A 144,179-nucleotide genomic window follows, 5' to 3' on the forward strand; every position below is an offset into this window, starting at 1 on the left:
AAGTTGGTTTACTTGGTGGAAGATCATATGTTCAAATCCATTATGCATATTAATACCCCTCTGATTATGAACATTAATATGCTTTGTGAGTAGTTACGTTTGTTCCTGAGGACATGGGAGAAGTCTTGCTATAAGTAGTCATATGAATTTGGTATTCGTTCGATATTTCGATGAGATGTATGTTGTCATCCCTCTACTGGTGTCATGTGAACATCGACTACATGACACTTCACCATTGTTTGGGCCTATAGGGAGGCATTGGGGGGTAATAAGTAGATGATGGGTTGCTAGAGTGACAGAAGCTTAAACCCTAGTTTATGAGTTGCTTCATAAGGGGCTCATTTGGATCCATATATTTCATGCTATGGTTAGGTTTACCTTAATACTTTTTTTGTAGTTGTGGATGCTTGCAATAGGGGTTAATCATAAGTGGGATGGTTGTCTAAGTAAGGGAAGTACTGTAACACCCCGGATGTAACTTTCCCAATTTGTACTCCAACTCTTGCCGTTTCCGGCGTTAATTTATAATTATTTCCTCGGGTTCGGGTTTTTGCCTCCGTGTGTTGTTGTAGTAGTCATGCATCTCATATCATGTCATCATGTGCATTGCATTTGCATACGTGTTCATCTCATGCATTCGAGCATTTTCCCCGTTGTCCGTTTTGCATTCCGGCGCTTCGTTCTCCTCCGGTGGCCATTTCTAGCTTTCTTTCATGTGTGGGGATTAAAAATTTCCGGATTGGACCGAGACTTGCCAAGCGGCCTTGGTTTACTACCGGTAGACCGCCTGTCAAGTTTTGTACCATTTGGACTTCGTTTGATACTCCAACGGTTAACCGAGGGACCGAAAAGGCCTCGTGTGTGTTGCAGCCCAACACCCCTCCAATTTGGCCCAAAACCCACCAAACTCTGCTCCATGTCCTAGAGCGTTCGATCACGATCGCGTGGCCGAAAACCGCACCTCATTTGGACTCTCCTAGCTCCTCCTATGCCTATATGTACACCCCCCATTCCAATTCGCGGATCCTCTCCCCCCTAACCCTAAAATTTTCCACCTCGCGTGGCCGGACATTGTCCGCCCCGCGCCGGACGTCACCGCCGCCCCAACCGGGAGCCGCCACGTGGCGCTCCACCGCCAGCCGCCGCCGCGGCCCGGGAGCCCAGGTCCGGCCCCCGCGGCCCGCTCCCGCTCCCCGCCGCCTCGCGCCGTCCCCGCCGCCTCGCGCCGCCGCCGCCTCGCCGCCTGCCTCCTCCACCGGCCGCCGCCTCCCGCCGCTTGCCGCACTCCGCCGCCTCGCCGAGCCTGCCGGCCGCCGCCGCCCGCTCCGCCGTGGCCGGGACGCCGCGCCGCGCCGCCCCTCGCCCCGGCCGGCCCCAGCTCCGGCCCGGCCACCGGCGACCTTCCCCACGCCGGATCCGGCGCCTCCAACCCCGGCCGCCGCCGTCCTCTACTTCTCCGGCGAGCCGCGCCGCCGTCCTCGGATTCCGTGCCGTGAACAGTAAACCCTAGATCCAGATCTGAGGGTTGTTTTTTTCTCTAAGTCCCAGATATTTTAGCTCATATGCCCATGTTCACGGCTCCGTAACTTTGCATCCGTAGCTCCGTCATGCATATAGCATATCAAAATGTTCATCTCAGAGAGTACATCATTTCATTCCATTGCATCATTTTCATTTGAGCTCATCTTGATGCCCGAAATGCTGTTAGAAGAGGGCTACTTGAGTTAATTGTCAGATCTGCTACTTCATCTTAGACTTTTGTCATTTTTGCCATGATTAATGTGTGCATGATATGGCCGTGAGTTCTTCATATGTTTTGTTAAGGATTTTGTCATCTATCCATAGGTACAACCCATGTATTTTTAGGATGTGTGTGGTGACTTGTGCAAGCTTGCAAAGTGGTGCACTTGCTAATTCTGTTTTCAGGGACTTAGTAATTTCACTAAGTCCTGGGATTGTTTAGTTCATGATGCCATATGTTCTTGTTGTTTCCTAGTGATCCGTGCCTCTTTTGAGGATGATCAGTAAGGGAGTTTTGTTAATATTGTAGTGCTCTATCCATCCATGTCTTTGTTTGCAATTATGGAGCACCCTAGCTTGAGTCAATCGAGCTCTACTTTTGCTTCGTTGCGAATCTGGGCAGATCGTCAACTTGTTTGCGATTTTGCCGATGCTATTGTAGTTGATCCGTGCATGCTATGCCATTGTTTTTGCCATGTATAGCTTGTATTTTGTGCCTTCTTAAGGGTTGTATGCTTTTCTTGCCATGACTTGCACCGTGGTGAGTGCATCGAGCTCGTAAACATGCCTTCGTGAGTTATGTTTCAGCAAGTCCCAGTTTTCACTAAGTCTGAAAACTGATTATGTTTTTGCTATGTTCGTGTGCTTGTTAGTATATTTTGTGATCCCTTTTGGCTCAAGGTCACTAAGTGACTTTTGTTAAGCTTGTTGAGTAGCTCCATGCCATGTCTTTATTTGTCATGTTCATGTCCTGTAGCATGTTGTTTTGTTGCTCCGAAGAGGGCTATATGATCTGAAATTCCAGACAAGTGTTAATTTCACCAAGTCTGAGATCTGTTTTACCATTTGCGTTTTTGCCATGCTTGTTTGAACCTGTTAATGGATGATTTGGCCATAGCTCAGTGCTAGACTTTTGTTAAGCATCTTGTGTGCATCCCTGACATGTATTTTGTTGTCATGTTTGGGTGCTGTAGCATGTACATTTCATTGCATTTAGATGCCTACTTGCTGTAAATCGCAGACCGGTGTCATTTTTGAATCGCTTGCCATTTCCAAACCGTAACTCCGATTCCGGCGTTCTTTATATCATTTTCAAGAGATTTCATCTCATCTTTCCAGTGGCACACTTGGAATTCCAAGTTGAGGCCAGGTTCATGCATTTCCTGTCATATCTTGCATTTTGCATCCCGCATCGCATCCCGCATAGCATATCATCATCTCATCATATTGCTTGGTCTTGCACGTGGTTGATTGTATCCTTGTTGCTTGTTTGTCTTGTTTGGGTAGAGCCGGGAGACGAGTTCGCTAACGAGGAGCCCGTTGAGTTTGCTCTTGAGGATCCAGTCAACTCTGACAACTGTGCAGGCAAGATGATCATACCCTCGAAATCACTACTATCTTTCCTATGCTAGTTTGCTCGCTCTTTTGCTATGCCATTGCTACGATGCCTACCACTTGCTTGAAAACCTCCTAAATTTCCATGTCAAACCTCTAACCCACCATTGTCCTAGCAAACCGTCGATTGGCTATGTTACCGCTTTGCTCAGCCCCTCTTATAGCGTTGCTAGTTGCAGGTGAAGATTGGAGGTCGTTCCTTGTTGGAACATCTTTTATTTACTTGTTGGGATATCATTATATAGCCATGTTATCTTAATGCATCTATATACTTGGTAAAGGGTGGAAGGCTCGGCCTCTCGCCTAGTGTTTTGTTCCACTCTTGCCGCCCTAGTTTCCGTCATATCGATGTTATGTTCCCAGATTTTGCGTTCCTTACGCGGTTGGGTTATAATGGGAACCCCTTGATATTTCGCCTTGATTAAAGCTTTTCCAGCAATGCCCAACCTTGGTTTTACCATTTGCCACCTAGCCTTTTCTTTCCCTTGGGTTCTGCAGACTCAAGGGTCATCTTATTTTAACCCCCCCCCCCCCGAGCCAGTGCTCCTCTGAGTGTTGGTCCACCTGTCAGCTACCGGTGGCCACCAGGGGCAACTCTGGGCTGGCCTACCTGTACCTAGGACAATCTGAGTGTGCCCTAAGAAAGAGATATGTGCAGCTCCTATCGGGATTTGTCGGCACATTCGGGCGGTGTTGCTGGTCTTGTTTTAACCTGTCGAAGTGTCTTGAGTTACCGAGATACCAAGTCTGATCGGAACGTCTTGGGAGGAGGTCTATTCCTTCGTTGACCGTGAGAGCTTGTCATGGGCTAAGTTGGGACTCCCCTGCAGGGATTGAACTTTCGAAAGCCGTGCCCGCGGTTATGGGCAGATGGGAATTTGTTAATGTCCGGTTGTAGATAACTTGAACCTTAATTAATTAAAATGAATCAACTGAGTGTGTTACCGTGATGGCCTCTTCTCGGTGGAGTCCGGGAAGTGGACACGGTGTTGGAATAATGTTTGCGCAGGTTGCTCTCTAGTTTCTCGCTCGCGCTTTGCCTCCTCTTCTCGCTCTCCTTTGCGAATAAGTTGGCCACCATATTTGCTAGTCGCTTGCTACAGCTCCACTCATATTTCACCTTGCCATTCCTATAAGCTCAAATAGTCTTGATCGCGAGGGTGCGAGATTGCTGAGTCCCTGTGACTCACAGATTACTATTACACCAGATGCAGGGCCTGATGATTCCGCTCCAGGAGACGCGTACGAGCTCAAGTGGGAGTTCGATGAAGACTCTCAACGATACTATGTTTCCTTTCCCGACGATCAGTAGTGGTGCCCAGTTGGGGGTGAACGGGACCGTTGTCGCATGTTGGGTTCTCTTTTATTTTGGCGCCATAGTCGGGCCATGAGTGTTTGGATGATGTAATGTTATTTATGTACTTGATTGACGTGGCGAGTGTAAGCCAACTATGTTATCTCCACTTTTATTATATTACATGGGATGTTGTGAAGATTGCCTAACTTGCGACATATGCCTTCAATGCGATTATGTCTCTAAGTCGTGCCTCGACACGTGGGAGCTATAGTCGCATCGAGGGTGTTACAAGTACCCAAGCACCGGTCCACCCACATATCAAATTATCAAAGTACCGAACGCGAATCATATGAGCGTGATGAAAACTAGCTTGATGATAATTCCCATGTGTCCTCGGGAGAGCTTTACTTTATATAAGAGTTTGTCCAGGCTTGTCCTTTGCTACAAAAAGGATTGGGCCATATTGCTGCACCTTATTTACTTTTACTATTTGTTACCCATTACCAATTACCTTATCACAAAACTATATGTTACCGATAATTTTAGTGCTTGCAGAAAATACCTTGCTGAAAACCGCTTATCATTTCCTTCTGCTCCTTGTTGGGTTCGACACTCTTACTTATCGAAAAGGCTACGATAGATCCCCTACACTTGTGGGTCATCACAATGGAGGGCATACAGTTCATTTCGATAAATTGTTTGTGTTGAGCCAAGAGAACAGAAACGTTTCACATAAACAAGATGTGTGTAATACGCGGTAAACATCCAATTACATAGGTGGCTAGTACACACATGACATTTACACACACCAAAGTAAACTATTACATGGATAATTAACTAGGATAAACAATCATCTGATCATCATCTACTTCTTGTATTGGCTCGATGTTCCTTCTATGCTAAGTTTCCATTAATTGATGGCGTCACTACAAAAAAAGACACATCCGTGACATTTTGGGCCGAACAAAAAAAATTCTGTCATACATATGACACTTCTATGACGATAATTGTGAGAAAACCCGGTATCATCATAGATGTGGTGGGCTCCTACTTCTATGACAGAAAATGGGCTTTTCGTCCTGGGCGGGCCGGAGACGCATCTGCATGACATTCTTTGGGCCGTCCATGACGGAAAAAACCGTGGTAGAAGCAAGGATAAGGAAAATTTCGGGGAGTTCCCGGTTACGGTTGTAGGTCGGGGGCCGAGCGATGCGCGTTTCTCTCATACACGTACGCGCATGTGTGCGAGGCGTTGGCTCTAACTGAACCCGAGCGAGGCGTTGGGCTCTAACTGAACCCGAGCAATTGCACTGCAGGCTACGCGTTACTGAACCCGAGCGATCGATCGATGGCTATTAACTGAACCCGATCGAGCGATTCCTTCGCTACTGCTGCTAACTGAAGCCGATCGATGCTGCCTCTGGATGAACAGTGAGCATTGCGGGGGGTTTGGATGAACAGTTCCTGGTGGGGGTGGATGAACAGGACCCCGTGGTGTTGCCTCTGGATGAACAGGACCCCGATCGATCGAGCCGGTTGGGGCTGGATGAACATGACCCCGTGGAGGGCTGGATGAACAGGACCACCCCATGGAGGGCTGGATGAACAGTAGACGGTGGAGGGCAGGATGAACAGTAGCCCGTGGAGGGGTGGTTGAACAGGAGCCCGTGGAGAGGGCTGGTTGAACATTAGCCGGCGGAGTAGCGCGCGGTGGAGGCTGGATGAACAGGAACCCGTGGATGAACAGTCGCAGGTGGAGGCTGGAGGAGGTCTACGGTGGATGAACAGTAGCTCGTGGAGGCTGGAGCGGGTCCACGGTGGAGATGAATAGTATCCCGTGGAGTCCCGTTTTGCGGTACGCCACACCCCTCCGGATGAACAGGACCCCCGTTTCGACCGTAGCGCTCCAACACAAGTCCATTTCCTCCGTTTTGCGATACGCCACACCCCTCCCGATGAACGGGACCCCCGTTTCGACCGTAGGAGGTCCGTTTCGTCCGTTTTGTGGTACGCCACCCCCCTCCCGATGAACAGGACCCCCGTTTCGACCGTAGGAGGTCCGTTTCCTCCGTTTTGCGGTACGCTAGACCCCTCCTGATCAACAGGACCCCATTCCGAACGTAGGAGGTCCGTTTCCTCCGTTGTGCGGTACGCCAGGCCTCGTTTCCATCGCCTGTTCCGTGCAAGCCCTCCCGATGAACACGACCACGCATTCTGTTCCAACCCAGCCGGTTGGCTCCCACGCATTCCGTTGCCTCCCCATGAAAATGACGCATTCCGTTGCCTCCCCATGAACACGACACATTCTGTTGCCTCCCCATGAACATGACGACGATGCTGTTTCTCCGTTCCGACCCAGCCATGTACACGAGCCCTGACCGTACGTATGCGCAAGTAGGCGTTCGAGACACCGCTCGTATGTACACATACGTGGCCGTATTTTCTTTCTTGCACCCTGGCCGATGTACGTACGTGTACATGCTACGTGCGCGCCTCTACTACGACACATGCGCGCCTCTACTACGACACGTGCGTGCCTCTACATCGACCAGTATGTACGTACACGTTCGCGACCAGAATGACAACGCTATGTATGCTTCGACCAGGTGGGTCCCGACTGTCAGGCACTTCCTTGCCTGCGAAGATGTAGCTGGTGGGTCCCAGCAGTCAGGGGGAAACGTTTTTTTCGCGAAATACAGTGGCCCGTCCGGTGGGTCCCAGCTATCAGGTGGAGGAATCATTATTTTCCGCGTAATAAGGAGGCACTTCCTTGCTGCGGCCGTGGACCCAGCTGTCAGCCTCTCCACGTACAGTCCATGTCTGATGGCAGTCGTTCCTTGACCACGTTGACCACGCCACGCTGAGAGCACCAGGGCGGTGGACGACGACGAGGCCTAGGAAGGGCACGACACGGAGGCAGGGAAGACTCGGCAGTTGTTTCCCACACGGAGGGGAGTACGACTGTACGAGGGTTTCCTGGTTCGTCTGCCGTCGCCGGAGAATAACAACAGGTGTGGGTGAGTAGAGGGATGGCTAGGCCAGCGATGGGAGTACGGTCGGGCGGTGAGGCCTGCGCGGCAGCACAGCCGGCCGTGAGGAGGAGGGAGCAGGCAGTCCCGCCAGCGCTTGTTTGAGCGGCTAGAGCAGGAAGAGTAGAGATTGAAGAAGCACGACGGCCATTGGATGGACATCCAAGAGTTAGTGCTTGTGCGTCAACCTTTTTTCTAGGAAAGCCTCAAATCTGTGGAAAATAGCATACAGCCCATCTGCCATTATTTCTAATAATTTACAGCCCATTTGCTAATTCTTAAGGTTTTTTTGGAGCCCATATTCTTTTTGTTAGCATTACAGCCCATATTGTGGCAACGGTTAAAAAATTATACGAAATTTTGCATATTTCGGTGCGGTCCGAACTGTTTTTAATCCCGAAATTTCGACTCACATTCAAACTGATTTTAAAAATAAATGTATATAATATAAAATCCAACAAATTCTCCACGCATAAAAATTAATGTAATTTAAAATCTTGAAATGAAAAAAAAGATATTTGAAACTAATTGCCGGTTTGATGTGTTTTAAAAATGTACATCCCATTTCTCATTACTAATGGGCCATTTTCTCGGCCAGCCGAATGAAAGCTCTCCTCGTCTTGAAAGATTTGCAGCCCAACAGGCCTGACAAAGCGACTTACTTGGCAAATCACAAAAAAACTGGGTTGTGGCCGTGGACCCAGCTGTCAGCCTCTCCACGTACAGTACTCTTCCGATGGAAGTCGTTCATTGACAACGTTGACCACGCCGCGCGGAGAGCACCACGGCGGTGGACGACGGCGAGGCCTAGGAAGGGGATGACGCGGCAGTGGAAGCCCGTGCGGAGAGGACTGCGAGGGTTCATTGGTTCGGCTGCAGTGTGAGGCTGCCGTCGCCGCAGGGCCTTGCCAGCGGTGGGAATAGTAGGGGGCGGTGAGGCCTCTGCGGCAGCACAGCCGGCCACGAGAGGCGGGAGCATGCGGCATGACCGGCGCTGCTTTGGGCGGATGGAGCAAGAAGACCAGAGGTTGAAGAAGCACTACAGCCGTTGGATGGACATCGTACCGTCACTGGAGCTAGAATCGTTCATATTGACTAAGTTGACAAAGCCCTTCGTCCCCGTCAACTTAGTAGGCCCACAAGTCAGCCTCCCAGCAAGGTGGGTCCCAGCTAGCTGGGGGAGTATTCATTTTTTATGCGTAATAAGGAGGCACTTCCGGTGGGTCCGAGCTGACAGCGGGGGGGGGACGTTTTTTTCACGAAATATGGTGGCCCGTCCGGTGGGTCCCAGCAGTCAGGGGGAAACGATTTTTTTCGCAAAATACTGGTGACCCGTCCGGTGGGTCCCCGCTATCAAGTGGAGGAATAATTATTTTCTGCATAATAAGGAGGCACTTCCTTGCGGCTGCCGTGGACCCAGCTGTCAGCCTCTCCACGTATAGTACTCTTCCGATGGAAGTCGGTCATTGACCACATTGACCACGCCGCGCCGAGAGCACCATGGCAGTGGACGACAGCGAGGCCTAGGAAGGGGACGACGCGGAGCCGTGCAAGACGTGGCAGTGGATGCCCACGCGGAGAGGAGTACGAGCGTTCACTGGTTTGGCTGCGGTGTGAGGCTGCCGTCGCCGCAGAATAACAGGGGGTGTGGGTGAGTGGAGGGATGGCCTGGCTAGTGGTGGGAGTAGTATGGGGGCGGTGAGGCCTTCGCGGTAGCACAGCCGGCCACGGGAGGCAGGAGCACGCGGCACGATCGGCGCTGCTTTGGGCGGCTGGAGCAAGAAGACCAGAGGTTGAAGAAGCACTATGGCCATTGGATGGACATCATACGGTCACTGGAGTATTGACTAAGTTGACAAAGCTCTCCGTCCCTATCAACTTAGTAGACCCACAAGTCATCCCAACAATATGGTGGGTCCCAGCTAGCAGGGGGTATTCATTTTTTTGGGCGTAATAAGGAGGCACTTCCTTGCGTGCGAAGATATAGCTGGTGGATCGACCTGTCAGCGGGGGGGGACGTTTTTTTCGCGAAATACAGAGGCCCTTCCTATGGGTCCTAGCTGTCAGGTGGAGGAATCATTATTTTGCGCGTAATAAGGAGGCATTTCCTTGGGTGCAGCCGTGGACCCAGCTGTCAGCCTCTCCATGTACAGTCCACTTCCGAAGGATGTCGTTCATTGACCACGTTAACCAGGCCGCGCCGAGAGCACCAGGGCGGTGGACGACGGCAAGGCCTAGGAAGGGAACGACACAGAGCCAGGGAATACTCAGCAGTTGTTTCCCACGTGGAGGAGTACGAGGGTTTACTGGTTCGTCTGCCGTCGCCGGAGAATAACAGCATGTGTGGGTGAGTAGAGGGATGGCTAGGCTAGCGATGGGAGTACAGTGGGGCCGTGAGGCCTGCGCGGCAGCATAGCCGGCCGCAGGAGGAGGGAGCAGGCAGTCCCGCCGGCGCTTATTTGAGCGGCTTGAGCATGAAGAGCAGAGATTGAAGAAGCACGACAGCCGTTGGATGGACATCCAACAGTCACTTCTCTCATGTGTTGACTAAGTTGACAAGGCGTTGCATGTGCGTCAACCTTTTTTATGAAAGCATACGCGTCAACCTGTAGTAGGCGCACAAGTCAGCCTCAAATATGTGGAAAACAGCATACGGCCCATCTGCCATTATTTCTAATAATGTACAGCCCATTTGCTAATTCTTAAGAATTTTTTTGGAGCCCATCTTCTTTTTGTTAGCATCACACCCCATATTGTGGCCACAGTTAAAAAGTATACGAAATTTTGCATATTTCGGTGCGGTCAACTGTTTTTAATCCAGAAATATTGATTCACATTCAAACTATTTTGAAAAATAATTTATATAAATATAAAATCCAAATAATTGTCCACGCATAAAAATCAATGGAATTTAAGATCTTGTAATGAAAAAAAATTGAAACTAATTCCCGGTTTGATGTGTTTTAAAAATGTACAGCCCATTTCTGGGCAAACCGAATGAAACTCTCCTCGTCTTGAAAGATTTGCAGCCCAGCAGGGCCGATAAAGCAAGTAGGCCTTGTTTGGGTATTTCTTTAAAAACTAGAACTGGGCTAGCCATTTTCAACAAGAAAAAAACACAAATGGGCTCATGATGTGGTAAACATAAATAAAACCCTGGCTAGACGGGCCACAGCCCCCGCACAGCCCCGTTGTTACCCTGATCCGTTGCTAAAACTAGTATAAATAACAACTGCTTGTTCCTCAAAAAAACTGTGCGACTTGCTGGGTCCCTGGTGTCAGCCGCTCGTAGTGTAATTCTCTCGTTTATTGACTACGCTGACAATGGTGTGAGCCCCAGATGTCCAACCATTAGGAGGAACCATATTTTTGGGCTTGTACTATAGAGGCACTTGCTTGCGTACTGCCATGACGTTGGTGGGTCCCTACTGTCATCTTCTCCACGTACAGTCATCTCCTTGTTCCTCTCAGTTGTTGACGACGTTGACAACGCAAGAGGGAGGCGCACCGCGCACGGCAAGCGAACCAAGGCCGCAAGGCGGAGGATGATGGCGAGGCCTCGGACGGAACGAACAGGAGCCATTGAAGATGCGACGGTCCAGTCGTAGGCGGAGGGGAGTACAAGGGTTGACTGGTTTGGGCACGGGTGCGTGTTGGGGCTGACGTCGCCGGAGAATAACAGGACGTGTGGGGGAATAGAGGGAGGGACTGGCCAACGTTGGAGGGTACGTACGGTAGGGCGGCGGAGGCATAGCCAGCCATGGGAGGCGGGAGCAGGCGGAGCCGATGGGGTGGTTTGGTTTGGGCGATTGGAGGAAGAAGACAAGAGATAGAAGATACACGACAGATGTTGGATGTCAATCCAATGGCTGGTAGGCAGAATCGTTTGTTGACTGGCTAGTAAGTCGACACCACCTTGGATAGGCTATTTCCTCGCGGGTCCCAAATGTCAGAATCCAAATCTATCACGGTCATGCAGCCTTTCCTATGAAAATTTATAGCCCATTTGATGTGCTAGTTCGAAATAAGTTTGTGGGTGCTGGTCGGGGCTAATCACTTGGCTTCTGTAATGCACAGTGAGCTCAAGAAGCCGGCGAGAGTGATTTTATTTCCCTTGGTTTGGATTTGTTACAATATTTCACTCTAAATTAAACGAATGGCAAGCCATTTGCCTTGTTTTAAAGAAAATATGACAGTCACAGCCGAGTTGAAAAGGGCAGGAACATCTAACTCCAGCTTACAAACTATACAAAAGCACGACGGTTAATTGTTCATCAGGTTTACAAAAAAAACCAGATTGAAAAGGGCAACAACATCTAACTCCAGCACTGTTTTCGGCAGTCACAGTCAAATGGAATGAACATCCTGGGTCGTAAAATTTACTGGATTATGACCACAATATGTTGTAAATAGAAGCCCGGCACGTTCAGAAGCTCTTTTGCCCACCTGAAACTCCTTTTTTTGCTCTTTGACATACCCATCCGTCAAAACCATGCTGCTGATAAACTTAAGCCTGATGGACAATAGTAACCTCGCATTCAGCAGGAAGAATGTGACAAATCTTGTGTTTGCACGGTTGGCTACATATCGTTCTAGCGTTACTGTCTTCAATCGAATCTCATAAGAAGTGAGAAAATCCCGATGCTTACGAATCCACCGATTGGTTATAACTTTCTTACCCCGTCCTGTTGCCTAAATAGACATGAAGATTGAAAACAGTTAAGGTCTAAAAGAATAGTGTCGAAAGAGCAACAGTTGAATGGTTAATTCTAGTACACTATATGCGGGCTTCCAATGTGCGTGAAATTATCACCTTTATATACAACTTCTCCAGACATGGAAAGCATTGCAGCAAGCCAATAATCTTGGTCAGATCAAAACTATTCATTTGGATATATAAGATCTTGACAGAATCCAGCACCATTGATAGGCCATCCATGGAGAAACTCTTCATTGAGCATAGAACATAATATTAGTACAAAATGTGTACTCCAAGATGATATATAAATTATGCACAGAAATTTACAGCTTATGGTTATAAGTGTAGATGATAATATAAAGTACCTGAAGAACTGTGGAGCCAAACACCATATTGAAATGAGCACAGAGATCATGTATTACACCCAAGGTCTCCAGTTTAGGCGCAGAGAGGACGGTTATTTGCAACGGTGAATAACTAGAATCAAGGATCAACCTTTGAAGTGAAGGGGCATCTTGGATGATGAGCTGCCTTCCATCAAAAGAAATTCCAATTCTTACAAGGTTAGGCGACTTTATTTGGAGACAACCGATTCTAACTGTGAAAACAAGTACCAAGCACTCCAGCGCAGGGCAACTAGAGTGGATGATGTTGTGCAATGAGGCCTCCGATATACAAACCCACACAAGTGAAAGTTTCTTGAGAAATGGGAGTCGAAGGTTTAGTACCAGATTGTCTGGTAGGTAGCACTGCGCAAAGGTGGCGGTGTGGAGAGAGGACGAAAACCCCGAGATGGACATTGGTGCTGAGGGCACAAGTTCATGGCGTTCGGTATGTGGTATGTGATTTCTAGGGGAATAGTAGAACTCAAGCAATTGTAGTTCTGTGAATTCAGGGGATTCCAGCCAGGCGTCCACCGTGCAGGGCATGGTATGCTTGCTCAGGTAGCATGACGGGATGCAGAGGCTTTGAACGGAGCCCTGGTGGGAGGAGATGATGGCTCTGGGGATTTCAAAATCATTGAAGAGAGATAGATGACGACGGTCGAGATTAAGGGGAACGGCGCGCCATAGAGGGCGCCACCAAATTGAGAGGACTTGGGTGTGGCAGCAATCCTTGGTGGGGAGAAGCGAGATGATCTCCCCAAGGATGGCGTCCGGGAGATCGCTGATGCGGTCCACCCGAGATTCTACGGGTTCCTGGGATCCGGTGGGGGCGGGGTCGCCGCTTCTCCCCGCGTTGCCGGGTGCGGTATCTACAACAGGCATCGCCGCTGGCGGGAGCCTCATCTTCTTGGCGTTGGGGTCAGCCGACTCCATTTTCCTCGAGGGCGTCGCGTCGCGCTCACGGATTTGAGCAGAGTAACGAATGACGAGCCTAGTTGTAGTGCGAGCGAAGAAGAAGGGGAGCTGGGGTTTTCTGTAGGAGTGAGGAAGAAGGGGAGCTGGGGTTTTCTATAGGAGTGAGGTGAGGAATTTGGGGGTACGAGTGGAGCGAGCTAACATGAGGTGGGTGGGAGCGAGGAGGAAGAAGAGCACCCAGGTTTTGGGGGGGTGCTGGGTGTGGGTAGCGCCTCTCATTCAGTAAATATATGGGCTTTTGAATTGATTTTACTATTTACTAGTGTGGATGGGCTGTTTTGTCTTGGGACCCGAGAAACAATTACTACTAGTACAGTGGAGACACTCTACAGCTACCCAGAAAAACAATTACTACTAGTACAGTGGAGACACTCTACCGCTTCTGGCTCCTCCTAGGTCATTGAAACGTCTCCCTCTACTGAATGCTGTTATACTTTTGTTCACCGACATGCGGGCCATGCAGTGCGTGGGCCCAAATGCCATCCACCAAATTAGAAGGCAGTATGCAGGCAGAGAGTCACCCCGGTCGTAGCACGGCAGTAACGAGCCGTCGTATCACAAAACCCCACCTCCCCGCAGTCTAAGTTTGACGGACGAAGCAACCATCATTTCACTCTTCGCTGAATCCCCTTCTCCCTCACCATCTTCAAGAAAGGAAACACTTGCATCTACCACTGTTCTTCTCTCCGAACGAAGGGAAGGTAAGAGGATCCGTGATGTTGGTATATTTTCGTTCAGAGGAAAAAAAGAACTTTTGCAAAGCAGTAACCGACCCTCACTCTCTTTTTTGTTTCATTGCGATTGTGTTTTCCTTTTAGTGGTATCCTAGTATTCATCAGTTTCATGATGGACCAAGGAGAACCAGGCAAAGATCTGCCGATATTGGAGCAGACGCGGGAGGCTGATCCCCACGAGACAGAGAGCTCCAAGAAGATGGAGGCAACCACCGAGGCGACCCCAGATACTGAGATGGTCAACGCCCCGTTTGAGGTTACAGCCCCCGTGGCACTGCAGGAGCAGTTTTCCCCTTCGAGGATGTGTCCCCCCCCTGCTGAGCTGCCCAAGGTGATTTCCTTCTTTGCCGATCTCGATTGTGGTTTTTCATCTAAGTATGTGGTGATTTTTTTTAGATGCCATGGTATACGTAGTGGTTTAAATAACTTGTGTTTCTTATACTGAAAAGTAATTCAGAATTTGTTTCTGTTTCAATTAGAGCCCTCATGCAGACAAGGATTGTGTGGTTGTACATGTCACTCGCTATGAGGCGGACGACCTGAATATACGCACAGGGAAAACAGAGTTCTTAGGCTGTTGGATCCTGGAAGCCATTTGCGGTTATACCAATGAAGAGTTGTATTCCAGCCTCACTGTTGTCAGGCGTGTTGTCTAGGGTGCACTAAAGCACAAGAAGTTCAAAGCTACTCCTTCGTTTGTGAGGAATATTGTTCTTGTCAAGCTTACGTGGGAAGATGACGTGGCATGCCTCCACAAACAAGTTTATCAGTGGCAAGGCCACAAGGTTGTCTTCATGAAGGTTCACAGGATTGAGCTGTTGCGGGATGTCCTCGATGATGTTCACGGCAAGGTCCGTCTTGTGTCCATCCCAAATTAGATCGAGGCATGAAATAGTTGCCCCAGCTAGTGTTTAATAGTAGTTTGGATTATGTCTAATTATCCGAACCTTGCCTGTTATCGACCCCTCTGGGGCTAGTACTCTGTTTGAATCCGTCTATGGGAACTGCTGCTACTTTTGTGTGCCCGTGAATCATGTGAGAACCATCGTAATTGTTGCCGAAACAGATGCGTCCTCACTAGTTTTTTCATGAATATGGCATGGTAAGACATAAGTTGTCACGGTTTATCATACGAGCAGGGTGTGTTTTGATGAAATAGAGCACTCGTTCTAGAACTGTGCGCCGACGTATACATAAGTACTTGTAAACACTGTTGGTGCTACCCCACTTGTAAGCAGTTGTGCAAAACATGACACATTGGCTCAGCTCGCTTCAACACTGGACTATCGACCAGCTAACAATCAACAATCCGCTGTCTGACATATAAGCAACTATGTATCTTGTTACAATGGTTCACGCAGTTAATTGAGGCCACAATGTAATAAATTCCAAACATTCACACGCTAGTCCAGCGCTCATGTGGAACACTCACATTAAACTCGTCTTCATAAAAAACTTGAAAAGCATAAGTTAAGCAATTTTATACATCTCAATGATTCATAGAACATAACAAACATATACTAGTTCACAGCAAAAGACAAAGTTGTGAGAAGGTTTACAAATCAGGAAAAAACAAGCAAGGCTTCTCTCTGAGCAAAGGGCCTCCCGGCAGGCTTAAATTTCCTAGAGTTCACTCTGGTTTTTTCTTGTTACCACCATTCAGGGTTAGGTTCTCCCATTCCAGAATAACCAATTATAATTGTGGTCTCAGCTAGAATGCTGAACTGAACCATGCAGTGTACTGACCAGCTAAAATGCGTGTGCATTCCACTAAATTTAAGCACCGCTATTTGCAGAAATAAGCAGACCACAATGCCTCTTGTCCGCGCACCTGCCCAAAAAACCGCCGTGCAGCCGTGCCAGCTAGTCCTTGGTCCATGGATGAACTGGTAGAAAGTGCATTCCGGACTAGGATGCAGTTGTTTTCGCTCGTCCCTACACTGTAATCAGGAAGTAAAACGTACGAATCAGCTTCTTTTAGATTGTGTTGGTCATTCTACCTTAGTTACTACCAATGTAGGGATACCTTGAAGACGGGAGGTTAGACAACGGCAGCGAGGGATAGCCATCTCATTTTGCGTAGTTGTACTAAAACTGAGGTGTGTGCTTTTGATTGCACGGATAGAAACGATACGGAGATAGACATCCCGAAACGATATGGAGACAGACATCCCTATTTGTGCAAATAAGAAATACAGTTATTTAAACAGTGACAGATATTACTACTTTCCCCCGTTTCCTCTTAGAACCAAGTCCTAGATTCATGCTACAGCTTTCCCACTTTCTTCCCTGTTTGAACCAACGCTTTGAGTCGACTGTATGAAATAGCTTTACTTCTAATAATAGTAGAAGTCTAGGTGGCTTTGGAACAGCAGACAGAAGTAGAAAAGGATCCACACGAAGGGAGCTGGGGCAGTAGAGCAAGGCAGGTTTTGAAGGAATATATACCCAAGGGTCATTGGCATGTCGCAAAGACGGCGTCGGGAGGCTGCATCTTGGCCACAATACCGCAGGGAGGAAGAAGGGGTCGGAGGCCCTCCCGAGCCGGCGCTCTCTCGAAGAGAACGGCACGGCCGCCGATCGGGACACGCGGATAGTCGTTGGTCTCCTCCCTCGCCGCCGACAACAGCATGAACGATGCACCTACACCCCTGCCCCGGTCGAGGTTGTCCGGCCGGATTTGTGACCAGCCGTGAGCTAAGAGAGAGTGTGGCCACCTATGTGTTGCTTAGATCTGGAGAGCATGAGAGAGTGAACGAGATGAACCCTAGTAAAGCAAGCGCTAAGGCTCCTTCTTTTATATATAGTGGAGTGATTTTGTTGTACCAACTTCAAAAAAATGCGCTCCTACATGTACCCGCGAGTGGGTGTGAGAGAACTAGTGCGTGCATGCACCGCTTCTCTTCGTGAGAGTACAATATACTATGCCCAAAGAACGTTCGCCGCAAGAGTAATAGTACAAGTGTGTGACGTGTGAGCTAAAATAAAATGTGCGCACCGTCTTTTGTTTTTTAGAAGTTCTGAGGGTAGGGTGTGAAGAGCACATATGTGCATGACATCTACCTGCAGATAGACGGTGGGTGCGATGTGCGAGTCTGCGAGAGGACTCGGGAGAGTCGTGACTCGTGAGGGTGCATGTGCGTGAGAGAGAGGGCGGGCACGTATCAATGCAATGCATGTGTCCGTAAATCATTATCCGACAAACGTTCGCCATAAGCCTTTTTCCTGACGAACGCCGTAAGGACCGTTAGATCGGCATCAGACAGTGTTAGTTTTGCCATGTCATTTAACAGAACAGCCACTCCTCCTACACACAAATCTTCCACGTGAGTGTTAGCAACTGCCGTATGCTCCCTCCGTTCCGAAATGCAGTGCATATAGCTTTATTGAAAATTCAAACCTCGCAAACTTTTACCGAGTTTTCGTGTACCAAATTGCACATGTAGAATACCATGTATATATATATATCATTTCATTCATCTTCGAGAGGTAACTATAAAGTTGGGTGAGGAGTCTACAAAGAAAGACCATCGTATCACCCGCAGCAATTTCAAGCATCCTTTAGTGTCGAGGAATATCATAGGAACTCTATATGATATGATTTTTATAGGATTTTTTCCTTTAGAGCCAATTGGTTCATAGGAATAGATTCATATACTCCACATTTCAAAGGAAATAAACATGATATCATTTCTATAGCTTTAGAGCCACTTGGTTCATATGAATGGATTCCGATACTCCCTTAATTTCAAATGAAAATAAACATTAGCATATATTCAATAGAAAAGTTCCTATGATATGAACCAAATTACATCTCTTTTCTAATCCCTCCTCATAGGAATTGAGAAACATGTCATCTCTAGATTCAATAGAAAAGTTCCTATGATGTGAACCAAATGACATCTCTTTTCCAATCCCTACTCATAGGAATTGAGATGCTCCATGTCATCTCTTTCCCTACAACTTTCATGTATACATCTTCTATTCCTAAATAGATAGTACAACCCACTAGTAGCTTTTTTCCAAAACATGCAACTATGGAACAAGAACTATATAGTGCGCCAATAACTTTGAAAGATGGTCGCTGGATGAAGCTAACCCGATAGTGCAGAGATATGCAAATCCGAGCACTACTGGCTGTTGGATATCATCAACATTCCACCAGATCTACCACATGTTCAATTTAGAAGACTCCATGGTTGAACTTAAGCATAATGCACAAACCTCAAAACACAAGCACTTCTCCTTTGTTCTAGAATCTTCTGTATCATAATTGATTATTATTTTCTAAATGAATTGTCATTATTTGTGTTTTACTTTATGATTTACTCCCTCCGTTCCAAAATAGATGACCCAACTTTGCACTAACTTTGTTAGTGCAAAGTTGGGTCATCTATTTTGGAACGGAGGGAGTACAATGCACAACCCCATGAATCTTAACATTTTTATAAAAATTATTGATTTTGAATGAGATGAACTATAAGAACTAAACGAACATCTACATCATGCATATATGACTCAAAGCTTTACATGCTATAGTGTGTATTTATTCATAATTTGGTTTCGAAATCTCATGCGTTCAATACATGTGTACCTTACTAGTTTTGAGTAGAGTAGCAAATTTCACGTGGCCCCGGGTATATCAAAATGTAGGGCCCATGCATCATTGCCTTTCGGTCGAACCTACGTCCACAATTTTTTGTACGTACTATACCTCCACTGGTCCCTGAACCTAAAATGCTGCCTCGTTCCTGTAAAACCAAGCGGCCCACACATATTTAAGGTGTCGGCTCGAACCCGTTTACTACGACGTGGCCCCGCACGCCGTAGTACTCCTACAAACCCTACTGTCGCACTCATCATCGGTTTTCTTCAAGAGGACGAGGGAGAAGCCGATTTGTAGTGGAGGCAGTTTCAAAAAAAGGATCTGTAGTGGAGACCCCTACCCTAGGGTGCCCTAGGTAGCTGCCGCACGCATCATTGTTTTCTTTTTTCTTTATGCTCTTGCGCCCTAGAGTGAAATGATGGTTGCTTCGTCCGTCCAGCTTAATGCAGGAAAGGTGGGGCTTTGTGATTTGACTCCTTGTCGCTCATTTTCTACTACTGCGGCGCTACGACCGGGGTGCCTCCAATTCCAACCGCTGCTCCGAACTGTAATCTGGTGCATCGCACGTGGAACAAGATGGTGGATGATCGACATGTCGGCCAAAGGGGTCCTGTTAAGTGTGTCGCCATTTCGTGTGCGGACTGACCCTGCTTGAGTTGCTACGCCAACACAACAGGAGTAGCCTACCACTTGGTTTTGCTCCTTGGTGAATCCCGACTATATTTCTAAAAAGATATGTGTTGAACTACCCTCTCCGTCTCGGTTTTTTTAGTTTTAGGCGTCTCGGTTTATAGGGCTTGCACGTAGTTCTAGGTCATCCATTTGACTAACTAAATATGAGTTACTATGTCACAAAAAGTATATCATTGGATTCTTAAGCGGATGTAGTTGTATTTAAAAGTCGAGGGCGGGGCTTTTCCTGCGCGGTAGGCGGCGGGGCAGTTTCGCCTAGTCGGTTCGACAGAGACGCGAGAAGACAAGGGAGTAGGCTACTGCAAACGTAGGGTTGTGTGATTTAACAGTGAGTTACTGCTGGATAGGTGGGGCCCCGTGATTTGACTTGCCATTATCATTTTAACTGCGGCGCTACGACCGGCGTGAGTCTCCCAGATTCCTGACCACCTCCATACAGGTGCCTCTCCCAATGCTCCACCATGTAGTGGAGGCTGGCTCTTGCATGAGAGCCCACTTCTCCACTTTTTCCTTGCCTCTCTTTCCTCCACATATGCAAAAATGTCATGTAAAGCGCACTATTGTACTTACTTTTACTTGCTCCTACAGGTGCTTAAGCTTGCCACATAGGCATAAAGTCTGATGTGGCAAGTTAATCAAGAAGAGAGAGACTAGTTTGGTGACCCAAGGAAGAAACGGTGCTAAGCGCGTGTACCTAGGTGAAAAGACAATTTTGAGTCTATAGCTAATTAAATGAAGCAAACTTAGCAACACCATTTCATTGGAAGAGGTCACTCCTTGGCAAATGCAATAAATACACACGCTTAGCACCGTTTCTTCCTTGAGTACGAAGAAAGAGATAGAGAGGAGTAAAAATAGACTTATAGCCAACCTTGTTGTAGTATGAGTGGCTAAGTGATGACTATCTATGACATGCCAACATCAGATAGCCTAACGCACCGTGTTAAATCTCCAAGGGCGCGACCGCGCGAGCGACGCGACGGTCGTGGTAGGCATGACCATGATACGGGCTGCTGGAGCCCTTGGATCTGAGATCAAACGGTCGCATGCTAAGTTGCAGAAAATTTGCAGAATAACCCTCCAGGATAGGATATTCACCCATAGGTCTAGAATCACGCCATGCAACCGTTCAATCTCAGATCCAAGGGCTCTCGGAAGCCCGTATCATGGGAGAATGGAAAGCCACTACCCTGCCGTTCACACGCTGGCAGTTCGCTCCTACTCGTCCCCGCATGTCCTTCAATACTACGGCGGTTCGCTCCTAGTCGTCCCGTCCATTCACATTACGGCAGTTCCACTAATCCTAACCCTCCTCCCAAATCCATGGCGTACCAAATCTCCACGATCGGCGGTGAGTACAAGGTTAGAACCATCACCGGTGATGAGTTCGATGTCATCTACACCCGTTCTTCTGCGACGGTGAAAGGATGCCTTTCTCGCTTCAGACGCATGTTCGAAAACTCATATGATGAGTGGGTCGCTGGGCTAGATGTTGAGTACACCAGTCCTGGGACGAGAGAAGGATCTAAAGGACGAAGAGAGGAAGAAGCCTGCCGTGATCCAGGTTTGCGTACATAACGTTTGCTTGGTCTACCACACATGCCATGCCAACGTTGAGTGCCAGGATTTTAAGAACTTCCTCAAGGAAAAAACAGTGAAATTTGTTAGTGTAGACTTTACGAACGACGAAGAAGTCCTGGGTCGGATAGGCCTCATTGTAGGCAACCCCTTCGACCTCCAGAAGAATCGGCTGGTGCCCTCTCGTTAGCCTTCAATGCTGACCCTGGCAGGAGCCATGGTTCATCCTTCGTACGGTAAACTGGAGAAACCTCCATACACGTTTCATCGTCATGCATGGCAGCGGAATGTACTAGATATAGACCACATCCACTACGCTGCAATGGATGGCTACCTTTGTTTCAATATCTACAAGGGTTGGATGAAGAGCAACAACCAAGTGTGCGGTTCAAGCAAAGAAGTATCGGCCAAGAGGAATAGGGACAAGGACGAAGTCGAGGACGTGGACGAGGACTCCGAGTAAGGTGGCAGTGTCGTTGATCATGGTGATTCTAAACTTCTAATGCAGTGTCTACTAGATTAGTTGCATAGTTTAATTTTAGGTGTGCTTAGTTTAATTTGAGGGGTGTGTTGTGCTGAGCCCCCAGCAGAACTATGTTATGTTTCTTCTTGTTACTTTAACTCTTCAGTATGTACATACTACTGGTATTACTTTAATAGAATTTAGCACCCCAATTAAGCACGTACTAGCTTTTTTAATAGTACTATATGCATAATTTGGCGACGAGCGCTCTCTATATGTACCACCTTTTTTTAATTTCAATTTTTGCTCCATGGCGCAATCCATCGATAGTACTATTGTACAAAAGTATACATTTTTTAAAAGGCTAGAGTACTGTTCATCACATATATAGCCAGTTAAATTCTCAACCTAGAACGACGTCCATGCCATGTAGTGAACCGATACGGAGGAACTATAGTAAAAATGAGGTGATTTTACCGAGCGATCGGCGGGGGAGCATGGCATGTCATGCGGTCCCACGTGTCATGATGTACCAAGGCAATGAGCGTGTCCCTCTTGAGGCAGAAGCAATACTAGTACATGGTTTGAGATGATGGGGAACCGAAGTGTGAAATAATGGTTGCTTCGTCCGTCTAGGAAAGTGCGGCATTGTGATTTGACGTCTCATTGCTCATTACTACTACTGGGCCGGTACAAGTGGGGTGCGTCCCCCTTGCTATTCTGCACTGTTATTTGGTGCTTGACACGTTGACCCGGTTGCTATATGTCCCACATGTCGGCGACAGGAAGTACAGAATTCATCAAAGGGAGCGTCGACGGAGGAGTATACTACAGAATTCATGAAAGGGAGCGACTTAGTTTTGGAAAAATCTGTTTTTACGGAGTACGTACCCACTAGGGTTTATAGGGCTCATCTAAAAAACATTCGTTTCTCCGTTTGATAAGTCTCAATTCTACTATACTAGTAGTAGTACCATTACATGTTGGATTTTGAGGTGCGTTAGATCACCCGACGCAAGCAGTGTCAAGAGGAAACTAACCAATGCATGTACAAGTTCATGGAAATTTAGTGGTCATTCATGCATTCGTTCTAATTAATGCCTCGGTAAACATAACTTCTTGAGAAAAACGAGCGTACTAATTTTACTTGTGCAAACTACGAAATTAATTCAACCACTCACCGTCTACCTTGGTTGGAGAGATTTTGAAATTGAGCCATAAACTAGAAAGGAAGGAGTAGTAACTTTTGTCTCGATTACTATTTGTGGCCTTGTATAGATTCAAAATGTATTTTTTTATAGTGGCCTTGTATAAGTAAATGGAGGGAGTACTAACCAAAGTACGTAGTAGGGACGAGGAGTAAACGGAGGGAGTAGTAAAATTTTCTCCTCGTGCTGCGAGCCACCACGCGCGTGGGCGAGGGAGCGGGCGTAAGGCGTAGTAAGAAAGCTTCACCTCATCCTGCGAGCCACCGCGCCCGTGGGGAGGGGAGACGGCGTACTAAGCAAGCTTCTCCTCGTTTTGCGAGTTGACGGGACACATCAAAAGTACTCCAGTGTATAGAGCCTTGCCTCTAAGGTAGGCCCCACATGGTTTGCCTCTTTTCTTAATTTAACATAACGCGTCAAGTCGCAATTTGTTTGTTCACCCGTGGTAGACGATCCTCCCTCCACCAAGTGGACAACCAGTACACGTGCCAAATTACCACGTGGGATGCCTTTTTCGTACAGAAATGAGCTCCACCGTCTACCCGCGCGGGTGTGGTTGGGAAAGAGACGGGAGTACGTGCGCCGTGCGTGCACCTCTTCTCTTCGTGCACGTCCCCCACCTACGTGGGTGTGTGTGAGAGAGATACAAACCTAGACATAATTCGCCGTCCATCCCCATGCCTCCGCCCTGTCCAACCACCAGTCACCACCACGCCCCACTCCTCCTCACCTTATCTCTCATCTTTCTCCCTCCATTTTTATATACAAGGGGCCACTATCAAAATTATAATTTGCAGATATACAAGGCCACTAACACTAATCGATGCAATATTAATGGTGTTTGCCTCGTGGTACTAGCAAAGGAGGACATTAATTATCCCTTGCATGCATGCGGGAGTTTGTAAAAAAAATGCATCTTGATGTTCCGTGCAATGCACGGGCATCTTGCTAGTCCATGAAAACAACACATGGCAAAATTCCACGGTGAACGAGGGATTTGAATCTATTGGGAGGGGCTGTTTGGATCTTGCCCGGGGTAGCCAAAATATTGGCGACCCTTTTGTCCACCGGTGCCTTTGCCACCGATGAACGAGGAATGGCTCGGGTGCTCATGCTGTCATGCATCCTCCAACGCGCACGTTGGAGACGAGCTCGCACGAGCTGTGGTTTTTATCCCACAACGCCGCCCGAGCCGCCCGCATACCGACCGGCGACCCGCAAATTACGCCGTCCAACCGTAGCCGCACACATTATGACAGCAACTCAACCAACCGGACGAAATTCACGCAAACACGTAGACAAACTGATATTTCATATAAACAATGACGGAAATCATATAAAATACCGGATTTTCATACAAACATGACAGATTTCATTACATTCAAATGAACTACGTGGTGCTAGTTCTGGACAACACAGGTATATAATACCTGGCCTAAATGGTCGCCCGCCGATCAATTTGTGCTCCTCATGTCCGGCAGCACGATCACCGTACTGTCGGGAGCCCTGGAGGTATATGCTTCAGCGCAAAGGACGGCTCGCTTCCCCACTGCCCAACTAATATCATTGGCTGGTGCCTAAGATGATGGTGGTCGGCACCGGTTCGAGTTCAACACCGGCCACTACTTCGCCATGGCCGGCACCGGCTCGAGTTCATCCTAACATTCCCCTCTTCCGTGGAGCCCATGCAGGGTCGACGAAGGTCCTCGCAAAAAAAGGATCCGGCAAGACACCTGCTATGTACGCCGGCGTCGCCTCGGCGGTGGCCTTCATGGGACCCAAGCGGCGGCAGCCTCCCGTGTTCTACTTCTCCTCGATGATGGCGGCGGACGCGGAGGCGCTGGCCACCGACTCGTCGCTCTCCGCGCACACGGCTTCTGTCGCTGCTTGCATGGTGTGGCCGCCGGCATGGGAGTCTCGGCCACAGAAACGGGAGACGCGGTACGAGACGGCGGCGTGGACTGCAGCAACGACGCCCGTGAGTCACTCCTCGTCGAGCTGGCCTGGAGCGGTGAGTTGCTGAACCGTGCACCGGCTTGGGGCGGCAACTGGCTCTGTCGGGCAAGGGGAGGGAGGTGGATCAGTGAGCTGCATAGCTCGTATCCGGCGGGCTACCCAGCCGGCTTGGATGCGGAATAACTACTCTTCGTAAGCCATTGTAAGAGTGGACAAAATGGTGGAGGAGATAGGGGAGCGGCGGAGGTGTGCGATTCTTGGCCAACGTTTGGCCTAATTTAAATAGGAGAGTAAATAGATGGCGGACGGGAGGAGCTCGGCCGGCGTTGCGTTTAACGCCGGCCCAGTCATGAACGGACGTGTGTCCAGAGTGGGTTTCTCGGCTTCCACACGGGCGGGTTTCATGGAGGCGTTTGAATGCGGCACGGAGGCGTGTTCAGCCGGGCGTGCCGTGAGTGGCGCCCTCGACTCTGACCTAGGACACCGCGCCGTTCTTCCTCTGACATGTGGGCTCTTTGGGTGCATGGCATGCATGTCAGTGACCCAACGCAGGCAGCGCACGGCAGAGGAACCTTTGGTGGGCCAGGGCGATCAGAAGCGGGCATTTCATAAACCGATGATTGTTCATTGAGTGTGACGTCATCTTTTTCATTTAGATAAGCCTACTATGTTGATAGCCCGTTCGATACGTTGTGATTCATAAAGACCGCTGCAAACATCAATGTTCTGCTTATCACAAATAAGATTGATTAATACCCGTAACAACCCATGTCCTTAACAAAGGGTGCATGCACGTATAGGTTGAACGTGTGTCTTGCGTCGTGTGATGTGTGCATGCAGGCGTGCGAGAGTTGCGTGCGTGCAAGGGTACGTTTCAGTGTTTCATGCATGGGTGCATACATGCATGTGTTCGTGAGTGCATGTGTACGTGTCAGTGTTGCACGCCAGCATGTGTGCGTGTGTACGTGTCAGTGGTGCACGCCTACATGCGTGCGTGTCTTGCGTGCGTGTCTTGCGTGCGTGCATGTGTACGTGCGGGGTGAGGCTACACGTCAGTCGACTGACTTTTTCATCTCTGGTCCTTAGATTTTCCAGCCGTTGGATACGAAATCAAGGGCCTCAAGTTTATCATCAAACTCCACCCCCCCTGAGCCGCCAGCCACCACCAGCCGAACCGCCAGCCCCCACCGCCCGCGGCCGGCCCACCCTCCCCGAAACCACTCCCCACGCCGGTCCGCTGCCGCATCGGCCATCCCTCTAGCCCCCCCCCCCCCCCCCCCCCCCCCCCCCCTCCCCCCCCCCCCCCCCCCCCCCCCGCCGAGCTTTTTCTCCGGGGATCCCCACCCCACCGCCCAATGAACGCCCCCAACCGCCGGTGACTGCCAACCAGAGGTCTCACGACTTTGAATACCCACCAGCCACTAATTTATTACCATTTCTGTGCTTCATATACGCGTGGACGGGTGGGCCCTATGGTAATGTGCGCTGCTGCCCTATGGTAATGTGCGCTGCTGAATGTGGACCGTTTGGACTGGTCAATTGATCGTGTTATCAACAAATTACGGAGCTGTATGGTGAGCCAGTGACTGTATGATCACCCTAAAATGTACTCCTATGGTAATGTGCGCTTGCTGAATGTACCGTTTGGCTGGTCAATTGATCGTGCTATCAACAAATTAGAGTTGTATGGTGAGTGTACAAGATCCTATTTTATTAACACAGTACAGACTCAAACTACCATTTCTTTCTTTCATATACAGGCTGACAGGTGGACCCCACCGGTTACGCCGCCCCGATGGTGCAACACTAGTTGCGCCACGTGGAACATTTGACTGGTCAATTTATTGTGTCATCAACAAAATACGGAGGTGTACGGGTGAGCCGTGACCGTATAATCATGATATGTATTTGTTTAACACGGTACAGACTATTTGTTTAACACGGTACAGACGCAAGGGCTCATATATACGCGCAAGCACTCACCGCTATAAGTGCACACACGCGAACCCTACCCCTATGAGCACCTTCGAGAGAGTGGGCCAGCATATATGATCTTGAGATTTTACGAAGTCACCATAGGTGCCTCATAGTCGAGTGGAACGTCTCCTCCCACTGAACGTACGTCGCCGGAAAATATTGAAATTAACACAAGATAAATGCGAGCACCGAGACTTTAACCTTGGTGGGCTCGAGAAACCACTATCCTCTAACCATCCAACCACATGTTGGTTAGCACGACAAAATGTATGTGGTGACCGTGATGAGCTTATTCTGAAGTCCAGTGAGCATATCATGCTTTCGCTTCAAATACAATGACCGTAAGTGTTGGGGATATTACTACTGGGCGTAAACCGGCCAGGACAAGCCGGGTTAACTTCATCAGTAGTTGAGTGTGATAAAAGCCCATGAGGGCAGATGAGGGCTAAAGGCCCATAATCGGTTTAAGGCCTATAGCTATAAACCGGCGTCGGTATGTAACTTGTGTTATAGGTTAGGAATAGTGGAGACCGAACCGGACGCATCTATGAGCCGGTATTGGGACTTTGTGAACCGACGGGCGTCCCCATGTATATAAGGGGACAACCCAGCGGCGGTTGAAGGAGAGACAACAACTCGAGACATAGGCGAAGCTTATTTGCTCCCTAGTCATCGAAACACCCATCAATTCCATCACAACTAGACGTAGGCTTTTACCTTCATGGAAGGGGCCGAACTAGTATAAACTCTCTTGCGCCCTTGTGTCCGCTTTAACCCCTTCAAGCTAACCCGTAGTGATGGCTCCACCACTAAGTCCTTTCTCTAGGACAACTGCCATGACAAAACCACGACAGTTGGCGCCCACCGTGGGGCTATCGCACGATGGTTTTCGGTTCTTGGAGGGCCGCTTTGAAGGACTCGAGGGCTACGTTGTAGGCCGGATGACTAAGAGTCGTCGCGGCAAACTCTACATCGACGACGCACGCTGGGGCCCCGAGGCCGGCTCAATTGAGTACGGGTACCGGGTCCCCTTTGGTAGCATTCACGTTTTCATTGGCAGGATCGGTGAACCGGGCCCTGAGCCGAACATCTGCACCGACCTCGTCGAGACGGCTCAGCGTACGCGATCCGCCCGGATTAAACTGGCCATGAAGCGTGCCTTCGTGGGAATGATCCATGGAGGGAGTTATGAGGATGGATCGGAGCTTTGCGGGGCGACTGCCGTTCGTTCCGGTGACGAATCTTCGACCGGAGAAACCGAATCTCTTTATCAGCTACAAGATGGCCGGATTGAGAGTTGTTCCGATGGCGACAGTATTCCGGACCCCTCTGATCTGCCTAACCAGGTTGGAATATTCATGACCGGAACACAAGCAACGCTTCACTCTTTGACAGCCGCGGCAACGATCTCCGGTTCAGCAGCGGCAACGGTTGCCGGGGCGGGAGGCCCTGTGCGCCCACTGGCTCAGGTTCTATCAGAACTATTTGATGCGTTGGCTGTGCTTATGGCAGAAGTTAATCCACCAGATCAGGACGCTCACAACACGGAGATTGCAAAGGTAAAGGAACAAATCACCCAGACCAAAACGGATCTGGCGGCTGAGGACACCAGGATGGCCGCAGAGCGGGCCGCTTTAGACGCACAGGCCTACAGGCTTATGTTGGATCAGAGCGCATCGCATGAAGTCATGAGGAGGAAGCACCAGTCCTGCTTACCTTCGGTTTTCGAGGCCAGAGACCTTTTCAACACTCCAGGACCAAGAGCCAGTAATCCGCTGGAGGGGAACCGGGCAGAAGCCCCTGGGACCGGTGCACCGGTTCAGCCCCGTCAGATGGACCCGCCTCGTCAAAACACCGTTATACCTCGGGATGCTTTAACACCTCCGGGTCACTACTCCAACCCAATGGACAATCTTGTTGCCGCTGCTGCACGACTAGAGGCCATTCCAATTGAAGGTGACTCGCCGCAAGTAGTAGAGACGTGACGGGTCAAGGAACTTCTGAGGACAGCTTTGGCCCAACAGGAGGCGTACTCGTACAGCCGCGACCGAATCCACTTGACCCCCCGTCCAAGCCGGAGCTATAGCAGACATATGGATGAACTAGCAGTGTCGAGTAATGAACAACGTGGAGCACCCCATAGTAACAACCCGACGGGTGGTGCTGATGACGCTCAGGAAGTGGTGAACCGGGGCCGAGCACGTAGGGAGGCTGAGTTAGCCGCACAGCATCAGGCTCGGCAGCTCACGCCGGTTCGTCCAACCATTTCGATCGAACCTGGTGTTACTTCTAGTTCTTTGGGGGTGCCTTGCCTCGTCCCCGCTTTATGCAACGTGCGTTTGCCCAAGGATTTCAAAGGCCCACGCAAGGTACCAAATTATACGGCGGATCAACCACCAGAGACATGGGTAGAGAGCTATGAGATGGCCATGGAGATGCTTGATGTGGATGACACGGCGTGTGCGAAATACTTCACCATGATGCTTGAAGGAACGGCCCATACTTGGTTAAAAAGCTTGCCCGCTAATTCTATCAGTTCATGGGCCCAATTACGAGCACGGTTTATCAACAATTTCAAGGATACCTGTAAACAGCCTATATCGATAGTGGACTTAGCTGCATGCGTTCAGGAGGAAGGAGAGTCAACGACTCATTGGGTACACCGGGTTTCACAAGTGTTGCACTCCTCAGACCGCATCAACGCTGACACCGCAGTATTAACCCTAGAAGGCAACTACCGGTTTGGGCCCCTGAAGTTGAAATTGGGACGGATGAAGCATCATTGCACTGACATGGGGACCCTCATGGCCGCTTTGGTAAAATATGTTGATTCTGATAGTACCAAGGATCCCGAATCTGATGATGACAAGACAGGGAAGGGGAAGAAGAACAGCAGCTCCAAAGGTCAGCAGCATCACTGGATAGGCAATGGCGGAGGAGGCAAGCGTAAAGCGGATGGCAACATGGATTTTGTGGCTAATACCAACATACAGGACAATGGCCAACGGCGCAAGGGTAGGCCGAAAAATCATAGTGGAGCACCCAGCCCCAACCCAAACCGCCTGAACTATCTGCTAAGCCAGCCCTGTCCAAGACATGGGACGAAGGAGGAGCCAGCAAACCACCTTTGGAAGGATTGCTTTATTATGCAGGAGTTCAAGAATTCTAATAATTTCCGGTATGATCATGGATCTGGCGGTGGCTCAGGGTCCGGGCCGGGTTACGATGGAGGAAGTTCCGGTTCAGGATTTAATGGTAATTCGGGCGAACATAATGGTCAAAATAGTCAGAACAACCAGGGTGGTTACAACCAACAGCAGCAACAGTCAGGTTACGAAAGCAACCCAAAGCAGTTGAGTAATGGGCAGTACCATGTCTTTACCACTAGCTTGGACAAGCGAGACCGGAAGGTTCAGAGGCGGGCAGTCAACTCTGTTGAACCGGCCACACCCCGTTATCTACGTTGGTCTGAACAGCCAATCATATGGAGCAGAGAGGATCACCCACTCCAGGTCGATAATCCGGGTCAGTTGGCTCTGGTGGTGGCGCCTCAGGTGGGAGGTTATAAGTTCACCAAGGTGCTCATGGATGGAGGGAGCAGCATTAACATCCTATACTATGAGACCTTCCGTCGTATGGGACTTACAGATAAGAATCTCAAACCGTCCAATACAGTATTCCACGGTGTAGTGCCTGGCAGATCAGCATATCCCGTTGGTAAGATAGCTCTTGAAGTGGCCTTTGGGGATGATCATGATTCCAGATCGGAGACATTAACGTTTGAAGTGGTGAAAATCCAAAGTCCATATCATGCCCTGTTTGGGCGTCCGGCATACACCAAGTTTATGGCTCGGCCCTGTTATGTGTATTTGCAGCTCAAGATGCCGGGTCACAAGGGGACAATAACGGTTCACGGAAGCCGCAAAATCGCTTTGGAATGCGAGGAAGGAGATGCGGCTTATGCAGAGTCGGTTTGTGCCACCGAGGAGTTGCAGTACTATAAAGACAATGTTGATCCGGCGGACATGACTCCGTTGAAGAAGCCAACTACGGAGCATGATCCGGCCCTGAAGTTCAAATCGGTAGCAGAAACTAAGCTTGTTGACTTCGTGCCTGGCGATTCGTCCAAGCAGTTCAGCATTAGTGCCAACTTGGATCCGAAATAGGAAAGCGCGCTCATCGAGTTCATCCGTGAGAATCGGGACATTTTTGCATGGAAGCCCTCTGACATGCCAGGTGTACCGAGGCAACTCGCTGAGGACACACTTAATGTGGATCCTAAATACAAACCGGTGAAACAGTTCCTCCGCCGGTTTAACGAAGAAAGACGCAAGGCGATTGGGGAAGAGGTAGCCAGGCTCTTAGCAGCTGGTTTTATTGTTGAAGTTTTTCACCCTGAGTGGCTTGCCAATCCGGTGCTAGTCCTTAATAAAAACGGCACCTGGCGTATGTGTGTGGATTACACAGATCTTAATAAACCTTGTCCAGCAGATCCTTTTGCCCTCCCCCATATTGATCAAATCATTGATGCTATGGCGGGTTGTGAGCATTTAAGTTTTTTGGATGCATATTCTGGCTATCATCAGATCAAAATGGCAGTTAAGGACCAGGAGAAGACGACATTCATAACTCCCTTTGGAGCCTTCTGCTATGTGTCTATGCCCTTTGGGCTCAAAAGTGCCCAGGCAACTTATCAACGGTGTGTACAAAATTGTCTTCACAAGCAGATTGGCCGTAATGTACATGCTTACGTGGATGATATCGTGGTTAAATCCAGGGAGAAGGAGACTCTGGTTGATGATTTGAAGGAAACCTTTGATAACCTAAGGACGTACAAGATGATGCTTAATCCGGACAAGTGTGTCTTTGGTGTACCGGCGGGCAAGTTATTGGGTTTTCTGGTGTCCAACAGGGGAATTGAGGCTAATCCGGAGAAGATCACAGCCATCACCTCCCTGGCTAAACCAAAGTGTATCAATGATGTTCAACGCCAGGCAGGCCAGATTGCCGCGTTAAGCCGGTTTATCAGCCGCCTGGGTGAGAAGGCGATCCCTTTGTATCAGATGTTGAAGAAGACGGATCAGTTCGTCTGGAGTTCTGCTGCTGATGAAGCATTTGAGGACTTAAAGCGGCAATTGGCCAATCCGCCTGTGCTCGCCGCTCCCATTGACAAGGAGCCATTACTGCTATATGTTGCTGCTAATGCTCGTGCGGTCAGCGTGGCTATTGTGGTGGAACGAAAGGAGGCAGGTAAGGAGCATCCGGTTCAACGTCCGGTCTATTATATCAGCAAGGTACTCATTGAGTCCAAGAAAAGGTATCCGCATTGGCAGAAGCTGGTGTACGGAGTTTTTACGGCAAGCCGGAAGCTTAAGCAATACTTCCAAGGGCACCCAATTACGGTGGTCAGTTCTGCTCCTTTGGGAGATATCATCCAGAATCGCGAAGCAACTGGCCGGATTGCAAAGTGGGCTATAGAGCTGGGGCCGTACGGTTTGAAATATGTGCCTCGGACAGCGATTAAGTCTCAAGCACTTGTTGATTTCATCAATGATTGGACGGAAATGCAAGCACCTGAAGAAAAGCCGGATCATACGTATTGGACCATCCATTTTGACAGATCCAGGCAGTTGGAAGGCTCGAGGGCTGGAGTCGTATTAACTTCCCCACGAGGTGATAAGTTTTGTTATGTTCTCCGTTTAATGTTCCCTTGTACTAACAATGCAGCTGAGTATGAAGCCTTGCTCCATGGTCTTCGGATGGCTAAGGAGATGAATCTAAGTCGAGTTAAGTGCTTCGGTGATTCGGACCTTGTGGCTCAGCACGTGTCTGGCACTTGGGACTCCAAGGACCCACTCATGGCAGCATATCGTCGTGAGGTGGATATTGTTGCAGGTTATTTCAGAGGCTATCAGGTGGACCACGTGGACCGGCGGAAAAATGAAGCGGCAGACGCTTTAAGCCGGCTGGGCTCTCAGCGCAAACCGGTCCCACCCAATGTTTTTCTGGATGTGCTGCACAACCCGTCGGTGAAGATCCCTGGTGAAGAGGATTTGGCCATTCCTGATCTGGAGGCTCAATTGGTGGCAGTTCTTCATGTTATTCCGGATTGGACGCTTCCTTATCTGGCGTACAAGAACTGGGGCGAGTTGCCAGAAGATGAGATTCTGGCCCGACAGATAATCCGGCGATCCAAGTCCATGGCTGTCATCAACGGTGAGTTACATCATTGTAGTGTATCAGGAGCTTTTCAATGTTGCGTGTCTCCTGAAGAAGGCCGTGAAATTTTGCGGGAGATCCACGAAGGAGATTGTGGTCACCATGCCGGTTCAAAGTCTCTGGTGGCTAAAGCGTTTTGCCATGGTTTCTATTGGTTAACTACTCATGCTGATGCGAAGGATCTGGTCAGATGATGTGATGGTTGCCAAAGGTTTTCAAGACGTGCTCATGTACCGGCTCAAGAATTGAGGATGATTCCAATTACTTGGACGTTTGCGACTTGGGGGCTGGATATGGTTGGGCCTTTCAAAAGGTCCAAAGATAAGAAGACCCACCTCCTGGTGGCGGTGGACAAGTTTACAAAGTGGGTGGAGGCAGAACCTGTTACCAAGTGTGATGCGGCCATGGCGGTTCAGTTCATCAAAAAGGTGATTTTCCGGTTTGGATTTCCGCACAGTATTATCACAGATAATGGTACCAATTTATCCAAAGGTGCTATGAAGGAGTTCTGCGAACGGGAGCACATCCGGCTCGACGTTTCATCAGTGGCACATCCATAGTCCAATGGTCAAGCAGAAAGAGCTAATCGAGAGATCTTGAGAGGCATCAAGCCCCGGCTCATGGTTCCTTTGTAGAGAACGCCGGGTTGTTGGGTAGAAGAATTACCATCTGTGTTATGGAGCATCAATACAACACCCAACAGATCAACAGGATACACACCATTCTTCATGGTTTATGGAGCGGAGGCGGTTCTCCCCAGCGATATCCGTCATGACTCACCTCGTGTCACGGCTTATGTTGAAGCGGACAACGAGACAGCACGGCAAGATGCTTTGGACCGGTTGGATGAAGAGCGTGACATCGCAGCCGCCCGGTCGGCGATTTACCAGCAGGATCTTCGTCGTTATCATAGTCGCCGAGTCAGAACCAGAGCCTTCCAGGAAGGAGATTTGGTGCTTCGGCTCATCCAAGATCAGACTGATATGCATAAGCTATCCCCACCTTGGGAGGGGCCTTTCGTGGTCAGCAAGAATCTACACAATGGGTCGTACTATCTGACCGATATTCGAGAGCATAAGGACTCACGTACATCAGAGGAAGAGACTAACAGGCCGTGGAATATAGCTCATCTTGGGCCTTACTATACCTGAGCCATTGGCTATACTTATGTACATACAATGTATATATTATGATTAAGTATAATAAACCGGAACCTCAGCTAAAGCGGGGTATCTGTTCTTTTACATCATGTGAGGTTACACGGAGTTGCTCTAAAACGGCCTCCGGTTTACCCCTTGAGTTCGCTTTGCTAAAAGCATCGTGTTATATCACTTGGAGGATTGGTCGTGTCCGAACCAATACCATGCCTCTTGATAGGCGAAAGCCACCAGATCACTTGGGGACTTGGTCATGTCTGAACCAGTCATGCCTCTTGATCGGCCTAAGGCCACAGAATCACTTGGGGGCTTGGTCGAACCCGAACCATGACCATGCCATTTGGTCGGCATAAATTCCACAAGAATCACTTGGGGACCTAGCTAACTAGAACCATAGTTACACCTAACGGGAGCTTGGTCGTGTTTGGCCATGGTTACGCCATTTGATCAGCTTAAATAAATCTTTTTTGGCAAATGTTTTTGTCGTTGCTTTTGCTTCATACTTTTCTTTGAAGGGGGTTTTTTGCTTTTTATTGTGTTCTTTAAACCGACAAAGTTTTTTAACCAATCAATTGACGGAACATAGTTCACGTCAATCCGGAGACTATTTGTCCAGTTTGATCCTTGTTGTTAACATCCTCTTATGGAGTAACACGGTGTTCATTACAACCCGACACGGTTTACATGGTAACCAGTGTCATATACATATACATGAGTTGTTATTTCCTCCAACAGTGTGGGTTTGCAAAAGCTACACTTCAAGGTTGGCCAAGCCAACTTCACACTCAATGGTGGCAGAAAGCATTTTGGAAAGTTCATTACCACAGGAAGAACAAGTTATGCGCGAAGGCATATCAACATCAAAGGTATCAGCTAGCCTATTACAAGGCAGCATGGTGCCCATAATAACATAATTGTTTTTCACAAAGGAGAGACAGTTTTAAAACCGGCTTCCGGTTTAAGCTTGGCCACCAGCCTGGCCTGATGGTTGTGGGTCATCCTGCGCCGCTTCAGCTTCCGTTTCTCTACCCAGTGGCTGGAAATCCACAATTGTCCAGTCAATTCCCATCAATGCTTGAAAAATAGCTTCGTCATGCATTAGCGAAGACGGGTCAATATCGGGAGCGTAAGTATGCTTATGGATTGGAGGGATCAGGTTTTCCGATTCATGGATTGGTGCAGCTATTCGCTTGTTCTGGCTGTCATATTGGGCTTGATAATGAGACAAATCTGCTTCCTCAGCCAGTTGACAAGCTAGCGGACCTACCTCCCGGTTTATGGCTCGCAGATCCGCTTCACCAAATTTTGACCCATCTTCCTTCAAACTGGGATAACCCTGAGCCGCTTCAATAGGATCAAAATCCGGCACCCAGGCTTTTGCCCAGATTAAAGCATTGATTGCACCGGTTCGAGCAGCAGATTTCTTCAGCTCTTCAACCCGGGCAGGAAGCACTGACAGTTTCATCAAAGTATCTTGAATCAAAGTAGGCGCCGGTTTGTTATGAGACGCGGTACAAATGATCCGCTGGGCACCAGTATACAATTGTTCAACCAAGGTATAGGCGGCTTTCAATTTCTTCCGCACATCTGACCCCAAGTGACCAATGCGTGTCCCTGAAATACCATAAAAGGTTAATAAACCGGCGACTCTGTAAGAAGGCAGAACTAATTCAGAAGGCAAGCTGGCTTACCAAAGATAGCAGTGGTCATGGCATGAACGTGCCGCTTTATGCTGGTCAGTTCATCCATCACTGGTTTCAGTGCAGCCTCGGCATCCTTTGCTCATTTGATCAAAGCGGACTTTTCAGTGGCCCAATCCGCCCGTTTCTTCTTGAAGTTCTCCTTAAGTTGTTCCATGGCGCTTAAGGCACTGGCCAATTCCTCTTTTGCCTTGGAGGTTTCAGCCTATTGGGTTTTCAGGTTTTCTCGCAGATCGATGACTTGGCTTTCTTTTGCCTTTAGCTCCGCCTGCAGGCATACAGATATATGTTTCAACAAATCGGTAGAAGGATTCAAGTACCAACCACATAACAAGTTATGCGCTTAGCACTTGGGGGCTAATGCATATTCGATCTTCATCTTTCAATTGTTTACAAAGTCCCAAGCTCAATACAAGTATTCAACTTGGCACTTGGGGGCTAATGCATATTCGATCTTCATCTTTTAATTGTTTACAAAGTCCCAAGCTCAATACAAGTATTCAACTTGGCACTTGGGGGCTAATGGCTATTTGATCATATGTATTCTGATGCAGCAGTTTCAATTATTTAAAGTACCGGTTTAACTACGCTAAGTTGAACCGGCCCTTGGGGACTACATCAGCAAATTTCAAAGCATCAAGATTCATATTATTAAGTCCCGGTTTGAAAGAATATTTCAAATCGGCCCTTAGGGGCTAGGAGAGTCAGCAAGAATGAAAGCATGCAAGCAAGAAGGAGCATATGGAAGTTACCTCATATTTATCCTTCATCATGTTAACCAGACCGGCTTCATAGTCACGGCTGGTATACAGCCGGTTCAGATAGCCGGAATGGATATCTTGGGCGTTCAGAGCAGCCTAAGCCGTCAGATCAGCATTCCACTTGCCTTTGCCAAAAGCAGCTAATTCTTCCTTGGCAGAATGTTTGGATAAAGCGACAGGATTTCTTGGCTCAATATGGCCAGTGCCAGTAATGACAATTTCATCATCATCGGTACTGCCAGTATGCACTGGAGCTGTGGGCTTGTCAGTAGGTTTTGCGGGACCGGTGGAGCTTTCAACCCGGAGGGAACCTGTGGGCTGATGGATAGGACCTGAGGTATCAGTAGGTATTTCCTCAGCAGTAAGATCATCATCTGGCTGCGGTGGATCATTGGGAATATCCTCAGGAATAGCCGCTTCAAGATTGGGTGTGGTGCCTGGTTCAAGAATGACATCTTCTTCGGTCGCTTTATCCAGGCGGGCCTTCTTGCTCGGCCTGGGTTTGGCCCTGAGAAGAATAACAAAATTAAATACAGCATATGTTCTAAGGCAATATACTACAAACGTCACAATAAATATAGCTTACCCAACCACCGTTTTGAGCGGTGGGAGCTGAGTAGCCGACGACTCGCCAGAAGATGAGTGGGAAATAACCTGATAATCGGAGTCAGACGGATTAAGAGGTTGACGAAAGCAGCCCGCTTTAGGACAAGCACTGACAAGAGAATTAGAGACCTCGGAATGACGTTTCCGAACCGGACTGTTCGGTAAACCGGCGGAGGTAACTACCTGGCCGCTGTGCCGGGTGGTGCGGTGAGCTTCGTGTTGTTGATTCTTCATAAGAAGTTTAGGATCCAAATAAGCAAGAGGATGAGAAAATTTAACTTTCCAGTTTGCCTGACGGATTTTTTGTGAAGGCAAAGTTTCTGAATCGGAAGAGAGAATAATTACCTCTGCAACATCTGCATGGCAGGCTTCGGCATCATCCTGACAAATATCATCATCAATAAGATGCATGAAAAATAAACCAAGTGAGTCAAGCTCTACCTCAAAGTCCGGATTATCCACCTCGTCATCAAGGGCCGGATTAGAAGATGCAGTGGTTCTTTTCCAGTGGGCAGTCTTCTTCACAGCTTTAGTTTTTTGCCGGGTTGCTCTTTCTGGTTTATCTGTTTTCTCTGGTTTCTCCTGCGGCAGCTTTTTGCTCCAAAACGGGTCATCGCCCTGGTTATGCAGACACTGATATTAAAAACAATGACCAGACATATCAATAACAGATTCAGCAAAGAGAAAAATCAAAGTCTTACAGCTGGCGGTTTGTTGGTGGCACAGAAGGGAAGCAGGCCGGTTCTAGCGCAGATGTGCTCCGGTTCATTCAGTATCTTACGCACAGCCTCTATGATTTCTTCACCGGAAAGCTGGAGTCTTGAATGTCGTAGTGGGTCATCCACACTATCAGTATATTCGCACATCAAACCGGAGCGCTGACTAAGGGGCAGTATGCTCCATGATATCCAACAGCGAGCAAGGTCAACCCCTGTTAAACCGTTGGCCATAAAGGCCCTGAGCTTTGACAGCTGAGGAGCATATTTGCTTCTCTCCTGGGAAGTCAATCATTGAGGAAAAGGATGGGTATTGCTGAGCCGCTCCGGACGAAAGCCAGGCAAGGGATTCTCACCAGCAGGGGAGGTGTCTTTGCAGTAGAACCATGTCTGATTCCACTCCTTGGGGTGACTGTGCAGCTTGGTGTGAGGGTAGGTGACCTCTTTCCTTTTTTGAATAGCCATGCCACCCAACTCCGTATTAGAGCCATCAGTAAACTCAGTACGGCGGTTTAGATGGAAAAGATCTCTGAATAATTCCACTGTGGGCTCCTCTTGAAAGAACCCCTCACAGAGCACTTGGAAGTGGCACATATTTGTAACAGAGTTGGGGCCAGTGTCTTGCGGATGGAGTTGGAAATCAGCTAGAACATCCCGGTAGAATTTAGAACCGGGCGGTTTAAAACCCCGGGCTAAGTGGTCTACGAAAACAACAACCTCTCCTTCTCGAGGTGTGGGGGGGCATTCTTTGCCAGGAGCCCTCCAATGGACGGTGTCTTTGCTGCCTAAGGCGCCAATCAGGACTAAATCGTCCAGTTGATCCTCTGTGACGCGAGAAGGGACCCAATTGCACTCATACACTTGCTTGGCCATGATGAAATCTACAAAGTACATTGATATGTGCAATGTTAAACCGGAAGCAGATCTATCTAAACCAGAGTTTATGAAGCAACAGCATCCCGGCGGTTCAACAAGGGGACTAATGATATATGATAGATTGCCTTTTCAAAGGTGAACCACCTATGTGGTAAAGAGGATACAGATCTAAGGCAAGAATGACTAAGGAAGGTAAAAACAGATTTCATAAGGTCGCAGTGAAATTTTGGATCTACCGTAAGACAGGAAAATAAAAGGATTTAGACCTAAAAGGTTGATCTCAAAGCAATTCACAAGGGACCAGATCAGTGTTTTATGCGCATAAAGGTTTGCTTTGGTAACAGAAGATAAGCCATTACGGAGAATACATCAGGTTTGAAGTTTTATTCATGGGCTAAAGAAGAAACAAAGGAAGAACAGCGCCAGAGTCTCGATGAACTTCGACGAACGAGGAAACCCTAGAACAGATCTGCGGGGGAAAGGAAAGAAGATTTACCGGAGCTGGGGAAGAAGCGGAAGGTCGCCGTGATGCTCTGGTGTGCTCAGGTTGATGCAGCGGCCAAGGTTGATGCAGAGGTCGACGGTGGCGGCGGAGCTCCGAAGCTGGGCGACACGAGGAAGATGGAGCAGAAGGGGTCGGAGGGAAAGAGAAAGGAAATGACCCTTCGGTCCTATTTATAAAGAAAGGGATATGTCAGGCGCGAGAATCAAGGAGCCGCGAGGTTGGAAACAAAGCTGCGGCCTTAATTGTCACAGGCTTGTTAACAGGATAAGGTTCTTTATAACCAGTGACGTCACACTGGTCTATCGCGAGCAGAGAAGATGACATCACGGCGGTTCAACAAAATACAAGAAGATGTTGAAGATGAAGATTTTTGCTAAGGATTGACATGAACCTGTTCAAATCAATTTGGGGCCTAATGTTGGGGATATTACTACTGGGCGTAAACTGGCCAGGACAAGCCGGGTTAACTTCATCAGTAGTTGAGTGTGATAAAAGCCCATGAGGGCAGATGAGGGCTAAAGGCCCATAATCGGTTTAAGGCCTATAGCTATAAACCGGCGTCGGTATGTAACTTGTGTTATAGGTTAGGAATAGTGGAGACCGAACCGGACACATCTATGAGCCGGTATCGGGACTCTGTGAACCGACGGGCGTCCCCATGTATATAAGGGGACAACCCGGCGGCGGTTGAAGGAGAGACAACAACTTGAGACATAGGAGAAGCTTATTTGCTCCCTAGTCATCGAAACACCCATCAATTCCATCACAACTAGACGTAGGCTTTTACCTTCATGGAAGGGGCCGAACTAGTATAAACTCTCTTGCGTCCTTGTGTCCGCTTTAACCCCTTCAAGCTAACCCGTAGCGATGGCTCCACGACTAAGTCCTTTCTCTAGGACAACTGCCGTGACAAAACCACGACAGTAAGTGTCGTCAACAAAATACGGAGCACGCATCAAATGCAAAGTCCGTTAGTGTCATCAACAAAATATGGAGACGTATCGTGAGCTAGATACCGTACTATTGTATATTCTTATTTTCTTAGTGGCCGATTGCGTGTGTGGTGTGGTGGGTCAACATGAAGACTCATGGGTCGGTTCCATCCTGCGCCACATATAGGTTGGACCGAGACGTGTTATACGAAGACCCATGTGGAGGACCCGGCGTACAACACGAAGCTACCAGAGTCGCGGAGGACTCTATCCCCACTGGTGATATGCCGACTATATATGATTTGTAGCCCTAGGCCCTTAGTATGTTATACAAGCTTGGGGGCTAGTTCGTCGATAGTATACACACACGCACAATGCCTGGTATTCACGTGTACTTTGTACACACCCCTATCACTAATATACAGTACCAGGAGTAGGCTCTTTCTTCAACTGCAATTGAATTCTAGCATGTGCATGTGTTTATTTCATATTATCGATCCATAGAATGAGAGCGGTTTGAAATACAGGCAATGGGTGCTTTTGCAATTCATATATAAACCTTATTTAGTGCACTCCATGTTGTTAGTGTGAAGCACTTTCTACATTTGTCACTCGTATGGATACATTCCAAATTGCTAGCTATGAAATAGAATACATGTCGAATTCAACATAAAGGGGGTTTCGAAGATTCGAATTCATAGGAAGTGCATTCATCTATTTGAACCTGAGATAATGGCATTTGTAAATCAGATGTAAAAGGGGGCATCAATCTTTGTTGTGAGTTTGAACATGCTATATATATTCATACGCATATCTAACTTTTTTTGCAACCAAGGAGATTATATCTGGAACCATGCATGAACTGAGGTAAGTTGCATATTTTTTTAATATATACTCGTGTACAATGTATATTCAAATGTACTCCCTCCATTCCAAAATAATTGTAGGTTTAGGATTTTCAAGAGTAAAGATTTGTGAAGTTTGACAAATCCTGAAAGTTCAATTCAAGAGAACCGAAAACGTTAATGCTTCTGCTACCAAATATTGAACGAAGCGCCAAATAGGCCTCTGGTCACCCGAAACCGTGCGAGACTAATGTTTTGGTGGTAGGAAATTACTGTCCTGACTCTGGCCCGTGTAGCCTATCGGCCCGATGTCCAAAGGTCTAAACCAGGGTAGGTTTGTAACTTCACCAAGACGCCAGAGAAGCATTCATACGTCGTGGGCACCTACCCATGCGCTCGGCCGAAATCTATCCCACCCACATTTGGGACACCTGACATGACTGTCCTACCCCCAACCCGCAATATGTCCGAAATTTTAGATGGGGGGAAAGTTTGTAACTTCCCCCAAATTTCAAACTAGTGCGTCTGAAACCGAAACATTGTTCCCCCTTAGTTCCCCGCCTCCCTCCGTTTCCCCATTCATACTCCGTGGGCGTGAAAACGCCCTCTCCACCAGCCGCGAAACCCCAGCCTCCTCTGTCCTCCACCCCATAGCGGCCAATCCACCGCCGCCCTCCTCCATCACGCCGGTGCCGGTACCCCAACGTCGTCGTCCAACGCAACTGCAACCGCAACGCCCTCAAGGACTTAGCAGCTGAAGCCGAGGCAGAGCTGCCTCCACGACGCCGACGCTGACGTGCGCCGTACCAGAACCACTCCGACCACGCCGTCCTGCGCCTCACTGCTGTGGCTCCACTGTCGCAACCGTCCACCGCACTGGAGCTGTTCCCGCTACGCCGTCGTTCGTCGCCTCGGATCTACTTCCCCGCTGCCGATAGACAGCCACCGCACCACACTCAACAACTTGTCCATGGGTTCGTCCAAGGCTGCACTGTCCTCCACAACTTCTGGTTTCCGGCGAACAACAAGAAGATCGTCGGAAAAACAGAAGGAGGACACAGCGCTGCCAGCAGAAAGAGGTACTCCTCTTCCCTTATTCGTGCAAATATTACGTCTCCGCTCACACCGTATTCATCCCACGAAAGAAACTAGTTGAGCGCTTCTTACTGCATCTTCTTCGTGATACTAAATGCACAAGGTTTCCTCCCTTTTACTATTTCACCATTGCTAGAGGTCAATAGCCCGCCTAGATTTCAATTCAGGGTTAGTCGAACGGCAATTAAAAGAAGCAGCACCCACTTAGGCGCGCGGAGCACCTAGTCCGCCTGTTCCCCTGGGAAGCGGCGCATCAGTCTCTATCATAGGGGTGTGGGGTGCAGGAGCTGCTTGCGCCCGATCTAGAGGTCAGCGGGGCTTGAATGGATGGTCGGGGGGCGGTGCCAAGCACGGCGGTGCGGGGAGGTTGAGGGGAGGGCGCAGGCAGGGGAGGAATACTGGGCTGGTGGTCGCTGGCGTTTCGAGGAAGATCGTCAACACTGACTCGCTGGAGGTAGATGGAGGCGATCTGCCTATTCTTTGTACATCGGACGGTGCAGAAAAAATGGGCTGACCTATTTGCTTTCAGTCGACTGTTATTTTCATAGAATCCTATAGTAATTTAGTGTGCCATGCATGTTGTAGAGCTATCATATGTCTCCCATCATTTATTTCTCACCGACCTGCTATCTGCTACCTTTACACTGTACTAATTGTGCACACACTTCACCCATACTCACATTATTGTTTTTTATGCATGGGTATTTCAGACTCTGACGCAGTGTTGATGAATGCAGAAAAGAAAAGACAGAAGTCGCTCCAGTGTAATTCGAAGATAAGCACTAAGCGTTCCAGCGCTCTAACGGGTGCAGTGTCAGTAGTTGGAGACAGTAAATGTAGCTCTGCAGTTGATGATCTCAATTTCCACACACAACCATCCCAGGTGCTTGCTTTAACTTCGCGCTGTCAAATGTGGTTGCATGTTGCATGTGGTGTCTAGCTTGTATTGCTTCCAATTTGGTTAAATTGCATCTGCTTACTTTACACATTATACCTTTGATAATGACATGCCTTCCTGTTTTTGATACATACTACATATGTCTATTAACCATGTTCGTACATCAAACTAATGCTCTTTTGTATCCCTCGTCAATCACTTATGATGAGACAGTCACCCGGGTGGGTTTCTGTGAGACGCCATACTCGTTTAAAGAGTGCAGTGTCATCCCCCCCCCCCCACATGATTCTCAAGAAACAGCAAGGCTAAATGAAGATAGTCAACGTAGCTCTCTAGTTGATCACCGCAATTCCCCCACACCACCATCGCAGGTGCTTGCTCTTACTTGGCAGTGTGATATGTAGTGTTCGTCTTACATGAAAGTAGTGTTCGTCGGTATCATGCATCAATGAGTTCTGAAGAGCAAATTTTATTCTTTTTCTTGTGGGTTTGACTTGACAAGGCAAAATCAAGAAAGAGGAAGGAAAAGAGTAAGGAAGGCGATGATGGTGGTCCTTTGCAGGAACGTAAACGGAGCATCTGTACTGATTCTCCTTGTACTGATAATGCATTACAAGGTCCAAGTCTCCGCTCCCCTACTCCACCATCCAAGGTGCTTGCTCTAACTTGGCAGTGTGATATCTGGTTGCATGTTGCATATGGTGTCTAGCTCGTATTGCTCCTAATTAGTGTAAAATGCATCTGCTTAGCTTACACATGATACATGTGAATATGACACGCTTTCCTATTTTTGGTACATACTATATCTTATGATAAGGCACCTTTAAGTCGCCACTGCGACATTGGTTGTCTTGCATATGATTTCTAGCATGTACTGCTTCTAATTTGTTGAAACGCCATACAGTTTGAACTTGGGAGAGTGATATTGGTTGCATCTTTCATATGGTGTCTAGCTTGCAGTGCTTCTAATTTGTTGAAATGCCTTCTTCTTAGTTACCACATCATAGGTGTGAATATGTCACACCATCCTGTTTTTCATACATATTCCATCCTCGCATCATGTGTTTGCCTTTCATCCGAGTAGTGTTCATCAGTATCATGCATGAATGAGTTCTGGAGAGCGAATTTTATTCGTTTTTCTTATCGGTTTGACTTCACAATGAAAAATCATTACAGCTGAAGCAAATTAGTCCGGTAGTGGATGATGGTGGTCCTTCGGAGCAACTCAAACAGGGGGTCTCTACAGATTCTACTCCACCATCCTCCCAACAAGATTCGCAAGACAACACAAGGCTGGACAGTCAACATAGCTGTGTAGATGATGAGCACATCTCCCCTACTCCACCATCATAGGTGCTTGCTCTAACTTGACGCTATTATATGTGGTTGCATGTTGCATATGATGTCTAGCTTGTATTGCTTCTAACTTGAATTGCATCTGCTTACTTTACACATAATGCCTGTGAATATGACATGTGTTCCTATTTCTAGAACATACGTGTACATGATGAGCACATCTCCCCTACTCCACCATCACAGGTGCTTGCTCTTACTTGGAACTGTTATACGTGGTTGCATTTTTCGTATGACGTCTAGTTTGTATTGCTTCTGATTATGTTGAATTGCATCTGTGTAGCTTACAACTTATACCTTCAACGATCACTTACCCATAAGACACATTTAACTTGGGATTGATGTAGGTTGCATCTTGCATTGTCTTCTAGCTTGTACTGCTCCTAATTTCTTGAAATGGCACTTACGACGAGACACTTTTTACCTGATAGAGTGATATTGGTTGCATGTTCATATGGTGCCTAGCTTTCATTTCTTCTAATTTTGTTGAAATGCCTTCCGCTTACTGTTTTTTCATACATATTACATCCTCCTATCGTACGTGTGAATATGAAACGCTGTCTTTTTTTGTATATATTCCATCCTCCTATCCTGCGCTTGCCTTACATCAAAGTAGTGTTCGTCTGTATCATGCATCAACTAGTTATGCAGAGCTAATTTTATTCATCTTCTTGTGGTTTTGACTTCATAAGGCAATATCAGAAAATAGGAAGGAAAAGAGTAAGTTAGGGGATGTTGGTGGTCCTCCGCACCGACGCAAACAGAGACTCTCTAGATTTGCCACTGCTACTGCTAATGAAGTTGAAGTCCCAAGTCTACATGATGAGTTCATCTCCCGTACTCCACCATCGCAGGTGCTTGCTCTAAGTTGACAGTGTGATAATTGGTTTCATGTTGCATATGTTGTCTAGCCTGTATTTCTTCAATTTTGATTAAATTGCACCTGCTGAGTTTATACGTTATACATGTGCATATGACATGGCTTTCTGTGTCTAGAATACATTGCATCTATCTATCATACCATGTTCTTACATCAAAGTACTGCTGTTGTGTATCCCGCATCAGTCACTCATGATTAGACGCTTTTAATATGGCAGTTTGATAATGGTTGCATCTTGCATTGATTTCTACATTGTACTGCTTCTAATTTTTCGAATTGCCACTTATGACAAGACACTTTTAACTTGGCAGAGTAATATTGGTTGCATCTTTCATATGGTGTCTAGCTTGCATTACTTCTATTTTCTTGAAAATCCTTCTGCTTAGTTTGCACATCGTAGCTATGAATATGGCATGCCATCCTATTTTTCTTACATATTCCATCCTCATACAGTTGTCTTACATCAAAATATTGCTTGTCTGTATCATGCATCAATGAGTTCTAAAGAGTGATCTTATTCTTTTGTGTTGTGGGTACAGCTTGACATGGCAAAGTCAAAAAAGAGCAAGGAAAATAATATAGTAGGGAGTGTTGTTCCTCGTCGGGTGAAACGGAAAAGGTTCTGCCGTTGAGATTCTGCTGGTACTTATAGTGCAGTAGAAGGTCCAAGTCCACCGGCTAAATCTACAAACACAGTATCACCTGCTCCACCAGCTGCAGCATCCGCTTCAACTGTACCAGCATCTCAACCAGTTACTCGTTCATTTGCTCCGGAACTGGCCAGCTCCCAAGCTGCCTTCACACCTAACACTACTTCTGAAGCACTGCTGACACAACATGACTTGGCAAGATCAGATGAACCTCATGAGCATCAACACCAAGACGGTACCTAACCGAGTCAAGTTGCAGTTGCATGCTCCTTTATATGTACTCTCACAGTTTGATGTACACTAACACTTTCCATATTCGTTGTTGAACTAGCACCACGGCGCAAGCGAAAACAGACATCAGGGATAATGCTTGACAGATTAAAAAAATCTAAAGGAGGAAGAATGGAGATCCATTTTGAGGCAGGTTTAAAAAGGCCACGTGATGCTACAGAGTCAGCCAAGTTAGTATCAGAGGCAGCCATTACCGTTAGGTGTCATGCACGTATCCTCCCAACGTGGATCCAGTACAGGAATGAGAAAGACAATACCCAGTTTAACACCTTCCTTGACCATTTATCTGTAAGTAATGTCATTCATCGCAATTAGTAATATTTTCTTGCTCTGTCCCATACTTTCTAGCTTCCTCCTAATAATACTCACATTCTTTTTTCAACAGATGTGGTTCAAGTTGGATCCGAAAGATGATGCAACTAGACAAGCATGCACTCGTGTTTTTCAGTCTGCTCTGCGACAGTATCGGTACCACCTTACAAAATCTCACTTTGAAGGCAAGGCTAACAATGAAATCGCCCAAACATCTCCAGTGGAATATATTACAGATGAACACTGGATAGCCCTCATTAAACACTGGTCTGATCCAAAGTATCAGGTAGGCTATATGTATTTGATCAGACCACATATTGAACTTGTATTTACGTATGTGCCTTACAAGTGTATCTTCTTCTAGGCTAACTGTTTGAAGAACAAAACCAACCATTCTAAAGTGAAATTCCAACAGACCACAGGATCTCGTAGCTATATTGCACACTGTGAGGCTCTTGTAAATAGCTGCTACTTCCTTCTTTTTTTGTGCCATATTATCGTATCTATATTGACTTGTTCCAAATACAGAGGAAATCTCGTGCGGACCAAAAAGAACCTGAACCGATTGTAGTGCAAATCTTCAAGGATTGCCACACCAGCAAGATGAAGGGCATGAGCACACCAGTTCAAGCCGCTGTTGTAAGTCCTTACTCCTCCTGCCTTGAACTGATTGGTATTGTGATGTGTTCATTTAACTACTTGGTTTACAGCCAATGTCAGTTACTCTGTTCACTTTTATTCACAGTTGTCTTAACGTATCATTTCACCTTACATGGTTTAAAAGAGATGAAGGATATTCTTTTGGTCTTGATCTGTAATCTAGTTGTTATGTTCACATGCGCACACAATGATAAAATAGCTTTTTTGTTTTATATCTGTTTGCCCATGATATGAATGATGTCATACTATGTTCATCCTACTTTAAACCATGTCTCTTTATCCTTAGATGTCAACGAATGTGAGGAAATAGACAATACAGTAGGCATGCTACATGGACATATGTTCCAAAAGTGATTTTATTATGTAGTTGGCACTACAATACATGCTAATGTATTACAGTAGTTCACCAAAATAAGTTATGTATAAACGTTTAACCTACTTTGTTTGTTTTTGTCTCATTAGTAACTTATCTGGTACACTAATCTACAAGTTCAAACTTTCAGGAAGCTATGGAACAAATGATTGAACAGCCACAACCACCTGAAGGTGACGAGGCTACTATAGGCACAATGTCACCTCTTGCTGCATTGCGTCAGTATCTCTCCACTAACAGTGCAAAAAGCACCTTCCTGCGTAATTCTGGGTTGGTTGTAAAGGTAACCTCGTCCAAATCGCCTACTGAACAAAATCTTCCTGCTAGACAGAGTGATATATCTGTGCTCCAGACACAAGTCCAATCCCTAATGGATGTTGTTTCGGAAACAAGAATAGTGGTTGAGAAATGTCGTCAAGATATGAATGGTTTTGAAACTAGACTATCAGACATTCACTTCGTTGTTCAAGAGAAATGGCGGAAAAAAGGTGGAGATCGTGCTGCTCCATCAGATTCTATAGCCTGAAACATTAGCACTCAGGTCAAATGATATGTGCTTCTATACATCTGATGGTGATTTTATCTGGACGGACTGTAAACTTTATGCCAATAGGCCTTTTGGTGTATGGTTGGAATTTATTTTGTTGTGATACAACATTTATGATGCTGCCTCAGGCTGCAGTAATTACGATGCTATTTTTGTATAGTGTAGGTTTATCTTAGTAATGTATTCGACCGAAAGCTTCGTAGGAGCCCAACATGCCAACATTCGTCGGGCCCATTCCAATTGGGCTAAAAACGATTACGGGCCGAAATTGGCATGTAGCCCACTAAAAATATCTGGGCCTAAATCAGCATAAGCTTTCATATTTTTCTGGTAGGCTTGTGCCCATAGTGGGCCTTTAACAGGCCTAAACATAATTTGGGCCCTCAGTAAACAAAGGCCGTTTACAGGTGTAAATATCTCGAGCCCATAAAATACATGGGCCTTTAATAGACCGAAAATGAGATTGGGCCCTGATTGTGCCAAATAACCCACTGGACTTTAACAGGCCGAAATTCGGATGGGCCGTAAATGCGTCGACCTAATACACGGGCCTTTAACAGGCCGGAACTTCGGTCGGGCTAGATTATCGTCATTTTTATATGGGCCGTTAATGGGCCCGATATGACGTTGGGCCACATATGGCCCATGGTTTATGTCCGATGTTAACAGGCCGAAAATGACAACAGGCCAAAAGTGGCCGAAAGCTATAGTGGGCCTCTAACATGCCAAATGTCAAACATGGCCGAATATGACCCAAATCCTTCACGGTCGTTTATGGGTCGAAAGTTTTGATGGCCTGTAAATGGGCCCAAATGAAGCCGGACCTTTAACAGGCCGGAAATACACCGGGCCGTAATTCGGCCCAATTACTTAGCAGACTATTAACGGGCCAGAAGTGACCATGGGCCGCGTTGGTGACAAGTTTAGGACAGGTCGTTGACGGGCCGATTCGACAGAGAATGTTGGGCCTTTAGCTGGGCCGGCCCATTATGGTCGGCAGAATCTTGTGGGCCTTTAGCTGGGCCGGCCCATTGTGGTCCGCAAAATCTTGTGGGCCTTTAGCTGGGCCGGCCCATTATGGTCTGCAAAATCGTGTGGGCCTTTAGCTGGGCCGGCCCATTTTGGTCCGCTAAGTTTTGTGGGCCTTTAGCTGGGCCGGCCAATTATGGTCCGCTAAATCTTATGGGCCTTCGGTTGGGCCGGCCCATTTAATCTTTGTGGGCCACTTTTGGGCCGGTCCACGTGTCAACATATCATAGGCCCATCTCGATCGTTGGATGAGTGACACCTATGCCAACGCGGAGCTGACACGTGGATCCGTCAGCCAATGAGAATTTTACACGTGGACAATCGGCATTGGTCATGGCTGTTAATGGGTTATCGGATCCAAAATCCAACCCGATAGCTTAACGGTGTTCCGTTACGGTGGATGCCATGTGTCGGTCACCCTTGACGAAAGCACTTCTGTGATGCGCGATTTATCGTCATGGAAGTGGACACTTCCGTGATGACAATTTTGGCAATGTCATGGAACACTTCTACGACAGCAGAGGTATGACTATCTTGATTCTGTCATAAATTTGTCATGGATGTACATGCATGACAGAAAATGCGACCTACTGTGACAAACACGTATCATCACGGAAGTGTATTTTTTGTAGTGCATTTTATGAACATGCCACCGTTTCCTGCCATTTCCTCACCAGTTTCCTTCCACCCAGCGATATTGCGCATAAACCTAGGCGGCACGTTATGGCCCGCAAGAATAGGGTATATATTGTAGTCCTTTTGATAAGTAAGAGTGTTGAACCCAACGAGGAGCAGAAGGAAATGACAAGCGGTTTTCAGCAAGGTATTCTCTGCAAGCACTGAAATTATCGATAACAGATAGTTGTGTGATAAGATAATTCGTAACGGGTAACAAGTAACAAAAGTAAATAAGGTGTAGCGAGGTGGCCCAATCCTTTTTGTAGCAAAGGACAAGCCTGGACAAACTCTTATATAAAGCAAAGCGCTCCCGAGGACACATGGGAATTACTGTCAAGCTAGTTTTCATCATGCTCATATGATTCGCGTTCGTTACTTTGATAATTTGATATGTGGGTGGGCCGGTGCTTGGGTGCTTCCCTTCCTAGTACAAGCCTCCCACTTATGATTAACCCCTCTTGCAAGCATCCGCAACTACGAAAGAAGAATTGAGATAAATCTAACCATAGCATGAAACATATGGATCCATATCAGTCCCTTACGAAGCAAAGCATAAACTAGGGTTTAAGCTTTTGTCACTCTAGCAACCCATCATCTACTTATTACTTCCCAATGCCTTCCCCTAGGCCCAAATCATTGTGAAGTATCATGTAGTCGACGTTCACATAACACCACTAGAGTGAAGACAACATACATCTCATCAAAATATCGAACGAATACCAAATTCACATGATTACTTATAACAAGACTTCTCCCATGTCCTTGCAAACAAACGTAACTACTCACAAAGCATATTCATGTTCATAATCAAAGGGGTATTGATTACCATTAAGGATCTGAACATATGATATTCCACCAAATAAAGCAACTAGCATCAACTACAAGGAATAATCAACACTACTAGCAACCCACAAATACCAATCTAAGGTTTTGAGACGAAGATCGGATACAAGGGATGAAGTAGGGTTTGAGAGGAGATGGTGTTGGTGAAGATGTTGATGGAGATTGATCCCCTCTTGATGAGAGGATCATTAGTGATGGCGATGGCTTCGATCTCCCCCTCTCGGAGGAAATTTTCCCCGGTAGAACAGCTCCGACGGAGCCCTAGATTGGTTCTGCCCAAGTTCTGCCTCGAGATAGCGATGCTTCGTCCTGAAAGCTTCTTTCTGATTTTTCAGGTCAAAACACACTATATAGCAGAAGATGGGCATGGGGGGCCTGCTAGGTGGCCCACGAGGCAGAGGCGCTCCTAGGGGGGTAGGGCGCGGCCCCACCCTTGTGGATGGCTAGTGCCCCCCCTATGGTGCTTTCTTCGCCCAATATTTTTATATATTCCACAACAATTCTCTGTGAAGTTTTAGGACTTTTGGAGTTGTGCAGAATAGGTCTCTAATATTAGCTCCTTTTCCAGTCCAGAATTCCAACTACCGGCATTCTCCCTCTTCATGCAAACCTCATAAAATAAGAGAGAAAGGGCGTAAGTATTGTGATATAATGTGTAATAACATCCCATAATGCAATAAATACCAATATAAAAGCATGATGCAAAATGGATGTATCAACTTCCCCAAGCTTAGACCTCACTTGTCCTCAAGAGAAAGCTGAAATCGAAAAATATGTCCACATGTTTGGAGATTGAGGTGTCGATAAATAGAATACGGACATGAGGGCATCATGATTATCTTTAGAACAACAACATATAATGTCATATAATTTCTTATGCTAAAGTAACAATTCATTCACAAGGTGTAGACTAAGGCATAGCCTAGTGGTGGGAAGGGGTTGATGCCTTCCCACTGTGACACCCTCGATTCAATCGTACACTAATCATACATGCAAATGTGTACGATCAAGATCAAGTACTCACAGGAAGATATCACAACACAACTCTAGACACAAATTAAAATAATACAAGCTTTATATTACAAGCCAGGGGCCTCGAGGGCTCAAATACATAAGCTCGAAAACACAAGAGTCAGCGGAAGCAACAATATCTGAGTACAGACATAGGTTAGACAAGTTTGCCTTAAGAAGGCTAGCACAAAAGCAACAATGACAGAAAAGGCAAGGCCTCCTGCCTGGGAGCCTCCTAACTACTCCTAGTCATCAGCGGTCTTCACGTAGTAGTAGGCATCCTCTGAGTAGTAGTAGTCATCAGTGGCGTCGTCTGGCTCCTGGGATCCGTCATCTGGTCACAACAATCGGGTATGGGGGAAAAAGAAGTAGCAAAGAAACCGTGAGTACTCATCCAAAGTACTCACAAGACTTACTTCAGATCTAAACTAAGTATGCATCTGTATCAAACGAATGGGTTGTATCTGTGGACTAAACTGCAGAATGCCAGAATAGAGAGAAGGCCTAGTCCTATCGAAGACTAGCATCTTCTGGAAACCACCATCTTGCAGCAACATGAGGGAGTAGAGTAGCATAAGGTAAAGTAGTAGAAGTGTTATCAACCTCGGCCAGAGATCCTTTCTCGACTCCCTGCGAGAAAGCAATCCCAGAGCCATACTATCCAGTTATCATCACAATCCAATTCTCATCACCATCCAGTTCTCATCACAAGTATTCAGTTCTAGTTGTATCGATCGGGTTACAACTCCAAGTGTCCGTTACCGTAGGACAGGCTCTTGATAGATGTTTTCTTCCCTGCAGGGGTGCACCAACTTACCCACCACGCTCGATTAACTCCGGCCGGACACACTTTCCTGGGTCATGCCCGGCCTCGGCCAAACAATACGCCGCAACCCGACCTAGGCTTAATAGAGAGGCCAGCACGCCGGACTAAACCTATGCCCCCAGGGGTCATGGGCCATCTCCCCGGGAACTCCTGCACGTTGCGTACGTGGCCGGTGAGCATACCTAGCTACCTCCTTCAACAAGATAGGTGCTTACTAGTCCAAGCCGGCGTGCGCCGCTCAGTCGCTGACGTCTATTAAGCTTCGGCTGATGTATACGACGCAGAACGCCCATACTATGCCCACGTGATGGTTAGTGCTATCAGGCCAGAGGCCCCTCGGATCAAATATCCAAATTGTAGTGGATTAGGAACGCGCGGTAACGAGCAGAGACTCACGATCGATGTGACCCCGTCGCCCAGTCTCGAGTACTTGAGGGAAGGGCTAAGAATGCTCGTCCACACCTCATAAGCATCTCGCAGGCACCTTCTAGGTCAACCCGACTCCACATCACTCGCTATTAAGCTCGCGCATGTACCCCTCAGGGTCGACCCGTCTTTGGTAACATGGTTCAGTGTAAAGTCATAGTAACCATAGTAACTGTGTGCCTAACACAAAAGGGAAAACCCGAGGAATCACCCCCGGTGAATTCCACTCGATGTTGTCATCAAGGTGAACATAAGAGGATCCACCCTCGAGGTTCACGTTTGAAGGGTTGCATGACAGAGCCGTAACGGAAGTGGTTAAGGAGGAAATCTCCCTCGATGACCTCGACCGTATAACTACACTACAGAGATCTCATCAGGAGTGAGGTAAGAAGTTCCACCCTCAACACTCGATGGTAACTCTGCAGAGTCGTACAACTAGGGGGTGATGTGCGGTGTCGGGGCCTGGACGTCGATCACGTTGATCGAGTCATTGAACATAAAGCGAGGCAACTGGGACAAGGTAGGGTCACTAATGGATCTCTAACCAACTTATACTAAGCAGTTTAGGATAAGCAGGTAAGGTACAAAAGCAGGTAACAACAACAGGCTATGCATCAGAGTAGGATCATACAGAAAGCAGTAGTAGTTCTAATGCAAGCATGAGAGGGAAAGAAATAGGCGATATCAGAATGCTCAAGGGGGGGTTTGCTTGCCTGGTTGCTCTGGCAAGGAGGGGTCGTCGTCGACGTAGTCGATCACAGGGGCAACATCAGTCTCGGGGTCTACCAGAGAGAAGAGGGGGAAGAAACATTAAATACAAAGCAAACAATGCATCACAAGGCATAACATGACGATAGGCAGAGCTAGGGTTGCCCTAACGTAGTACTACACGTTGCAGACGGAGGGGATAAACATCCGAGGATGAATCCCCGGCGTTAGACGAATTACAGGCAGATGAAAGAGAGGGGACGGTTCCATGTTCGGCATGCTAGGGGAATGTGACATGTGAATGGACCGCGCATTCGGATTCGTGGGATTTTTCTGAGCAACTTTCATATAGAAAACATTTTCATCCGAGCTATGGTTTATTTTCTATGAATTTTCAAAGATTAAACAATTTTCTGGAATTACTTAATTTAATAGAAAAGGAAAATGACGTCAGCATGACGTATGAGTGACATCAACAGTCAACAGTCTGGTTGACTGGTCAAACTGACATGGGGGACCCACCTGTCATAGACAGTGGGTTAAACAGAGTTCAAACTAATCTAAATTTAGTTAGTAAAACTACTGGCCCACCTATCAGTGTCTAATTAACTAAACTAATTAGTTTTAATTATTAAAATGTTTTAATTAGATGATTAAGAGGTGGGACCCGCACGTCAGTCTCACTGGGCAGCCCAGTCAGCAGTTGACCCGGTCAACAGGTCAACTGGACCCACTGGTCAGTGGCACGGCGGGCCTAGTAGTCAGTCCAGGTCAGCGGGGGCCGGCGAGCGCGTTCACGGTGGCGCGAGTATGGGCACCGGTTAGAAACCGCGCACAGGCCACCGTTTTGGTCGCGGTTGGGGGTGTTGGAACGGTGAGTCAACGGCGCGTCGACTGACGGTGGTCGGAGTGGCTGAAATGACCGGAAACATTGACGGCGACCACCGCGGGCGGCGCCGGACTTCGGGCGAAGGTGGTTTCGGCGCTACGGGGCACCATTAGGCGTGCGGTTGAGTCCATTCGAACGACCTCTCGATGCCGCGTCGTTCTGTGGTGCTAGTTTGGCCGGAAACGGACGAAGACGATGGTGGCGAGCGGTAGAGCGGACGCAGGAGATCGGCAGGGATGGAAACGGAGCTAGAGGCTCGGGCGGCACCAGGGAGACGCCCTGAGCACGTTCTCGTGCTTGCCCGGCTTGGCAACGACTACAACAACTAGCTGCATGGCAGAGCCGAGCTCGGCCATGGCGGATGCGGTGGCTACGGGAGCGCAAGAGGCCAGGGGAGCGAGAGGAGAGAATGAGGGGCTCACCGCACGGCGCAAGAAAGGCCCTCGACAGGTTAGGAGCGTAGGGGAAGGCCGAATCGACGACGGCGGCGTCCGGTGACCCGGGGAGGAAGAAGACAGGGATCCGGTGTTGCGGGGCTTGCCAGCTCGCGTTCATGGTCGTAGTCGACGTAGAGGAGCGCGGCGCAGCGGCTGGTTACATCGGAGGAGCACGAGGGAGGCGGTCGCCGCGGTGATGCGAGGTGGGACGGCAGCGATGGCACTCGGGTGAGGCGGGCGAGCGAGACAGAGAGGGGAAGGAGCGCGTGGATCTGGGAGGCGAGAGAGGGGAGTGGAGGTAGGTGGGGAGGAGGCCGGGGCGTCGAGGGGGGGGGCGACCTTATCCTCGAGACGGCGCCGGCGAGCTGGTGTGGCGGGGACGGCTCGGGCGGGAGCCCGGCCGGAGGAACGGGATGGAGGGGAAGAAGACAAGGGAGGGGAGTGGGCCGGTTGGCGTGGGCCGACGGCCAACTGGGCCGTTTGGCCCAGTGGGGCCGGGGCTTTCTCTCTCTCCCTCTGACTTTTCCCTTTTCCTTTTCTTTCCTTTTTGTTTTTTATTTGCTCTGTTTTGCATTTCTTTTAGAACCAAATGAGTTTTGTTTTGAACAAAACTTGGCACATAAAACTAACACAATACCTTGAGACGGAACAAAAAGTTTGGGGGCAAAAGGAGTTGCCTAATTAATTTTAGAAATTGAAAAGGCCAATTTAAATGTTGCTGGAGCACTGAATTAATTCCCATGGGCATTTTGGGAATTCAGAAGAGGTTGGTTCCAACATGACAATTACTTAGTGATTATTTGCCACACGTTGAACATTTTAGTTTTCGTGTTTGGCAAATTTGAATTTTTGACTTTGAATTTGAGTTAGAACATGAACAGTGATTTGGATCAAGCGAGTATTAGCAACAGTAGGGTGATGACATGGCACCATCAATAGGGGATTGCTGTAGCATGACACTGGGGGTGTTACAAATCTCCTCCACTACAAGAAATCTCGTCCCGAGATTTAAGTGGGGAATTAAAGAGTAACTTCGGGAGAAATGACTCTTATAGGGTTAATTATCTGATGAACAAATCAGGGAATGGGGCAGAAGTATCTCTCGAGTTGAAACTTAATAAAACATCGAGAGCAAAGTATGAAGGTACAATAGGAAGTTTCAAGCGGATGGACAAACGATTGATACCTGAACCGAGTGTGAGAAAGGGGTTCAGAGCGTCAGGAATAGGTCATATCTCGGAAGGTGGATCGTGACATGATACGAAGCCAAGTGGGAGGAATAACCTTAGAAACAGGGGGTACAGGAGAGTCAGGTTTCGATCCTGTGGAACTGTGGGTTATGGGCCCACCATATGGGTTAAAAGTAGAAAAGGGCGCTAGCATTTTGCACGGTCATGATAGCAAGGCATGTCAGAGGGTAGCCTGTCAGTTATGTCGGCAACAACGTCGATACCAAGGGCGAGGGACGGAGAGAACCATTTTTCTGCTCGTTGAACGAGGCGGGCCGTTAGGAAAAGTTCTCGTCCATCGATGGCTACCGGAATGTCATCAACAATTGTAAAAGGGTCTTACTAACAGAGTGATACAACGAGGTGTTTACATAAGCAGGGAAATATTACTACTTATATAATATAGATCACAATAAGCTTTAAACAAACCAATGGAAAGGAAAATGTAATTGTCAGATTAAACAGAACAATGGAAAGGAAAATGTGTTTAAACACATATTTGAGGGGTATGTCCTTCCCAAGGACAAGAAGAGCATGATATCCATGACAGGATAGAAGTATAAAACCATTTAGGTAAGGGGAAAGAAATTTCATGACATTATCCATACAATGGTGTTTGGATAATTGATAAAGAATAATTAGTATCGTGCTTCGAATGTTCTTATTGAAGATCGGAGTACCACAGACATGCTTCAAGATAGCATTGACATGGTTCCAAGCAAAGGTCAGACTTTGGATACACCAAGGATCCATCGGAAACAACTTAGAAAATAAGGCATACAATTTTAGTAGGGAAAAGATAAGAGTGTGGCAGACGGGCACAACCACAATCCATCGACATGCCAAAAAGGATGTATTTCCAAAATTATATGAACAAGTTGGTGTTGGGGAAGGCAAGAATGTTGTCGATGATAACATAAATCATCGAGGGGGAGAATTGTATTTCTCACCATGAATTCGATTGATATCTTGGAAAAGCTCATAATTTTGATGATGATCACGACACATTTGTCGAGAGGTTTCATGAAGATGTAATCAATCGGCGATGACATCCAGTCAAAGGAAAGATTAAGCGAAAGGTTATTGGAACCATGGATACGACACGAACTCGAAATTAAGCTTGTTGTTCAAGGCGAAATGATAAGATGAGGAATATCGACGTAAGCTTGGCTCATCATCGGAAGTTGCTCCGGGCATAAGGACCAGGTAGCACAGTTAAAAGTTGGCACGATAAAAATATAGTCGATCAGGCTGGGAATGATGTGATGGGGTATAAAGCTTCCCAGTATCAAGTACTAGGTGTAATGCCAGAAGGTAAATCGGAGTAGAGGTTGGACAGGGGAAATGATTTGCAGAGGTTAAGTAATTGTAACTTACCCAGTAAATGGGATCAAGGAGGAAATATGGTCGGGACCATAACTGCAAGGGATCCAATTTACGATATCGAAAGAATATTCAAATGATTAAATATCCTTGCAAGAAACTTTCATGATAAGTTCCACACCATGTCCGTGGGCATGAACACAAGGTTCAGGGTCGACTCCGACTTCTACAATGCATAACCTTTCATTTTACTTCTCGCTCTTGATGAAGTTGTAGTATTGAAATTTTATCTGACGAAAAGCTAGTAGAGTATAACCCGCGTAACTCTTGAGTTCACACAGATTAGGGAAGGTATAGGTTCAACCCATCGGGGCATCTTAGGAACATATATCATAAATTTCGAGAATAATAACACAAGCTCGGTAGTAGAGCACGCTTGAGAAAGCAGAGGATACAATTTACCAAAAGCATCATGTATCTGAGGAAAAGCTCACAAGCTTATTGAATATGAAGGACGTTGTCGGGAAAATCCGAAAAAAAAAGATCTAATGGTCCACAAAGGATCTGATGTGAGCATCAGTACTCAATCAGAGGAAGAAAGAATGCAAGGAGATCAGATTATAGAGACAATTGACAAACTCGGAGCTCAATTGCAAAGGAATTATGAATTCCAAGACAAGGGATCAAAAGCAATGCTCTGATTAGGGATGGATAGGTAGAATAGCCTTAGGGGTACAATCGATGGAGATTAGATTGATCGAGATCCAGCACATGTTAGAATGACGTCTGAGCCGGAAGGATGAATTCTAGGATCTGATTGAGGATTGCGAGCATTCGCAACATATTGTACCAACGGACTCAAAATGATAAAGACAAAGGATGACAATAAGATTATTAGACTTATGGTATTAACCATAATGCAAGCAAGCAAGAAATTCAAGAACAATAGGCTGTTGAGGATTTTCACAAGAACGAATGGTATTACGAAGACTTTTGTGAAGTACATGAGTCAACTGAGGATGAGCGGATACTCGATAGGTGCACAAAGTTATCCGTAGGGGTATTCAGATGACAAGGAACTGCAAGGCAGTAAGCTCAAAGGATTCTCAGGAAAAGGAGAGCAGTTCAGGGCATCTTGTAATAACAAGATCAATGGAATAGAATGCAAGATTGGCAAGTGTGTGTAGTTATCCATAAGGATATTTCGGTGGTAGGGAATTGCAAAGGCAACAAGCAGAAAGTCTCGAGAGAATATCGTAGAGTATCTCCGGAATCTTCTGATGCAGCAAGCGATCATCTGAAATAAGGGGATCTTTGGGAGAAAGTAGTTACGAGATCCTAATTTTAGAGTTAGCAAAATCGTTTAACCCGAATGGAAGAGAGATTAGAATCCCAGGGTATAGACGAGGAATAAAAGATCCTAATACCACCCAAATGGCAATGTGGGCCCGTATGGCACACAACCATGTTAGTAAAAGTTTTTTAGTGACTAGACTCAACTTCGGCCAAGGAGTTTGGAAGGGGGATTCCTATAGGCAGTCGGCTCTGATACCAACTTGTGACACCCTCGATTCAATCGTACACTAATCATACATGCAAATGTGTATGATCAAGATCAAGGACTCACAGGAAGATATCACAACACAACTCTAGACACAAATTAAAATAATACAAGCTTTATATTACAAGCCAGGGGCCACGAGGGCTCGAATACATAAGCTCGAAAACACAAGAGTCAGCGGAAGCAACAATATCTGAGTACAGACATAGGTTAGACAAGTTTGCCTTAAGAAGGCTAGCACAAAAGCAACAATGATCGAAAAGGCAAGGCCTCCTGCCTGGGAGCCTCCTAACTACTCCTAGTCGTCGGCGGTCTTCACATAGTAGTAGGCATCCTCCGGGTAGTAGTAGTCATCAGTGGCGTCGTCTGGCTCCTGGGATCCGTCATCTGGTCGCAACAATCAGGTATGGGGGGAAAAGAAGTAGCAAAGCAACCGTGAGTACTCATCCAAAGTACTCGCAAGACTTACTTCAGATCTAAACTAAGTATGCATCTGTATCAAACGAATGGGTTGTATCTGTGGACTAAACTGCATAATGCTAGAATAGAGAGAAGGCCTAGTCCTATCGAAGACTAGCATCTTCTGGAAACCACCATCTTGCAGCAATAGGAGGGAGTAGAGTAGCATAAGGTAAAGTAGTAGAAGTGTTATCAACCTCGGCCAGAGATCCTTTCTCGACTCCTTGCGAGAAAGCAATCCCAGAGCCATACTATCCAGTTATCATCACAATCCAATTCTCATCACCATCCAGTTCTCATCACAAGTATTCAGTTCTAGTTGTATCGATCGGGATACAACTCCAAGTGTCCATTACCGTAGGACAGGCTCTCGATAGATGTTTTCTTCCCTGCAGGGGTGCACCAACTTACCCACCACGCTCGATTAACTCCGGCCGGACACACTTTCCTGGGTCATGCCCGGCCTCGGCCAAACAATACGCCGCAACCCGACCTAGGCTTAATAGAGAGGCCAGCACGCCGGACTAAACCTATGCCCCCAGGGGTCATGGGCCATCTCCCCGGGAACTCCTGCACATTGCGTACGTGGCCGGTGAGCATACCTAGCTACCTCCTTCAACAAGGTAGGTGCTTACTAGTCCAACCCGGCGCGCGCCGCTCAGTCGCTGACGTCTATTAAGCTTCGGCTGATGTATACGACGCAGAATGCCCATACTATGCCCACGTGATGGTTAGTGCTATCAGGCCAGAGGCCCCTCCGATCAAATATCCAAATTGTAGTGGATTAGGAATGCGTGGTAACGAGCAGAGACTCACGATCGATGTGACCCCGTTGCCCCGTCTCGAGTACTTTCGGCAAGGGCTAAGAATGCCCGGCCACACCTTGTAAGCATCTCACGGGCACCTTCCAGGTCAACCCGACTCCACATCACTCGCTATTAAGCTCGTGCGGGTACCCCTCAGGGTCGACCCATCTTTAGTAACATGGTTCAGTGTAAAGTCATAGTAACCATACTAACTGTGTGTCTAACACCAAAGGGAAAACCCGAGGAATCACCCCCGGTGAATTCCACTCGATGTTGTCATCAAGGTGAACGTAAGAGGATCCACCCTCGAGGTTCACATTTGATGGGTTGCACGACAGAGCCGTAACGGAAGTGGTTAAGGAGGAATTACCCTCGATGACCTCGACCGTATAGCTACACTACGGAGATCTCATCAGGAGTGAGGTAAGAGGTTCCACCCTTGGCACTCGATGGTAACTCTGCAGAGTCGTACAACTAGGGGGGGTGATGTGCGGTGTCGGGGCCTGGACGTCGATCACGTTGATCGAGTCATCGAACATAAAGCGAGGCTACTGGGACAAGGTGGTGTCACTGATGGATGTCTAACCAACTTATACTAAGCAGTTTAGGATAAGCAGGTAAGGTACAAAAGCAGGTAACAACAACAAGCTATGCATCAGAGTAGGATCATATAGAAAGCAGTAGCAGTTCTAATGCAAGCATGAGAGGGAAAGAAATAGGCGATATCAGAATGGTCAAGGGGGGGTTGCTTGCCTGGTTGCTCTGGCAAGGAGGGGTCGTCGTCGACGTAGTTGATCATAGGGGCAACATCGATCTCGGGGTCTACCAGAGAAGTGGGGGAAGAAACAGTAAATACAGAGCAAACAATGCATCACAAGGCATAACATGACGATAGGCAGAGCTAGGTTTGCCCTAACGTAGTACTACACGTTGCAGACGGAGGGGATAAACATCCGAGGATGAATCCCCGGTGTTAGGCGAATTCTGGACAGATGAAAGAGAGGGGACGGTTCCATGTTCAGCATGCAAGGGGCATGTGACAGGTGAATGGACCGCGCACTCGGATTCGTGGGATTTTTCTGAGCAACTTTCATATAGAAAACATTTTCATCCGAGCTACGGTTTATTTTCTATGAATTTTCAAAGATTAAACAATTTTATGGAATTACTTAATTTAATAGAAAAGGAAAATGACGTCAGCATGACGTATGAGTGACGTCAGCAGTCAACAGTCTGGTTGACTGGTCAAACTGACATGGGGGACCCACCTGTCATAGACACTGGGTTAAACAGAGTTCAAACTAATCTAAATTTAGTTAGTAAAACTACTGGCCCACCTGTCAGTGTCTAATTAACTAAAATAATTAGTTTTAATTATTAAAATGTTTTAATTAGAGGATTAAGAGGTGGGACCCGCACGTCAGTCTCACTGGGCAGCCCAGTCAGCAGTTGACTCGGTCAACAGGTCAACTGGACCCACTGGTCAGTGGCACGGCGGGCCCCAGTAGTCAGTCCAGGTCAGCGGGGGGCGGCGACCCGCCGGAATCACGCCGGCGAGCGCGTTCGCGGCGGCGTGAGTACGGGCACTGGTCGGAAACCACGCACAGGCCACCGTTTTGGTCGCGGTTGGGGGCGTTGGAACGGTGAGTCGACGGCGCGTCGACTGGCGGTGGTCAGAGTGGCTGAAACGACCGGAAACGTCGACGGCGACCACCGCGGGCGGCGTCGGACTTCGGGCGAAGGTGGTTTCGGCGCTACGGGGCACCATTAGGCGTGCGGTTGGGTCCATTCGAACGGCCTGTCAAGGCCGCGTCGTTCTGTGGCGATAGTTTGGCCGGAAACGGCCGGAGACGACGTTGGCGAGCAGCGGAGCGGACGCCGGAGATCGGGCAGCGATGGAAACGGAGCTAGAGGGTGCAGGGAGACGAGCTAGAGGCTCGGGCGGCACCAGGGAGACGCCCTGAGCACGTTGTCGTGCTTGCCCGGCCTTGGCAACGACTACAACGACAGCGACTAGCTGCACGGTGGAGCCGAGCTCGGCCATGGCAGACGCGGTGGATACGGGAGCGCAAGAGGCCAGGGGAGCGAGGGGAGAGAATGAGGGGCTCACGGCGTGGCGCAAGAAAGGCCCTCGACAGGTTAGGAGCGTAGGGGAAGGCTGAATCGATGACAGCGGCGTCCGGCGACCCGGGGAGGAAGGAGACGGGGATCCGGTGTTGCGGGGCTTGCCAGCTCGCGTTCGTGGCCGTAGTCGACGTAGAGGAGCGCGGCGCAGCGACTGGTTACGTCGGAGGAGCACGAGGGAGGCGGTCGCCACGGTGATGCGAGGTGGGACGGCGGCGATGGCGCTCGGGTGAGGCGGGCGAGCGAGACAGAGAGGGGAAGGAGCGCGTGGATCTGGGAGGCGAGAGAGGGGAGTGGAGGTAGGTGGGGAGGAGGCCAAGGCGTCGGGCGGGGGGGGGGGGCGACCTTATCCTCGAGACGGCGCCGGCGAGCTGGTGTGGCGGAGACGGCTCAGGCGGGAGCCCGGTCGGAGGAACAGGATGGAGGGGAAGAAGACAGAGGAGGGGGAGTGGGCCGGCTGGCGTGGGCCGACGGCCCAGTGGGGCAGGGGCTTTCTCTCTCTCCCTCTGACTTTTCCCTTTTCCTTTTCTTTTCTTTTTGTTTTTTTATTTACTCTATTTTGCATTTCTTTTAGTACCAAATGAGTTTTGTTTTGAACAAAACTTGGCACATAAAACTAACACAATACCTTGAGATGTAACAAAAAGTTTGGGGGCAAAAGGAGTTGCCTAATTAATTTTAGAAATTGAAAAGGCCAATTTAAATGCTGCTGGAGCACTGAATTTATTCCCATTGGCATTTTGGGAATTCAGAAGAGGTTGGTTCCAACATGACAATTACTCAGTGATTATTTGCCACACTTTGAACATTTTAGTTTTCATGTTTGGCAAATTTGAATTTTTGACTTTAAATTTGAGTTAGAACATGAACAGTGATTTGGATCAAGTGAGTATTAGCAACAGTAGGGTGATGACATGGCACCATCAACAGGGTATTACTGTAGCATGACACTGGGGGTGTTACACCCACCCACCTAGGTTCAAGGCATGGTACTTGAAATTTGGGTTTGTTGCACCAATTGTACTATAGGGGGTTCCCTTACAGTCTTTTTGTCAAAAAAATTCATTCACTAGGTAAATTATGAATCAGATAATTCATTGAAAACTAATAAACTATGATCTCGGTCATTGAAGCAATTGTAATTTATCATAACATCAGAAAGAGTCAATATAAGAGCTTTTCAGCAAGTCCACATACTCAACTACCATTTAGTCTTTCACAATTGCTAACACTCACATGATACTTATGGGTTCAAAGTTTCAATCGGACACAGAGAAAGATAGGGGCTTATAGTTTCGCCTCCCAACCTTTTACCTCAAGGGTAATGTAAACAATAATACTTTATGATAACCTACATTCGAGTGGATATATATATCCGGATCTCTCCAACACATAGTGCTTGCCAAAGGAAAAATGTAAAAAGGAAAGGTGAAGATCACCATGACTCTTGTATAAGGGTAGAAGATAAAAGTAAAAGATAGGCCCTTCGCAGAGGGAAGCAGAGGTTGTCATGTGATTTTATGGTTGGATGCACAAAATCTTAATGCAAAAGAACGTCACTTTATATTGCCGCCTGTGATAAGGAACTTTATTATGCAGTCTGTCGCTTTTATTTCTTCCATATCACAAGTTCGTATAAGGCTTATTTTCTTCACACTAATAGATCATACATATTTAGAGAGCAATTTTTATTGCTTGCACCGATGAAAACTTACTTGAAGGATCCTACTCAATCCATAGGTAGGTATGGTGGACTCTCATGGAAAAACTGGATTAAGGGATGTTGGAGCACAAGTAGTATCTCTAGTTGGTGCAAAGAATTTGGCTAGCATGAGAGGGAAAGACAAGCTCAACATGTTGGAGGATCCATGACAATATAACTTCTATTCGGATATAAGAAAACATAACCCATTATGTTGTCTTCCTTGTCCAACATCAACTTTTTAGCATGTCATATTTTAATGAGTGCTCACAATTACAAAAGATGTCCAAGATAATATATTTATATGTGAAGCCTCTCTTTCTTTATTACTTCCTATCAATTGCAACAATGACTAAAACTATGTTTGTAAACTCTCAACAAATTTTATTCATCATATTATTTATATGTGAACTTATTACTCTCCATAAGATCAATATATGATCTTTTTATTTCTTTCTTTCTTTTATTTTATTCCCTCAAGATCATAGCAAGAAAGTAAAGCCCTCAACATATATAACTCACAGACTCGATTACATAGATAGAGATCAAAACAAAACTCAAAGCTAGATCATACTAAAAACTTTATTCTACTAGATCAAGATATAACCAAAAGGATCAAACTAAGAAAAACGATAAAGATAAAGGTGGGATGGTGATACGATACCGGGGCATCTCCCCCAAGCTTGGCAAATGCCAAGGGGAGTGCCCGTACCCATGTATTTATGTCTCTTTCTTCGGAGGTGGTCATGATGGAGTTGTTGATGTAGTAGGTTTGTCATCCATCTTCCAAGGCATAGGCTCACCATCATAGAAACATGAACGAGTCTCCGGGATTCTCAAATCTGCAGCCAAACTCATCCTCTTAAATCTGTATTCATACTCACAGTTTTAGTTTTGCAGGTCATATATCTGGGCTTGGAGATACTCAATTTTCTCATGAAGCTTGAAGATGGCCTCCCCGATGTTCTTGGCATCCAGCTTGTCATTGTTGGTGAACTCTGCGATCATCATGTGATTGGCGTTGAGTCCACGTTCCACCATCCCTTGGCACTTGAAAACATGCTTCTCCATTTCTTCAAGTCTTGTCTCCACGCTTCCGGTCTTCTTCGACCCCTCAACATCGCAGATGTGCAGCAACCCCTCATGCATATCAATGGCTTGAGGGTGTCGCAGCACCTCCTCGATTCTTCTGAACTGTTCTTCATCTTCGGTCGTCGGTCTTGAAAACTGGTTCAACAAATCTTCTTTGATCTTGAGGATCACCAACATGCATCCGAAGAGTTTATACGTCGGGTATCCAAGGAGCCCCTTTATGTTTTCGGCCTTTATCAATGCCTTGTTATTTTTATGCCACGCATCGGGTTTGAAGTTGTTCCTGGGCGGCAGCACCCTCTTGCGTCTGAGCTCCAACGCCGGACTGCATTTGAGGTATCTTTTGCAGACAAGCACCAACGTCGGACCGCTTCCAAGCTCCAACGCCGGAATGTATCCGAGCTCCAACGCCGGACTATGTCCAAGCTCCAACGCCAGACTGTATCCGAGCTCCAACGTCGGACTATATCCGAGGTGTCATAAATCACCTTGGTTCAAACAAGTTGAAGGAGTTTAGCCGAGCTTAATGTCGGAAATGCCCTCTATGGAGCCAGCCACTAGCGTCCGAGCTTTATGCCGGACTGCTTCCGAGGTGGTGCACCACCCCGACTATGGGCCGATTTTTTATCAATATTTTTTATTGGTGCAATTTATTCTCTGCCGAGATATATAGCCAGTAGCCCTCAAGGTGTGTATCGGTCTAAAACCCGAGATGCACCTGAAGGATGACATAAGACCGTTGATCCCAGGTTGATTTGCAAAATCGGTCTGAGGATCAACTCCTAGCTCGGCAGAATACTTCAGGACACAAAAAGCGGTGTGCAGATTCCTCCAGACTCAGGTTGGGTGCGGCCGATCAACCTGAGGATCATAATATTCTCGAAAACTATATTGCACTTAAATTTTCTGCACTGGATTGCCAATGCAGTAGCCCCCGAGACACTGGTCGGGTGGCAACACCAGATCAGGGGATCGATACGCCCCTTTACTATTAGTAAATGATAAGCCCGAAGCCCAGTAGCCCCCAAGCCTTAATGCGGGCACGGGTGGCCGAATTAAGGATCAATATCCGTAATAAAATCACAAATTATGTGTAATGATTCTATGTATCCAAGTACTTTACATCATTAATGCTTAGATCCGCATTGTAAAAACTTTGTTGACCGACCATCGGCTTCCACCTCCTTGACCAGCAGCTGGGGAGTGTTTGTCCTACTTTACAAAGCCTTTATTAGGGAAAAGATTTACGGCAAACAAGGCAATCCGGCCATACGGTTTTATAAACAAAGGTACGCGGAGAGATATGTTATATTACTTTTTAACGTAAGAAACATGTTCCAAAGAAAATTGTCCCACTATCGATTCCTTTCTTTGGGTTGTCATGCCGACCATGATAATGAAACCTCACCTCCGATCAATGCAGGAGGAAAATATTGAGGATTTAGTTCGAGGAAAGTTCCCGAACTATATGGTATTAATAAACCAAAATTTTCACTTCCGTCGTTGCTGACCAATGTAATCCTTTAAGATTGCTAGCTTTCGGCTTCACCCAGTCTGAGGTACTTACTTGGATAACCCGGTAGTAACAATCGCAGAGGTGCTCCCTTTACCACCTAGCCGAATAATCGGGAACGTAGAGGTAAGCACGGGAGCCAGGCAACCCAGCTTGGCCAAAATCTTAAGTCAAATTGATGCATATTTATGGCTTTATAACGATAATTACAGAAGGCAGCGCTTGTATACTGAATACAAGTACTGGTGATATATGTTTATTTTTTGTATAATGATTGTATGTACCGAAGTACTTATATTATATCTGTGTTCGCCTGAACTTTAAACGCATCTTAACCGACCGTCGGCTTCTCCCTCTTCGGTCAAGGGCTGAAGAGTGTTATGTACTCCACTTGTCGAGTATATCGGCAGTGTTTCCGATAACCAGGCAACCAGGCCATAAGGCTGTAACAGAAAAAGCGTGCTCAGGGAACTTATGATATATTACAGACGAAGTGTAAGAAGCATCTTCGAAGAAAATAGTACCCCCACCGATACCTTTCTTCGGTGCTCATTATTACTATGAGACTTGTGCAATAGATTTTTTGTACTCATGAGTTCCGTTGTGTGCCGACCATGATTGAAAACAATAAGAGCGCTAGCTTTCGGCTTCACCCAGTCTGAGGTCAGAGCTCGGATGACCCGGTCGTGAAAATCGCAGAGGTGCTCCCTTTACTCCCTAGCCAAACAATCGGGAATGTAGGGGTAAACACAGGAGTGAGGCAACCCATCTTGCAAATCTCTTAGGTCAATATGGTGCATATTGTGGCGTAATACACGAACAAGGAACGAAGCCGTACAAGTATAATCATATGCAAGAGGAAAAGCTCCATCAAGGGAGCCCCCAAATAAACGGGGTATTTGAATATGCGCGTCACAAACAAAGTTTTGACAAGGAACTTTGTCACAAAAAACTTTGTGCCGAAAAGTATAATGCTTGGTCGAACCAAACAAAATTTAAAACTGAATGTTTTTGAGCATGAAAGCAACTTAGCTGGTTAATGTGCTCGGTGTTGATGACGCGATTCGGGCTTGTGGCGGGGCGAAGACGCCCATTGATCTGTGACAGATCCGACAAGGTTCGCAGTCCTCGGCATGGCCGGGGTCCCAGCCCCCAGGCCCGAGGTGTCCGAGCAAGGAGTTCGACACTCCGGAGTAATGACCACCTAACGCAGTCAAAATCGATTACCTGCACACATAAAACAGTGTGGTCCAGGAAATAATAATAATAATAATATATAATCCTTACATAATTGCTTTATGCAAAAATAATTTATTTAAAGAAATGTGGCCTGGCGCCGAAGGCAATGTCGATGCAGGGCGTCAGCGTGACGCAGTGAAGGCCTGACAAAGCCTGAATTTGCAGGGTGGTCCGGGCTCCGGATGTGGCGTTCGCCGAACTATGTATGAAAACTGACCGAACCACCACGCGACCGTTTTTAATGTGGCCGCCATTTGATAGACCTATGTACAGATGATGGAACAAACAAGAGTAATAATTCCTTAAGAAGAATAAACCCAACAAGCAAAAATTGTTAGGATTAATAGCACCTAGTTTATTTGTTGTAGCATTCCGAAGAAAAGTGACTCCCAAAATCGGGAATCGATCCGCACACCCATTGCCTGATGGGCGATAAAGCGATGGTCTGGTGATGCTAGCAAAGGTTGGCTTGCCGAGGCGAAGCCCTCGGTCCAGCTAACGTGATGAAGCTGGTCGGCTGGTGACGCCGAAGTCACCGGAGTATGTTGATGAAGAAATAGCCAAGTCCCCGGTCTAGCCGAGGTGACGGAGCAGGCTGGTGAGGAGTTGTTGTAGCTTCCATGTCAGCCGAGGTGTTGAAGTAGTTCGGCGTGATGGACATTGGCTCGAAAAAGCAACAGTGCGCCCATGCCGACCCAGGTCGTAACATGTGACGCGACCAATGCTGGTTTGATGAAGTGACCATGTGGCGGTGTCGGTGTGCCTTCTCCATGTAATCCGTGGGGTGGCGATGTTTGTGATAATTTATCCTTGGCGATTCCGAACTCTTATTCAGCTCGCCGAGGTGAGGATCCGAAGAAGTTGAGCTCGGCTTAAAAAGCGACGACATGTCTAGCGCAGGTCGGCAGTCGTGGAGCTATATTGTCGGACTGGTTTGACACCAGCGTGATGGCGAAGCTTACCTCGGAGGAGGATTAAAATTTTATGGGCGCTGTTAAAAACAACACACAATACCTTAGAAGAAAATTCCTTTTAAAAATGTTATCAAATATCACGTTCATAAAGAAACATGAATTCGGGTCGGATCCGTATTCGCGCAGGAAACAGATCCAATGTCGGTGTCAAAACCGGCGGATCTCGGGTAGGGGGTCCCGAACTGTGCATCTAAGGCAGATGGTAACAAGAGGCGGGGGACACGATGTTTGCCCAGGTTCGGGCCCTCTCGATGGAGGTAATACCCTACTTCCTACTTGATTGATCTTGATGATATGAGTATTACAAGAGTTGATCTACCACGAGATCGTAGAGGCTAAACCCTAGAAGCTAGCCTATGGTATGATTGTATGTATATCTATCGACTAGCCTGACCCTGGTTTATATAATGCACCAGAGGCCTAGGATAACAAGAGTCCTAGCCGAATATGCCGGTGGGGGAGGAGTCCTTGCCTTGACCACCAAGTCTTGTGGAATCTTCCTTGTATGCGGCAGCTGTCCGAACTGGCCCATGAGTATACGGCCATGGGGGTCCTCGGCCCAATCTAACTGACCAGGAGACGGCGTGGTGAGTACCCCCTAGTCCAGGACACCGTCAATCTCTATTGGCAAGCTTAATAGTAACATCAATATCTTCTATCTCAGCAGGTGCAATATCATTCATAATTTCTTGGTATAAGGTATAAGGAATTGCACTCACACTAGCACCCACATCACATAAGACATGATAACAATGATATCCTATTTTAACAGAAAAACAGGCATACCAACAACAGGTCTATGTTTATCTTTAATATTGGGTTTAGCAATCCTAGAAGCTTCATCATAGAAATAAATAACATCCCCATCAATATTATTAACCAGAATATCTTTAACCATAGAAATACTAGGTTCAACTTTGTTCAGGGGGTGTAGGTGTTCTAGTATAACTCTTACGAACCATAGTTGAAGCTTTAGCATGATCCTTTATTCTAACAGGAAAAGGTGGTTTCTCAATATAAGCAGTAGGAACAATAGGATCAACATTATAAGTAATAGTTTCTTCTTCAACTTTAATATGTTCTACTACTTTCACTTTAATGGGAGGATGATATTTAAACCACTTCTCCTTAGGGAGATCAAAATGAGTAGCAAAAGATTCACAGAAAGAAGCTACTATCTCAGAGTCAAGTTCATATTTAGTGCTAAAATCACGAAAAGCATCGATATCCATGAAATATTTAACACAATCAAACTTAAGGATTATACCTGACTCCTTACCTTTGTTGAGTTCCCAATTTTCAAAGTTGCATTTAATTCTTTCCAATAAATCCCATTTGAATTCAATATCTTTCTTCATAAAAGAACCAGTACAAGAAGTATCGAGCATGGATTGATCATTACGAGAAAGCTGAGCATAAAAATTCTAAATAATAATTTCTCTTGAGAGCTCATGATTGGGGCATGAATATAACATTGACTTAAGCCTCCCCAAGCTTGAGCGATACTTTCTCCTTCATGAGGCCAAAATATATATATATATATAATTCCGATCACGATGAACTAGATGCATAGGATAAAACTTGTGATGAAATTCCAATTTCAATCGGTTGTAGTTCCAAGATCCAATATCATCACATAGCCTATACCATGTCAATGCCTTTCCCTTCAAAGATAAAGGGAAGACCTTCTGCTTGATAACATCCTCAGGCAAACCTGCAAGCTAAAATAATTCACAAACTTTATCCACATAGATTAGGTGCATATCAGGATGTAATGTTTCATCTCCTGCATAAGGATTAGCTAGCGGTTTCTCTATCATACCCGAAGGAATTTTATAATAAATATTTTTAGTAGGTGCAGCAGGTTGAGAGAAAATCTTTGCTCTTCTGGTCAAGGTGAAGATACCCTGAACAAGCCCCTCAAAGGATTATTTTCCATAATAACAAGCGACAGTAAATTTTAGCACACTATATAAATGTTTCCTTACCAAATTCCACTTACCAAAGGCGCTTCACTCCCCGGAAACGGTGCTAGAAAAGAGTCTTGATGACCCACAAGTATAGGGGATCTATCATAGTCCTTTCGATAACTAATAGTGTCGAACCCAACGAGGAGCAGAAGGAAATGACAAACGGTTTTCAGCAAGGTATTTTGTGCAAGCATTGAAATTATCGGTAACAGATAGTTCTATGATAAGATAATTCATAACGGGTAACAAGTAACAAAAGTAAATAAGGTGCAGCAAGGTGGCCCAATCCTTTTTGTAGCAAAGGACAAGCCTGGATGAACTCTTATATAAAGCAAAGCGCTCCCGAGGACACATGCGAATTACTGTCAAGCTAGATTTCATCATGCTCATATGATTCGCGTTCGTTAGTTTGATAATTTGATATGTGGATGGACTGGTGCTTGGGTGATGCCCTTCCTTGGACAAGTCTCCCACTTATGATTAACCCCTCTCACAAGCATCCACAACTACGAAAGAAGAATTAAGATAAATCTAACCATAGCATGAAACATACGGATCCAAATCAGTCCCTTACGAAGCAACGCATAAACTAGGGTTTAAGCTTCTGTCACTCTAGCAACCCATCATCTACTTATTACTTCCCAATGCCTTCCCCTAGGCCCAAATCATGGTGAAATGTTATGTAGTCGACGTTCACATAACACCACTAGAGGAAAGACAACATACATCTCATCAAAATATTGAACGAATACCAAATTCACATGATTACTTATAACAAGACTTCTCCCATGTCCTCAAGAACAAACATAACTACTCACAAAGCATATTCATGTTCATAATCAAAGGAGAATTCATTATCATTAAGGATCTGAACATATGATCTTCCACTAAATAAACCAACTAGCATCAACTACAAGGAGTAATCAACACTACTAGCAACCCGAAGGTACCAATCTGAGGTTTTGAGACAAAGATCGGATACAAGAGATGAACTAGGGTTTCAGAGGAGATGGTGCTAGTGAAGATGTTGATGGAGATTAACCCTCTCTTGGTGAGAGGATCATTGGTGATGACGATGGCTTCGATTTCCCCCTCCCGAAGGAAAGTTTCCCCGGTAGAATAGCTCCGCCGGAGCCCTATATTTGTTCTGCCCAAGTTCCACCTCGAGATGGCGGCGCTTCGTCCCGAAAGCTTCTTTTCGATTTTTTTCCAGTTCAAAACACACCATATAGCAGAAGATGGTCATCGGGGGCCTACCAGGTGGCCCACAAGGCAGGGGCGTGCCTAGGGGCAGGGCGCGCCCCCCACCCTTTTGGATGGCTAGTGGCCCCCCTCTGGTGCTTTCTTCGCCCAATATTTTTTATATATTCCAAAACAATTCTTCTTGAAGTTTCAAAACTTTTGGAGTTGTGCAGAATAGGTCTCTAATATTTGATCCTTTTCTAGTCCAGAATTCCAGCTGCCGGCATTATCCCTCTTCATGTAAACCTTATAAAATAAGAGAGAAAAGGCATAAGTATTGTGATATAATGTGTAATAACAGCCCATAATGCAATAAATATCAATAGTAAAGCATGATGCAAAATGGATGTATCAGCGCACGACGCAAAGAGGCAACAAGCGCAGCCTGTAGCACATCCACCTTTTCCAAGCATCCCAACCCACAAAGCACCGCCTCTTCCATCAACCTCGTTGACGAGGAAAACGAGAGGGCGCAATGCCCGTCGAGGCCGAGGCGCTCCCCGGCAATGTGATGGACGACGCCGTGATGCACGTCATCGCCAGGGTTGAGAAGACCCTTAGCGCATGGCGCTTCTGCGCCGTGGATCAAGATAGGCATGTCAGCGCCGAGAGGTTGCAGCTCGCTGCACAGCATGATCGATGGCGCACTGCAGAGCAAGCTAGGCGCAACCATGCCGATAGGTTGCGGCTCGCCGCACGGCGAGACCGTTGGTGCCCTGCAGAGCGAGAGGCGTGGCGCGCCGCACAACAAGAGCGGATCGATCGGCGCTTGCCTGCTATCGACACGGTGTCGCAGCTGGGTACACGTCCCATCAGTTCCCCCATTCCTCACTAGGAGTGGGTAGAGGCCCTCTGCATCATACTTGCACCAGAGGCCAGCCACGCCGTACTTGCACCGGACGCCTGCGTTGTTTGCCTTGTCCGCAGCCTGCTCGATGCCAACACGCTGGTCGCTAGGCTCGACTGCCTCCTTGGCCCAGGTGTCCACCTGGGCACGGTAGAGGAACATGGTTGTTGCATCCTCGAGCTGGTGATCACTGATGAAATAGCCAACTTGGAGCTCGAGATCGCGCTCCAGATGTACCGCGGGCGTGTCGACCACTTGGACGAACGCCTGCATGAGTTCAGGCAGAGCCAAGAGCTACCATGGGCAAGGATTGTTGGTCATGGTCTCATGGACGCATTTTATTTTGTTGAGTCGTTTCAACATGGATCGCTATGTATTCACAACAATCATAATATTGCTCTGTTTCAATGTGTGTACTCTATTTTCCGTTCTTATATGTTCTGTTTCAATGTGTGTGTGTATGCTTTCCATTTTGTATATGTGGATGATAACAGCTAGATACAAATTAGTATACAAAAATAGATAAAAAATGGAATTCATAATATATATTAATTATTCATTAGTTCATCACAGAATATATATAATATCATCACATATACGTGATGATACTTAACTAATAGGTACAATGCATAAAATTGAAAACGAACAATACTAAAACTAATAATCCCTCCTAGGGACAGTATTCCGGCAGCCCCTCGCGAGTAGCTCCCTAGTGTGCGGCGTCTTCCCAGCGCAGAGGCAGTACTCCACCTCCTCCGCCTCATAGCGCTTGACGTACCGATCTGCCTCTTGCTGGCGGACGAGCGTGAACGATCTTGCCATTTCATTGGGCGCCCACCGGAGCTCCTCGTCGATGGCACGCTGGAGCTTATCGGCCCACCTCCATGTAGCGATGAGGCGCCAAGCACCTTTGACCTTCCTCGCGAAGTACCCGTCTTCATACACCTCCTCCGCATGACGACGCGCCCGCCCCCAAAGCTCCACCGCCTCTTTTTTTCCAGGCGGCATCACAGGCTTCATGGGCCGCCTGGTACCTGGCTTGCTCCTCCGCCATCTCCTTCTTGAACGCCACTTGCATGGCTTTCTCAGCCGGTGGCAGCGACTTCCACAGGCAATGATTGTACTGGCCCCAAAACCACTCCAAAGTTGGGGGTCCGACGCAACCTCGTCCGGCAGCGCGTAGGGGTCCTCCTCTTTGCTGCTCTTCGATTGAGCGTCCTCGGGGGACGGCGCCTCCTCGTCGGTGCATGGGAAGATTGGCGGCGCCATGGCCGAGATGAGAGAGAGAGAGAGAGGGCGAGGGCGAGCGAGGGAAGGATGTAGATGAGAATACGGGTGGGACGACGTGAGCAAGGAGTATTTATTGGCGGTCGGAATCTAGATCGACGGGAACAGTACACACGCCGCTCGCCGGAATTTACGAGTACTGTAGTTTGAATTACACACGATTACCGCAGCAAAATCCATGTGTGAACTTAGTAGCTGACGGTTTCCAATACAGAACCGTGTTTGATTAATAACCAGCGCCACTCACCTTCCAAACCTGAGGCGCGAAATAGAGTGTCAATCGTGTGGGGGCCGGTTGTCTTGCCAGATCTTTACATTTTCTTTCTTGAACACCAGATATTTACATCGACTGATGATTTTTAAAGTTTTTTTGGAATTTAAATGCCATGGCACTCCATGCATGTGTCCAAGCCGTGACACCAATATGTTTGAAAATTCGTTCCAATTTACTGCATGTGGAATTAACTCGCGCACAAGTACATAAATATTTTTTTCAAACCATTATGGTTAGCTGATGCATGTAGATGTAGTTCAAATTTAGATTACGGTCATTAAATGGCTAGAAAATCACCTAAATGTCTTAAAAAGGTCAAATGACCCCTGAAATTTTCCAAATTTTGACATGACAATTGTATTAGTGCATGTTAACTGTACAAATTTTCAAAGCCCATAAGAGGAAGCTATCGCCCGTTCGTCATCAAACATGCATTGTTCACTCTCGAAACCACGAGCCTTCAAGTGAGTTGCTCCGGTTTGTGAGGGGTGTGTCCAAACTTTCGTCAAAGAGGCCAATTTTTGTACCACATCATCTTGGTGGCATGACATTATGTCAAGCAAGGTTTCATGTGTTTCTCATCATTTTTTAAATTTTTGGAATTTGAATGGCATGGCGCTCCATGCATGTGTGTCCAGGCCGTGACACCAATATGTTTAAAAATTCCTTCCAATTTATTGCACATGGAATTAACTCGCATACAAGTACACAGAAATATGATTTTTCAAACCGTTATGGTCATCCGTTGCATGTAGATATAGTTCAAATTTGAATTACGGTCATTAAATGACTAGAAAATCACTTAAATGTCTTTAAAAGGTAAAATGACCCCTATAATTTTCTAAATTTTCACATGATAGTTGTATTAGTGCACGTTAAATGTAGAAAAAAAAATTGAAGGTCATAAGGGGAAGTTATCTCACGTTCGTCATCAAACATGCATTGTTCCCTCTCGGAACCACGAGCCTTCTAGTGAGTTGCTCCGGTTTGTGAGGGGGGTGTGTCCAAACTTTCGTCAAACAAGCCAATTTTTTTACCACATCATCTTGGTGGCATGACATTACATCAAGCAAGGTTTCATGTTTTTCTGATCATTTTTTAATTTTTTGGAATTTAAATGCCATGGCACTCCATGCATGTGTCCAAGCCGTGACCAATATGTTTGAGAATTCCTTCCAATTTACTGCACATGGAATAAACTCACACACAAGTACACAAATATGATTTTTCAAACTGTTATGGTTAGCCGTTTCATGTAGGTGTAGTTCAAATTTGGATTACGGTCATTAAATGGCTAGAAAATCACTTAAATGTCTTAGAAAGGTCAAATGACCCCTGAAATTTTTCCAAATTTTGACACGACAATTGTATTAGTGCACGTTAAATGTAGATCTTTTTAAGCTTGTAAGAGGAAGCTATCGACCATTCGTCATCAAACATGCATTGTTCCCTCTCGGAACCACGAGCCTTCTAGTGAGTTTCTTTGGTTTGTGGGGAGGGGGGTGTCCAAACTTTCGTCAAACATGCCAATTTTTTAACACACCATCTTGGTGGCATGAGATTACATCAACTAAGGTTTCATGTGTTTCTAATCTTTTTTTAATTTTTTGGAATTTAAGTGCCATGGCACTCCATACTTAATTGTGTCATAGCCGTGAGACCAATATGTTTGAAAATTCATTCCAATTTACTGCACATGGGATTAACTCGCACACAAGTACACAAAATAGGACTTTTCAAACCGTTATGGTTAGTTGTTGTGTACATGTATTGAATGATGGTCATTAAATGGCTAGAAAATCACTTAAATGTCTTAAAAGGTCAAATGACCCCTGAAACTTTCGAAAATTTGACATGACAGTTGTATTGGTACTACAAATTTTCTCGTACATTTAAAACACCATCCGTTGCCACTTTACTCCAAATTCGTCTTTCACAGCTAATAAAAAATATCAACAACATCACACACAGTTTTTTGTAGGAACTGTTTGCGATGAAAATTTGTGGGTCTATTTAAGTCTTCCTCCTTAAGCTTCGCCGGCTCGTCTGCTCCAGTACCGGCAACCCCCGAATCCACGAATCCCGATCCCCATTCCTGCAACGCCTTCTTGCAAAGATTACACCGTGGAAACGCTTCGTGAAGGCCCGTATGGTGGCTGCGTCCTCCCCGAGCGCCGCCGCCTGCGTCGAGAGTGCCGCCACATCCGCATTGAGCGCGACTGCATCCGCCGAGAGGGCATCTATGGCAGCTGCAGCAGTTGAGACGGCTGCAGCTGCTACTGCAACGGCGGCTGCAAACATCGAGAGTGCTCGAGCTGCCGTCTGTGTCGCCCATGTCGCCCTGGCCTAGGTCGAGGCCAACCATACCAAGATCAAGGACGCGCATGCCAGGATATTGTAGGCCACCTATGAATTCAGCATGCAACTCATGTCCGAAAAGGCGGCGGTGGCCATGGAGCACCTGCTTCCTCATAAGATCACCGAGCGGGAGCTAGAGATGCAAGAGGCGGTGGAGATCGAGGAGCGCCAGGAGGAGGAGTTGCGCGTGGCCGAGGTCGAGGTAGAGAAGAGTCTGTCCGTCGAGGAATTGGCGGTGGAGTACCAACGTGAGCTCTGGCGCAGCCACTACTACGAGTACTACAACCTTGAGGGCGGCGTCAAGGATGAGGACGTGGTCGACTTCAGCAGGGTGACGCGAAGTCCACCAATGGTGGCATGTCACCAGGACAGGTCATCGACGTCTCATCTCACACCGGCGATGCAAAGGCCGGCGCAGTGGCGGATTTGTTAAAGTTATGCGTACTTAGGCTTTGTTTTTAATGTTGGTCTTTTGTTAGAGCAATGTTTAGGTCAACTGGCTCTGTTTAATTACTAAAATTGCTTGATTCAGTAAGTGTGGTCTATATGTTATACGCTCTTTTGTGAGCCCAAATTAGCAAGCGATGTTAAAATTATGGAATCACGTGGATGGGGACAGTACCCAGGGAAATTTTCACCAAAATTTGAATTATCAAACTCATCCCATGCGTGTAAAGCAGAAGAATCATTTGCGATGCACATAATTGTTCAAAGTGAATGGTGTCCGGTGGCACCGCGCGCAAAGTTTCCCTCCACATTCCAAATTTCTGGCCTACCGCCAAAATATCTACCACCCCTTCCCCACCCCCTTTTCTCCCCAACCACAAGTCACATTTCCCCTATTTCCTCATTCCTTTCTTCCTAAGCTATAGTCGCTCCCTCGCTTGCTTCCTCTCTCTCGCTGTTTCACATCGTACCGTCGGGGTCGCCATGGTCTTCTTCAATGACCTCTCCAGTGGTTCCTCCTCCGACGACGACTCCTTCACCACCCAGGTATGCCTCTCTTCTTTGTCGGGCTATGACTTGGAATGAAGGATTTTAACCCAGCAGACAATTTGAGTCATTTCTTCCTCTTGTAGCTCCCTAGGACCATCAGTTGCAACGATTGGAGCGGTGTGGCTGAAGATCTGCCTACTCGTTGTCACCATCAATCTCCATGCATGAAGCTAGTTGCGTTTGAATCTCTGGACAGTGGGAGGAAATTTCTGGCATGTGCAAAGAAGGTTAGCCCCACTTTCGTTATTACAAATCATTTGTTATATGTGATTCAGACACTATCACTGTGCTATGTTATTCTGGATGTTAAGACAGTGTCACAGATTATACCTAGTATCTAAAAATGTTGCCATCTCATCAGCGGTACCATTATAAAAAAATTTGGCACCGCTTCAGCAGTTTGTGGAGTCAACTTTGGTCCACACATCTGAGCAGCCAAGCAGTAAAATACTAAATCTTTATGGCACGAAGGAACTGGGCATTGGAGCAACTGGGTGCTCCGGAGTCCGGGTCCCTAATCTTTTTCCGCTGCATCGGCTCGCCAGTGCAGGGCACCGGTGCGAAATGCAGCAACACTTGTCTTTACACCGGTTTTGGCATACATAGTGGACGGCCTTAGTGATATTAGTTCTATGTTACTAAATCTATGCATGCACACACCTGTTAGTATCAATTTGCTGTCATCCAAACACTATCGCTATGTTGTTGGAGTTATATTTAACTTCCTCATAAAATGTTCAATTTGTTATTTATAGTACATGAGTAAGAACTTGTAACGTTGTTGTAGTTAATTGTAGCTTCTGATGTTTCAGAATTTGGTTGTTGTCTCAGTAGAAATTAATTCATTTGCACATTGATCTTTTTGAGAAGATATGTCATAATTAACCTGTTATTCAGTTTTTCAAAATAAGTATTGGTGATTTTCTATGTTGCTATAAACCAATTTCCTCTACAATTGTTACTGATCTAGTTTTAAATATTATAGCATGAGCAGAAGTGTTCATACCTGGAGTGGATTGATTAAGAGTGGCCACAGTCTTTGAAGATGTGCCTAGCAAAGCTCTAGATCATGTATGTGGAAGAGAACTGAGGTAGGCTTAGAGGAAGTGTTTGTGACACCCTGGATTTTGGCCCTTTCTTTTTCTTTTGTTTTTCTTTGGACTTCTTAATTTGAATTGCTTTTTCGTGGCTCTGAGGTCCTGAAACCTGGGAAGATCATCTCTTCTCAGGCTCCCAAGTGGCTTGTCATCCTAAAAACCATCTCATGACCTTGTCATTTTCATCTTAGCCCAATCCCAATATTCTCTTATTGCGAATATTCCTTTTTTTCTATTAAAGGAATAATCCTTTTTGCTCTAGGTTGTGAAACAACCTATAGTTCCGTCACTCCCAAAATTCCCAAATAATTCTCATAATTTTTTTTGATCATATCTTCCACAAACATGTCAAAACCCTTCCTTGGCATCATCAAAGATAATTCACAAATATTGTTTTTCTCATTCTGCCCTAAGTGGCTTTTTAAGAAGGAAATGTCATTTATCTTTGCTTGATTGGTCCCAAACTTTTTGGACACCTTTACATGTCCATATCATTGCCTTCTGTCAAAATTCAACTCAATTTTCCTAGTGAATATTCCTGAGCAATTTTTCAAAGTTCCTATCTGAGGGAATTCTTTGTGAAGGAAGTACTAGCTAGGTTAATCCAAATGAGTTGAAAATTTTCAAGGTCCTTCATATGATCAAATCAGAACTCTCCTCAAGATTTGGGCTCATGTCATCACTCTATGTGAGCTCAGCATCAAATCTTGGTTTCTGGTCAGATTTTCAGGTTGTGAAGCAACTATATATTATATTGCTTAATTTTTGCTGAAAATTTAACAGGACATTATCCTATCTATATCAAATATCTCCACAAATTTTTGGCTCCTTTTATCTAGCCAAATTTCCTCAGCTATTTTTCCTAAATTCTGTCCAGAGAGCTGCATTGTGAAGCAAGTACCATTTTGGTATTTCCAAATGGCATGAAACTTATACATCAGTTTCATATAATCAAATAACTCATCTCCTATAAAATTGATCTCAATACAACTTGATATGTGAGTGCTACTTCATTGTTTGCATTTCTGTACAGAATGGTGGTTTGTACAGAAAGTGCCACTTATCTTCATCCTAATGAGCTTCCAATTTGCAGAGATTCTCATCTTAGTTATTAATCACACCCTGCCAAAGCCCCGAGTCCATCTCTAAGCTCGTGAGCCACAGCAAGCAACAAACACCTTGTTGTGCATTTGGTTTCTTGCTCCTTGTGATCACACTAGTGCCAAATATGCTTAGTTTCTTATTCTTTGGAAACTAGATCTGCCTCCCTTGTCTCCTAGACATAAATTGGCCAACCACCGTGCACTGTGTGCACCAGTGCGCGCGGTGACCGCCGCTTTGGCATGCCATGGACGCGAGCTGCGTGTCGTTTGCTTTGGGCCCCTCCTCTGCTCGTCGTTCTCGCGAGCCCAACCGTGTCCAACAGCTCCCCCGTGACGCCTCCGTCCCCCTGGACCGCTCTCCCCCTCCTGTAGCTCGCTCGTCGGAGCTCGTCGCCACACGCCCATGGGAGCATTGTGCCCGCTTCAGCTCTATTCACCCCTGGCCTCTTCCTCCCTGTTCCCCCTTGGTCTCCTCTGCCCCGTGAACCCACTGTGCTCGCTCGTCGTCTCCAAGCTCCTCCCGTGACCCTGTGCTCGCCAGGAACTCTGGCCGGACCCGAGCGGCAGCACTCGGCCACGGCACCTGCGCCTCGGCTATATAAGCCCACCCTGAGGCCTCTCGACCTCACCTAGCTCCTCTCCACTCTCCCCTACCCCTCCCTAGCCTCTCACTCGAGCGCTAGGAGCTCCATAGCCCGACCATTGCCACCACGGTCGCCGGCATCCTCCTCCTAAATTCGCTCAAGCCAAGCTCTCCCTCTCCATCCTGCCACCACCATCGACCTCCTCTAGGCACGGCGAGCCTGTCCATACCGTCAGTTCCTCCCTGGATTGCTCAGGAGTGCGCTTGCCACAGCTGGCCAACGGCCTCCGTCGCGGACGCCTGCGCCACCGCAGCTTCGGGCTTCCCCAGCGTGCGCGGATCCCTTGGGTGGATGCGGGCCTCCTTCCTGAGTTCACCGGTGTTCGAAGCGTGGCAACTGGTGGCCGGAGCCACCGGCAAACCTCGTCGGAGCCTGCTGCTCCCTCGGCTGCGCGCGGGCAAGAGCTGGAAGAAGGAGACGACCGGCCAGGCGGGCCCCACCGCCCGCGCGACCCCACCCGTCAGCCTCAGGCGTTGACTCTGTCGCCCCGGATGACGTGGTAAGGGGAAACGTACAATTGGAAGTACGTTTTCCGGGTCCGAAAGCGTATTCACGTGCTTCTTCAGAGAGGAATATGTTTCCTCTACTCTGAAGACGTGTTATCTGAATGTGTTTTCTATTTTTCCAGCCAGGGGCCTGTTCGTAGAAGTTCTTTTTACAGATTGGTCCCTGGACTTCGTCTGGCTATATCTTTTCACCCGTAACTCCAAATGAGGTGATTCCAAAGCCCATTTCTTTGTCTCGTTGAGCCCGTCATGTTGGTATCATTTTCATAATGCTTTCACATAGTGAAAATGACCACTTTGCCCTTGTCCGTAAACAGCCCCCTCGGGAGAGAACTGTTTCCAGCGAATCTTTCCGCGATCCTTCTGTACTTCTTCCCGGTGACCTCACTACTGCAGGATGCTGCTAACACGACACTACGATCAGAGACCCTTCGATGAAACTGTGTGCGATGCCATAATCGCAAACGGCGGTGTAAAAAAACCGTCAAAAAGGTGCAAAACGTTTGCGATGGAGGATGCATCAAACACGATTCAGATTTTAGTTGCGTGTGTGATTCAGGGCATACGGTTCAGTTCAATTAACCATTTTCGATGAGGAGGAACAAAAGAAACCGGCAGCCAGATGAAGGCGTGTGCTATGTACAACATACGGTTCACTCGGATGAACTGTTTGTGATTAGGCAACACAAAAGAAACGGGCAGCCAGATGAAGGTGTGTGCGATATGCAACATATGGTTCACTCGGATGAACTGTTTGTGAATAGGTAACACAGAAAAAATGGTCAGCTAGATCAAGGTGTGTGTGATTGATGGCATATGCTTCAGAAAGATTAACTGTTTGCGATTAGGCAACAGAACAGAAACGGGTAAGCCAAATCAAAGTGTCTGTGATTGATGGCATACACTTCACATGGATGAACTGTTTGCAATTAGCCATAACAAAATGAAACGGTTAGATAGATCAACGTGTGTGCGCTAGACGGGCACAGCCATTCTAATTAAAATAAGCATGCGCGATGGTAATAACGAGCGCACGGTTGTTGGAATAAGACGTGTGCTGACATTGCCTATTGCGGTGCACCCTATGGTGCAAACGCCACGTACGCGGCCGAGAAGGCATACGTGCCCACGTTACGCCTTCCGGGAATAGTGTCGCACTTATAACCGTCAGTAAATTTTGAGCATGCGTCCCATCACAATTTTCTTTTAGAAGAACAGGAAAGTCGCGTCCCGTCACATTCCGAATTACAAACCTGTTCACACCAATCAAAACCTAAACGGTTTCCCACTTAGGAGCGTATTACTACGCGGTTATAAATACTACTACTCCGAGATGACTGCACATTCCTCCTCAACTCCTCATCCACAAAAAGTCAAAAACAAACAAGTCATTCATCATCGTTCCTTTGCGCCCGCCATGGCTAGCGTGAGTTCTGGATCGAGAGGTTGCCACCAGGGAGTGGAGAGCCTGGAAGCTGAAGCACGAGAGATGTCCCGCCTCGCCGTGAAAGCAGCCAATATGTCCCGTCGCACGGCCGTAGCAACAGAGAGGTCCCGCCACGCCGCCGAAGCAGCACGGAGGACCCGTCGTGCCGTCGATGGAGTAGACTGGTCCGGCCGCACCGCGGAAGCAGAAGAGATGTCTCGTCGCGCCGCGAATGTAGCTGTAAGTGCATCTAGTGCCACCCCTAGTTGGTTTGGGAGTATTGACGACAAACCTGGTTGAGGGACTAATGTGTTTGTGAGAATTGCAGGATAACACAGGTAGTAGTCCCTCATTGATTCGGTTTACCTACCGGAGATGACCCCTAAAAATGTATGAAGACATTGAAGACAAAGGTGGTATGTGAAGATATTCACATTGAAGACTATGACAAGAGAAGACATCGCGTGAAGACTATGGAGCGCGAAGACTTAGTTGTTTAGTTTTTTCCTTTTCTTCTTTGTTGAGTCATAGGAACCGCCGTACTGTTAAGTGGGGTCCCAGTGAACAAAGTCAGAGTGATTGAAGTGATGCTTAACCATAATCCTATGTCTTTGAGCGAAGACAATGAGAGCAAATCTTATCCAGAGCTGGATGAGTCAGCTTTACTTGTAGCCCAAGTAAAGTTGCCGCGTGTGTTTGAAATCTGACCGTTGGAACACGTGTCAGTTCCTTAGTGACCTAGGGTCATTTCGGACAAATCAGGTCGGGTTGCCTAGTGGCTATAAATAGCCCACCCCCTACACCATAAATTGGTGGCTGCTCAAAGTTAGTGCACGGCTTTTGTCGTTTGAGAGCAACCCACCTCGAAGCCTATGAGAGAGAAATCCTTGCGAGGACAAAGCCCTAAACACCTAGAGCCAAAGAGTGCTAGGCACCACTGAAGTCTTCATGTCTGTGTGATCTGAAGACTTGTTACACTTGAGGACTATGAATCCTCCAGCTGGTTAGGCGTCGCGTTCTGAGCATCCAAGAGTCATTGTGAATCGCCGGTGAACGAAGTCTGTGAAGGTTTGGAAGTCTACCTTGAAGACTTACCAGAGTGATTGGGCGAGGATTGGGTGTCCTTAGCTCAAGGGGAATAAGGTGAAGACACGGTCTTCTGAGTTAAATCTCAGCCTCCCTAACCAGACGTACAGTTGTCACAACAACTGGAACTGGTCCAACAAATCATTGTCTTCAACAAGCCACTGGTTCTATCCTTCCCATCTCTTTATTTACAGTTGGTCCTTGTGAAGTCATTGCATGTTTGCATTGTCCATTTGTCTTCATTGTGTGACTGTTCGTTCAGATTGGTTTCATACTATCTTCCATCATGATCCGTACTGCCTAGCTGCTATTAGTCTTCATGCTCTCACTTCATTGAATACTTGACTATGGCTTGTCTAGTGTAGTCTACCTTCCGCTGCATGGTTATAGGTTCATTTCTATCGTTTGTCTTCAAAACTCCCATGTTTTGAAGACTTTCATAAAAATCGCCTATTCACCCCCCTCTAGTCGATAACTAGCACTTTCAATTGGTATCAGAGAAAGGTACTCCCTTGTTCTGTGTGATTCGGTTTAACCACCTGGAGTTTTAGCTATGTCGACTGCAGGGATAATCAAAGTCTCCGCTGCATGCCCCATCTTTGATGGAACTGAATATCCCTACTAGAAGAATAAGATGCGCATGCATCTTGAAGCCATTGATGTCGACCTCTGGTATGTCGTCAAGAATGGCGTTCCCAAGGCTGGTGAAGGTATCACCGCTGCTGATGTCAAGAAGTTCGTTCAACTGGATTCCACTGCCAAGAACATCATCTGTGGTCATCTGACCAAAGGGCAGTATGGCCGTGTGAGTGCTCTAGAAACATCGAAGCTAGTCTGGGACTGGCTCTCCAAGGTCAACGAAGGCGTCTCAACCCAGAGAGATCAAAGGATCAGTGTCCTTCGCAACCTCTTCAACCGCTTCAAGAGAAACGACAATGAGAATGTTCAGCTCACGTTTGATCGCCTCACTGACATCACAAATGAGCTTCAAGCTCTCGGCGCTACTGAGATCACCAAGCATGAAATCGTCAAGACACTCCTGAGATCACTTGACAGCTCATTTGACACCCTAGCCCTGATGATTCAAGAATGCCCTGACTTCAAGAAACTCGATCCGTCTGACATACTTGAAAGGCTCAACACACATGAGTTTCATCTTTCTGAGAAAAGAGACATCTACGGTCCCAACTATGGCTGAACTCACGCCTTGAAGGCAAAAGCTGTTTCCTTATCTGAAGAAGAATCTGACTGCAGTTCTGATGATCCTGAAGACATTGGAAAGGAGCTTGCTATGCTTGTGAAGAAGTTCCAGAAATTCCCCAAGAAGAAAGGCTTCAGAAAGTCTTCACGATCCAGCTCAAGGAATGATGAAGCTTCTACTCATGACTACAAGAAGAGAACATGCCACAAGTGCAAGAAACCTGGTCACTACATCTCTGAGTGTCCGTAGTGGGACAATGAGAACAACAAGAAGAAGAAGAGCAAGGAATATGACTCTGACAAGAAGAAGAAGAAGAAGAAGAAGAAGAAATACTCAAAGTCTTCTTCCAAGTCTTCCTCAAAGTATTCATCACACAAGAAGAGCTCATTTGGCAAGGCTCGTGCATTTGTTGGCAAAGAAATGGATTCAGAGGAGGAGTCTGCTTCTGAGGAGGCGGAGGTGGAGTCTAAGGAGGAGTCCGATTCTGGTGTTGCAAGTCTGGCTGTAGCCTACGTTGCCAAGTCCATCTTCAACACTGAAGACAATGACTTCGTCACTGACGCCGATGCTAATGACAAGGACAACTCCGCCCCACCTATTGCCTCATGGCACGCGGTGCCAAGGTAAACTCACGCAATGCTCACCATCAAACATCCAGTGAAGATGACTCTTATTGTGGTTCCAAACCCAGCTACAAAACACTTGCTAAAATTGCAACTGAACAATAGAAAGCTATGGAACATATTCAAAAACTGTTAGACAAAAGCGATGACCTGTTGGACGCTGAAATGACTCGATCTCAGTCCTTAAGTGAAGACATAAAAAATCTTCATATTAAGTATGAGGAACTTGAAAGTCGTCATGAAACGCTCTCAACATCTCATGAAAAGCTTTCCTATGATTATCTTCAAAGGAAGCAAGAACTTGAGAAATTGAGAGCGGCTCATGAAGATCTTCAAAAGGAAAATGAGTCACTTCGTGCTCAACAGATCAGTCCCGCTCAGGAAGGATTTGAACCACCATGTCTTAAATGCCTTAAGCATGATAACGCTACTTCTGTTGCTGAATGTTCTACTGATGCTACTGTTGTAATATCTTCAACTGTTGATGTGGTAACTAACCCCTCTGCTGAGGATGCCACTGCTATTGCTGATGAAAATGCTAGGTTGAAGACATTGCTTGAAACAGGGATGTACAAAAGTCTCAAAGGGCATCAGACACTATGTGATGTCCTCAAAAGGCAGATTCTGAACCAAAACCCTAGGAAAGAGGGTGTTGGGTTCGAAAGGAAAATGAATGCTGATGGCCCTTACTGGAAGCCCGAGCAGTACCCTAAAACCACATGGGTTGCTGCAAAGGAACCTTCAATGGATCCATCCACCCTATCTGGCTTCACTTGTGCTAATCCTATTGTCATTGATGAATCCTTTGATGCAAACTATAAACTGTTTAAGGATCAGAAAGGTGAAGTGTTTGCCAGGTATATTGGTACTAACTGTAGGAATGGGCCACATATGAAGAAAGTCTGGGTGCCCAAAAGGTGTCTGGAGAATCTTCCTATGAATGTCATCATGACACCACAAGGGAAGAAGACAAACCCTAGACCACAGGCTTCATATGGTCCAAAGGCTTTATACAGACAGAGGACTCACCAAAATCACACTAACACAAATGTTTTGCAGGGAAATCATACCCAGGCCTATGAATATGAGCGTGTTTCATCAAACCGCCATGTTCATAAGACCAAGAACTACTCTGCTTATTCCTATGAGTATTATTCACCTCCTGCAAAGCTATTTGCCAAGGCACTTAGACTTATTGCTTCGAAGCCACCCTTGAAGATGTGGGTGGTTAAGAAAGCTTAACTCTCTTTTGCAGGGACAGGTCTCCAGCCGAAAATCAAATGCATCTGAAGCTATTGCTGGGGACCTTAAACATCTTGTAGGGCGCAAGATCAAATGCCCAAATGGTCTTATTATGTATTTTGTTCCTGAGTCGCTTGCTATTTGTCCTATCAGTCCTAACCTCAACCTAAGCTTTCATAATCCACTTGCTCGTCAAATATTTATGCTTCACAATGCTCTTCGTGAAGCCTATCCCCTAACTGCACTGTAGGGTATGACACCAGCTGCTTCAGAATGGATTATTGACAGCGGATGTACTAATCACATGACTGGCGAACGAAGTCTTCTCATGGACTCAACCTTATGTCCATCTGACAGAAGTCACATCACATTTGCTGATACTGGTAAAAGCAAGGTATTGGGTCTAGGTAGAGTTGCAATCTCAAAGGATCAGCACATGGATAAAGTGATGCTTGTTGAATCCCTTGGTTTCAACTTAATGTCTGTCTCAATGCTTTTGCGATTTGAACATGATTGTGATATTTGGAAAATATCATTGCCTTGTTCTAATGGAATCTAACAAGTCTCTAGTCTTTGAAGGGTATCAGAAAGATGATTTGTACATGGTAGATTTATCAGCAGGACCACAGCTTGCCGTATGTCTTCTTGCAAAAGCTTTAGAGTGCTGGCTCTGGCATCGAAGGCTAGGGCATGCTGGCATGAGGAACTTGCATACTCTTGCAAAGAAGAAGCATATCATATGCACTAAATGGATATATCGCAACAAGCAAGATGAGCATGGTCAAGTTGCCAGAAACAAGGCTCGTCTCGTTGCTCAAGGATACACTCAAGTTGAAGGAATTGACTTCGATGAATCATTTGCTCCTGTGGCTAGGCTTGAAGCTATACGCATACTACTAGCCTATGAAAATCATCATCACATCCTTCTATATCAAATGGATGGGAAGAGTGCCTTTCTCAATGGCAAGATTGAAGAAGAAGTGTATGTTGCACAACCGCCTGGTTTTGAAGATCCAAAACATCCTGACATGGTTTACAATCTCAACAAGGAATTGTATGGCCTCAAACAAGCCCCTCGTGCTTGGTATGACACACTCAAAGACTTCCTGAAGAGCAAAGGCGTCAAACCTGGTTCCCTGGACCCCACACTCTTCACGAAGACATATGATGGTGAACTGTTTGTGTGCCAAATATATGTGGATGACATTATCTTCGGCTGCACTAATCAGAAATACAGTGATGAGTTTGGACACATGATGCAAGAGCAATATCAGATGTCCATGATGGGTGAGCTGAAGTTCTTCCTTGGTCTTCAAATACGGCAGCAACGCAATGGCATCTTCATATCTCAAGAGAAATACCTCAAAGATTGCCTAAAGAAGTTTGGAATGCAAGACTGCAAAGGTTATATGACGCCAATGCCAACCAAAAGTCATTTGGGTCCTGACGACAATGGTAAAGAGTTCGATCAAAAGGTATATCGCTCCATGATTGGTTCTTTGCTTTATTTATGTGCATCTAGGCCAGATATCATGCTTAGTGTTTGCATGTGTGCCCGATTCCAAGCGGCACCAAAGGAATCACATCACTTAGCTGTGAAGTGAATTCTTCGATATTTGGCTTACACCCCAACCTTAGGATTATGGTATCCAAAGGACTCAGAGTTTGATCTAGTTGGATTCTCGGATGCTGATTATGCTGGTGACAAGGTGGATCTCAAGTCTACATCAGGCACATGTCACTTTCTGGGACAATCACTTGTGTGTTGGTCTTCAAAGAAGCGGAACTGTGTATCTCTCTCCAAAGCTGAATCTGAATACATTGTTGTTGGATCTTGCTGCGCTCAGCTTCTATGGATGAAGCAAACACTCAAAGACTATGGCATTCATCTGAAGGAAGTGCCACTCTACTGCGACAATGAAAGCGCCATCAAGATTGCCAACAACCCAGTTCAGCACTTGAAGACAAAGCACATTCAGATCCGTTATCACTTTCTCAGAGATCATGTCATGAAGGAAGATACTGATATCATTCACGTCAACACTGAAGAGCAACTGGTAGATATCTTCAAAAAGCCATTGGATGAGAAAAGGTTTTGCAAGTTGCGGTGTGAGCTAAATATCTTGGAATCCTCAAATGTCCTATGATCATGCACACATCCTAACACTTATGCATGTTGATGACTTAGATGTGCAACACACGAAGTAACGTATATATTCAACTAATGAAGACTTACACTCTAAGTGTGAATACATTAATGCGGAATTTGAGTTCAGAGCGCCATGATAATTGTGCGTCGTGTCTGGGTCTAATACTTCCTATACGGTGGGTAACGCCACCACCAAACTTTTTTTGGAGTGTTTTCTGTTGGCTTTACATTTGCAAAGTCTTCACTTTTTGTCTGTCTTCAATATTAACATGGCTTCATGTTTATCTTCACTATATTGATTTGGTCTTATTTGGATATATTCATATATTTGTGTTCTGTCCTCTATAGCATTCACTTATAGCTATGTCTTCTCGTTTGAATCTTTTGAACTAAGTGAATGTGATCGGACCCTAACCTTTCTATGCTCCTATCTCAAATCTATCTATCCAAATCATATGCATTCTATTAAAACTGTCGAATGTCTTTGTTGCGTCCTTGTCAGCAGAAGATACAGAGACAAGCATTAAATCTATTTTAAATGCTCAATCCTTTTTGCCTGAACCCCGGAGAAGCGGGAACGACCACCCAACAATCCAGGCATGCGTGGGAACATGGAACAACCTCCAATGTGTTGCGTGATCGCCACGTGTCCTTCAGATGTGAACCGCCAGGGGCACCTACGTAATAACGCTGCACCGTCCCTGTCCTTATAAATACTCGCCACACCCTAGTAATTATCTCTTCTTCCACTTCTCTCTCTCGCACAAACCCTAGCGCCACCGCTAGCCCTCGACGACGCCGGCGATGAAGCGCTTAGCTGCTGTGACCTCACCAAAGCCGTCCTCATGCCGGCCGCAGACATCATCTTCTCCGCCGTCGCCGTAGGTGTCCTCCGTCGCCAAGTTAGGGCACGGAAGATCGAACTGCTCGGCCTCATCTCCTACTCCGTCTAGCAGTTCCTTGAGTGGTAAATAAAAACTCTTTTTACAGTCCTTTTTGATCCGATAGATTCATCTTTTTCAACCACAAGTGGTTTCTGTCCCTACAAAGTTGGATATATCTGGTTCTGCATCTCATAACATGCCTAATATGTTCACTTATGCTTCACAAAGTAGTTAGATTCCTCACTTGTACTTATTCGTGGATTCGTACAAATCTGGAACCAACTCTCTACATATGAGTGAATGTCTTCGCACTATGAGGTCAATGTCTTCTAAACTAATTTATCTTCAAAATCTTCTGAGAATGCATATGACCTCTTCCCCTTCCCTCGCATCTCTAATGCTGTCACAGGTACATGTCCATGGGAGAATCCCTTGGTTCTCATAGTCTGCATTCATTTGCAGAGTTCTTACAACATCACATCAATTCTCCCAAAGCTAATTCTTGTTTGACTAGCAGAAGGAAGCCTTTGCATATTCTGAAGCCTTTCAGTCTGAACTTCACGGCAACAGAAAAATCAGTCAGGAAGGGCGGCAGACAGCTCCGTGAAAACACTGCTAAGGACCTGCCACCGGATCTCTATGAGTTATAGAAGTCAGATCCAGAAGAGACCTATGGAGAACGCAAGAACCGAATCCAATGGATTCAAAGACATTGGGCAGAGGAATGGTTCAAGTACAGATTTGTCACTGACGAATATGCTGAAAAGAATGCCATCAAGGGCCCCTGGGGAGATATCATATACAAAGGTCTTCAGCCCAAGTCGAAGTCCAAAGCTATTGCTCAAGGCTTCTACCCCAGCATGATTCATGGACCTCAGCCTGCTAATGCCGACCCATCCTCTCTGTTATGGTGTCGTGAAGACAATCTCTTTAAGCGCAACTTCCAGTTTGCCAAAACTTCTGCCAAAGAGAACAAGAAGTCACTAGGATTAGACTTCAACCCCGGTCCCTCTGCTCCTCGTGCCGACGGCACACGCGATGCTGAACCCAATATTGTTGGGCCCTTCTACAACCTTGAAGGTCTTATCACTCACATTCAGGTTCAAGGGGCAGTTGTGGATCACTCTACAGATGACGTTGAATCTGATGAAGCGCCTGCACCACCGAAGCCAGTGAAGCAAAAGAAACCAAAGGCTTCAAAGCCCTCCTATGCAGCAAAGGTCTCGCAGGCGAAGCCTCTGGCCACTGCACCTCCTGAAGCCAGTGTGCTGTCTGAAGATCTTTCTCGCATCTCCAAGTCTAACAAGTTGAAGAAGCCCATGCAACCAACTATTCAAGCATTGACCCCTGCTGTCATTCTACAGAACGAGAATGAAGCCATTGATCTGTCTAGCGACGACGGCCTTGGCGATGATGCTCTTGAGCTGCTCATAAAGAGCAAGCAAGAGGCGGAAATCTTCAATGATCTTCCCCTCTTTGATGTGGAGATCCTGTACAAATTCATTGATGAGTGGTTTGACAGCCCAGACCTCAGTTTTGATGATCCTCAGCTCGCAATTGGCCTCAGTGTCTCTTTTCGTGGAGCAATTGGTCCTGAGCTGGCTCTTGCATAGAAAATTGTTGAGCTGAAGAACAAGATTGATTATGAGAAGGCTCATTTCAAGAAGCACATGGCCAAGCTCAATGTGGAAGACATCCAGAACTTCAAGGTCATGATGCATGAGCTCAAGGAGGCGTTCCACAAGAAACGAGAAGAAGCAAAAGGTTCTCGTGAGCGCATGAAGAATCTTGCTGCCAAATGTGTTCAAGGCTACAATGAAGCTGAAAAGCGCAAGGCTTTGGGGCGACCAGGCATCGACCCCAGAATGGCTGCCAAGAAGAAGAAGAAGCCTGCTGTGGCCCAATCAGAAGCATCAAGGCAGGAAGAACCTCGCATTGTCTTCCGGCCAGTATGACAGGCTCGAAGCCTAAGGTCCCCACAGTGGATTCGGAACTCAAGAAAACAAGGGCAGCTGAAGCCGAAGCCCGCAAGCGCAAGACCAAGCACACCACTGACGACGCTCCACCAACCAAGAAGAGAAAGACAAAGAAGAAAGACCGGGCTGCTCCCACAGAGCCCCTTGTTGTCGAGCCAATATCAGTGGCTCGTCTTGCATCTGAACATCGTGAGTTCCAGTTGATCGTTCGTGAGCCTGCTTCCTTAGAGGCTCCAGTAGTTGAAGACATTCCAGCTGTTGACCCCACCACAGCTGAAGACATTGGTCATCAAGACAATGTTGAAGATGATGAAGTCCTTCCTCAGATCGAACACAATGTGGTATCATCGCCTGTTCTCACGAACAGTGAACTCATCAGCATTGGTCGTCCATTGACACCAATCGCTCAGGATGACTCATGGGCTGATCACCCACAAGACTCCCCCTGTCAAGAAGAAACCCCAAGTACTCCCCCACCTCAAGTCACCACTTCAGTGCGTGAAGATGATGACTTTGTGGCCCAGTCAACTCCCTCTCGACAGGCGTCGCCCGCACTCCGCAGGCTTCGCAAAGGACCAAGGCCACAGGTCACTTTGTCAAGTGTTCCAAAAGGAGAAGAGCACCAATCAGTTTCACGCCAAGTCTTTCCTGAAGCCTCTCCTACTGCGAACATCCCCGAGTCTGAAGCCAAAGCGGCTGAAGATATTCCGGCTGCATCAGCCGATGAACAAGAAGAACCAAGAGAAGAAGAACGTGTTGCTACACCCCCGTCCAACCCTGAAGTTGTTCTCGAGGAGAACGTGTCCGACCCTCCAGCTACTCGCGTGGAGGTTGAAAACTCTGAGGCGGCCACTACCACCAACACTGACGCCAATGACGTTGTCATGGCTGAAGCTACTGTGGTGCCTGAAGCTAATGTGGTGCCAGGAGTGATTGCACCCGAAGACAATCTGCAGCCTGAAGCCAATGCCTCTGCTCCTGTACCACCTCCAAGGCCACACACCATCGAGCAAGCATATGATCGTGGTCAGCTTGTTACCATCTGCTGGCCAATTCTGGTTCCTCCTCCTGCTCCCGGACCTCAATTTGACTATCATGTGGAGCACAGGCCTCAGGTCCAGAAGCCAAAGCCAAGGCTGCCAAGGTTTCCAGGTACTTCAACTTCACCAGGATCTTTCAATGCCAATGGCTTCATAGCACACAACACCTTATTTGATAGTGCTAAGAACCCCTACTCAAAGCCAAGAATTTCATCTCATCGATTCTGGAGCTACCAACAGCGCAGTTACTATTCCTGTGTACTCTATGATCAAGGGTGCATCTTTCCCCATATGTGTCTCGATAGTGAAGCCATTGCTGGACTGCCCTGCTTGGAAGAGGCACTTGAGTGTTTCCGTGATGCTGGTCTTCTGAACTTTGTGACTGCCAAAGAACATTGGAATGAAGAGCTTCTGCTACAATTTTATGCTACCCTCCACATTCGCGGCTACAACAGGGATCCGAAGACTTGGATCCTTGAGTGGATGACAGGTGATGTGCACCATGAAGCTAAAGCCCAAGACATCACTGAGCTTACTGCCCTGCCCACTCCTGGTGAACACTATGAACCAGGTTGTCAGCTACACCAGAATGCGTTGGAAAGCATCTTCTAGAAGCCAGAGCCAAATATGAGCCAAATGCTGAGCATGATGAAGCCACTGCCACAAGACGCTGACTATCCTAAGGAGTTCTTTGTTGAAGACCTAGAGTATCTGCCCCGCACTATCTATCATATTATCAGGCGAACTCTCTGGCCGGTCAAAGGACATTCTCCTGCAGCGAAGCTTGAAGGAGCCATGAAGATATTGGTTTTCTATATCTTCAATGGCATCAACTTCAATGCTCAAGACTTCTTCATCAGGCAATTGGCTGCATCTAGCTCCGATATCTTTGGTCTGAAGTTCTATGCTCCATGGGTAATGCGCCTCGTCAAGCTTCACTCTGCTATCAACTATCAGCCATCTGCGCGCAATCACCTTATATTCTTGCCATAGGTTGATCTGTCTGTCGAAGCCATTTACCCAGAGCCTGCAAAGGAGCCAATTTATCTTCACAATGTCGATCATCAAAGCTTCACCCAGCCCATTGACGGAGTTCAAGCCGTTTCTCGTGTTTATCCCTTGGCTAGCAATACACGTTCCCCTCGCACCCAAACTAAAGCCACTGCAAGTACCATCGCCCAAAGGCCTCGAAAGCAATCTCGTGTTCTCAATGACCAAGAGCTTCTCGTTGCACTACATCAGAAACAGGATAAGCATCATGACTGGCTTAAGCGTCAGATGCAAAGCTTCTTGGTGGACGTAAATCGCATTCGAAATCTTGCCACCAAGAATGCCTTTGTTACACATGAAACCTGTTGGAGGTCTTGGAAGAGTTTGACGTTACTCAGTGCTGAAGCTGATCTTCAAGACGATGGCTTCATAGAAAGATTCAAGTTTGACTCAACTCCTCCGAGGAATGCTCACTTGCGTCAGACTCCCTCACTTGAAGACTCTGATTATTCTTCCTCAGCTGCAACAGTTAATGCCAGAGTCATAGATGATCAAGATGATGCTACCTCACCACCTCCAACTTCGGCGCGTATCGACACTACACCAAGTTCGTCTGCACCACCAAACCTCAATGACGACCCTGCTTCATCGCCTACTCCACATGGGAACGAGTAGCAAGCTCTATGTCTTCAAACCTTTTTGGTCATTACTAACAAAAGGGAGAGAAGCATATGAGTTGATAGTCTTCAAGCGGGTCCATCTGGGTGGTTGCTATACTTTTGCTACATTTGCCAAGTGCTTACAACTCTCGCTTTTGATACATTTGGTTCATTTTGAGTTGTAACACTTAACTTGATGGTCATCTGCTACCTTTTCGACACTATGTGATGCGATGATAAATTCCGCATGTGCGGCGATAAATTCCGCACGAAGTCATTTTGCAGACGTCCATTTTTCATCATGCATGTCATTATCTTCGTTATATCCTTTCATGCATGATAAATTGTCTTCATAAGTAGAAGAGGAGCTCCGCAAGTACAACCTGCCATGTGCATCTGCATTTAAAAGCAAAATACTTATATGCACATCTTCAGGGGGAGCCTTTCTGCTACTTACTAAGACAATACCTAAATCCTTTACAATTTCACATACTTTTATCCCCGTTGAAAACTTCAACCAGTTTGTCATCAATCACCAAAAAGGGGGAGATTGTAAGTGCATCTAGTGCCACCCCTAGTTGGTTTTGGAGTATTGATGACAAACCTGGTTGAGGGACTAATGTGTTTGTGAGAATTGCAGGATAACACAGGTAGTAGTCCCTCATTGATTCGGTTTACCTACCGGAGATGACCCCTAAAAATGTATGAAGACATTGAAGACAAAGGTGGTATGTGAAGATATTCACATTGAAGACTATGACAAGAGAAGACATCGCGTGAAGACTATGGAGCGCGAAGACTTAGTTGTTTCGTTGTTTCCTTTTCTTCTTTGTTGAGTCATAGGAACCACCGTACTGTTAAGTGGGGTCCCAGTGAACAAAGTCAGAGTGGTTGAAGTGATGCTTAACCACAATCCTATGTCTTCGAGCGAAGACAATGAGAGCAAATCTTATCCAGAGCTGGATGAGTCAGCTTTACTTGTAGCCCAAGTAAAGTTGCCGCATGTGTTTGAAATCTGACCGTAGGAACACATGTCAGTTCCTTAGTGACCCAGGGTCATTTCGGACAAATCAGGTCGGGTTGCCTAGTGGCTATAAATAGCCCACCCCTTACACCATTAATTGGTGGCTGCTCGAAGTTAGTGCACGGCTTTTGTCGTTTGAGTGCAACCCACCTCGAAGCCTTTGAGAGAGAAATCCTTGCGAGGACAAAGCCCTAAACACCCAGAGCCAAAGAGTGTTAGGCATCACTGAAGTCTTCCTGTCTATGTGATCTGAAGACTTGTTACACTTGAGGACTGTGAATCCTCCAGCCGGCTAGGCGTCGCGTTCTGAGCATCCAAGAGTCATTGTGGATCGCCGGTGAACGAAGTCTGTGAAGGTTTGGAAGTCTACCTTGAAGACTTACCAGAGTGATTGGGCGAGGACTGGGTGTCCTTAGCTCAAGGGGAATAAGGTGAAGACACGGTCTTCTGAGTTAAATCTCAGCCTCCCTAACCAGACGTACAGTTGTCACAACAACTGGAACTGGTCCAACAAATCATTGTCTTCAACAAGCCACTGGTTCTATCCTTCCCATCTCTTTATTTATAGTTGGTCCTTGTGAAGTCATTGCATGTTTGCATTGTCCATTTGTCTTCACTGTGTGACTATTTGTTCAGATTGGTTTCATACTCTCTTCCATCCTGATCCGTACTGCCTAGCTGCTATTAGTCTTCATGCTCTCACTTCATTGAATACTTGACTATGGCTTGTCTAGTGTAGTCTACCTTCCGCTGCATGGTTATAGGTTCATTTCTATCGTTTGTGTTCGAAACTCCCATGTTTTGAAGACTTTCATAAAAATCGCCTATTCACCCCCCCTAGTCGATAACTAGCACTTTCAGTAGCAGAGATGTCCTCCCGCACCACGACAGCTTGGGAAACTGTCTCGCGGGCAGGCGACAACTCTTACAGGCGCATGCGTGCCCTCGTCCTTAGGCAAATGGATCAGATCTCCAGATGGGCGAGGTTGCAGGATGACCTGAAAGCCTCGTTTTAACAGTCTACCGATGTCACCCGACAACTAAATGAGAGCAATGCAAAGCTCTGGGCCGAGCGCGACCTGCTGAGGGCGAAGATCGTCGAAAGTGCGGAGCAGCAGGAGCAGACCACTGCCTTGTTGAAGAGGACCGGCTTCATCGTCGAGAAACTTATGGACAAGAATGCCATGCTGCACATCGAGCGCAGAAGGCTGGTGGAGGAATCCATGGATGATCTCAAGCAGCATCTTGAGGACAAGAAAGAGCTCGTCGCCGCTCGCCGCGGCGACTAGTTCTCGCGGCCTACAGCAATGCATCAAGAAAGTAGAGATCAGCGAGCTAGATCATTGTCTTCTTTCTTCTTTTGCCCTTGTGTATTTCGGGCGTTGCCGCATGTGGCTTTTTTAATTATGTTTATAAATACGTAAGACAATTATTATCCAATGTCATCGTCCTTATATTCATCATGCTTGCTATAAGTCACAGTCGATGCTATATAGGTCCGTCGGATCTTACATCAAGATCCGTGCAAAACTTTCTTTTCAGATTTTCATTTTTCTCTCTTAAGTCCAGTGAGACATATAGCCACGCCATAGAACAGGTGCTCGGGCGCCATTAATGGAGACATTGGGAGGGAGGTGCGCGGCGGGTAGCGGTCAAAGGGCTCTCCTCCCGTACTCAAATAGCTAACCCGCACAACACCTCCTAGCCAATAAAAAATGGGACGTGTGGCCGCATGTAATTGGTAAGTCGAACGCCCACGGTTTCAACAATACTTGTGTTTCCGATTTGTAACGTGATAGCACTTGTTCCAAAATGACTTTGTTGATTGTTAATGTGTGCGCCTTCGCAAATTGGACAGAAAAATTACCACATCATGTTTGTGCCATGTCATGACACCATGCCAAGTTTCATGATTTTTAGGCGTGTTTTGGAATTACAGGAATTAAAAACCCAAGTTTCTCAATCTTTCCGGCCGAGCCATGATACGTCTCCAACGTATCTATAATTTTTTTTATTGTTCCATGCTATTATATTATCTGTTTTGAATGTTTAATGGGCTTTATTATGCACTTTTATATTATTTTTGGGACTAACCTATTAACCGAAGGCCCAGTGCAAATTACTATTTTTTCCTATTTCAGTGTTTCACACAAAAGGAATATCAAACGGAATCCAAACGGAATGAAACCTTCGCGAGGATCATTTTTGGAACAAACGTGATCCAGGAGACTTGGAGTGGACGTCAAGAAAGAAGCGAGGAGACCACGAGGCAGGAGGAGGCGCCCCCCACCCTCGTGGGCCCCTCGCAGCTCCACCGACCTACTTCCTCCTCCTATATATACCCATATACCCTGAAAACACCTAGGAACACCACGAAACCCTATTTCCACCGCCGCAACCTTCTGTACCCATGAGATCCCATCTTGGGGCCTTTTTCGGTGCTCCGCCGGAGGGGGAATCGATCACGGAGGGCTTCTACATCAACACCATAGCCTCTCCGATGATGTGTGAGTAGTTTACCATAGACCTTCGGGTCCATAGTTATTAGCTAGATGGCTTCTTCTCTCTCTTTGGATTTCAATACAAAGTTCTCCTTGATTCTCTTGGAGATCTATTCGATGTAATTCTTTTTGTGGTGTGTTTGTCGAGATCCGATGAATTGTGGGTTTATAATCAAGATTATCTATGACCAATATTTGATTCTTCTCTGAATTATTTTATGCATGATTTAAATATCTTTGTAATTCTCTTCGAAATATCAGTTTGGTTTGGCCTACTAGATTGATCTTTCTTGCAATGGGAGAAGTGCTTAGCTTTGGGTTCAATCTTGCGGTGTCCTTTCCCAGTGACAGCAAGGGCAGCAAGGCACGTATTGTATTGTTGCCATTGAGGATAAAAAGATGGGGTTTATATCATATTGCTTGAATTTATCCCTCTACATCATGTCATCTTGCCTAATGCGTTACTCTATTCTTATGAACTTAATACTCTGGATGCATGCTGGATAGCGGTCGATGTGTGGAGTAATAGTGGTAGATGCAGAATCGTTTCGGTCTACTAGTCACGGACATGATGCCTATATACATGATCATGCCTAGATATTCTCATAACCATTCACTTTTCTATCAATTGCTCGACAGTAATTTGTTCACCCACCGTAGATTATGCTATCTTGAGAGAAGCCACTAGTGAAACCTATGGCCCCCGGGTCTATTCTCCATTATATTATTTCCCGTCAACTAGCTATTTCTGTCGCCGTTTATTTTGCAATCTTTACTTTTCAATCTATACAACAAAAATACCAAAAATATTTATCTTATTATCTTTATCAGATCTCACTTTTGCAAGTGGCTGTGAAGGGACTGACAACCCCTTTATCGCGCTGGTTGCAAGGTTCTTGATTGTTTGTGCAGGTACGAGGGACTTGCGTGTAGTCTCCTACTGGATTGATACCTTGGTTCTCAAAAACTGAGGGAAATACTTACGCTACTTTGCTGCATCACCCGTTCCTCTTCAAGGGAAAACCAACGCATGCTCAAGAGGTAGCAAGAAGGATTTCTGGCGCCATTGCCGGGGAGATCTACGCACAAGTCAAGACATACCAAGTACCCATCACGAACTCTTCTCCCTCGCATTACATTATTTGCCATTTTCCTCTCGTTTTCCTCTCCCCCACTTCACCCTTACCATTTTCTTCGCCTCTCTCCCATTTTCCTTTCTTTCGCCATGGCCGAACCAAAAGGGGTTAAGGGTTTCCCGGGCTTTAATACCTTGGATAAACCCTCTATTATTTCTAAGCTCATAAATAATGATGCTATGGAAAGACCTACCGGGATTATCAATGAGAGTTTGGATAATTTCGATGAAGATGATCCTGAAATCTTTCGTTATTTGCTTGATGAGTCTTTGAAAGATGCTTGGGATAGGTTATTAAGGATCCGAGCTAGCAATGTGCCCGAATATCAAATTGAGATATACCTAAAAAGCTTTTATGTTGGCTTACCCTCTTTGTTCAAGCAAGTTTTGGATTCTATTTTTGAAGAAGGTTTTCTTAAGGGGGAAGCCATAGATACCTATGAAAAGATGAAAACTATATTTGGCCACCCCATGAATGAGAAGGTCGAATCCTCCTCTCTTTTGTGTTTTATCAAAATGAAATTATCAAAGAGATGAAAGCTAGCTTAGATGCAAATTTTCGTAGCGTGCTTAATCTTTCTTCCACCATTAATGGCCATGTGCTTTATCAAAATAGAAGGATAAGTGCTATAGATCAGAAATTTTCTCTTTTTTTCTCAACACCAAAGATGGCAATACCTAGATCAATTCTTGCTTTTACGCCTAGCTAGGGGCGTTAAACGATAGCGCTTGTTGGGAGGCAACCCAATTTTATTTTTGGTTTATTGCTTTTTGTTCCTGTTTAGTAATTAATAAATAATCTATCCTCTGTTGTGATTGTGTTTTTATGTTTTAATTAGTGTTTGTGCCAAGTAAAGCCTTTAGGATCTTCTCGGATGATTGTTGTTTGATCTTGCTGAAAAAAATAGAAAGTATGCGCTCACGAGAATAATTTTAATTTTTAAAAAGAGAGCAATAAAATACTGATTCCAATTGCAGTGGATCAATATACAAATTATTTAGGTCTTCCTAATTTGGTAGGATTTTTGGAGTTACATAAGTATTCGAAACCTACAGATTACTACAGACTGTTCTGTTTTTGACAGATTCTGTTTTTCGTGTGTTGTTTGCTTATTTTGATGAATCTATGGCTAGTATCGGGGGGTATGAACCATAGAGAAGTTAGAATACATTAGGTTTAACAAAAATATAAATAAAGAATGAGTTCATTATAGTACCTTGAAGTGGTGGTTTGTTTTCTTATACTAACGGAGCTCATGAGATTTTTTGTTGAGTTTGTGTTGTGAAGTTTTCAAGTTTTTGGGTAAAGATTTGATGGATTTTGAAATAAGGAGTGGCAAGAGCCTAAGCTTGGAGATTCCCAAGGCACCCCAAGGTAAAATCCAAGGACAACCAAAATCCTAAGCTTGGGGATGTCCCGGAAGGCATCCCCTCTTTCGTCTTCATCCATCGGTAACTTTACTTGAGGCTATATTTTTATTCACCACATGATATGTGTTTTTCTTGGAGCGTCTTGTATGATTTGAGTCTCTGCTTTTTATTTTACCACAATCATCCTTGCTGTACACACCTTTTGGAGAGACACACATGAACCGGAATTTATTAGAATACTCTATGTGCTTCACTTATATCTTTTGAGCTAGATAATTTTGCTCTAGTGCTTCACTTATATCTTTTTAAGAGCACGGTGGTGGTTTTATTTTATAGAAATTATTGATCTCTCATGCTTCACTTATATCATTTTGAGAATCTTTTAGAACAGCATGGTAATTTGCTTTGGCTATACAATTAGTCCTAATATGATAGGCATCCAAGATGGGTATAATAAAAAACTTTCATATAAAGTGCATTGAATACTATGAGAAGTTTGATACTTGATGATTGTTCTGAGATATGAAGATGGTAATATTAGATTCATGATAGTTTAGTAGTTGTGAATTTGAGAGATACTTGTGTTAAAGTTTGTGATTCTCGTAGCGTGCACGTATGGTGAACTGTTATGTGATGAAGTCGGAGCATGATTTATTTATTGATTGTCTTCCTTATGAGTGGCGGTCGGGGATGAGCGATGGTCTCTTCCTACCAATCTATCCCCCTAGGAGCATGCGTGTAGTACTTTGTTTCGATAACTAATAGATTTTTGCAATAAGTATGTGAGTTCTTTATGACTAATGTCGATTCCATTGATTATACACACTCTCACCCTTCTACCATTGCTAGCTGATATGTCTCCAATGTTTCTATAATTTTTAATTGTTCCATGCTATTATATTATCTGTTTCGGATGTTTAATGGGCTTTACTAAGCACTTTTATATTATTTTTGGGACTAACCTACTAACCCAAGGCCCAGTGCAAATTGCTGTTCTTTTGCCTGTTCGGTGTTTCGCAGAAAAGGAATATCAAACGGAATCCAAACGGAATGAAACCTTCGGTTGAGTTATTTTTGGAACAAACGTGATCTAGGGGACTTGGAGTGGACGTCAAGAAATCAACGAGGAGGCCATGAGGCTGGGAGGCGCGCCTGCCCCCTGGGCGCGCCCCACACCATTGTGGGCCCCTCGTAGCTCCACCAAACTACTTCTTCCTCCTATATATATCCATATACCCCGAAAACATCTAGGAGCACCACGAAACCCTATTTCCACCGCCACAACCTTCTGTACCCAAGAGATCCCATCTTGGGGCCTTTTTCGGAGCTCCACCGGAGGGGGAATCAATCACGGAGGGCTTCTACATCAACACCATAGCCTCTCCGATGATGTGTGAGTAGTTTACCTCAGACCTTTGAGTCCATAGTAATTAGCTAGATGGCTTCTTCTCTCTCTTTGGATCTCAATACAAAGTTCTCCTCGATCTTCTCAGAGATCTATTCGATGTAGCTCTTTTTGTGGTGTGTTTGTCGAGATCCGATGAATTGTGGGTTTATGATCAAGTTTATCTATGAACAATATTTGATTCTTCTCTGAAATCTTTTATGTATGATTGGTTATCTTTGAAAGTCTCTTCGAATTATCAGTTTGGTTTGGCCTACTAGATTGATCTTTCTTGCAATAGGAGAAGTGCTTAGCTTTGGGTTCAATCTTGTGGTGTCCTTTCCCACTGATAGCAGGGGCAGCAAGAGACGTATTGTATTGTTGCCATCGAGGATAAAAAGATGGGGTTTATATCATATTGCTTGAGTTTATCCATCTACATCATGTCATCTTGCTTAATGTGTTACTCTGTTCTTATGAACTTAATACTCTAGATGCATGCTGGATAGTGGTCGATGTGTGGAGTAATAGTACTAGATGCACAATCATTTTGGTCTACTTGTCATGGACGTGATGCCTATATACATGATCATGCCTAGATATTATCATAACTATGCACTTTTCTATCAATTGCTCGACAGTAATTTGTTCACCCATCGTAATACGTATGCTATCTTGAGAGAAGCCACTAGTGAAACCTATGGCCCATGGGTCAATTCTTCATTATATTAATCTCCTGTCAACTAGCTATTTCTGGCACCGTTTATTTTGCAATCTTTATATTCCAATTTATATCATACAAATACCAAAACTATTTATTTTATTATTTTTATCTCTATCAGATCTCACTCTCGTAAGTGACCGTGAAGGGATTGACAACCCATTTATTGCGTTGGTTGCGAGGTTCTTATTTGTTTGTGCAGCTACGAGGGACTTGCGTGTAGTCTTCTATTGGATTGATAACTTGGTTCTCAAAAACTGAGGGAAATACTTATGCTACTTTGCTGCATCACCCTTTCCTCTTCAAGGGAAAACCAACGCAGTGCTCAAGAGGTAGCAAGAAGGATTTCTGGCGCCATTGCCGGGGAGGCCTACACCAAGTCATGTCAAGATTTGATCTCCCACCAACGTGCGATTTCTGGTGCCGTTTCCGGGGAGATCTACGCACAAGTCAAGACATACCAAGTACCTATTATAAACTCTTATCCCTCGCATTACATTATTTGCCATTTGCCTCTCGTTTTCCTCTCTCCAACTTCACCCTTGCCATTTTATTCGACCTCTTTTTCCGTTCCCCTTCTCTTTTCTGGTTCATCTCTTTTCGCTTGCTTCTTGTGTGCTTGTGTGTTGGATTGATTGTCATGATGTCTCAAGATAATACTAAATTGTGTGACTTTTCCAATACCAACAATAATGATTTTATTAGCACTCCGATTGCTCCTCTTACCGATACTGAATCTTGTGAAATTAATACTGCTTTGCTGAATCTTGTCATGAAAGATCCGTTTTCTGGCCTTCCAAGTGAAGATGCCGCTACCCATCTAAACAACTTTGTTGATTTGTGTGATATGCAAAAGATAAATATGTGGATAATGATATTGTTAAATTGAAGCTATTCCCGTTTTAGCTTAGAGATCGTGCTAAAACTTGGTTTTTGTCTTTGCCTAAAAATAGTATCTATTCATGGAATAAGTGCAAAGATGCTTTTATCTCTAAGTATTTTCCTCCCGCTAAGATCATCTCTCTTAGAAACGCTATTATGAATTTTAAGCAACTTGATCATGAACATGTTGCACAAGCTTGGGAGAGGATGAAATTAATGATACGTAATTTCCCTACACATGTTTTGAATCTTTGGATGATTATACAATTTTTTTATTTCGGATTGGATTTTGCTTCTATAAATCTTTTAGATTCGGCCACGAGAGGCGCTTTTATGGAAATAACTTTAGGAGAAGCTACTAAAATCCTAGATAATATTATGGTTAATTATTCTCAATGGCACACTGAAAGATCTACTAGTAAAAAGGTGCATGCAATAGAAGAAATTAATGTTTTGAGTTGAAAGATGGATGAACTTATGAAATGGTTTGCTAATAAGAGTGTTTCTTTTGATCCTAATGATATGCCTTTGTCTACTTTGATTGAGAATAATAATGAATCTATGGATGTGAATTTTGTTGGTAGGAACAATTTTGGTAACAATGCATTTAGAGGTAATTTTAATCCTAGGCCTTTTCCTAGTAATTCCTCTAATAATTATGGTAATTCCTACAACAATTCTTATGGAAATTATAATAAGATGCCCTCTGATTTTGAATCTAGTATTAAAGAATTTATTAGTTCGCAAAAGAGTTTCAATGCTTTGATTGAAGGAAAACTGTCTAAGATTGATGAGTTGGCTAGGAATGTGGATAGAATTTCTCTTGATGTTGATTCTTTGAAAATTAGATCTATTCCACCTAAGCATGATATCAATGAGTCTCTCAAAGCCATGATAATTTCCATTGATGAGTACAAAGAAAGAACCGCTAGGATGCGTGCTAGAAAAGATTGCTTTGTGAAAGCGTGTTCTTCTAGTTTTCATGATAATAAGGATGAAGATATAAAAGTGATTGATGTGTCCCCTATTAAATCTTTGTTTTGCAATATGAATCTTGATAATTATGGGACTGGAGATGAGTCAACTTTAGTTAAAAGGCGTCCCAATGATTCAGAGTTTTTAGATCTTGATGCAAAAATTAATAAAAGTGGGATTCGAGAGGTCAAAAGTTTACATAGCAATTAACCCACTATTTTGGATCTCAAGGAATTTAATTATGACAATTGTTCTTTGATAGATTGTATTTCCTTGTTGCAATCCGTGCTAAATTCTCCGCATGCTTATAGTCAAAATAAAGCTTTTACTAAACATATCGTTGGTGCTTTAATGCAATATTAAAGAAAAGCTTGAATTGGAAGTTTCTGTCCCTAGAAAACTTCATGATGAATGGGAGCCTACTATTAAAATTAAAATGAAAGATCATGAATGCTATGCTTTATGTGATTTGGGTGCTAGTGTTTCCATGATTCCAAAAACTTTATGTGATGTGTTAGGTTTCCGTGAATTTGATGATTGTTCTTTAAACTTGCACCTTGCGGATTCCACCATTAAGAAACCTATGGGAAGAATTAATGATGTTCTTATTGTTGCAAATAGGAATTATGTGCCCGTAGATTTCATTGTTCTTGATATAGATTGCAATCCTACATGTCCCATTATTCTTGGTAGACCTTTCCTTAGAACGATTGGTGCAAATATTGATATGAAAGAAGGAAATATTAGATTTCAATTTCCATTAAGGAAGGGCATGGAACACTTACCTAGAAATAAAATTAAATTACCTTATGAATCTATTATGAGAGCCACTTATGGATCGCATACCAAAGATGATAATACCTAGATCTATTCTTGCCTTTATGCCTAGCTAGGGGCGTTAAACGATAGCGCTTGTTGGGAGGCAATCCAATTTTATTTTTCCTTGATTTTTGGTTCTGTTTAGTAATAAATAATTCATCTAGCCTCTGTTTAGATGTGGTTTTATGCTTTTAATTAGTGTTTGTGCCAAGTAGAACCTTTGGGAAGACTTGGGGAAAGTCTTTGCGATCTTGCTATAAAAAACAGAAACTTTAGCGCTCACGAGATTTGCTGCCATTTTTAATGGAAAGTGCAATTAGGTTGATTCTTTTTGCAGATGATTAATAGATAAATTCCTCACATCCAGAAATTTATTTAGAATTTTTTGGGTTACATACGTATTCGAAACCTACATATTACTACAAACTGTTCTGTTTTTGACAGATTCTGTTTTTCGTGTGTTGTTTGCTTATTTTGATGCATCTATGGTTAGTATCGGAGGTTATGAACCATAGAGAAGTTGGAATACAGTAGGTTTAACACCAATATAAATAAAGAATGAGTTCATTACATTACCTTAAGTGGTGGTTTGTTTTCTTATACTAACGGAGCTCATGAGATTTTCTGTTTAAGTTTTGTGTTGTGAAGTTTTCATGTTTTGAGTAAAGATTTGATGGATTATGGAATGACTGGCAAGAGCCTAAGATTGGGGATGCCCAAGGCACCCCAAGGTAAAATTTAAGGACAACCAAAAGCCTATGCTTGGGGATGCCCCGGAAGGCATCCCCTCTTTCGTCTTCTTCTATCGGTAACTTTACTTGAGGCTATATTTTTGGGCCAATTCCAGTTCTGCCCCTAACTCGAACCCACTACTCAGTTTTGCCCCTAATTTTCAGGTATCCTCAGTTTTTCCCCTCCGCCGTTAGTGTCACTTATAGAAATGTCCTTTTGCGCCGTTACCGTCCGGTCAAAGTACTTTGACCATCCAGAAAAAAATAGCAAAAAAAATCAAAAAATATGAAATTTGGTGGGATCAAAGATAGTCATGTCCGCAAGGCGCGTGCACATTTTTGTGTTGGTTGGACACTCCAGGAGCTCGTGTCAAAGGAAGACAAAAATAATTTATGCCTATGAATAGTAAATTCGAAAAAATAGCAAAAAAGTTAAAAAAAATTGAATTTATTTGGCGTCAAAGAGGCTTGAGTGCACAAGGTGCTTGCAAGTTTTGGTGATCAAATGACATATGAGGCGCTCTAGAAAAAAAACAAAATAGCGCATTTTTTCAAAGTTTTTTTGAGCTAAAATTTGTTTTTTTTTCTCCACGAGCTCCTACGATGTCCAAACACAACAAAAACGTGCACACATCTTGCGCACCTGAATATCTTCAGTCCCACGAAATTTCATATTTTTTTCATTTTTTTCTATTTTTTTGAATTCACTGCTCGCATGCGTACAAAATTTATGTTTTTCTTTGACACGAGCTTCCGGAGTGTCCGAACGGCATGAAAATGTGCACGCGCCTTGCGGACATGACTATCCTCGATCCCACCAAATTTCATATTTTTTTGATTTTTTTTGCTATTTTTTCAGGACGGTCAAAGACCTTTGACCGGACGGTAACGACAGAGAAGGGCATTTCTATAAGTGAAACTAACGGGGGAGGGGCAAAACTGAGCATACCTATAAATTAGGGGCAAAACTGAGTAGTGGGTTCGAGTTAAGGGCATAGATGTAAATGTCCCTATATTTTTATTCACCACATGATATGTGTTTTGCTTGGAGCATCTTGTATGATTTGAGTCTTTGCTTTTTAGTTTGACACAATCATCCTTGCTGTACACACCTTTTGAGAGAGACACACATGAATTGGAATTTATTAGAATACTCTAGTGCTTCACTTATATCTTTTAGAGCACGGTGGTGGTTTTATTTTATAGAAATTATTGATCTCTCATGCTTCACTTATATTATTTTGAGAGTCCTTTAGAACAGCATCGTAATTTGCTTTGGTTACAAAATTAGTCCTAATATGATAGGCATCCAATATGGGTATAATAAAAACTATTATAAAAAGTGCATTGAACACTATGAGAAGTTTGATACTTGATGATTGTTTTGAGATATGAAGATGGTGATATTAGAGTCATGCTAGTTGAGTAGTTGTGAATTTGAGAAATACTTGTTCTAAAGTTTGTGATTCCCGTAGCAAGCACATATGGTGAACCGTTATGTGATGAAGTCGGAGCATGATTTATTTATTGATTGTCTTCCTTATGAGTGGCGGTCGGGGATGAGCGATGGTCTTTTCCTACCAATCTATCCCCCTAGGAGCATGCGCGTAGTACTTTGTTTCGATAACTAATAGATTTTTGCAATAAGTATATGAGTTCTTTATGACTAATGTTGAGTCCATGGATTATACGCACTCTCACCCTTCCACCATTGCTAGCCTCTCTAGTACCGCGCAACTTTCGCCGGTACCATAAACCCACCATATACCTTCCTCAAAACAGCCACCATACCTACCTATTATGGCATTTCCATAGCCATTCCGAGATATATTGGCATGCAACTTTCCACCGTCCCGTTTATTATGACACGCTTCGTCATTGTCATATTGCTTTGCATGATGATGTAGTTGACATCATATTTGTGGCAAAGCCACCGTTCATAATTCTTTCATACATGTCACTCATGAGTCATTGCACATCCCGGTACACTGCCGGAGGCATTCACATAGAGTCATATTTTGTTCTAAGTATTGAGTTGTAAGTAAATAAAAGTGTGATGATCATCATTATTAGAGCATTCTCCCAAGTGAGTAAAGGATGATGGAGACTATGATTCCCCACAAGTTGGGATGAGACTCCGGACGAAAAGAAAAAAAAGGAAAGAAAAGAGGCCATAAAAAAGAAGGCCCAACTAAAAAAATGAGAGAAAAAGAGAGAAGGGACAATGTTACTATCCTTTTTCCACACTTGTTCTTCAAAGTAGCACCATGATCTTCATGATAGAGAGTCTCCTATGTTGTCACTTTCATATTCTAGTGAGAATTTTACATTATAGAACTTGGCTTGTATATTGCAATGATGGGCTTCCTCAAAATGCCCTAGGTCTTCGTGAGCAAGCTAGTTAGATGCACAACCACTTAGTTTCTTTTTGAGCTTTCATACACTTATAGCTGTAGTGCATCCGTTGCATGGCAATCCCTACTCACTCACATTGATATCTATTGATGGGCATCTCCATAGCCCGTTGATACGCCTAGTTGATGTGAGACTATCTTCTCCTTTTTGTCTTCTCCACAACCACCATTCTATTCCACATATAGTGCTATGTCCATGGCTCACGCTCATGTATTGCGTGAAGATTGAAAAAGTTTGAGAACATCAAAAGTATGGAACAATTGCTTGGCTTGTCATCGGGGTTGTGCATGATTTAAATATTTTGTGTGGTGAAGATAGAGCATAGCCAGACTATATGATTTTGTAGGGATAACTTTCTTTGGCCATGTTATTTTGAGAAGACATGATTGCTTAGTTAGTATGCTTGAAATATTATTATTTTTATGTCAATATTAAACTTTTGTCTTGAATCTTTCGGATGTGAACATTCATACCACAATAAAGAAAATTACATTGAGAATTATGCTAGGTAGCATTCCACATCAAAAATTCTATTTTTACCATTTACCTACTCGAGGACGAGCATGAATTAAGCTTGGGGATGCTTGATACGTACCCAACATATCTATAATTTTTGATTGTTCCATGCTATTATATTATCTTTTTTGGATGTTTAATGGGCTTTACTAAGAACTTTTATATTATTTTTGGGACTAACCTACTAACCCAAGGCCCAGTGCAAATTGCTGTTTTTTTGCCTATTTCAGTGTTTCGCAGAAAAGGAATATCAAACGGAATCCAAATGGAATGAAACCTTCGGGAGAGTTATTTTTGGAACAAACGTGATCTAGGGGACTTGGAGTGGATGTCAAGAAATCAACGAGGAGGCCATGTGGAAGGGAGGCGCGCCTGCCCCGTGGGCGCGCCCCCACCCTCGTGGGCCCGTCGTAGCTCCACCGACCTACTTCTTCCTCCTATATATATCCATATACCCCGAAAACATCTAGGAGGACCACGAAACCCTATTTCCACCCCCGCAACCTTATGTACCCAAGAGATCCCAACTTGGGGCCTTTTCCGGAGCTCCGCCAAAGGGGGAATAAATCACGGAGGGCTTCTACATCAACACCATAGCCTCTCCGATGATGTGTGAGTAGTTTACCTCAGACCTTCGGGTCCATAGTTATTAGCTAGATGGCTTCTTCTCTCTCTTTGGATCTCAATACAAAGTTCTCCTCGATCTTCTTGGAGATCTATTCGATGTAACTCTTTTTGCGGTGTGTTTGTCGAGATCCGATGAATTGTGGGTTTATGATCAAGTTTATCTATGAACAATATTTGATTCTTCTTTGAAATATTTTATGGATGATTGGTTATCTTTGCAAGTCTCTTCGAATTATCATTTTTTCTTATTATTACTTTAGGAAGCATTTTTGATTGGTTATCTTTGCAAGTATCTTATTATTGTTACTTTAGGAGGCATTCCACATCAAAAATTCTATTTTTATCATTTACCTACTCGAGGACGAGCAGTAATTAAGCTTGGGGATGCTTGATATCTTTGCCTATGAACAATATTTGATTCTTCTCTGAATTCTTTTATGCATGATTCAAATATCTTTGCAAGTCTCTTCAAATTATCAGTTTGGTTTGGCCTACTAGATTGATCTTTCTTGCAATGGGAGAAGTGCTTAGCTTTGGGTTCAATCTTACAGTGTCCTTTCCCAGTGACAACAAGGGCAGCAAGGCACATATTGTATTGTTTCCATCGAGGATAAAAAGATTGGGTTTATATCATATTGCTTGAGTTTGTCCCTCTACATCATGTCATCTTGCCTAATGCATTACTCTGCTCTTATGAACTTAATACTCTAGGTGCATGCTGATAGCGGTCGATGTGTGGAGTAATAGTAGTAGATGTAGAATCATTTCGGTCTACTTGTCACGGACGTGATGCTTATATAGATGATCATGCCTAGATATTCTCATAACTATTCGCTTTTCTAGCAATTGCTCGACAGTAATTTGTTCACCCACTGTAGATTATGCTATCTTAAGAGAAGCCACTAGTGAAACCTATGGCCTCCGGGTCTATTCTCCATTATATTATTTCCTGTCAACTAGCTATTTCTGTCACTGTTTATTTTGCAATCTTTACTTTTCAATCTATACAACAAAAATACCAACAATATTTATCTTATTATCTTTATCAGATCTCACTTTTGCAAGTGGCCGTGAAGGGAGTAACAACCCCTTTATCGCGTTGGATGCAAGGTTCTTGATTGTTTGTGTAGGTACAAGGGACTTGCGTGTAGTCTCCAACTGGATTGATAACTTGGTTCTCAAAAACTGAGGGAAATACTTACGCTACTTTGCTGCATCACCCTTTCCTCTTCAAGGGAAAACCAACGCATGCTCAAGAGGTAGCAAGCCACGATGCCCAGATGTTTGACTTTCACTCACATCTCTTGCATGGGACCTAGAAATTCACCCAAGGACACACATGTGACTTTTCAAACAACTTTCGTGCACTGGAGCCTGTGCTTGTAGTTCAAATTTGAATTATGCACATTAAATGCCTAGAAACTCAATTAATGTATAAAAAGGTCAAACGAACCCGGAATAATTCCAAAATTTAGCACGATACTTCTATTTGGTTTAATCTGGCTGTGTAAAAAAATTAAGGCGGGAGAAGGTAGTGTACGTATGTCGTTTCGCACACGGAGGTGACACGTTCCCTCGCGGAACCACGAGCCTTCTTGAGGGAAGCTCCGGTTTGCAAGAAGCTTACACCAAAGCTTGTCCCAATTCGGGCAAGAAAATTAACGTAGCATGTTTGTGCCATGTCATGAGACCATGCCAAGTTTCATGATTTTCTGGAATTACAGGAATTAAAAACCAAGTTTCTCAATCTTTCCGGCCGAGCCACGACGCCCAGATGTTTGAATTTCACTCACATATCTTGCATGGGACATACAAATTCACCCAAGGACACACATGTGATTTTTCAAACAACTTTGGTGCATTGGAGCTTATGCTTGTAGTTCAAATTTGAATTATGCACATTAAATGCCCAAAAACTCAATTAATGTATAAAAAAGGCCAAACAAACCCGGAATAATTCCAAAATTTAGCACGGTACTTCTATTTGGTCTAATCTGGCTGTGTAAAAAAAATTAAGGTGGGAGAAGGCAGTGTATGTATGTCGTTTCACACACGGAGGTGACACGTTCCCTCTCAAAACCACGAGCCTTCTTGAGGGAAGCTCCGGTTTGCAAGAAGCTTACACCAAAGCTTGTCCCAATTCGGCCAAATAAATTACCGCAGCATGTTGGTGCCATGTCATGACACCATGCCAAGTTTCATGATTTTCAGGCGTGTTTTGGAATTACAGGAATTAAAAAACCAAGTTTCTCAATCTTTCCGGCCGAGCCATGACGCCCAGATGTTTGAATTTCACTTCCATCTCTTGCATGGGACCTAGAAATTCACCCAAGGATACACATGTGATTTTTCAAACAACTTTGGTGCATTGGAGCACGTGCTTGTAGTTCAAATTTGAATAATGCACATTAAGTGCGCAGAAACTCAATTAATGTATAAAAAAGGCCAAATGAAACCAGAATAATTCCAAAATTTAGCACGGTACTTCTATTTGGTCTAATCTGGCTGTGTAAAAAAAATTAAGGCGGGAGAAGGCAGTGTACGTATGTCGTTTCACACACGGAGGTGACACATTCCCTCTCAGAACCACGAGCCTTCTTGAGGGAAGCTCCAATTTGCAAGAAGCTTACACCAAAGCTTGTCCCAATTCGGGCAAAGAAATTACCACAGCATGTTGGTGCCATGTCATGATACCATGCCAAGTTTCATGATTTTCAGGCGTGTTTTTGAATTACAGGAATTAAAAAACCAAGTTTCTTAATCTTTTCGGCCGAGCCACGACGCCCAGATGTTTGAATTTCACTCCCATGTCTTGCATGGGACCAAGAAATTCACCCAAGGACATACATGTGATTTTTCAAAAAACTTTGGTACACTAGAGTCTGTGCTTGTAGTTCAAATTTGAATTATGCACAGTAAATGCCGAGAAACTCAATTACTGTATAAAAAGGCCAAACGAACCCGGAATAATTCCAAAATTTAGCACGATACTTCTATTTGGTCTAAACTGGCTGTGTAAAAAATTAAGGCAGGAGAAGGCAGTGTACGTATGTCATTTCGAACACAGAGGTGACACGTTCCCCCTCGGAACCACGAGCCTTCTTGAGGGAAGCTCCGGTTTGCAAGAAGCTTACACCAAAGCTTGTCCCAATTCGGCCAAAGAAATTACCACAGCATGTTGGTGCCATGTCATGACACCATGCCAAGTTTGATGACTTTCAGGCGTGTTTTGGATTTACAGGAATTAAAAAACCAAGTTTCTCAATCTTTCCGGCCAAGCTGCGACGCCCAGATGTTTGAGTTTCACTCCCATCTCTTGCATGGGACCTAGAAATTCACCCATGGACACACATGTGATTTTTCAAACAACTTTGGTGCAGTGGAGCATGTGCTTGTAGTTCAAATTTGAATTATGCACATTAAATGCGCATAAACTCAATTAATGTATAAAAATGGCCTAACGAACACGGAATAATTCCAAAATCTAGCACGATACTTCTATTTGGTCTAATCTGCCAGTGTACAAAAATTAAGGCGGGAGAACGCAATGTACGTATGTTGTTTCGCACCCGAAAGTGACACGTTCCCTCTCGGAACCAGGAGCCTTCTTGAGGGAAGCTCTGGTTGGCAAGAAGCTGACACCAAAGCTTGTCCAATTCGGCCAAAAAAATTACCGCAGCATGTTGATGCCATGTCATGACACCATGTCAAGTTTCATGATTTTCAGTCGTGTTTTGGATTTACAGGAATTAAAAAACCAAGTTTCTCAATCATTCCGGCCGAGCCACGACACCCAGATGTTTGTATTTTATTCCCATTTCTTGCATGGGACCTATAAATTCACCCAAAGACACACATGTGATTTTTCAGCAAACTTTGGTGCATTGGAGCATGTGCTTGTAGTTCTAATTTGAATTATGCACATTAAATGCCTAGAAACTCAATTAATGCATAAAAATGCCAAACGAACCCGGAATAATTCCAAATTTAAACACGACACTCATGTACTAGTTGCATGTTCACTGTACGTAAGTGTTCTAGCAATTCAAACACCATCCTTTCCCTCCGTAACACCATTTTGTCTTTCAAAACATAATGAAAAAATCAGGTATACCACAAACAGTTTACTAGAAAGAATCGTGTGGGATGAGATATAAAATATCTTGGGGCACCGTCTTATCTGGCTTACGCAGGAAGCTTCGTCATCTACAGTCCACCGCCCCCGCTTGAACCACACTTGCACGTCAGTTTCTCGCGGCACCGAGCGAAATGTTTTTGCCACCGCGGAAATATCTATCTCCCCGTCCCTCCCTCCTACCAAAAGCCACATTTCCACTGTTCCTCCTTGCTTTCCAAGTTCAAACCTTCACTGCTGCTTACTGGCAGCTCAGCCTCCTCGTCGGCGACCCTTCTTCTTGCAGCGTCGCCTCCTCGCCAGTTACCCTTCTTCTTGAAGCGCCGCCTCCTCGCCGGCAACCCTTCTTCTTGCAGCGCTGCCTCCTCGCCAGTGACCCTTCTTCTTGCTGTGCGGCCTCCTCGCCGCCGACCCTTCTTCTTGCTGCACGGCCTCCTCCCCACCGACCCTTCTTCTTGCTGCATGGCCTCGTCGATATGTTCAGGTAATCAACACCCCACCCACACCATCCTCCTCCTTTCCCGTCCCACATGCCCCGACTGACGGAGCGACACCTTCCACCAAAACCACTGCCCCCTCCTCCAATTAAACGCTGCCCACAGCCATTTTACACGCAGTACAACATGGAGCTGAGTAGCATGCGTCCACACACGCGAACAAGGTCACTATGGCTGCCATGCGTGTTGACCGCCAGATATTGGAGGAGCACCTCGTCTTCGATGCCACCGTCGACACTGCCACGCGGTTGTCTACTTTAAAATACAGTTCGTGATGTTTTCTCGAGGCCACCACCAGTGCGTTCTAGTGATTTATCCTCTGTAATGTTAATATGCAATCTGATGTTCAGTTAACAGTTTGGTCCTCTGAAATGTAATGTTCAGTTAACACTTTGGTCCAACAATTGCTACATTTCGTAGTACTGTTCTCAAGCATTCTTTGTTTTGTTAACTGTCTTATCTTCTAGTACATGTTTCTATTCTGCAATGTTGTGCTCAGTTAACTATTTTGGTTCATTTGGCCTGCTGTCCATTTAACTGTTTGGTTCAGTTCTGCAATTTGATTTTCATTTGTTGTGGGTACAATTTTGTATTGCTATGCATGTGACACCAATCGAATTGGCTGTACTCAACACATATTCTACTGATAGTATGGCAACTCTCAGTTAACCTGATCAAGATCTTCCTTATGTGTGTTGCAGGGAAACAATGGGAGACACTGCAGTTTACCATCGAGGTTTGTTGAAGCAGGGTCCTTTGGCTAATAGCACATTATTGTGCAGTTGCAGGAATCATTCTAATATTTAGGTTTCTTACAATTTGGTCTTGCACATGTAGGTCCTGCTGTGAGAGGCTTAGACCCACTGTTCGACCCATTTTGCATATGGGGAAATGAGATGTCCATGAATATCAGTCAAGTCAAGAAACTCAGAAAGATTGTTAGGATGAAGAAACTTGCGACGAATAACATCAAGATCTTTGTTTGCACAATGAAGAAGACATCAGTCAACTATAGGATGGTACCAACTCTTTTACCTTGTTTTTACCCCTTGCGCCATTTCAAAATTTACAACAACGATTTATGCATGATACGTCTCCGTCGTATCTATAATTTTTGATTGTTACATGCCAATATTCTACAACTTTCATATACTTTTGGCAACTTTTTATACTATTTTTGGGACTAACATATTGATCCAGTGCCCAGTGCCAGTTCCTGTTTGTTGCATGTTTTTTGTTTCGCAGAATATCCATATCAAACGGAGTCCAAACGGGATAAAAACTGACGGAGATTTTTTTGGAATATATATGATTTTGGGGAAGAAAAATCCACGCGAGACGGTGCCCGAGGTGGCCACGAGGCAGGGGGGCGCGCCTGCCCCCCTGGGCGCGCCCCTGATCCTTGTGGGCCACCCGTAAGGCGGTTGATGCCCTTCTTTCGCCGGAAGAAAGCTAATATCTAGATAGAGACCGTGTTAAAATTTCAGCCCAATCGGAGTTACAGATCTCTGGGAATAAGAAACGGTGAAAGGGAAGAATCTGAGAACGCAGAAACAGAGAGAGATAGAGAGACAAATCCAATCTCAGAGGGGCTCTCGCCCCTCCCGTGCCATGGATGCCATGGACCAGAGGGGAAACCCTTCTCCCATCTAGGGAGGAGGTCAAGGAAGAAGAAGAAGGAGGTGGGCTCTCCCCCCCTCGCTTCCGGTGGCGCCGGAATGCCACCGGGGGCCATCATCATCACCGCGATCTACACCAACACCTCCGCCATCTTCACCAACATCTCCATAACCTCCCCCCTCTATCTATAGCGGTCCACTCTCCCGCAACCTGCTGTACCCCCTACTTGAACATGGTGCTTTATGCTTCATATTATTATCCAATGATGTGTTGCCATCCTATGATGTCTGAGTAGATTTTCGTTGTCCTATAGGTGGTTGATGAATTGCTATGATTGATTTAATTGCTTGTGGTTATGTTGCTGTCCTTTGGTGCCCATCATATGATTGCGCGTGTGGATCACACCCTAGGGTTAGTTGTATGTTGATAGGACTATGTATTGGAGGGCAAGAGTGACAGAAGCTTCAACCTAGCATAGAAATTGATGCATATGGGATTGAAGGGGGACCATTATATCTTAATGCTATGGTTGGGTTTTACCTTAATGAACATTAGTAGTTGCAGATGCTTGCTAATAGTTCCAATCATAAGTGCATAGAATTCCAAGTCAAGGATGACATGCTAGCAGTGGCCTCTCCCACATAATACTTGCTATCGGTCTAGTAAAGTAGTCAATTGCTTAGGGGCAATTTCGCAACTCCTACCACCACTTTTCCACACTCGCTATATTTACTTTATTGTTTCTTTATCTAAACAGCCCCTACTTTTTATTTACGTAATCTTTATTATCTTGCAAACCTATCCAACAACACCTACAAAGTACTTCAGTTTCATACTTGTTCTAGGTAAAGCGAACATCAAGCGTGCGTAGAGTTGTATCGGTGGTCGATAGAACTTGAGGGAATATTTGTTCTACCTTTAGCTCCTTGTTGGGTTCGACACTCTTACTTATCGAAAATTGTTGCGATCCCCTATGCTTGTGGGTTATCAATGCATAGCTTTGTTTTCAATACTTTTCAAAGCAGTTCACCGATGATTACCTCTCAAACCACCTGCATGGTCAAGAGACGAGGAAGGTATTCATTCAACACCCACGGTACAATATTGAAGTATTGCTGAAGAGGATGAAGGTTGGGCGGGAAATTATCCATAGCCACTGGCCTAAAGTTGTAAGGACATTCAACATCACTAAGGCTCAATATTTACCTTCTGCTTCTGCAGTTTCCTAGATGAGATTCATCTGTCTATTTACCGTGTATGATGCTACTTTTCAAAGGTTTTTGATGCTACATGTGAAACTTGGTGCTGTTGTGTAATGGCGTAACTGAGTGCCGAAGCTATCTGATGTAATTCGATTATGAAATCTTGGTTGCTTTTATACGGATATGAAATATCTGGCGTGTTTTATAAGAAATATCAGTTTGATTAGTACATGGATTATCAATAATAGGCTAATTACCCTGCTTATTGGGGTTTTCTATTGCAAACGGTTACTCAGAAAGCACCGTGGGCGATGAACTCAAATAACCCGCACGGTTTCTAGAAAGTAGGCGTGTTCGATCAACTAACAATCACACACGGCTTCCGGCAGCGATCTGTTTGCGTTAGGCCACCTTGCACAAACGTTTACACACAAAGAACTGTGTGTGATATACATACCTACAGAAATGTTTTTCTTGGATTCACCGTGTGGGATGTACATACCTACGGAAATGATTTTCTGGGATTCACCGTGTGGGATGTACATACCTACAGAAATTATTTTCTCAGATTACCGTGTGGGATGTACATACCTACGGAAATGATTGGGTTTCGATGCCTCGCCCGATCGCACACGGCCCCAGCATGGGTCCCAGGAGGGCCTATCCCCGACAATTTCTGGGTCATGTGGGAAGGACACCCTATCGCACACACTCACTTGGCGACGGTTCCAAATGCCGCCGCGGAAAGGGGTTAAAAACCGTTTGTTTAGGACGTCGCCATACCAATGCCTCTTTATTCCCAGGCATGCCATGACAACCACTTGCATGATGGCCATGTAGTAGCCATGGTTTTCCACTCGAATATTTAAATATTGTGTGTCGGTTAATATTTTGTGAATGCTTTATATATATGCTTGTGAATCCATGCTTATCTTTATGTTCTTTGCACCTATTAGTTAAATGATTACATGTTGATGTTATTATCATGTTTTATTATGCTATTATTTCCTGATGCTAGTGGTCATGCTATGTTCTTATGTAGTGTTGTTATTGTGTTATTCATTGCTATGCCATGCTCATGTGCATCTGGTAGGGTAAATGAATTACTATTGCTGATTTGTTAAATAGTGATGTGGTTCATCCATGCTCATGTTGATATCATGCTCATATGCATTGTTATTTCAAGTTAAACCAGACATTAATCAAACTTGAACGCATGTTGGCTGAGTCATAGTGCCATTAAAATCGAACTGACTAGTGCAACCACACTTGCTTTATGGGGGCTCCTATTTGGGTCTATTGTCGTGCCTCTCGCCGGTGCCTCCAACTAGGGAAGGTTATGGGCACGCGCTACCCTGATCAGGTAGGCGGACATAAGCCTTGTGTGCCCGTGTTGGTATTGAGCTCATGTCCCCGTTTGGGATCATTTTGTTTTGCCATGACGGTGGTTTTTGGATGTCACGCGGTGACATCGGGGCCAACCATGACTTGGCCCAAAGGGGAGTTGGTCAAAGTGGCCGGGAGAGTGTCATGGCAGTAGATCGGTTTTGTCAGAACGTCGTTGGTCCACCCGAATTGGAGCACGAGGCCTTGGGTTCCGTGGTGTGGGTACAGTGTGCTAACCTCTACAGAGTGTGTTTAATCTATAGATAGCCATGCCCGCGGATAAGGGCCCAGTTCGTAGTAGGTCACACTATGGGTCAATAGCAATAAAAACCTGACTAATAAACAACCCCGGTTTGATGAGAAAAGAAGTTGGTTGATCTTTATGTGGTCACGGGAGGATCACGATGGTATTCTTGATATTGATGAGGTGATCTTGTGAGGATCATGATGGTATTCTTAATATTGATAAGGTGATCTTGTGAAGATCCCAATGGTATTCTTGATAATGATTGAAATGATCTCGTGACCATGATGGTAACTAAGAGTGGCATATATTTGGTGGTTACGCGGTAACCCCGAACAGAGTAAGTGATATTTGTAGCATGTTGCATGCTAGTACCATCGTTGTTCATGTCTCGAGTAATATGTTCATGCCATGTTGATAATGTTCTAGCGGTATCATGTTCATCTTGTACATGCCATGTTGTTCTAGTTGTATCATTCTGATGCTTGTTTAACTTGTAAATGCCATGATGTTGTTTGTCTTGATTGCTTCAGATTGTTGTGAGCTTGCAAGTACATTCAATGTACTGACCTAGCATGTCATGCCAGTTTGCAGGTCATGCTTTGTCTTCTTATTGTCGTGGATCCCTTGTTGGCGAGCGAGGATCAGCGTTCCAGCCAGAGTCCCTGCGGAGTGGAGTCCATCACTGTCGTTGTTATTCCGCTGCTAGAAGTTGTTCCACTGCTATGAGTTGTTCTGCTGCTAGCATAGAGCAACCTTGGTAGGCGAAGTGTCACCGTGCCGATGTAATTCTTGGTTATATCGGAACCCTTGTATCCCCGAGTATTTGTAATAAAGAGCTAATTTGTTCTATGCCAAGCAGTGCCATATTCCAGAAGACTTGATCTCTAGGCTGGAAGATGGGGTGTTTCGGTCTCTCTGAGCCGGGGTGCCAGAGTGTTGTCAATGCTGAAGAATATTTGAAGATGCGGGATAAAAAGAGGAAGGTGGAGAATGAGCTCGGATTTTTTTAAATCAGACTTTGCTAATATGGAGTTGGCGAAGGAGGAGGCACTTTCCCAGTTGGCCAGTGCAAAACAGGTTCTTACTGAACTGAAAGCAGAGGTGGATAAGACGAGACTGGATGATCTCGATTAGGGAAATGAATATGTTGTTCTAATATTGTTCTTATGAAGGTGAACTAGCTATATGTAGTATCATGCTGTTTTCAGGTAGCTATCGTACTGTGATGTTAAAATATATTTATGTGCCTGATATGAAATTGGCAAATAGCTGTTCGATATGAAATGAATTTTCATAATACTGGAATTATTAATTATAAACTAATAAACCTGCTAAATGGGTCATGGAACTTTGCAAACGGTTCACCTATCACACACGAGCCTATACATAAAACTGTGTGGGATGTATATACGAACGGAAATGTTTTCCCTAGATTGATTGTGTGGGTTGTACATACGAACGGAAACGTTTTCCCTGGATTGACTATGTGGGATGTACGTAAGAACGGAAACGTATTCCTTGGATTGACTGTGTGGAATGTACATAACAAACGGAAACGTTTGTTTGGGACTGACTGTGTGGGATGTACTTACGACCGAAACCAATCGGGCGTGTATAATCGTATTTGATCGCTCGCCCATCGCACACGACCTCATTTTGCCGAGCATGTGTGCCAGGAGGGCCTATCCCCGACGATTTTTGGGTTGTGTGCGAAGGACCCCCCTATCGCAGTCACTCACTAGGCGACGGTTCACAACACCGTTGCGGAAAGGGGTAAAAACCATTTGTATAGCACCTCGCTGTACCAGTGGTACCTTCCCCACCGGTTTCTTCCCCACTGGTCTCGGCGCCGCCATCTGTGCTAGTGCCATCAGTGTCGATGTCGACATCAGTACCATCATCGAGGCTTCCCTGCAAACCTTGACTGTGCTCAGTAGCCAAAAATTCGAGGTAGTCATGTTCACCCTCATAATCCATCTCGTCTGCATCATGGTCAGAAGGCCCGGTTTCATCGTTGTTTGACATGTTTCCTACGATTAAGTCTCCTCGTTTAATTCATAAACTATAGTAAAATGAGTAATGACATAAAAAAGGTCTATGGTTTGATGGAATGTCGTTTCATTCCCGTCGCAGCAAATCCCGACACTCAATATGCCTACTTTCTAGCACAATGTGACACCCCAAGACCGGAGCTTCAGATACCTTCCAGGATTTCCGAGATTCGTTGTGTGTTTTGTTTTTGCTTGTTGCATTCATCATTGCATCAGTGCATTGCATCATGTCATCATGTCTTTAATCTTTCCAACTCAACTAAATAAACCGTATGGATCTTCGATCTATTTAAATTGAGGGAACTCACATGGTGGTTTCTCTTTAAAACATACCCTCCCGATATTTAGGGAGATATTATAAAATATTCCATTGTTTTGGAATTACCCTTGAACCCACTTGCATATTAAATCCCTTGGCCTTTTCTTCGTCAAGTTTTGACTCTCTAGCCTTGCTAATATTTTCTTTTACCATTTTCCAGAGCTCCACTTAAATTCTCAACATTTTTGGGCACTTCAAAATCCTACCCCTTGTTCAAACCATTTGAATTAAATTCAAATGCTTTTGAGTTTAATCCTTGCAATCTTGCCCACTTCAATATTCTTGGACCATGCACCTTTTTTGCGAGTCCGGGAAAATAATCCGTGTGCCCAAATCCTTCCTCTAATCCTTTCTTTTCTCTCCTTTCTTTCTTTGCGGTTTTCTATTTTCTAAAAAGGTTTTTTTTTCTTTAAAAGACTTAAGGGAGAAGAGAGACCCAGGCGTCTCTAGGCCCAATCCACCGCAGCGCAGGCCCATACCTTGCGGCCTGACCTAGATGGCCCGAGGCCCAGCCGCAGCCTCCCTCTCCTCTCGATCTCGCTCCCTTCCCCGTTTCCCTCTCTCGCCGCCAGGGACAGAGCACCCGTCGTCCCTCTCCTCGATCCCCCTCGTCCTCCTCCCGAGCGCCACCTTCGGCCAACCCCTTCTCCCTCTCATCCTCCCGATAGACACCGCAGTCTCCCTAATCCACTCCTCCTCAAGCGGCCCCGCTGGACCCGCACCCGGATCTCCTGCTCCCCGTTCGTCTTTCTCGCCGGGAGCCTGAGCTTCGCCTGGAGCCGCACGCCCGTCGCCCTTCTCCCCTCGTACCGGCGACCCGGAGCGCCGCGTCTCCGCCCCTGCCAGGTGCGCTGCGCCTGTCTTCGTCGCCCAACAGGAGCAGGAGCTCCCACGGTTGTCGCCGCCGTCCTGCCTACTCCGCTGGAGCCTCCTCTCCTCCCTGGGCCCTTCGCCAAGGCCGCCCGTCCATGGCTGATGCACAGCCCCGACCTTCATCGCCGCCTGCTGGAGTAGGCCAGTGCCTCCGCCGTCGCCACCGGCGACCGCGCCACCCAGACCCTCGTGACCTCAAGTTCCTCGCCGTACAAGCTGCTCCGCTTTGCCGCCCTGCTCCGACCTGCAAGCTCCGCCGCCGCTCACCCTTGGCGCCATGGCCTCTGCCTCCTTTGGATGAACTGTTGCCGCCGTGCACAACTTCTGCCGTGCCCTATTGTGCGTGCTCTTCGCAGCCTGTCACTGTTGACGTCAAGACCGTGGGTGCCAAGTTCCTCTTCCAGAGTTGTTAAAGTGCACGAGGACCTCGATGTACGACCCGGTGATGCTACAGGCCCCGACAACGCGTCATGTTCATATACCGCCGTCTTCGGGACCGCTAAGAACGGCAAGTACCTCAACGCCCGATGCCTAGAATGACTACCGTCGCCGAAGACCCATGAACCAAAAACTTCAAGTTCAACTATGTCGCAAGAACGAGACCGGCGGGTCCGAAGACCCCATGTACCACGACAACCACGAAGAGATTCGAATTCGTCAAGTTCACCTTCGAAACGTGTACCCCTACACCGCAACGAAACGCCGAGTTCCTCTCCGAACGTGTGTGCCCCTACCGTCGACCCCGTGGATGTCAACTTCCTCGCCGCGACTCCGATCCTCTACGGAGTGTGTACGACTACAGCCTGTGTACCACTACTTCCACGATGAAATGAGTACAACTACCGTCGACATGCTTTTCACCAAGTACCACTACCGACGACCCCGAAGGGCTTGGAGTCATCAAGTACCTCTCCGATCGAACGTGAACCACTACTTCCCTCAACAAACTCAAACCGCTCCGTAACGCACCTTTGGAAGGTATAACCACGAGACGACCGTCCGAGAACGATTGCTTGTGTTGTATGAGTTGCACCCTTTGTCTGCACCATGCTGTAGTGTCTCTCGCTTCCATGCCATCGACTCATGGGACACCCGGTATCCGGGAGTACCCCACCATCTTTTGCATGCATCCGCACACTTCTCCTTTGCATCGGTATCTCAATCGAGTTACAGGAACCGGAACGTTGCCGTGGCACCGTTTTCGTTATCGTTGCCGTGGCACCCCTTTTCTTTCCACCGCGGTGACAAATGCTTCATAATACTCTTGTCAACGTTTTTATAAAATTGCATAAACTTGCACATATCATCCGCATCATGATAATAACAATTAAAATGTTTAAAATTGTTGTTTGCATTAAATTGCTAAATGCATATGAGGATTTACCGGAATTGTTGTTTGTTCCGGCCTCATTTAAACTTGTTTAGATAGGGGTTTTACTTTTGCTTCTTCTCTTTCCATGTTTAAGAACATTTAATATTGTTGAGTACCTAAACGAGAGAGATCTAAATAATTGATGTGGTGTTCTGTCAATATGCAACCCGTTGCATATTGAGCTCCACTTAATTTGTAGTTTTGGTTGTTGCACTTTGCCATGCCATGCCTCATTAAACCGGACATGCATCATACTTGGTTGTGCATCATGCCATGTTTATGGGATAGTTGTTTACTATGTTGCCTGCTTCTTTCCGGGTTGCTTCTCTCGTTAGCTTCGGTTCCGTTCTGGAGTTGTGAGGATCCGTTCGACTTCGTCCGTTTGTCTTCTTCATGGACTCGTTCTTCTTCCTCGCGGGATCTCAGGCAAGCTGACCATACCCTCGAAATCACTTCTATCTTTGCTTGCTAGTTGCTCGCTCTATTGCTATGCCGCAATACCTACCACTTGCTATATCATGCCTCCCATTTTGCCATGCCAAGCCTCTAACCCACCTTTCCTAGCAAACTGTTGTTTGGCTATGTTACCGCTTTCCTCAGCCCCTCTTATAGCGTTGCTAGTTGCAGGTGAAGATGAGGTTTGTTCCTTGTTGGAACATGATTTATTGTTGGGATATCATTATTACATATATTGTTTACTTTAATGCATCTATATACTTGGTAAAGGGTGGAAGGCTCGGCCTTATGCCTGGTGTTTTGTTCCACTCTTGCCGCCCTAGTTTCCGTCATACCGGTGTTATGTTCCTTGATTTTGCGTTCCTTACGTGGTTGGGTTATAATGGGAACCCCTTGACAGTTCGCCTTGAATAAAACTCCTCCAGCAAGGCCCAACCTTGGTTTTACCATTTGCCACCTAAGCCTTTTTCCCTTGGGTTCTGCAGACTCAAGGGTCATCTTTATTTTAACCCCCCGGGCCAGTGCTCCTCTGAGTGTTGGTCCAAACTAGAGCACCGTGCAGGGCCATCCCTTGGCAACTTGGGTTACGTCGGCTCCTGTATGCTTAGCTTATCCGGTGTGCCCTGAGAACGAGATATGTGCAGCTCCTATCGGGATTTGTCGGCACATCGGGTGGTCTTGCTGGTCTTGTTTTACCATTGTCGAGATGTCTTGTAACCGGGATTCCAAGTCTGATCGGGTCTTCCTGGGAGAAGGAATATCCTTCGTTGACCGTGAGAGCTTGTGATGGGCTAAGTTGGGACACCTCTGCAGGGTTTGAACTTTCGAAAGCCGTGCCCGCGGTTATGGGAAGATGGGAATTTGTTAATATCCGGTTGTAGAGAACTTGACGCTTAACTTAATTAAAATGCATCAACCGCGTGTGTAGCCGTGATGGTCTCTTTCCGGCGGAGTCCCGGAAGTGAACACGGTTCTTGTGTTATGCCTGAACGTAAGTAGTTTCAGGATCACTTCTTGATCACTTCTAGTTCACGACCGTGCTTTGCTTCTCTTCTCGCTCTCATTTGCGTAAGTTAGCCACCATATATGCTAGTGCTTGCTGCAGCTCCACCTCACTACCTCTTCCTACCCATAAGCTTAAATAGTCTTGATCTCGCGGGTGTGAGATTGCTGAGTCCCCGTGACTCACAGATTACTTCCAAAACCAGATGCAGGTGCCGATGATGCCAGTGCAGGTGACGCAACTGAGCTCAAGAGGGAGCTCGATGAAGATCTTGTTCGTTGTGTTGTTTAGTTTTTTTCACTCTTTTGGTCAGTAGTGGAGCCCAGTCAGGGCGATCGGGGATCTAGCACTAGGGGTGTCTTCCTTTTATTTTGGTTCCGTAGTCGGACCCTGTTTGTATTCTGGATGATGTAATGCTATATTTATGTATTGTGTGAAGTGGCGATTGTAAGCCAACTCTTTATCCCTTTCTTATTCAGTACATGGGATGTGTAAAGATTACCCCTCTTGCGACATGCCTACTATGCGGTTATGCCTCTAAGTCGTGCTCCAACACGTGGGAGATATAGCCGCATCGTGGGTGTTACACACAAGTCATGCCAAAATTCATGGTAAATTTCGGCATGACCTTTGCTAAAAAAATGGACATATTGAGCGCCTGAAATTCACCGGAACGGAAATGAATCAACATTCCGGCGAAACATAGGCCACTCGGATTATTTACCTTGTACATAACCATCATTTTCCAAATCACACATGTGCAAATTCCAAATATCATATGTCCACATATCACATGTCCACTTCAAATTTGCATATAACAGGAAGAAAAATATAGAACTTGAAGAAAAATGTGTCGGCTCAGGAATTGCGGATGATCCCAATCACTTGGCCGTTTGGGGTCTAGGGGCTTGATATGGTTGGACCTTTCAAGAGGTCTAAGGATAAGAATACCCACCTTCTGGTGGTGGTTGACAAGTTCACTAATTGGGTTGAGGCAGAGCCGGTCAACAATTGTGAGGAGGCTACTGCAGTTCAATTTGTCAAGAAACTAATTTTCTGCTTTGGTTATCCTCATAGTATCATCACTGATAATGGGACGAATTTGTCTAAAGGTGCTATGAAAGAATTTTGTCAAAGGGAGCACATCAGGCTTGATGTTTCATCAGTTGCACATCCTCAGTCCAATGGTCAGACAGAACGTGCTAACCAGGAGATCTTGAGAGGAATCAAACCCCGACTCATGGTTCCTTTAAAGAGGACATCGGGTTGTTGGGTGGAAGAGCTTCCTTCGGTTCTTTGGAGCATCAGGACCACCCCCAACAGGTCAACGGGTTATACACCCTTCTTCATGGTTTATGGTGCTAAAGCAGTTCTCCCAAGTGATATTTGTCATGACTCGCCCAGAGTGGTGGCTTATGTGGAGGCTGACAATGAGACGGCGTGTCAGAACGCTTTGGATGCTCTTGAGGAAGAGCGTGACCTTGCGGCGGCTCATTCAGCAATCTATCAGCAAGACCTACGCCCTATCACAGCCGTAGGGTTCGAGGCCGGACTTTTCAGGAGGGCGACTTTGTGCTCCGTTTGATTCAAGATCAAATAGGGATGCATAAGCTTTCACCTCCTTGGGAGGGAACTTTTGTGGTTAGTAAAAACCTCAACAGCGGGTCATACTATCTCATCGACATACGTGAGAACAAGGATTCACGCACATCTGGGGAGGAGACCCGCAGGCCCTGGAACATTGCTCATCTTCGGCCTTACTACACTTGAGCCACTAGCTCCCATCATTGTATATACTTTCATGATTGTACATATATTTTTATGATCAACATAATAAAGTCGGCATCCCCAAATTTGGGGGCCTCTGTCCTTCCATTTCATATTCTGTGCATGAGTCTTTATTGGTTGATCATAAGGTCACTTGGGGGCTTCCAACTCACTGAGTTTAGCTTTCATACCCTCTTGACCGGGTTTATATGCCATATATGGGTTAAACCTGCCTGTTTGCAACTTCCTACTCCACCAGGTGACCCATCGTACTCTTGACAGCCAATCTTTATAAGACCCTGAACTTGTCAAGGTTAAACCGACGGTTTTTTGTCATGTGAGAGCTGCCTTATAGAGAGCCAGGATAAACTCACCTGTCTGCTGTTGTCTCTCCGCTATGTGGCCCGTTGTACTCTTAACAGTCAATCTTCTCGGAAGACCCTGAACTAGTTAAGGTTAAAACAACAGATCTGTGTCACGTGAGAGCTAGCTTACAGGACGAAAGGTGATCACGCCAAGCGTCTTTGAAGCAAAAATTGAGTTTTTTTAAACCAGTCTTACTTCGTCATGCCTTGCAAGCCCGCTTAACAAATATTTGATATATACATGTATATATTCTCTATTTCTGTTTTGCAGAAACTTTTTATATCCTTTCACCATGATTATGTACAGGTGATGACTCCGGTTTATATTGCTCCACATTGAGCTTATTATGGCTGTAAGCCGCCAAAGTATTCTTTTCAATGATTGGATATGATTATGAGTCGTTGGGTTATTTTACTCGCCCTGGATTTTGACTGTAAGTCGCCAGTCTAAGTATTGATGGATGCTTTCAGATTATATCTCAAGACTCAAATAAAATCAGGGATGTTGACAAGATTAAACATGCAAAGATGTTCTGCCGCTGGATAGCACACTTGACATAGCATGCTCGAAGTCATAACAAAGCAGATAATTGTTTCTAGGGACAATTGCATTTTTACCCCTAGTTGGTTCCTACCCACGGGTTTTGCCCTTACTTTTCAAGCTTGCTCAGTTTTGCCCTTACCTTTTCCGTCGAGGTCCCTCGAATGCCCTTTGACCGTTTGACCAAAACTTTGAAAATTCATAACTAATTCATATGAACTCAGAAAAATGCAAATAAGATATCAAAATGTTCAGATAAACATTACCCTTATGTGCATATCATTTGCATTTAGGACAAAAGCACCCTTTAAACTACCTGAGGTGATTAATGTTATTAACATTATTAAAAATAAAAAGGTATAAACAATATTTTTTCATGAATAAAAATTACATGCAAATGTAGGTGATGTTTTCTGAACATCCAGATATCTTATTTGCATTTTTCCGAGTTCGTATCATCTTGTTAAGAATGTTTTAACGACTTTGAACATTATTTGGAAACTTCATAACAAGTTGATATAAACTCAGAAAAATGCAAATAAGATATCAGGATGTTCAGAAAACATCACCTACATTTGCATGTAATTTTTATTCATGAAAAAAAATTGTTTATACCTTTTTATTTTTAATAATGTTAATAACATTAATTACCTCACATAGTTTAAAGGGTGATTTTTTCCTGAATGCAAATGATATGCACATAAATGTAATGTTTATCTAAACATTTTGATATCTTATTTGCATTTTTCTGAGTTCATATGAATTAGTTATGAATTTTCAAAGTTTTGGTCAAACGGTCAAAGGGCATTCGAGGGACCTCGACAGAAAAAGTAAGGGCAAAACTGAGCAAACTCGAAAAGTTAGGGCAAAACCCGTGGGTAGGAACCAACTAGGGGTAAAAATGCAATTGTCCCTTGTTTCTAACTAAGCTATTACAAGGCTATAGATGAGCCTTAAAGTTTTTCAGCCCAAGTTTTTCAGGAGTTAAGATCACTCCTTTGAGCTGGCCTCTGCGCCGCTCGGGTTATCCCTGCCGGGTAAACATCATCTTGGCGCCTCGCGCTGGAGGTTCCTGGGTCATCCTGTGTCAGGTCTTCTCTAGAATCTGAAGATTGCCTAACATCGAGTTGATACCAGTTAAGGCTTCGAAGACGGCTTCATCATTCATAACAGGAGCGGGGTCAATATCAGGAGCAAAAGTGTGCTTACACCTTGGCGGAGTCAGATCAACAATGTCGTAGGACGACACCTTGATGCGTGCATTGTTGTTGTCGTAAGCCAGCTAGTACTTTGACAAATCCCGCTCCCGTGCAAGTTGACACGCCAAGGGCCGCATCTCTTTGACGCATCTAGTGAAGTCAGCTTCTTCAAAAACATACCGGTCATCATTAAACTCTGGGCATCCGCCAGGCATCTTAGTTGGATCTAGCTCTGATTGGTATGCCTTGGCCCGACTTAAGGCAGTAATGGCGCCCGAATGGGCGACTGATAGCTTTAGCTCTTCCACTTGGGTTGGCAGTCTAGATAAGTGTTCCAACACAGTTTTTACAAATGTAGGCAGCTTCTTTCCATTTGAGATGGTCACGAGTGTCCCAAGGGCGCTAGCATACAATTGTTCTGTCAAAGAGTACATGGCTTTTAGCTTCATAACTATGTTTTGTCCAAGGCTAGTACTTGTGGCACCTGTTAAGCATTTCGAACATGAGTCACAAGGCGAGTTAAATATCATATTAGAAGTCGCTAGGCGAGTCAACACAGTCAAATATAAGCTTTACTTACCAAAGATGGCGGCTGTCATTTGATAGATATGCTATTTTAAGACGGACAAATCTTCAGTCACAGGTTTAAGCTGAGCATCAGCATCTTCTGCTCTCTTCAGAAGCGTGGCCTTCTCAGTTTCCCAGGCAGCTCTTTCTACATCAAAGCTGGCCCTGATCTTCTCAATATTTTCCAAGGATGATTTCAGGCTTACTTCAGTCTTGGCACATCCACTTTGCTGCGTCTCCAAGTTTTTCTTTAACTCGGCGATGTTTGACTAGCCCAAATTCAAAGCTTCTTGCCAAGGGTTACAAACAATAATAGTGTTCAGGCAAGTATTAAGATGATTCGGTTCATATTCAACAATGGTATTTAAGTCCCAAGCACATTGAAAGCAATATGCTTGGCACTTTGGGGCTAATGTACGATGAAGTTTTTAACTCAGAAATACAGAAGACCCGACTCATTTTTGTAAGATAAGCCGGCCCTTGGGGGCTACAAGCAATTTGTCTAGTTTGTCATTTTGGAAGACCTGACTCATCTTTGAAAGATAAGCCGACCCTTGGAGGCTACACTTTGGAAATTTTCACAAGTCTCAAGCATACTCAATATTATTCCTATACTTAAGACTTGGGGCTATATGGACATATATGTATGCAAGACTAAGAGGGGTTAAATATACTCATACCTCATATTTTTGCTTCATCAAATTGAGTAAGCTAGCCTCCATATCCCGGCTCGTATGAAGGTGGCTTAAATAGCTCATGTGCAATTCACCTGCGCTGAATGAGGAATAACTTTCTAGATCCAGTTTGGCCTTGCCCTTCTCCAATGAAGGCATTTCTTCCTTAGTTGAGTGCTTGGTTAGTACTCTAGAGACTTTGTGCGCCTTAAAAGCTGACCCGATGACAGCAATATCATCAACATTATTAGCAGCAGGGCTCTTGTCAGTTGATTTGGCAAGAGAAGAAGGTTTAGGACTTGGCGGGTCAGGTTTACTCGCCTGGTTGGTATCAGCCACCATGTCCTCAGGAACCGTTGTCTCAACCTTAGGAGGGGGGCCATTCTTGTCATTATGGTGTTCTTTAGGGTTACCAACATGAACCTTAGGGGTTATATGGTCTTCTAATCTAGGATTTTTAGGGGCTTGGGAAGATTGGCTAGTCTTCCTCTTCTTCTCTTTGGCTTTGACCTTGAAATAATAAAGGAGTGTTAGACCATATATATCAATAAGGCTATGTACTCATAAGCAGAAGTAAAGACTTACACTCGGTTGATGATGAAAACAGGCAGTTGTGTTTGAGATGAGCCGCCCGAAGAAGGTGGTGCCTCCTGCTAATTAGAGTCAGAAGGGTTAAGAGGATATCTTCTAAGACCAGTGATACGTCTCCAACGTATCTATAATTTTTGATTGTTCCATGCTATTATATTATCTGTTTTGGATGTTTAATGGGCTTTAATATACCTTTTAATATTATTTTTGGGACTGACCTACTAACCAAAGGCCCAATGCAAATTGCTGTTTTTTTTGCCTATTTCAGTGTTTCGCAGAAAAGGAATATCAAACGGAATCTAAACGGAATGAAACCTTCAGGAGAGTTATTTTTGGAACAAACATGATCCAGGAGACTTGGAGTGGACGTCAAGAAAGAAGCGATGAGACCACGAGGCAGGAGGGCGCGCCCAGGGGGCAGGCGCGCTCCCCACCCTCATGGGCCCCTCGCAGCTCCACTGACATACTTCTTCCTCCTATATATACCCATATACCCTGAAAACATCCAGGAGCACCACAAAACCCTATTTCCACCACCGCAACCTTCTCTACCCGTGAGATCCCATCTTGGGGCCTTTTCCGGCGCTCCGCTGGAGGGGGAATCGATCACTGAGGGCTTCTACATCAACACCATAGCCTCTCCGATGATGTGTGAGTACTTTACCACAAACCTTCGGGTCCATAGTTATTAGCTAGATGGATTCTCCTCTCTCTTTGGATCTCAATACAAAGTTCTCCTCGATTCTCTTGGAGATCTATTCGATGTAATTCTTTTTGTGGTGTGTTTGTCGAGATCCAATGAATTGTGGGTTTATGATCAAGATTATCTATGAACAATATTGGATTCTTCTCTGAAATCTTTTATGCATGATTTAATATCTTCGCAAGTCTCTTCGAATTATCAGTTTGGTTTGGCCTACTAGATTGATCTTTCTTGCAATGGGAGAAGTGCTTAGCTTTGGGTTCAATCTTGCGGTGTCCTTTCCCAGTGACAGCAGGAGCAGCAAGGCACGTATTGTATTGTTGCCATCGAGGATAAAAAGATGGGGTTTATATCATATTTCTTGAGTTTATCCCTCTACATCATGTCATCTTGCCTAATGCGTTACGCTGTTCTTATGAACTTAATACTCTAGATGCATGCTGGATAGCGGTCGATGTGTGGAGTAATAGTAGTAGATGTAGAATCATTTCGGTCTACTTGTCGCGGACGTGATGCCTATATACATGATCATGCCTAGATATTCTCATAATTATTCGCTTTTCTATCAATTGCTCGACAGTAATTTGTTCACCCACCATAGAATTTGCTATCTTGAGAGAAGCCACTAGTGAGACCTATGGCCCCGGGTCTATTCTCCATTATATTATTCTCCTAACAACTAGCCATTTCTGCCGCTGTTTATTTTTCAATCTTTACTTTCCAATCTATACGAAAATACCAAAAATATTTATGTTATTATCTCTATCAGATCTCACTTTCGTAAGTGACCGTGAAGGGATTGACAACCCCTTTATCGCATTGGTTGCGAGGTTCTTGTTTGTTTGTGCAGGTACGAGGGACTTGCGTGTAATCTCCTACTGGATTGATACCTTGGTTCTAAAAAACTGAGGGAAATACTTATGCTACTTTGCTGCATCACCCTTTCCTCTTCAATGGAAAACCAACGCATGCTCAAGAGGTAGCAAGAAGAATTTCTGGCGCCGTTGCTGGGGAGATCTACGCACAAGTCAAGACATATCAATTACCCATCACAAACTCTTATCCCTCGCATTATATTATTTGCCATTTGCCTCTCGTTTTCCTCTCCCCCACTTCACCCTTGCCATTTAATTCCCTCTCCCGTTCGTCTCTTTTCGCTTGCTTTTTGTGTGCTTGTTTTTTGTGCAATTTGCTGCCATCATGTCTAAGATTGGGGAGGTTATCGTTGATAAGTATAGTGGTAATAACATGGAAAACGCTGATGCTTTTGATTATCCTCATGAAAAACCTACTATTTTGCACACTAAAAAGTTTCGGATCGGTAGTGGAAATATTATTGGAAAAGGAGTTATTCAAGATTTCTTTATTTGTGCCGATGCTTTTTCCACCATGAGCGGGTCTATTCTTCATAAAAGTAGTAGTCTTGTGGATGCTATATCCTTGCTCGTGATTGAACTTGAAAGACAATTTATCCATATGCATCCTTGCATCCAAAGGATTTTTCTAGAATTTTCTAATATTGAGCATTCTTCTGTTAAGCGAGAAGCTACCATCTTTTTAGCTCATGAGTTTAGATTTATAATAAAAGAGGCCAATGAAATTTTTGCGCATTATAGGGTGGATGCCGACCGTCCTCCCATAGAAGCAATCCTTTTTTTATGAAGAGGATATAATGAGCTTACGATCTTTAGATCATGTTGCTTTTAACGAAAACCTTAGAAAAAAGGTTCCTACCGATGTTCTTGTCACTACAAAAAAATACACTTCCGTGATGATACGTGTTTGCTACAGTAGGTCGCGTTTTTTGTCATGCATGTACATCCATGACGATTTTATGACAGAATCAAGATAGTCATACCTGTGTTGTCGTAGAAGTGTTCCATGACATTACCAAAATTATCATCACGGAAGTGTCCACTTCCATGATGATAAATCACGCGTCATAGAAGTGCTTTCGTCAAGGGTGACCGACACGTGGCATCCACCGTAACGGAACGCCGTTAAGCTACCGGGTCGGATTTTGGATCTGATAACCCGTTAACAGCCCTGACCAATGGGAAATTTCCACGTGTAAAATTCTGATTGGCCGAAGGAAACACATGTTGCCTCACCGCTGGGACAGATGTCATCCACTCATTGGACAGGAGGCGCCTATGATAGGTCGACACATGGCACGACCCAACAGTGGCCCATTCCGGTGAAAAAGGCCCGCCCAGTAAAAATTAGCAGGCCGGCCCATATAAGGCCTACTTGTGTCAAGTCCATTTAAGCCCACGACCCATACGAGATGTGCCAATTCGACCCGTCAACGGCTCATTAAAGATTTGACACCAATTCAGCCCATCGTTAGTTCGAGCCCGTTAACAGCCCACTATATATTTGGGCTCAATATCGGCCCGATGAGATTTCGTCCTGTTAACGGCCCATTTAATGGATGTGCCAATTTTCAGGATGTACATCTTTCAGACTTTTAGCGACCCATTTAAATGTTGGGCTAATTTCCGGCCCGATGTGTCTCTCAGCCTGTTGACGGCCCATAAATCTGATGGGCCATTTGTAGTCGGACCTGAGTTTCGTCCTTTTAGCAGCCCATTTAAGTGTTGGGCCAATTTCTGGCCCGGTGTCACTTTCAGCCTGTTGACGGCCCATAAATCAGTTGGGCCATTTGTAGTCGGACCTGAGTTTTGGCCTTTTAGCGACCCATTTAAGTGTTGGGCCAATTCCCGGCCCTGTGTGCCTTTCGGCCTGTTAACGGACCATAAATGAGTTGGGCCATTTGTAGCCGGACCTTAGTTTTGGCCTTTTAACGGCCCATGCCCTTCATGGTCCAATACCAGCCCGGTTTCTCTTTCGGCCTGCTAAAGGCCCACAACACAGTTGAGCCGTTTACAATACGACCTGACTTTCGGCCTCTTAGCGGCCCATGCTCTTCATGGTCCAGTACAAGCCCACCATATCTTTCGGCCTGCTAAAGGCCTACAGTATAGTTGGGCCATATGTAGCCCAAACTTAGTAATGGCATGTTAATGACCTAGGAGGTAAGAGGGCCGACCATTAACTTTCGGCCTAGCAATGGCCCATTAACTTAATGGGCCCACTAAAGTTCGTTCATGTCTTTAGGCCAAATTAGATAATTTGAGCCCATTACGACGAGCAATTATGCACAGGACCAAAACCGATCAAGCAAAGGTACGGCATACAGGGAATAACGTTGCACATCCAGCATATATTACAGGAAATTAGATCCACTGGGCAATCAAAGATTGATGCCAGTGCAAATAAATGAGCAGAACCTAACCATCTACAACGTCACAATCTGCAACCTCAGCACAGATGATGCCCATAAGCATGTGGGCAAGTTCTTGCTGCTTTGCTACGATGTCTCTGAAAACATTGATCAGTTGTTGTGTCGCACGACTCTGCACCTCTGATTCATCCACCATTTCCATCATTGCTTCAGCCATTAATTGGTTCACAAACATACATTTATTTCATTGCATTCGATACAGAGGATACTGAACAGATTCAGATGGCGATTTTGGCAGGCTTGTATTATTGATAGTGGAGAGTGTCTCGACCACTGCATCATAACATAAATTAGGACAGGAACCAAACAGATTAATCATGAGTTATTGCCATATTACCTGGCCTAGATTTACTGGAAATAAACAATGGGGTTGCCTTGCTGTTTTCAGAGTTTGTCTTCTTATCTTCAGCAGCCTGCACAAAATTAACACACTAGCATTGCTATCATTGGCCAAGTCAGATAATAGGAAAGCAACATTGACACAACGAATGTTTGGGCAACTAGCCTACACCAAATTAACATAATATGGCACAACTATCATCAGCCAGGTAAGGTAATACGAAAGCAACATTGACACAATGAATGAATGGGCAACCAGAGAAGCACTACAATTCAGTAATGTGCGTGATATGAGATAGTACATTCATGCAGCTCAGTATGCAAAACTACCAGGCAGTTTTCCTTACAAAAATCAACATTGGCGCCTTTAACATTTTGCTACAACTAATTTTAGATCAGATAAAGGTTAGATTCATGCCGATTAACAAAATACATGCTGATGTAAAAATATAGTGATATACAACAGGTACTTACATCAGCATTGGAGCACAAAGAATTCCCGCAAGATATTTTCCTCGAATACGATCGCAATGGAGGAAGTCTTGTATCGTTTAACCTTATTTTCTAAAAGAGAGATGGGTAAGAAACATGTAGAAAATATGATCAGAATGCTATAAAATTTCATGATGCGAGGATACGCACACGCTTCTTAGAATGGAGTTGACATTCTTTTGCTGGACTGGAGCGGACTAGTTCTTTGGCCACTGGAATCTGCTTATTATCAGTGGGAGTTGGGTTTCTCTGTGCTAGAGCAGTATCTATGAAAAATGGAGTTGGTTTATTATCTCCTGGCGGTTGGATCTTTTGCAAAGACCTGGTTTGTAACCCTTCAGATTCTAGCATAGCCGTCTTCCCCTTGCATGCCTTATATAGAAGAATGGTGATTCAGTTATAAAACATGCTACATCAGAGATGGAATAGGTATTGAAGAATAGAAAGGCATGACATATTGACATGTATTCCCTCCATCCGGAAATAAATGGATGGGTCTAGGCGTATTTCAGTTCTAGATACATCCAGTTTTATCCATTTCCGCGACATTTAATCCGGACGAGGGAGTATGATGTAAGAGCTAGGGATACGACAGGACAACACAGTAAAAAAACACTGAAAAACCCACTGCAGAACCAAAGTATTCAAACCCACTGATATGAGATAATACACTCATGCAACTCAGGATGCAAAACTACCAGGCAGTTTTCCTTGCAAAAATCAACATTGTGGCCTTTAATCATACATTTTGCTACAACTAAATTTAGATCAGATAAAGGTTGGATTCACGCCGATTAACAAAATACATGCTGATGTAAAAATATAGTGATATACAACAGGTACTTACATCTACATTGGAGCATAGAGAATTCCTGCAAGAATCTTTCCTCATAAACAATACCATTACAGAAATTCTTCTATCTGTTAAGCTTATTTTCTAAAAGAGAGATGGGTAGGAAACATGTAGAAAATATGATCAGCATGCTATAAAATTTCATGATGCAAGGATACACACACGCTTCTTAGAATTGAGTTGACATATTTTTGCTGGACTGGAGCGGACTAGTTCTTTGGCCACTGGAATCTGCTTATTATCAGTAGGAGTTGGGTTTCTCTGTGATGGAGCAGTATCTATAAAAACTGGAGTTGGTTTATTATCTCCTGGCGTTTGGATCTTTTGCAAAGGCCTTATTTGTAACCCTTCAGATTCTAACATAGTCGTCTTCCCCTTGCATGCCTTGTATAGAAGAATGGTGCTTTAATTATAAAACATGCGACAACAGAGAGATGGAGTAGGTACTGAAGAATAGAAGGGCATGACATATTGACATGTATTCCCTCCATCCGGAAAAAAATGGATGGGTCTAGGTGTATTTCAGTTCTAGATACATCCTTTTTATCCATTTCGGCAACATGTAATCTGGACGGAGGGAGTATGGTGTAAGAGCTAGGGATACGACAGGACAACACAGCAAAAAAAACACTAGTAGAATGTAAAACTGTATGCTAGCGGAATACGTACAGAAATAACTAAGGCAACATGCACGTGTATGATTGGGAAAATAAGATGGCATTGCAACAGAGCACTAGAACAACACTTCAATGTAAAAAACATGGTATGGTAGACAGATGAAGTACATACTGATGAATAACAATGCATAAGATATTCAGAAGCATGATGTCCAAATTAAGCAGATGGCATTGCGATAGAGTAGAATGATAGTACTTGAATTTGAAAACATGTTATCATGAATGGAATAGGTACTGAAAAACAGGAAGGCATGACATATTTACATGCATGATCAGCATGCTAAGCACATGACATTGCAACAGAGTAAATACACTCTAGGACATTATATGCATGTTGTACCCATATCATAGGCCAAGTTAGAGCAAGGACCTTGTGGGGTGAAGAGGATTCATCATCTTTCTGCAAGTCTTCTGAAGAACTGCCTTTACATGTTCCATCATATTGGGTATCATTGACATCAAGTTTATTGGCCTTTACATTGCTCCGTGAGGTTCTTGTGGATATATTAGTGTGTGCAATTATATCTGACATGCATGGAAGACAACTAGTAGATAGATTTATGTAATGAGTGCCTATAGGAGACGACATAAATAGTACGACTGGGGTTAACTAGCAGCAACATGTCTCATAAACTAAATGGAGAACACAGATGAAAGCTACAAAATATGTATTGTTTGTACTCAAGATTAACTAGATGGCACACAAAAGTATTAAAGAACAACATAGGTAATACTAGAAGTGGTATAATACTATAATCACCACCCCGTGGGATAGCATTGGCTGTTGGATGATAACTATGGAACAACGTTACCTAAAGAACAAGTATGTTAGCTGAACTGTGGAACAACATTAACTCCTGAACAAGACCCGTAAGAGATCAGCATGAATATACAGTGAAATGTGATGATCCATTTTCCATGCTTAGATGAATAACAAAGCCATAAATGTTGCACACAAGTAAGATGAGGGTACAGCCTATCTGGCTGCCATCCATAGGAGTGAGCATCATGTGTTGACTTGTCGATGGCCCTACAGTTGTTGTGGCTGTCCATGTCGGGCACGCGCATTCGATGCAGGGAACTGTTGAGTGGGGACTATAGCTCCCTTCTGGTGTATGCTTCCCTTGTTGGAGCAGCTACGGTGAGTCGGAAGACGGTGTGTCTGAAGATGCAGATAACGCATAATGTTAAGAACGACATATCTCTTTGGTCTGAAGAAATACACTAAGAGATCAACAACAAGGTACGAGAGTGGTCACACGTCTGTTGACTGAAGACTAAATTGGGGTCACATGATTTTATTTTATTTTGGTACTGTCCGATCTAGGCCAGATGGCTAGCCGTCTTGTGCCTCCCGGCTGACACTGTTCGGAATCTTCCCCGAAGAGCCAGCGACCAACAACAGAGCAGCCTGCCTCCACCGTCCGTGGCCCTGGCCAAAACCCTGCTCCCCGCCCCACCGCACTGCCGTGGTTGCGCCGCCCCCGGGCCAATCCATAAAGACTCCCTGTCATCCAGATCCGGCGGCGGCAGTACCTTCAACCCACGCAACTCTAAAAGATAGCCATCTAAGCACTGCTTCCGCGGCGAACTTGCGGCCCCGCACCCTTACATTAGACACCAGCCAACCGACAGCCTAGGAGCTCCGCCGCCTCGAGGGGTGCTGCTTCCCATTGGGAATTGATTGGCCCAGAATAAAAATTCAGACAACTGACGCCTAAATAAAGTGATTTGAGATGAGGGTGCGACCTATCTGGCGGCATGGTGAAGTAGGTAGGTCCAGTTGCTGAGTCGGTGAGGCCAGCGCGGTTGTGGTGGCGACCGGCGGCAGGGAAAGAGCGATGTCGCGACGGTCGACGGTTACATGGAAGCTGCACCAGGACTCTGGACCGATCTGAAGTTGGAGCTGCTCCGGCGCCGTGAACAACGGCGGGGGTGAATCGGCTCTGGTACGGTTCATGCAGCCATCGTCGAGGCAGTACCAGCAGCACGGAGTAAGAGGCACATGGCCCAGTGCACGACGGCAAATGGACAGCATCTCCGGCATTAAGGAGTAGGGTGGCTGTGAAATTGGTGCGGTGGGGGACGCCATGGAGGTGGGGCTGAGGTTTCGCGGCTCGGGAGAAGGGAGCTTCCCGGGGAGAAGGTGATTTGGCGCCCACGAGGTATGAATGGGGGGGGGCGGGGGGGGGGGATTGGGAGGGGAGTGGAACCATGTCTTACAGACGCATTTGTCTGAAATGTGAGGGGGAGTTACAGTTCTACCCTTGCCTATAGGCTTCTCGGCTTGGGTCTGTGTACTGAGGGTCGGGGATAGTAGAGTAACTTTGCTTCTCCCCAAATAGTGGGCGGGAGCGATTTCGGGCGAGGAGGGCGTGTTTTGAACTATAGTGGGCGCGAGCGATTTCGGGCGAGGAGAGCGTGTTTTGAAATAGTGGGCGCGAGCAATTTTGGGCGAGGAGAGCGTGTTTTGCCGACCATGGTTTATGAATTATTCGGCACATGTCATTTCGGCCGAGGAGAAGGTGCGCTTGGATGAAGTTACGAACCTACCCTCGATGTACAATGGGCCAATTGATGCGTGTCCCACATAGGACGGTAATTTCACGTCTCCCATTTATTTGCTCGGGCGAATTCCATCAAGCAGAGAGGATGTTTAACGGTTCGTTCAAATTTTGGGAGAACGAGCATCCACATCTACCTTACCAAGTCGATTCGGATCAAATTTTGAAATATTAGCTTGCCACTTCTTTTTTAGATGGAGAGATGATGCTCGGGAGTAATGTGTTTTTACATGCTCATTGCTAGCGATTTACTATATGACAAATAGTTGACACACTCAAAAACGCGAATCAAACCCAAAATGAAATATCTCGATTCAATGAAATAGCTCGTTCAGTAGGTCAAATAGTGAGCTAAATCCAAAATTGAACACCTCAATCGAGTAGCATGTTGTACAGTATTATAGTACTCCATGAACATGTTGAAAGTCAAATTAATGAACTTGTTTGATATACGCATATATCCGTTCATGTGTGGATTGCAGACAACATGTTCTCCAATTTAAATATTTGAATGAAAGTTTATATCGAAACATGGTTTATATCAGTCTTTGATGCATAAAACGCGACCTCCCCCTCTCCCGGACTCCTGTTCTCTGTCTCTGTCTCTCTCTCTCTCGCCGACAATCTTCAATTCTGTCGCACGCATCCGACACAAAAACCTTGTTGGTCCCTCCCTCTTTCTCTCCATCTCTCTCTCTCCCTCCCTTTCTCTCCATCTCTCTCTCTCTCTCTGTGTGTGTGTGGGGGGGTCTTTCTAGTTCACATGCATATATACACCATCTATAGGTCTCTCTCGCACACTATGTATGATACTCTAGCTAGTCCAAGCTAGATATCTTGGGTGCACTCATCGTACGCACACAAATTTCTTGGATCTTTGCCCATAACTCTCTCACGCACCACTATGTCGTCTCGGAGCTCTTCCCCCCCTCTCTCAAACTCTCCATCCACCCGGGTCACACATACACATGCATATCTCACTCGCACTCGATAGGCCCATCTAAAACTCTATCTCTCCCCCTCGTTCTCTCTCCATCTCACATGCGCACACACACAATCTCATGCGCATCTAGCCAAGTATGATGGTCTCTCACTCAATTGTAGGCACACGTAGTCCCCCCTATATGTATATGACTAGCTAATCTTAGTCTCCATCACAAACATGTGCATGGTTTATCTCGATTTCTCTCGGGGCATCTTTCTATCGCGCACGCACTCCCTCGATCTCCCACCCATATAGTCCCCTCACGATCTCGACGGGATCTCTCTATCACAAACACACCCTCTCCCCCTCCCCATGCGTCCATGCCATCCATGTGTCCTTCTCGACCTTTGTTCCTTGTTGGCCAGACCTCTATTGGACATGCGCTACAGGGGTGTCTCTCTCCGTTGCAAACAATCACACACTAGCTATATTCGTGTATCTCCTCGCCTCGCTTTTCCATCTCAGAGATGCATGCGTGATATGTTCGCATAAGAAACGAAAAAACACACACTCTCTCTAATTATCGTTTGTTGTCACTTTCTCTTTCACACACATACTATTTTTGCACACTTACTCATTCTCCTTCACACGCACTTGATCTGTCTCGACTGAGGCACTCTCCTCGGTCCATAGCATACAGATTTATTGAAAAGTCAAACATCACAAAGTTTGACCATGTACGTGGAGAAAAAGAATTACATCTAGTACAACAAACATATACCATTAGATTCACCATGAGATGTAGTTTTGTATGATTTATCTTTGGTATTGTAGATATAAATAACATTTGCGTAAACCTGATCAAAGTTTCCAAAGTTTGACTTCTAAAAAATTTACATGCACTGCATTATCGAGCGGATGGAATATGTCTTTCCCCCTCTCAGCTATCTGACGCACCACTCAGCCTTATCGGGGCTCCTTAATCTCTCTCAAACCTTATTGGTCAGTTTGGTTCGTGACCTGACCCTCATGCCTTGATGGCCGGTACTGCCTGGTGTGGACGTGAGATGTGAAATATTTCTGCCTGGCCAGGCTTGTGTGGTGCTGAAGCGTTTGGTTCATGCCCGGGCCAGACAAAGCATCAACGTCCCATCAATCAATCCATGCATCAATTATTTAATGCTAGTATCCATCCACGTTGCTGTTATCCTCGTGGCCACACGACCAGGCACGGCTAGGCAATCGAAATCGGTCGCCTGGGCCAGGCTACTTGTAGTGTCCGGAGTTCAGCCAGGCTAATTAAAGTGCAAGGGAACCCAGGCCAGGCGGGCTTTCTTTTTCATAGGGTAGCAACCAAACAAGCGTGCATGAAATCCAGCCACAACCCCAGGCCAGGCAAAAGATGATTAGGACGCAAGCCAAACTGGCCTTATATCTCCCTGGTTCACACATACACATGTCTCGCTCGCGCTATACATATAGACCCATCCAACACTCTTCGCCCTTGTTCTCTCTCCATGTGACACGCACCCCCCTAAGTACCATAATCCCTCACTCCATCATAGGCGCAAGCACTCCCCCACTCCTAAGTATGATTATCTCTTACTAGCCATCAGGAACACACGTATTGTCTCCTTCCATCCATACGTCTATCTCGATATCTCTCAGGGCATCTTCTATCGCACACACACCTTGTCACTCGATCTCCCACCCATGTAGTCCCATCACGATCTCCAGGAGATCTCTCTATGACAAACATACACTCTCTCTTCCCCATGTCTGCATTTCTCCGTACGTCTCTCTCGACCTCTCTCCCTTGTTTGTCAGACCCCTCTTGGCCACGTCTAGGGGTCTTGCTCTCTCGGTTCCAAACAACCACACACTATCTCCTCACCTTGCCTCTGTTGTCGAAGATGCATGTGTGATATGTTTGCATAAGACACGCACGCTTTTTCTCTACTTTTATTGTGTGTTGTCCATGTCTCTTTCACACACGCACACACACTTTTTTCACTCTCTCTCTCTCTAGTTAGGGAATCTGTCACGTCCATAAGCATATGGATGTTTTGAAAATTCAAACGTCTGAAAAGTTTGACCAGGTATATGTGGAGAAAAACATTTACATCTGGAACGATCATTAGATTCATCACAACATGTACTTACTTCATACTATCATTTATCTTTGGTATTGTAGATATAAGTAATTTCTTTATAAACTTGGTCAAAGTTTCAAAAGTTTGACTTAAAAAAATGTTGGAACTACATTATCGAATGGAGGGAGTAGCTCTTTCTCTCTCTCTCTCTGCTATCTCTCACGGGCCTCCCCTCTCACTCGAACTCTCTATACCGACGGATTATACGCTCACTGTGTCAGCGTATAGCTCCGTATATTGTTTAGTTGACCGGTCAACCAATCCACATGCTGCCTTATCAGCTCGTGTTCTGTATCTTCGTGTGCTGGCCCATGTGGCAGTGGGTGAAAATAAGTAAACTAGAGGCCCATCTGACACGCGGTGAAGTAAACAAAGTGGAAACCACTCGGGGTAGCACCCCGCATGCTAGTAAATTGAGGGCGCATTGAGGACAAACTTCTTGCGCGTGAAGGACGCACTCGCGCACAATTCACCACTGCGCGGTGGCATGCACAGAAGGACGCACTCGTGCACACCTAGAACACAACACACACCAACACATGTGTACACCGGTGTCGCCGCCGGTTGAGATGGACGGCGAGGCAGCCAACAAGCGGAGGCGGCTCGAGCCAAAACCGCATCCGGCGAGCCTGGACTTCATCAGCAGGCTCCCCGACGACATGCTGCTCGTCATCATCAGCCTCCTCCCCACAAAATCTGCCGTGCGGACCGCCCTGCTCTCACAGCGGTGGCGCCCCCTCTGGCGCTGCGTCCCCCTCAACCTCACCGTCGACAGCAGCCTCTGCGACATGGATTGCAAACGCATGGCGGCAGTCTCCAAGATCCTTTCATCGCACCCTGGCCCAGCCAGACGCCTTGACATCCGCATGTTCAGTACCAACTGCAAGGTCCAACCCAAGTTCGACGAGTGGTTCTTATCCCCCGCCCTAGATCAGCTCGAGGAGCTTAGCTTTGAGGCTGGGCGATGTCACTCTCTGCCGCCATCCGCGCTCCGCCTCACGCCAACGCTGCGCCGCGCCAGCTTCAGCTCCTGCTATCTTCCCCAGATTAATGCCGCGCCCGCCCTTCTTCTCCCTCAACTCAAGCAGCTCGACCTCTTCGACGTTGTCACCTCGAAGAAGGCTATGGAGCACCTGCTCCGCAGCTGTACTACGCTCGAGTACCTTCGTCTTGAGTAGATCCACGGGTTCATTAGCCTCCACATCGCCTCGACGAATCTCCGATGGATTTATGTGTCTTGCTGTCCCGGCAACAAGACATCAATTGGGAAGATATCACTCCAGCTGTTCCACGTTATGGTCATTGAGAATGCGCCTTTCCTTGAGAGATTGCTTATATCGGATCTAGATGGTCCAACAAAAATCAGGGTCATTGACGCGCCGAAATTGACAGCGTTGGTGTACTCGTATGCCAAATTCTCCGAACTCTTTATTGGATCCGTAATCATTCAGGTACATCACTCATCTTCTTCTCCGTCTTCTTGAAATTTACATTTTTTAATTTCTTCTTGATGTATTTACGACCGTCTTCCAGAAAATGATTCCCACAAGCTTGACCCAGTCCATGCGCATAGTGAAGATCTTAGCACTAAAATCTATCGGCCCCAATCTGGATCAAGT

The sequence above is a fragment of the Triticum urartu genome, chromosome 5, assembly GCF_003073215.2.
Source record: "Triticum urartu cultivar G1812 chromosome 5, Tu2.1, whole genome shotgun sequence".
In the NCBI taxonomy this organism is placed as follows: domain Eukaryota; kingdom Viridiplantae; phylum Streptophyta; class Magnoliopsida; order Poales; family Poaceae; genus Triticum; species Triticum urartu.